General features: G+C 41.8%; 1 protein-coding gene and 1 pseudogene across 2 annotated transcripts; both read left to right on the top strand.

Annotated features, from left to right (window-relative positions):
• The first annotated feature begins 30,857 nt into the window (after positions 1-30,857).
• On the top strand, positions 30,858-31,833 carry LOC138652263 (ephrin type-A receptor 4-B-like; annotated as a pseudogene).
• A 5,963-nt stretch (positions 31,834-37,796) lies between these two features.
• Positions 37,797-143,798, top strand: CLMP (CXADR like membrane protein). 2 transcript variants are annotated; one of them, XM_069741688.1, is made up of 7 exons: positions 37,797-38,210; positions 130,823-130,977; positions 132,861-133,056; positions 134,324-134,482; positions 136,304-136,420; positions 140,846-140,987; positions 141,260-143,798. In XM_069741688.1, exons 1-7 carry the CDS (start codon positions 38,183-38,185, stop codon positions 141,447-141,449), a joined length of 987 nt encoding a protein of 328 aa, XP_069597789.1. In that variant the 5' UTR covers positions 37,797-38,182; the 3' UTR covers positions 141,450-143,798. The 2 variants fall into 2 exon arrangements, with proteins under 2 accessions (XP_069597789.1, XP_069597790.1); XM_069741689.1 differs by lacking the exon at positions 37,797-38,210 and adding an exon at positions 115,061-115,128 and having other exon boundaries at positions 141,260-141,582.
• Positions 143,799-144,179: the final 381 nt, after the last annotated feature.

Raw genomic sequence — 144,179 nt, 5'->3', positions numbered from 1 at the left:
CTGACCTGACAGTATGACTGGAATTGTTAGGAGGCATGGTGTAATTGTCTCACTCTTAATGGGTAATGCGACTGGAGGAGAAACCAAAGCCCATATTTGTATAGGTATCATCCACACAGGTAACTAATCTGCGATGGCGGTGCCCTGCTATGAACGGAAATACAGAGAGGTTCACGTAAAAGGCTACTCTGAGGGTTACAATCATTTATCTAGACACATTAAAGACGCAGTAAACCGGTGAAAATAAGCAGCAGATTCTAACAAGTAGCTCTCGATTATTGTGTAGATCAGCCAGGTTGGACATCAATATAACGATTACATTTGGCAACTCATTTGTCACATGTCACGGTTTCGTACAGTAGTCAGGTTTGCCTGTGGCACCAATGAGACTAACTTATTGCCATTGTTCACCATTGTGCAACCCTTTGTAATTCAGTATCTCATCATTTACAGCAAAGATGATGGATATGGTGCAGCCTGCAGTATAAAAAATGTCATATAGTGTACTTGACTAGTGTCTGTGCAAGTAACTGAAAAGCTCGGAGCGTGGGCATTACAAGGGCAGAATGATGGTTAGGTACAGTAGGCAGCTGCCTAGGACACCACTAAAGGTGAGCACACAATTTATGGATAAAACATATACAGAAAGCTATCCATCAATGTCAATAGCTGCTCACTTTTCCCAGTCCCGCACGCTCGGAGCCTGGGAGTGATCCTCAACTCTGCCCTCTCTTTCAAGCCACATATCCAAGTCCTTGCCTCCTCCTGCCGATTCCAACTCAAAAACATTTCCCGAATCCATGCATTCCTTGACCATGAAACCACAAATACACTAGTGCATGCCCTTATCATCTCCCGCCTCGACTACTGCAACCTCCTGCTCTGTGGCCTCCCATTTAGTACTCTGACACCACTCCAATCCATCCTAAACTCTGCTGCCCGACTAATCCACCTGTCTCCCCGTTATTCCCCAGCCTCTCCTCTCTGCCAGGCCCTTCATTGGCTTCGTATTGCCCAGAGGCTCTAGTTAATAAGACTAACAATGACATACAAAGCCATTCACCACCTGTCTCCTCCATACATCTGTGACATGGTCTCCCAGTACCTACCTACACGCAACCTCCGATCCTCACAAGATCTCCTTCTCTACTCCTTTCACATCTCTTCCTCCCACAACAGCATACAAGACTTCTCTCGTGCTTCCCCTATACTCTGGAACTCTCTATCCCAACACATCAGGCTCTTGCCTACCACGGAAACCTTCAAAAGGAACCTGAAGACCCACCTCTTCTAACAAGCCTAAAACCTGCAGTGATCCTCTGTCTGCTGAACCGCCACATGACCAACTCTACCCTCTCCTAGTGTATCTTCACCCATCCCCTGCAGACTGAGCCCTCGCGGGCAGGGTCCTCTCTCCTCCTGTACTTGTGTGCCTTGTTTCACTCATATTTATTGTACTTGTCTATATTTGCCTCGTTCACATGTAAAGCGCCATGGAATAAATGGCACTATAAAAATGTATAATAATAATATACAGAAAGCTAGAGATTATTGAAGCATTGAGCAGCAATCATGCTTATTTGGTTTACAATACGTTATCACCTATCCAAAGAATAACATAACTTAAACATCTATGGGGGGTCCAACTGCTGAGACCACACCAATCACCAAATGGGATAGAATGACTTAAAACTAAAATCCTCAATAATCCCACTCCCGTCTCCAAGACTTCTCGCGTGCTGCGCCAATTCTTTGGAATGTACTACCCCGGAAAATTCGGTTAATTCCCGATACTCACAGTTTTAACTGTGACCTAAAAACACATTTCTTTAGACTGGCCTATTGCCACACCTCACTTATCTAACTATCCCCTTATGGCCCATACAAAATTTTCTTAAAAATCTTGACCCCCGTAGCATCTGTTCACACCCTCCATATACTTAATATCCCTCCATGTCTGTGTTATACACATACTCGCTGGCGATCAGTTCATGCAGTTATGTGCATACCCTATTTAGTATATTATGGTTGTATTGTAGAATATAAGCACATTTTACCATTTACATTTCGTGTCTCCCTTATCCTAGATTTTAAGCTTGCGAGCAAGGTTCCCCCCATTTTTGATATCCGACTATGCTTATTCTGTAATTTCTTTATTGTCTATAGAAGTCCCCTCTAAAATGGAGAAGTGCGGCACAATGTGTTGGGGCTATAAAAATAATAGTAATTATTATTATGATTATTATAGTTTTGTCCCCCCTGTCTGAATAAAGCAGCAGTGCACATGCTCAACAATCAGTCCAGACATTCAGTATGGGACTGCCAAAGAAAGCCGGATACAGAGCTCAGCTTTCTCCAGCAGTCCTATACAACAAGAATGGTGGTCGACCATTACCGATCTAGAAATTATCATCTATTCCGTGGATAAGTGATGACTTTTTTTTTTTACTGGAAAACCCCTTTAACTTCTTGTCATAACTTGAAATCTGTACGTGGGCACATGGGAGCATGTCCCACCCCAGGTCTAGGCTTGGTTATACAGTTTTGTATTCCGGCAGCAGCTTGTATTTAGGACACAGCAGTCTTTATCAGATTAGTCACCCGGATAGACCATAAGGAAGTTATAATACACAAACAGAAAGAAACTTAAGGACACGAAACACAATCATCCAGGAGGGAATCTGTTTAGAACTTTGATTATCTGTAACATCATTTGTGTTTCACAACAAAGTAAATTAAATCTTTGTCTCTTGCTATATGGAGATATTTTCTGTAGCCCTGAGGGATCTGCTACTTGTATCTAACGTATCGAATTACATGTGTTAAATGTATCATCCTTGCTAAAGCTCCACTTTCCCCTCACACACACAACTCATAAGTTTTAGGGTATGTGTCCACGTTCAGGATTGCATCAGGATTTGGTCAGGATTTTATGCAGGTAAAATCCTGACCAAATCTGCACCTGAGGTCACTAGCAGATCACCTGCGCTGTCCTTGCGTTGTTTCTGCAATGTAAGGACATGCTGCGTTCTTAAAAGACGCGCTGCATGTCCGTTTCCGCGGGTATGCCGCATGCGTCTTTAATGCATAGTGGAGACGGGATTTCATGAAATCCCCTCCACTATGCTGTAACATCTGGACTCTGCGTGTTTAACGCTGCGGCTCAACGCAGCATCAAACACGCAGCGTTTCCTGAACATGGAAACATACCCTGATTGTTTTAAAGAAAATCCAAAAGCCCCTTTAGGGCACAGACACACACAGTGGCCCCTGGCTCAGCTGCAATGTGTCTGAGTACCATAGTGGCATGTGGGTTTTCTACAACCCCGCAGTTTGCATACTGATTGATATCTGTATAGTGTAAAGGCCCCGTCACACTAGACGATATCGCTAGCGATCCGTGACGTTGCAGCGTCCTGGCTAGCGATATCGTCCAGTGTGACAGGCAGCAGCGATCAGGCCCCTGCTGGGAGATCGCTGGTCGGGGAAGAAAGTCCAGAACTTTGTTTCGTCGCTGGATCTCCCGCTGACATCGCTGAATCGGCGTGTGTGACACCGATTCAGCGATGTCTTCGCTGGTAACCAGGGTAAACATCGGGTTACTAAGCACAGGGCCGCGCTTAGTAACCCGATGTTTACCCTGGTTACCATCGTTAAAGTGAAAAAAACAACCACTACATACTTACCTACCGCTGTCTGTCCCCGGCGCTGTGCTTCTCTGGTCTGGCTGTGAGCACAGCGGCCGGAAAGCAGAGCGGTGACGTCACTGCTCTGCTTTCCGGCTGCCCGGCGCTCACAGCCAGAGCAGAGAAGCAAAGCGCCGGGGACAGACAGCGGTAGGTAAGTATGTAGTGGTTGTTTTTTTCACTTTAACGATGGTAACCAGGGCAAACATCGGGTTACTAAGCGTGGCCCTGTGCTTAGTAACCCGATGTTTACCCTGGTTACCATTGTAAATGTAAAAAAAAAAAAAACACTACATACTTACATTCCGGTGTCTGGTCATGTCCCTCGCCTTCAGCTTCCCGCACTGACTGTGAGTGGCGCGCCGGCCGGCCGTAAAGCAGAGCGGTGACGTCACCGCTGTGCTCTGCTTTACGGCCGGCCGGCGCGCCGCTCACAGTCAGTGCGGGAAGCTGAAGGCGAGGGACGTCACCAGACACCGGAATGTAAGTATGTAGTGTTTTTTTTTTTTTTACCTTTACAATGGTAACCAGGGTAAACATCGGGTTACTAAGCACAAAAGAACGGCACCGCTAGCGCGTGCCGAAAATGGCATGCGCTAGCGATGTGCTACAGGCAGAAATCGCATTGCTGTCAATGGGTGCGCTAACGGACCAGTTGCACGGCGTTAATTGCGACATTTTCGCCGTGCAACGCAGTCCGTTAGCGTTAAGCCATTAACGCAATGTGAACCTAGCCTTAATGTGACAATATGTCCCTTTTCCTGGGCCACATCCTGGTATATATATGTCCCCATCCTGATATATATCTTCCCAATCCTGGTACATATATCCCTTATCCCGGTATATTTGTTCCGATCTCATATGTCTTCCATCCTGGTATATATGCCTCTTATCTTGGGCCCATCCTGGCATATATGTCTCCAATTCTGTCACCTCATCCTGGTATATATGCCCTGATCCTGGTAAATATGTTCCCTATCCTGGTATATATGTCCTCTATCTTGGTCCCACCCTGGTATGTATGACCTCTGTCCTGATGCTGTTCATTAATGCACTAAAAAAAAAAAAAAAAACTATTCTACTTACCTTCCTCCGTTCCCAGGAAGCGTGGTGTCCTCTTCTGTAGCTGGAAGCTGACTTTAGCATGCAAGTGACGGGTAGCACATGACGTCACTGCCATGTGCAGCCAGTGACTTGTATGCCGACGTCAGGTGACGGCCTCTTATTGGCTGGCAGCGAGTATTGTAGTGCAGGGATCTGGCGGGTCCCTTGTGCCGCAATACATTTCAGCTGAATGCGAATCCTGGGACGCACATCCAGCAGAAGTACGGTATACGCTGGAGTCGGCAGCCTCCCCTCCTGCACATGCCCAGTCACAACCGCGATCGGTACACGTCCCTAGGTGGTGCTACACAGAAAGTTTCCTTCTTTATTCCTATATATTGCTGGTAACACTCATTACACCAACTGGATCTCTGCAAGAAGAGCCAGCGTCTTCCAAGAGCTATAATAAGCGTCTTCCAAGAGCTATAATAAATTCTTAGGCCCATTTCACACTACATGTTTAGGATTAGTAATAGTCTCATGTTTTTACATTTGTAAACAAAAAAAAACCTGAACGTTGTAAAATTGGTGCATTTTGAAGCAAATATATCCACTTTTTAACATCCATTTTTTAATAGATCTGTTTAAATCATTTTTTTTTTACAGTACATTCAATATGTCAAGTAGACCATTAGCATGTGGTGAGAAGCAGGCCTAAAGGTACCTTCACACTCAGCGACGCTGCAGCGATACCGACAACGATGTCGATCGCTGCAGCGTCGCTGTTTGGTCGCTGGAGAGCTGTCACACAGACAGCTCTCCAGCGACCAACGATCCCGAGGTCCCCGGGTAACCAGGGTAAACATCGGGTTACTAAGCGCAGGGCCGCGCTTAGTAACCTGATGTTTACCCTGGTTACCAGCGTAAAAGTAAAAAACACAAACACTACATACTTACCTACCGCTGTCTGTCCCCGGCGCTCAGCTTCTCTGCACTCCTCCTGCACTGACTGTGAGCACAGCGGCCGGAAAGCAGAGCAGTGACGTCACCGCTCTGCTTTCCGGCTGACCGCGCTCACGGTAGGTAAGTATGTAGTGTTTGTTTTTTTTACTTTTACGCTGGTAACCAGGGTAAACATCGGGTTACTAAGCACGGCCCTGCGCTTAGTAACCCGATGTTTACCCTGGTTACCAGTGAAGACATCGCTGGATCGGTGTCACACACGCCGATCCAGCGATGTCTGCAGGGAGTCCAGCGACGAAATAAAGTTCTGGACTTTCCTCAGCGACCAACGATCTCCCAGCAGGGGCCTGATCGTTGGTCGCTGTCACACAGAACGATTTCCTTAACGATATCGTTGCTACGTCACAAAAAGCAACGATATCGTTATGTGTGAAGGTACGTTTAGTGATACGATAAACTGTACATCACTATGGTTTCCATCCACTTCTATATCCTTGAAACTGACTATCAAGGTCATTTTAACCTATATTAGCATGGCTGTTGGAAAAAGAATATAGACATTTTAGTCTTATCTACAAATCCCATGTGATGGTCATGTTATAAAAATAGACTTCTAGCAGTGATAGCCAATACTATCCCCAGGGGAAGACTCTGTAAGTGGGATCATCCTGCCTGTGGCCCCCTTGTCCTCTGCTGGAAGCACTACTGACATCATAAAGATAAGGGATAACAAGTAGCCTGGTCAGATAGCCATCAGTGATAATGCAGGATACACTGTGATTACACAAGTCAGCCCTAGGGAAGGGGAAGCTTGTTACTCACATCTGGATCGCTGTCAGTTTGGACAGGGGCACAGTAGCGCCTGTACCTGTGTTAATCTTTCTAGATCGGTAGGCAGTAAACCTGCAGCTCCCAATATTTTAATTAGCTGTTTGCTATTCACCGCTTTGAGGACCACAGGGGTCTCTTTGTGTGATGTTGATGTGTTTGCAAGGTGATAAATGTATTGACAGCTGTACTGGAGATTATGCAAATTAACGAAATCAAGCAAATGAGTTAATTGCGTATTCGTAGGCGTGATGTACGTTCTCGCATTAAATTCTTTGCACGCGGTCAGGTCTCTATAGATCCAGCTTCCGTACATTAAACGTCAGACTGCTGGAGACATTGTTCGTGATCTGTCTTTACATTTCTAATGATTTATCACCTGTTTGAAAGACTGAGTGAGATAATGTATTATTAAAGGGCGAGTGTCCCATATTGTTCTCCAGCTTCTCTACCGCTAGAGTTTAATATATTAGAGGAATCCATTGTAAACAATTTCCTATTTGGCCGCATACACATGAATGTACTTGAGATCTGTATCACACAGATCTGCTACTGGATATCAATGTGGCCATGCAAACCACCACATAAAAATATTTAAAAAAAAAAAAAAATCACAGTAACAATACTTTATCGGATAACATATATTGAATAACTGGAATAAATAAAGCCATTGCTTCTATAAGAAAATATGTTTTGTGTGAAAGTCTCACCTGCCTCAGAAGTTTGATGCTACCGGGAATGTCATAGTAGAAATATTCTGCATGTGTCTTATGATAACTGGAAAAAAAATGCATTTAATCAGAAAGAGCAAAGAAAAATTACAGTAATTGTGAGATCACTTGAAATCAAACAGATTTCCATGTGTCCTCAATGGGGTAGAAAAATGAAAAATGGGATTTTTTTTTTACCTGCACTATCAAATCTGAATTCTTGCCTGGTGACATGTCAGAAAGTTACTGGAGCAGCCGCCCCTGTACAGTAGATCTGTCAAAGTCCCGTGCCTCATTGCCCAACTGGTCCGGACAGAGGCATGAAAAGTGCCGTCTTCCTAGGACACTGGTCTCCTTTGATTGCTAACAAAATAAACTGAGCCAGTTTCATTGTCAGGCTTCAGAGCATATCCAGTGCTGTGCAAAAGTTTTAGTGTGGAAAAATGCTGCTAGGAAGAAGCTTTCAAAGACAAGTGTTAATAGTTAGTTTATTTTTATTAATTAACAAAATGCAAAGTAAATGTACAGAAGGGAAATGCAAATCCCATCAGTATTTGGTGACCGCCGGTCGCCTTCATCATTTCTTCTCACTATAGTAGACAATAAGTTCGCCACAACTGTAAGAACGGGATAAACAGATTGGGATTTGAGATGATATTCACAAAATATCTGTGAGAGTTCAATATAAACATATCTAGAAGTAAATTGTCACTTACTACGCAATATTTTAAAGCAGCTGCTTATTTTCGTCGCTCAGCTAAGAGGTAGACTTTTTATTTTGTACGATTATAGCTGGGTGTATGAACCAATTCTATCAAACAAGGGATAATTATCATTTTAATATGTAGGTTAACAGACAGATATTAATTGGGAGTGAAACAGCTATTTAAGAAACTTGGTGAGGAACAACCACGCTCTGCACAAAGGTGTTCTGTTCAGTTTTCTGTCACAGGTTATAAACCACGGCAAGACTGACCTCAGCAACAAGACACAAGGTAGTTATAGCTGATCAGCAAGGTCTCTACAGGCAAAGATTTCACAGCAGACTTGGGATCAACATGAAATGTTCAAGAAACATAAGTACAGTGGTTGGTCAAGAAAACTTAGCACAACAGATGAAAGATGACACAGCATGGTACTTCCCTTCAAAACTGAGAGATGTCCAGCAGTGTCATCGGTTCAGAACTGACAGCAACCAGTGGGACCGACCGTTTGGAAAAGTCAATCCAGAACTAGTCTTTGTGGAAGATGTGGCCAAAAACCATACATACGACATGGAAGCAAGGCCAAGCCACTCAATATGGCCTCCCTGATGGTATTACATGATGGGTAAGTCCCAGTATGGATAGAGCTGCCCATTGGACCGAAAATCCCAGAAAAATCAGAAGTTTAAATTATTAAAATAGAGGTTATACTGAATTTTTTTTTCACAAAACGATATATCAATCTGCTCAACGCCCCTTGTTCTAGAAAATAGTGCCTGTAGATTGGACTGCATTTTCATGGTGACGGGTTCTCTTTTTAACACTTTTATCTTCGAAAGCTTATTTTTGTAGCATTTTTTTCAACATTTGCCGAAAATGTTTGCACAGTATTGTATACACTCATAAGTCTAAACTGGCTTTATTTACTTGGTTAGCAATTAAAGGAGATCAGTCACCTAAGAAAACAGCAATTTTTACAGTCTGATTTAATATTCATGATTATGTTTATTGCCTCACGCCTTAGGGAAGTCACTAGTTTACAGTGAAGAGATAGGCTACAATTGCTTGCTGCATCCACTGTGTATAGGTGACAGGTCTGCATTAATAGCTGCTCTTACAGCAAGCTCCAGCTCCCACAGCCGAACCTTTGTCATCAGGTCCGATCAACATGAGATATGGAAAAAAAACTAGATTCAGAGAAAATAAGCAGTACTACAAATGCCAATGAGCAGGAAATAAATACAATCTCCGTATCTGTTACAATATAGCCTACGGCGCCACTGCTACACAATCCAATCACAGAGCGAGGCATGGATCAACATATTTCCCATAATTTTTCTATATTACACCTGTCACATTGTGGCTGAAACAATCTTAACATTAAGAATAGTAGTAATATATGTATATAAAAGACAGATTTTAGGAAGTGGGCCAAGGACACGGCAAACTGTTCTCCTTTGATGCCTCCGACATGAGAGTGTTGGTGGGTTTCTTGAGCTCTTAGGACAGAGCGGTATTAGAATGTGTCACTAGGGGTCTTCCCTGAGAGTCAGAGACCTTTCCTTATATGTCCGGACCACTGATGGGAAGTAATTGGTTTAGCTGTATACAGTAGAGAGAGGAAACCGCGTGGAATTAATGCAAAGAGAACGTTTATTTGTAGAAATCACATCTTTTGAGCGCGATATAAATAAATCACAGCTAAGATCGGCCTTTGCCGGATTCTAGATTCAGTCTAGCTTGACAGGAAAATTGTTGGCTTCTCTAGTGGGGGGGATCAGCCTACACTGGTAGTGTTGGGTGGGGGCTCGTTCTGCAGTCTTGAGCTGTAGGATGCACTTACAAATCTGGGGATAATACATCTGGATGAAAGGTCATTGATCCTTTAAAACTATGCAGGTGGATGAAAAGATGGTGCGGAGGGTCCTGGTATCTGTTTTTTTTGTGTCTAAGTATATGTTCACATTGAGTATTTTAATATAGATTTTTCAGGCCGATATACACGCATGTAAAAACTGCTTCTAAAAGACCTTTTTTTGGCAGGCTTTTTTACTTTCAAGCTGTTTTAATGTGGTTTTGTGACATTGTTTTTAAAGCGTGTTTTTGAATCACTTTTAATTATAACATTGAGTGTAGAAATAAGGTGTGCGTTTTGTCATGTTTTAGAAAAATAAAATTGCCAAAAATTCATAAAAAAAAAAACACAGCAAAAGATGCAATTTGATTCATCTTACGTGTGGAAACCGCTAAAATGTACGCCCTGATGCTTTTACTAACGTGTTAAAAAAGCGACGTGCTCTATAGATGAGTTTTCGCATTCAAAATAAGAAGCATCTTTAACCCCTTCATGACCCAGCCTATTTTGACCTTAATGACCTGGCCGTTTTTTGCAATTCTGACCAGTGTCCCTTTATGAGGTAATAACTCAGGAACGCTTCAACGGATCCTAGCGGTTCTGAGATTGTTTTTTCGTGACATATTGGGCTTCATGTTAGTGGTAAATTTAGGTCAATAAATTCTGCGTTTATTTGTGATAAAAACGGAAATTTGGCGAAAATTTTGAAAATTTCGCAATTTTCACATTTTGAATTTTTATTCTGTTAAACCAGAGAGTTATGTGACACAAAATAGTTAATAAATAACATTTCCCACATGTCTACTTTACACCAGCACAATTTTGGAAACAACATTTTTTTTTGCTAGGAAGTTATAAGAGTTAAAATTTGACCAGCGATTTCTCATTTTTACAACGAAATTTACAAAACCATTTTTTTTAGGGACCACCTCACATTTGAAGTCAGTTTGAGGGGTCTATATGGATGAAAATACCCAAAAGTGACACCATTCTAAAAAATGCACCCCTCAAGGTGCTCAAAACCACATTCAAGAAGTTTTTTAACCCTTCAGGTGCTTCACAGCAGCAGAAGCAACATGGAAGGAAAAAATGAACATTTAACTTTTTAGTCACAAAAATTATCTTTTAGCAACATTTTTTTTATTTTCCCAATGGTACAAGGAGAAACTGAACCACGAAAGTTGTTGTCCAATTTGTCCTGAGTACGCTGATACCTCATATGTGGGGGTAAACCACTGTTTGGGCGCACGGCAGGGCTTGGAAGGGAAGGAGCGCCATTTGACTTTTTGAATGAAAAATTGGCTCCACTCTTTAGCGGACACCATGTCACGTTTGGAGAGCCCCCGTGTGCCTAAAAATTGGAGCTCCCCCACACGTGACCCCATTTTGGAAACTAGACGCCCCAAGGAACTTATCTAGATGCATAGTGAGAACTTTGAACCCCCGGGGGCTTCACAAATTGATCCGTAAAAATGAAAAAGTACTTTTTTTTCACAAAAAAATTCTTTTAGCCTCAATTTTTTTCATTTTCACATGGGCAACAGGATAAAATGGATCCTAAAATTTGTTGGGCAATTTCTCATGAGTACACCGATACCTCACATGTGGAGGTAAACCACTGTTTGGGCACATGGTAAGGTTCGGAAGGGAAGGAGCGCCATTTGACTCTTTGAATGAAAAATTATCTCCATCGTTAGCGGACACCATGTCGTGTTTGGAGAGCCCCCGTGTGCCTAAACATTGGAGCTCCCCCACAAATGACCCCATTTTGGAAACTAGACCCCCCAAGGAACTTATCTAGATGCATATTGAGCACTTTAAACCCTCAGGTGCTTCACAAATTGATCTGTAAAAATTAAAAAGTACTTTTTTTTTCACAAAAAAATTCTTTTCGCCTCAGTTTTTCATTTTCACATGGGCAATAGGATAAAATGAATCCTAAAATTTGTTGGGCAATTTCTCCCGAGTACGCCGATACCTCATATGTGGGGGTAAACCACTGTTTGGGCACACGGCAGGGCTCGGAAGGGAAGGCGCGCCATTTGACTTTTTGAATGGAAAATTAGCTCCAATTGTTAGCGGACACCATGTCGCGTTTAGAGAGCCCCTGTGTGCCTATGCATTGGAGCTCCCCCACAAGTGACCCCATTTTGGAAACTAGACCCCCCAAGGAACTTATCTAGATGCATATTGAGCACTTTAAACCCCCAGGTGCTTCACAGAAGTTTATAATGCAGAGCCATGAAAATAAAAAATAATTTTTCTTTCCTCAAAAATGATTTTTAGCCTGGAATTTCCTATTTTGCCAAGGGTAATAGGAGAAATTGGACCGCAAATGTTGTTGTCCAGTTTGTCCTGAGTACGCTGATACCCCATATGTGGGGGTAAACCACTGTTTGGGCGCACGGCAGGGCTCGGAAGGGAAGGCACGCCAATTGGCTTTTTAAATGGAAAATTAGCTCCAATCATTAGCGGACACCATGTCACGTTTGGAGAGCCCCTGTGTGCCTAAACATTGGAGATCCCCCACATATGACCCCATTTTGGAAACTAGACCCCCAAAGGAACTAATCTAGATGTGTGGTGAGGACTTTGAACTTCCAAGTGCTTCACAGAAGTTTATAACGCAGAGCCATGAAAATAAAATAAAAATTTTATTTTCTCTAAAATGATTTTTTAGCCTGCAATTTATTATTTTCCCAAGGGTAACAGGAGAAATTTGACCCCAAAAGTTGTTGTACAGTTTCTCCTGAGTACGCTGATACCCCATATGTGGGGGTAAACCACAGTTTGGGCACATGTCGGGGCTCGGAAGTCAAGTAGTGACATTTTGAAATGCAGACTTTGATGGAATGCTCTGCGGGCGTTACGTTGCGTTTGCAGAGCCCCTGATGTGGCTAAACAGTAGAAACCCCCCACAAGTGACCCCATTTTAGAAACTAGACCCCGAAAGGAACTTATCTAGATGTGAGATGAGCACTTTGAACCCCCAAGTGCTTCACAGAAGTTTATAACACAGAGCAGTGAAAATAATAAATACGTTTTCTTTCCTCAAAAATAATTTTTTAGCCCAGAATTTTTTATTTTCCCAAGGGTTACAGGAGAAATTGGACCCCAAAAGTTGTTGTCCAGTTTCTCCTGAGTACGCTGATACCCCATATGTGGGGGTAAACCACTGTTTGGGCACACGTCGGGGCTCAGAAGGGAAGTAGTGACTTTTGAAATGCAGACTTTGATGGAATGGTCTGCGGGCGTCACGTTGCGTTTGCAGAGCCCCTGGTGTGCCTAAACAGTAGAAACCCCCCACAAGTGACCCCATTTTGGAAACTAGACCCCCCAAGGAACTTATCTAGATATGTGGTGAGCACTTTGAACCCCCAAGTGCTTCACAGACGTTTACAACGCAGAGCCGTGAAAATAAAAAATCATTTTACTTTCCTCAAAAATGATGTTTTAGCAAGCAATTTTTTATTTTCTCAAGGGTAACAGGAGAAATTGGACCCCAGTAATTGTTGCCCAGTTTGTCCTGAGTACACTGATACCCCATATGTGGGGGTAAACCACTGTTTGGGCACACGTCGGGGCTCGGAAGGGAAGGAGCACCATTTGACTTTTTGAATAAAAGATTGGCTGGAATCAATGGTGGCGCCATGTTGCGTTTGGAGACCCCCTGATGTGCCTAAACAGTGGAAACCCCTCAATTCTTACGCCAACACACCCCTAACCCTTATCCCAACTGTAGCCGTAACCCTAACCACAACCCTAACCGCAACACACCCCTAACCACAACCCTAACCCCAACACACCCCTAACCCTAACCACAACCCTAATTCCAACCCAACCCTAACCCTAAGGCTATGTACCCACGTTGCGGATTCGTGTGAGATTTTTCCGCACCATTTTTGAAAAATCCGCGGGTAAAAGGCACTGCGTTTTACCTGCGGATTTACTGCGGATTTCACCTGCGGATTCCTATTGAGGAATAGGTGTAAAACGCTGCGGAATCCGCACAAAGAATTGACATGCTGCGGAAAATACAACGCAGCGTTTCCGTGCGGTATTTTCCGCACCATGGGCACAGCGGATTTGGTTTTCCATAGGTTTACATGGTACTGTAAACCTGATGGAACACTGCTGCGGATCCGCAGCGGCCAATCCGCTGCGGATCCGCAGCCAAATCCGCACCGTGTGCACATAGCCTAATTCTAAAGGTATGTGCACACGCTTTGGAAAACGCTGCGGATCCGCAGCAGTTTCCCATGAGTTTACATTTCAATGTAAACCTATGGGAAACAAAAATCGCTGTACACATGCTGCGGAAAAACTGCACGGAAACGCAGCGGTTTACATTCCGCAGCATGTCACTTCTTTCTGCGGATTCCACAGCGGTTTTACAACTGCTCCAATAGAAAATCGCAGTTGTAAAACCGCAGTGAAATGCGCAGAAAAACCGCGGTAAATCTGCCATAAATCCGCAGCGGTTTAGCACTGCGGATTTATCAAATCCGCTGCAGAAAAATCCGCAGAGGACCAGAATACGTGTGCACATACCGAAACCCTAACCCTAACCCTACCCCTAACCCTATCCCTACCCCTACCCCTAACCCTACCCCTAACCCTAACCCTACCCCTAACCCTACCCCTAACCCTAACCCTACCCCTAACCCTAACCCTACCCCTACCCCTACCCCTAACCCTACCCCTACCCCTAACCCTAACCCTAGTTCTAACTCCAACCTTAGTGAAAAAAAAAAAAAAATTCTTTATTTTATTATTGTCCCTATCTATGGGGGACAAAGGGGGGGGGGGGGGTCATTTACTGTTTTTTTATTTTGACCACTGTGATAGATTATATCACAGTGATCAAAATTCACATTGGAACGAATCTGCCGGCCGGCAGATTCGGCGGGCGCACTGCGCATGCGCCCGCCATTTTGGAACATGGCGGCGCTCGGGGAAGAAGACTGACGGACCCCGCCAGGATCGGTAAGTATAAGGGGGGGAGATCAGGGCACAGGGGGGGGAGATCAGGGCACGGGGGGGCGTCGGAGCACGGGGGGGGAGGGATCGGAGCATGGGGGAGAGTGATCGGTGTGCGGGCGGGTGGATCGGTGTGCAGGGGGGGGGATCGGTGTGCAGGGGGGGTGGTTCGGAGCACGGGGGGGGATCGGAGTGCGGGGGGGTTTGATTGGAGCACGTGGGGGTGTGATTGGAGCACGGGGGAGCGGACAGGAGGACGGGGGAGCGGAGCACAGGACGGAGGGGAGCGGACCACAGATCGGGGGGCTGGGGGGGCGATCGGAGGGGTGGGGTGGGGGCACATTAGTATTTCCAGCCATGGCCGATGATATTGCAGCATCGGCCATGGCTGGATTGTAATATTTCACCATTTTTTTAGGTGAAATATTACAAATCGCTCTGATTGGCAGTTTCACTTTCAACAGCCAATCAGAGCGATCGTAGCCACGAGGGGGTGAAGCCACCCCCCCTGGGCTAAACTACCACTCCCCCTGTCCCTGCAGATCGGGTGAAATGGGAGTTAACCCTTTCACCCGATCTGCAGGGACGCGATCTTTCTGTGACACAGCATATGCGTCACAGGTCGGATTGGCACCGACTTTCATGACGCATACGCTGTGTCACAGGTCGGGAAGGGGTTAAATCAGAATTGAAGCACAATTTTTTATGTGGCTTTTGTCTAGGCATCCACAAACTATGTGTGAACATGCCCTAATAAGCCAACTTCCTGATTTGAAGTGAAAAACCTCATACGTGTGCCTGCACAGATGTATAAGCGCATTATTATTATAAAGCCAGAGCAAGGTTATCAGTGCTGTCATTTTTCATTAAGACCGGGAACTTTGCTCCGGGGAGTTTAAAAAAAAAAAAAAAAAAAGAGAGCGAGAACTGGTTGTAATTTGCAGAGCAATGATGTCGTACAGAATGCCAGAGGCTGGCAAACGTCACCAACGTCCAAGATCAACTTCCAAATAATGATGATGTGACTATAAAGACCACTGACATTATCCAAAAAATTGGAGACATTGCAAATTAAATACAACATGATGAATAGGAAGGTAGGGTGATGTGGGCAAACTTATGGATGGGAGACAGCAGGGCTAGGATAGAGGAAAGCTGCAGACCAGAGAACGGCTCGGCCTATTATAGGAGCGTATACAGAGGCCACGTTTATCAGAGGCCTAATATAAAGGGACAAGCTCAATACCAGCTCTGTTCCCAGAGAGAGAGAGACATTTGGCAATTCAATGTATTATTTGCATTGATTTATGTTCTTTCACAGATCCAGTGAACCGTTTAAAGAAATTGCTCTCAATTTAATCACCCAACAAAGCATCGGGAGCAATATCTACACTCCGAAACATCCGCATGCAAATAATCAGGAAACGTTATCAGTCAACTCTCAGAGGCGCTGGCCATAAATCAGTAAATGTGCCTCAGCCAGGTTACATCCAGAGGACCCATGTGGAGGGATTCTTTCTTTCTTTTAAACCATCAAAATCACATTATTTTAAATCTATTTTCCTTTGAATCCGTTGTCACCATGGCAACTTTTGTTTGCTTGACTTGCTGAGGCCATTTTAACTACCCAGGGAGGTAAGTTCTCAGCGTGTAATATCACCAGGACGAAACTGGAGAATTGATTACATGTGAGATTGCAGAGAAAACCATGTCATGATTAATGCGCACAGAAAACGAGGGAACTGCACCCAAGAAAATAAGTCTGGCTTCATTACCTCGAAATGTCTCGCCTTCAATGTGACTGCCTGCAACCTCCAGACATTTATATTCAAAAAGATCCACATAAAACAGAAAAGTATTCTATTTAACCCTTATCAGTCCTGTGACTCCATAAGTTTGACTCTTGAGATTATGTAGTATTAAAGAAATTTGCAACAATGGAAATGATTTTCCACTGCAGAAATGTATCAATACCGTACTGCAAATACAAATCCTATACACAGAAGAGTACACGTTATTGTTCAGAACTTACAGTTTAGTAAAAGATATTAATGATTGTCTGGTATTGACTGGTTTAATCCATTTTTGTTAAGAGTCTCTCAATGAAAATCAGCAATGACCCCGGCTATCCTCACATTCTGTGATCTGTAATTGGGGTAAAATGAGCATTAATTGCAGTGCCCAAATACCGTAAGTGAGCTGGCAAGCAGGGAGATAAGTGAAAGCGAGAGAAGCTAAATCACTGAACCAAAATGGAAAGGCTTGTCTTAAACCAGCCTACTCCTTTACTGCTCCCCTTCTCCATAATATGACAGATGTCACTGGGTGAATTGCCACATTTTGTCACATGTAAAGGCCACCAGGAGCTCCAATGGATTGCAAACAGGTTTGAATTAAGGCTAAATCAGGGAGCGGATGGTGAAGGATCCTGTTTTCTATACTGCGAACCCCTACAGGTGATGCAGATTTTCCCATATAGCAATCCAAAGTCACTATCTGCAAAAGAGTTTACATTGGTAACCAGTGGCATGAAGATGATCCCAGCATACAAAGTTGCAGGCAATCAGATGGTGCACAGGTCAGGACAGGGGGAGTTGGGTAGTAAGAGGTAGAGAGGCCGACATGAGGAAAGAGACAAGATTAGAAGACTTGGTTCAACAAAACAAGTCAGATTGATACCAATCAGAACAGAAAGCAACAGATTTTTGCAGTAAAGGTTCATTCAGATGTCAGTTTTTTTTTTTTTGGCATACAAGTTCTAGCCTTGTTTTTTTATAAGCAGAACTCATACCTAATATAGTCTATGGGCCGTTCATATGTCTGATTATTTTTGCAGACAGAACGGGCAGCTCAAAATCATGGAAACATGTCCAATTTTGATCCAAGTGTCGGATCAAAATCGGCAATGCAAGTCTATAAGTGAATGATAAAAATCGGAGAGCACTCAAATGCCTTCCAAGGGCGGTCCGTTTTCATGGGCTGGTAGATAGAAGGTAGAGAAACTTTTCTCATCTGAGACAAACTGATGAAACTTGGACCAAACTCAGATGGCACTCTGATAAAAATCGGATGAAACTCTGAACAAAATTATGAGACTAGGACAGTTTTTCAGAGGGGCTGTGGTGTCGGTAAGCCAAACCTCCAACTCCGACTCCTCAATTTTCCTGACCCCAACTCCACAACACTGCCTCAATACTGAGCATGTACATAAAGTGCAGCACAGATTAGGCTTCTTTCACAGTTCCGTCGTTCGGCGGCCGTCACAATGCGTTGTTGTGACGTATTGACGGATGTCAGGAAAATAGAGAAAAACGGATCCAACGCATCCAGTTTCTTGACGGATCCGTCGAATGAGGAAGTGCCTGAATTCGTAGGTATAAATTTATGGAGAGAGAGTATGAATATCCCCAGACTAGAAAATACTTCTAGGCATGCTCAGAATAGAAAAACGCAATACGTCGCAGGATTCCTTCTTTTCACAGGCAATGACGCATCCATAGTCCGCCATTATAGCCAATGACGTATGCCGCAGCATGCGTTGTTGCACGTTTTTCCGAAGCTGACAAAAAACGTTTCATTGAACGTTTTTTTCCAGACGACGTGCCGTCAAATTGCGCATGATCCACTGCGCGACGGACAAAACGTGTGGCCATGCATTGCGATACGTCGGTAATACAAGTCTATGGGAAAAAACGCATCCTGAAGGCAAATTTGCAGGATGCATTTTTATTCACAAAACGAGGCATTGTGACGGGAAATGCATGACGGAAGTGTAAATGAGGCATAAATCTCAACCAAAAGCCCAGATCCTAAGATCAGGAACAGAACAGACATTTATAGAACCATCCATAACTTACCCAAATTCGTATGAAAAAATTTACAGCACATCCTGCACTGAACTACTGTACCCAACTTATTTAATATGTTAGGAGTTGGAGTCAGTCTATTTTATACCGACTCCAACTCCGATTTCACCAAAATGGACACCAACTCAGACTCCATATCCCTGGATTTTCTGGTATGTAAAAAAGACAGATGTTCTTGCTTAGGCACCGAGTACAGTAGGAAGGATGCTAATCAAATATTGGGCCCTTTACTATTGACTGGAGCATGCTGTCTCTTTTAGAGGCTTGAAAACAACACATGAGACCGCCCGCTTGAAAGGAAAACTGGCAATTTCTTTAAAAAACAAGGAAGGAGTTTCTATTTTTCCGGTGGTAAACAGGGTTTCCAAAAATGTTCCTACTTATAACTATACAAACCTTACTTACATACTTATATTTCCAAATTTCCACTGAGGATGTCACAACTCTTGTCAGGTGTCCAGGTCCACGGGCTTCTTCCCGGTCCCTAGTGCTAGGGGAGCCCAACTCGCCCTGTTCCTCGAATTACTTCTGATGGTGAAGATCATGTGGCCACGTACCTTGCCATAGCCCGTAATTCGGCCCTCAGTTTGTATCCTTCCCCCACCCAGGGAAGCGGGAAGTAGTAGTGTACCGTAATATACCAACCAGACTAACAAGGTAATACAAACGGGGATAAAGGAAAATACCAATCATACAAATATACTCACACAAACAACAGAGGTAAACATACAGTGGGGCAAAAAAGTATTTAGTCAGTCAGCAATAGTGCAAGTTCCACCACTTAAAAAGATGAGAGGCGTCTGTAATTTACATCATAGGTAGACCTCAACTATGGGAGACAAACTGAGAAAAAAAAATTCAGAAAATCACATTGTCTGTTTTTTTAACATTTTATTTGCATATTATGGTGGAAAATAAGTATTTGGTCAGAAACAAAATTTCATCTCAATACTTTGTAATATATCCTTTGTTGGCAATGACAGAGGTCAAACATTTTCTGTAAGTCTTCACAAGGTTGCTACACACTGTTGTTGGTATGTTGGCCCATTTCTCCATGCAGATCTCCTCTAGAGCAGTGATGTTTTTGGCTTTTCGCTTGGCAACACGGACTTTCAACTCCCTCCAAAGGTTTTCTATAGGGTTGAGATCTGGAGACTGGCTAGGCCACTCCAGGACCTTGAAATGCTTCTTACGAAGCCACTCCTTCGTTGCCCTGGCGGTGTGCTTTGGATCATTGTCATGTTGAAAGACCCATCCACGTTTCATCTTCAATGCCCTTGCTGATGGAAGGAGGTTTGCACTCAAAATCTCATGATACATGGCCCCATTCATTCTTTCATGTACCCGGATCAGTCGTCCTGGCCCCTTTGCAGAGAAACAGCCCAAAAGCATGATGTTTCCACCACCATGCTTTACAGTAGGTATGGTGTTTGATGGATGCAACTCAGTATTCTTTTTCCTCCAAACACGACAAGTTGTGTTTCTACCAAACAGTTCCAGTTTGATTTCATCAGACCATAGGACATTCTCCCAAAACTCCTCTGGATCATCCAAATGCTCTCTAGCAAACTTCAGACGAGCCCGGACATGTACTGGCTTAAGCAGTGGGACACGTCTGGCACTGCAGGATCTGAGTCCATGGTGGCGTAGTGTGTTACTTATGGTAGGCCTTGTTACATTGGTCCCAGCTCTCTGCAGTTCATTCACTAGGTCCCCCCGCGTGGTTCTGGGATTTTTGCTCACCGTTCTTGTGATCATTCTGACCCCACGGGGTGGGATTTTGCGTGGAGCCCCAGATCGAGGGAGATTATCAGTGGTCTTGTATGTCTTCCATTTTCTAATTATTGCTCCCACTGTTGATTTCTTCACTCCAAGCTGGTTGGCTATTGCAGATTCAGTCTTCCCAGCCTGGTGCAGGGCTACAATTTTGTTTCTGGTGTCCTTTGACAGCTCTTTGGTCTTCACCATAGTGGAGTTTGGAGTCAGACTGTTTGAGGGTGTGCACAGGTGTCTTTTTATACTGATAAGTTTAAACAGGTGCCATTACTACAGGTAATGAGTGGAGGAAAGAGGAGACTCTTAAAGAAGAAGTTACAGGTCTGTGAGAGCCAGAAATCTTGATTGTTTGTTTCTGACCAAATACTTATTTTCCACCATAATATGCAAAAAAAATGATAAAAAAACAGACAATGTGATTTTCTGGATTTTTTTTTCTCAGTTTGTCTCCCATAGTTGAGGTCTACCTATGATGTAAATTACAGACGCCTCTCATCTCTTTAAGTGGTGGAACTTGCACTATTGCTGACTGACTAAATACTTTTTTGCCCCACTGTAAGAGAGTGGAGAATGGGAAAAAAAGGAGGAGAGGAAATAGCACACACCCAAAACCTAGCAACAGTCTCAGATAAATCCACCAAACCCCTTGTCAAACAACCACAAACCACTATCTCCTAACCATGCAGCATAAGCTAACTCTGGCAATGAGTGCTAGCCAGGGCTCAGAATATGTAGGAAAGGGGAGTGGCCAACAGTGAACAGCTGAGAGCCTTAATGCAGGAAAGCTTCCAGGAGCTCTCAACTGAGCAGATTAACCCCTGCACTGCTCAAAGAAACCTGCACTGTTTAAAATGAAGGTGAAGTGCTTCTAATCAGTGCAGGAGTAGGAGAAATCAGATGCCACGGTATTATGGCTCCATTCTATTGCAGTAAACCTGTGACGGAGGAGCTGTCAATAAGGCTGAGTGGGCAATAATTCAGTAGCAATGGGGAGGAACTGCACAGGAACTCTCAACCAGGCTAGGTGAGCAAAGATTTAGTAGCAGGAAGGAAGGACACTGGGGAGTTTGATTCATTAAGACTGAAAAAGTTTCAGAAAATATAATACAGCTATTCTGAAATTATTATCATTGTAAGTACATCAGCCTTGTCAAGTCAATGTTATTTTATAATGTATGCAGTAGATGTGAAATCTGGAGACAGATACACATATCTGAGTTATGCTTCTGGTACTTCTATTAAAATCAGTGGGATTGAAATACAGTTCAAAGCTCCCCTTCCTCACAGATGATATCCTCTAAATGACTTATTGACATAACAAAAGCTTGCTAGTGGTGCATATACTCTATATTCAACAGCACGGCTTGAACACTAAGTATCACTTGAGCTGGCTATCGGGTCCTCTGGGCTGCTATCTGGGTCACTGCAATGCTTATTAGACATCATAGTCTCCTAACATTTGCAAAGCGGTTTGATAAAAATAATCCTAGATATTTCATCATGGGACATAAAAGTCATCCAAGTTATATGAACTGTCAAAGTCAAGTCTGGATGAGCAAGCCTGAATGTTACTCAAGACAAATCAGTCCTTTAGTCAATTATACCGTGAAAGTGAAGGCTGCGGGCAGCAGTGGATGGCTAGTTAGTATGAATTAATCGTTTACATCCAAATGTTAAAATAATTCCAGTTGGGGAAGATTTTCAGTCCCAAAATCCACATATTTTCCGCATGTTTGTCATGCAAAAAGAGAAATCCATGGTATTTCCATCACGGAAGCAACATAATGTGGACAGTCTACAGAACTCAGTCACAGTGGAGCGGAGGTCGAGCATGCACAGTTCCACCCTCTTTCATTCTCTATGGGACTGCAGGAGATTATCAAGCATCGGTGCACATGCTAAACCTCAGCTTCGTTTGGTCAAACCTCTAGCGATCCTACAGGATAAGTAGGATAGGGGTTCTCTTAGGATTTAGGATGACTTCCAAACTTGCCACAAAGTGTTTATCTTCAGCTGAGTGTACATCTGCATATATCATTACAAGTACAGTAGACCTCCTAACTCAAGTCTTAGCAAATATATGTAGAGATCTTTCTCTACTAATGCATGTTTATTAACATATCTGCCGGACAGCAGGAGCTGCTTTATATTCATAGCTAAAAGCAGTTGTTTAGAAATATACAGCGGGATAGTTGATCCTCTGCTTCACCATGACTTCCAATTTGCATAAGCTGCGGAATATTAAAACATCCTTTGTAATCCTAAATAAACCTGTCCATGGACTGCAAGGCTCCTATTGGGTGGGCTCAGACCTCATGGATCTTACTATGAATTCCTATGTAATAACTGTGAGGACAGATGATTTTAAATAGCATTATCCTGAAAAGACCTTTGTCTCCAGACATTCTCTCTTGTGCCCTTTAATATTCTGTTCTGTCATTTCTGAGTTTGTTTGATGTTTAGGTAGAGATGCTGGGTGACAATCACTAATCAAAGTCATTAAAGTGCCTCTTCAGAGACCTGTGACCTGCGAAAAAGAACATGTGGCACCTATGTGATGGCAGAAATCCAAGGATCAGCCTCTGACTTCTGCTGTGGATTTTCTTTCAAACAAGAAACTGAACATGCCCCAACAGTCCAGATATATCACCGGACCTTTCAGGGCAAATGTTATGAGTGGGAAACCCCCAATCTGTCTGCCTGTGGCTACAAAATTTACGTTAAACACTTTCCATAGTCTCAACATTTTTGTGCAAAGCAAAGTTGTGCAAAAGTGTTTCAACTTTTGGCGTTTTCACACCAATTGGAAGCATCTCTGCCTAAATGGGTGAAGCTGGGGAAGAGCATAGTTATTACTCTACTTATTCCCTTTATTTCTGTAAATCAGCCAGAATGACTATTTAGGGTGTATGTTGGAAGGTTTCCGGGCATTGAAGCTAAATATACAGCATAAATGTGATGTGACGCAGTCTTATTTGGTCACAATATATTGACATTATTTGAACACTATATTTTGATCCTGTGATAATAGTGTGGTTCAATTTCTCCTGTTACCCTTATGAAAATGCAAAATTCGGGGCTAAAACAACATTTTTGTGTAAAAGATTTGATTTTTTTTTTTTTTTTCACGGCTCAACATTATAAACTTCTATGAAGCACCTGAGGGTTCAATGTGCTCAACACACATCTAGATCGGTTCCCTGAGGGGTCTTGTTTCCAAAATGGTGTCACTTTTGGGGATTTCACTGTTTAGGCATATCAGGGGCTCTTCAAATGCAACATGACGTCCGCTAATTGTTCAATTACCCTGCGTCCCTTTCATCCAAGATAACACAATGTGCTGCAACAAAAGTCAACGGCAAAGACTCATATGAACAATAGTCTGTGTTTCTTGACCAACTAAAGAAACACAAATTCTAAAGTCAATATAATGTTAATATTCAATGCCTCCTGACCAACTTAAATATATATCTGGCATAATTAAAAAGAAATGCTGTGTCATCACAGTATTTTTAAACCTACAAGTGGCATAAGATAAATTTGTCCACTAAATCTATTGTCCCTTGATACTGCTAAGGCGCTTGACAGTGTGGAGTGGGAATATATGAGGGTGGTGCTGGGATTCGGTCCTAATTTCTTTAAATGAATTAAGATAAAATATGAATCCCCAAAGGCTAAAGTAAGGGCTAATGGGGGAATGTCAGAACAATTTGAGCTTTTCCGGGGCACTAGACAAGGCTGCCCGCTATCTCCGCTTCTCTTTGCGCTTTCATTAGAACCGTTAGCTTGTATTATTAGAAGACACCAGGGTATAGAGTGTTTTAAGTATGGGAACAAGGAAGAAGACAAGATTGCTCTATATGCTGATGACCTATTATTATTCATTAATAACTTGGTAAACTCTATTCCAAACATAATGGACACAACTGAGCGATTTGGGACCTTTTCAGGCATGACAATAAACTGGTCTAAATCCGCTCTTCTACCTTTTGATTATAGGAGTACTGCTATTTGGGAAAGTCTGTACAATATTCCAGTAGTTTAGAAAATTAAGTATCTGGGGATTTACATTACTAATAAATCAAAGGAGTTTATTCCTTTAAACCTAAGTCGACTGGTTATTAAAAACGGGGAACAAAGTAAGTATATGGTGAAAAATTACCTCTGTCGGACTTAGGTAGAGTAAACCTCATCAAGATGTGCCTAATGTCATGTATTTATACGTTGTACAACAGCTGTCTGGATTCCTAAATAGTGGTTTGGGAAAATGCACATCTTTGGAGACTTGGTGTGCAAAAGGGACCCCTAGAATAAAATTGGAAAAACTGCAATTACCAAAAAATCAGCAGGGATTAGCTTTGCCTCATACATAGGGGTACTACTTAGCTTCCCAATTTCACCACTTCCACTCTGGGCACTGGAGGAGGCCCAGGAAACTGGATCGATAGTATTAAAATACTTGGGAGGGGTGAAGAATTTACTGGAGATACTGGAATCACTAAATTCTGAAGGTAGCCCGAATACATACTCTACCCGGTCACTGGTCCATAAAATTTGGTGGACATGTAAAAGACTATTTGGGATGACAGACTGCTCAAAATAGACACCTATCTGGAATAACTTTAATCTAGAGCAGTGGCAAAGATTGAAATATGTGCATCACCTATACTTGGATAACCATTTCAAGCCGTGCAAACTGCTGAAAAAGGAGTGTAATTTGCATAAATCTGAATTATTTAAATACTTGCAACTAAGACAAGCAATACAGGCTCAGGAAGCCATCTCTGATCTTTCTATATCCTCTTATGGGCTGTTAGACTTTGTAGTACAGGCAACAATCAATGAAGGGTGATCATCTTTTTGGTATACAAGTCATTGTTGCTAAAGATTTTGGGTGACCCCATGGCTCAGGTTCAGAGTAAGAAAGAAGATGTGGATAACATTTATATAGAGTAATGGGAAGAGCTGCTGTAATCTCCAGGGTTGCATTCAATAAACACAATGCAAAGAAGGTTTCAGCTGTTTCTAGTTCATAGAGTTTGTGGGACCCCCAAGGTATTGTATAGAAGGGGCCTAAAGACCGATGACTGTTGCACACGTTGCAGGGCAAAAAAACACCGACCTGATGCACATGTATTGGACATGCTCCAGACTGGTGGAGCTTTGGGGGGGGTGTTGGTAGAGTAATAGCAGACGTGTATAATATTCAAACCACGCTTAGTGTGAAAATCTGTGTGCTACGATCAACATGGAAAGTGGTAGGATATCCTTAGGTACAGTTAGATATTGTTGAAATACTCTACCAGACTAGAAAATCCATAGCCACACACTGGCTGGCAACCAGACCTCCCTGCAAGTACGGACTGGGGCTGAAATTCAGACCGGGCATTTGAAATCACACAGGCCCATGTTGTCCCCATCCCCATGAACCAGATGGGATATACTACTAATATTACCCTGTATGGAGGAAAGGAAGATTTCATATTTCTAATGATATCCGTGGCCTGCTGGGGTAAGTGACGGAGTCAGTAACTTTGTGCTCCATCACAACTCTTAACAGTATGAGTATCTTGAGAACACCGATTCTGTTAACAACGTAGCAGACATGGCAGCCCACGACCAGACAGGCCCTTCTGGCATTTGCCAGAATTGCCAGATGCTCAGTCCGGCTCTGCCTCCCTGGCTCTGCCTCCCTGTGTAGAGAACGTGATCCAGGCTCTCATCTCTACTATTTTAATGGGGAAAAAAAGTTTATATCAAGAGGGGGGAGGTTGGCATATTTGGTAAAGTATGTGGAGACTGGATTAGGTGCGTAGCTGTGGTTTCGGAAGAGCTGGCTAGAGACGTCTTATTTAATTTGCTGATCCTGTAAATTATGTTTATCACCTGTCTGAGTAGTAGGATGATGTACTTGACTAATTGGCTAACTAACACCCATTTGATTATGGATATGGTTTTATTGTAATGCACACTGTGGGAGAGGGTGGGAGGTTGGATGTTAGTTCTGGGTGGGGAAGGAAATAACTATATGGTGGTCATTTGAATTACACTGAATGAACAATTGGTTTATATAGGCACTATCCCTATACTGTATACTGCATGAACTGTTATGTGGTGTTCAATAAAAGTGTATCCATTAAAAAAAATTGTGTCAGACAGCAGCTACATGCATACAAGAACATGACTTTAAGGTCTATATGCAAGTTAATATGGCAAATATGATTGGGATTTCGATTCCATTTAGAGGATAGGATTCACTTTGTATACAGCGGAAATATTTGCTGGCTTTTCCTGTAGCCTTATATTACTGGGGATGTCACATAACATGTGAGAATGTGTTGCATGGAAGTGACAATCGTGTACACACTGCTTGACATGTCTGTTACCCTTGAGAAGCCCAGCACCACAGTTTACAATGTGACCCCGTCCAGCGGCTACTGTTTCATCACACGATGTTTGACTTCATTATCGGCTATTTTATATTTCTGCTATTAATGATATAAGAAAATAACAATAAATGTGTCTGTCACATTCCTGGGTGACGTGGCCATGAGCTCAGGAAGGACAGAAAGGATCCTTTATTGCGTTGCAGGATTTTATTTTACATCTCGATCTCCGTAAGCTTGTGGAAACACACATAACTGTATCCATTACAAGGAAATTAAGATACAATACACAGGTTGAACACATAGTATACAGATTGCGTAATGAGAGTCACTCAACACTTATGAAGATTAATATATTAAGGTGAAAGCCGGCCCTGATAATCCCAATAATAAGGGCCTACATTATTTTAAATAAATCAGTCAATAGTGATCATGGTTTTTTTATTTCAAACTCTGATTTACTAAATGACTGAAATCTTCTGTCAATATATGTTATAAGACATATAAACCTAAAGGTTGGTTATGTGTGAGAGACACTAAGGCCCCCGATACATGATGTAGTTTTCACCCAAATTCTGGTGTAAAACTTCTGAAAATCTTACAAAATTTTTGAGCAACTCAAAGTTTTGTTCAGTTTTTCATTTTTACACCAGTTCTGGCCAACTCAACCAGCTTCTTGAAACGTGTGTGATGCCTGGGTACAAAGCGGCATAATGCGGCATGCCCGACAAATTCAGAATTTACATCACAAAGGTGGCAACAATTAAGCCAGAAATTTTCTGTGCCCCGAGTGGCGTATATTCCTGAGAATGGTGCATGGCAGGTTGAGAATGTGCTAAAATCATTAACAAGATCTCTTAATGAATTGTATGCATATTATTCTAACACATCCTTTATAAAGACGGGTGTACAGTCTAAGGCCTAAGTCTGAAGGGCTCCTGTCCTTAAATCTTTCTCGCTCCTCTACTCTGGATCTTATTCCTCTGGTTTTGTCTTATCTACAGGTCTTTGCCTACTCAATCTCCTTTTCCTGTCCACCAGTAACCCTTCACGGTTGGTTATAATCTCCGCAGCTATGTAGATGATAGTGCCTGGCAACCATCCCATACAGGACACTGTATCCACAAGGACACAGTAGAGATGCAATCCTCTATTTTCTTTGACCAAAGGACCCTAGCCTTATTCAAGAGTCTCTTCATAGCTCACAAGATGATGTATCAAGTTAATTCATCCCTGGCAACATTCCCATCTCTCTATCGTGCAATTTCTTAATAAAAAATAAGTGGCCTCCCATTTTGCAGACACAGCCCTTTTGTATATTTTACAATGAGCCATTTATTTGAAGGACACATGTATGTAATACTGCATAAACGTATGAAACTTCGTCTTCATGAAGCAATCCATTTATCTATCATATTTTGATTACAGTGCACCAATTTCCCAATATGAAAATAAATTAAACAAGAGGAGCTGACATGTTTGATTATTTATCTTCATTGTGAATCCGCTTTGAGACAACCATACAAAAATTGTATGTTTGAAAGAGACTGGTCCTTTCAAAGATGGTCAGTATATACAATATATGGTTGTTAGAACTTAATATTTGTCGGAAGACATCTGATCTCATTGAAGAAAGTGGTCACGAAGTTGGGATGGTCCAACAAGTTAAAGAAAGGTCTGTATGCCTTTCTTGAAAGCCATATTACAAGTCATAGATACTATATTAATGGAGAAGGGAAATTGAACCAGGGGTTTATTAGAAAGGAATTTGAACCTTAATATGAGTCAGTTGGCATCCACCTATGGTCCTTGGAAAAGGTTTCACCATGGGCACTTATGAAATTAGCAGCGCGCATCTCCTGTAGTCTGTCCTGCATGCTGTGCTTCAACTGAAAATAAACCTGGAAACTAAGAAAGCTCAGTCTCCATGGCTCCTGTGTTTAGTACAGAATCCTTTTCATGCAGTGCTCATTAAAATCAATAAGTGCACTATGGTAAGGATTGTGTACTGAATATGGCAACCTTGGAGAAAGAGCAAGCTTTCTGGATAAACAGCTGCAATTTATGCACAGCATGCAACACAGATCTGTAATACAATATCTTCAGTATATACCAGAATACAACTGGATACTCTATAATTCAGCTTACAGTTTACTTTCATGACTTCACAAACGATCTACCAGTATATTTTTCTATGTGAATAGCAGAGCTGAGCCTGTAAGAAAAAACTCCTGTAAAGGAGCAAGAATAAGAAAGACAAAAGGATAGAGAATTTGGGTTCACAGCGTAGGACATTTCCGTTCCACTACATCATCCGTTGATGCAGAGTCGGTAGGACCCCCATACACATTCGACTGTCAGCTCATATTACAAAAATTAGCGTATTGCGGTCAAGATTGCAATAATTTCTATAGCTGTTAGAAGCTGAGCGATAAATTTTGTATGTTGTAGGTATACTCATGTACCGAATGTGTAATATCACATTTCTTAGGGAACCTGCCTGGACGATTTTAGTACTGAAAGACATGGAAACGCTGTATAGGTCCTAGTACCACCCACAATAAAGAACCAATACTCGTTTTGTTTTTTGATATGCCACCGCTGAGAAATCAAGTTTTAAAGCCTTATAGGAGTCAGCCTACAAGTGTATTGCGGTGTGTCCAAACACTCTTGAGTTCATTAACACGCCCTCAGTGCACTTCCAGGCTAATTTGCATGTATGTGACTTCAAAGACTGATTTCTCAGCCCTGATACGTCAGTACAGTAATAAAACGGATACCTGTTTTGTAGCAATCTAGCACGCACACGGCCATAACATTAGTTTCATCTGGACAAATTCCCTTTAATTCAAGAAGAATTGGCCAGGAAAAACTATATTCCGCTATACAATCAATTTACAATCTAAGCTGCATTAAGTATTAGATTCTAAGTTATTTTTATATCCACCACTGGACAAAAGTTGGGTTGGCAACAAACAATCTTTATATATTTTAACTATTTTATTATTAAAATTATTATTAGCAATTACTATTAAATAGTGAAAATCTTAAATATCTGTCTTCACAGTGTTACTGAGGGTATTGTTACAGTAGGTATACACACTTACTTGAGTGTTTTTTATTTTATTTTCCAGGATTTCTTTTCCATAAATTTTATATCCTAGAAATTTTATTTAAAAACAAACCCAAAAGATTTTGTCCACATTAAATTTCCAGCAATTACTGTTGCTCAGTTCAACCTTTGAGTTTCCTATTTAAAAAAAACATCCCCACTTAACATGTAACTCAATTTTCTGTGCTTTTAGATGCTTCAGCTAATGGTGCTAATCATTCTGAGAAGCAATTTAGGTTCCTCTGTATAATTTATTTCCACTTTATTATCTTATATGTGATGCTGGTGGTTTCAGTTTTGCAGCTTTATTCATCAGTACATAATTTAGCTGCAGATCGTAAAAGTTCATTCAAATTTAAAAACACAGCGCTTCAATTCACAATGACCTCAGATAAAAATATTTCCAATTTAAGGCTCCCAAACACAGTGGTGTAATGATGGACAAACCCACCGAATTAAGCAGGACAAGTCGACCATCTAATATGTATGGCGGGGATCATATAGAGGATTGGTGCAAAAAAAAAAGACCATATGAAGAAAGTATTAAAAAATGAAAAATGTTATTTAAACAGTAATTAATAATCATAAAAGCACAGGCTGAACCAATAGATGGGAATGGGACACGTTCTAACAAAAGGGGTAAAAAATCAAACCCACATAATTTTCCCAGACTGACAAAGAGCTAAAGGTATTATTATTATTATTTATTTATCTAGGACTATTAATTCCATTGTGCTGTACATGAGAAAGGGGTTACGTACAGAGTTATAGATATTGTTTACAGTAAAGAAATTTACAATGACAGACTGGTACAAAGGGGAGAAGACCCTGTCCTTGCGGACTTACATTCTATGTGATAATGGGTATGTATAACCCTGTGATAGTACTCAGCTGTATGCCAATCTAATAGATCAAATCAATGTTGTACAGGATGAAATTGAAAAACAATGAAAGCTGGGTACACGGACAAGCAAAGACGAGACTTCCTCAGCGTGGCCAGTATAATGGACCAGTTTGATCATCCAAACATCATTTATCTCAAAGGTGTCATCACCAAATGCAAACCGGTCATGATCATCACAGAATGGCTCCTTGGATGCCTTCCTTCGGAAGAATGATGGCAGGTTGACAGTGATCCAGCTGGTAGGAATGCTCCGTGGTATTGGTTCTGGCATGAAGTATCTCTCAGATATGAGCTATGTACACAGGGACATGGCTGCTCACAACATCCATGTCAATAGCAACCTAGTGTGTAAGGTCTCGGACTTCGGAATGTCCTGTGTTTTAGAGGATGATTCAGAAGCTGCCTATACCACCAGGGGAGGCAAGATCCCAATCCGATGGACAGCACCTGAAGCCATTGCCTATAGGAAATTTACATCTTCTAGCGACGTATGGAGTTATTGAATTGTCATGTGGGAGGTCATGTCTTATGGAGAGAGACCTTACTGGGATATGTCAAAATCAAGATGTAATCAAAGCCATAGAAGAAGGATATCGCCTCCCTCCTCCCATGGACTGCCCCATTCCCCTCCATCAGCTCATGCTGGACTGCTGGCAGAAGGAACGCAGAAACCGGCCCAAATTTGGACAGATATCATGCTTGACAAACTCATCCGAAACCCACATAGTTTAAAAAGGCACTGACTGGAAGGTTCAAGAACAAGCACAGCTCTTCTGGACCCCAGCTTGCCTGAATGGTCCCAGGTGGTCTCTGTGGTGGATTGGCTGCAAGCTATTAATATGGACAGATATAAAGATAACTTTACAGCAGCTGGGTACAACAACCTGGAATCAGTTCTCCATGTCAACCAAGATGACCTAACTCAGATCGGGATCACTTAGCCCGCACACCAGAACAAGATATTGAGCAGTTTTCAAGGAATGAGGACCCAAATGCAAGGCAGGATGGTTCCTGTCTGAATTATTAGTGTATCAGGGCAAAGATTCTCTAAGAATTCACAGCCAAAACTAACAGACAGTTCTCCTTCCTCCTTCTTGACCTGTCCTCTGCCTTTGACACAGTCGACCACTGCCTACTGCTACAGATTCTTTCTTCGCTTGGCATCAATGACCTTGCCCTGTCCTGGATTGCCTCATACCTTTCCGACCGTACATTTAGCATTTCCCACTCCCACACTACCTCCTCATCCCATCCAGCCCTCTCTCTGTTGGAGTCCCTCAAGGCTCTGTCCTAGGGCCCCTACTTTTCTCTATCTATACCCTTGGCTTGGACAACTCAAAGTCTCATGGCTTCCAGTACCACCTGTATGCGGACGACACTCAGATCTACCTCTCTGGCCCAGATGTCACCTTTCTGCTGTCAAGAATTCCGGAGTGTCTATCAGCCATATCCTCCTCCTTCACCTCTCACTTCCTAAAACTCAATGTAGACAAAACTGAACTCATCATCTTTCCTCCATCCCGCGTATCCCCCCTACCTGATCTGTCTATTATGGTAAACGGCATCACGCACTCTCCCGCACCTGAAATCCGCTGCCTCGGGTTAACTCTCGCCTCTGCCGTCCTTCAAACTGCACATCCAAACTCTTGCCACCTCTTGTCGCCTAAAACTCAAAAAATATTGCCAGAATCCATCCCTTCCTCAGCCCACAATCTACTAAAACTCTTATGCATGCCCTCATCATCTCCCGCCTCAATTACTGCAACACCCTGCTCTGTGGCCTCCCCGCTAACTCTCTTGCACAACTCCAGTCTGTCCTGAACTCTCCTGCTCGGCTAATCCACCTCTCTCCTCGCTACTCCCGTTTCTCCCCTCTGCAAATCTGTCCACTGGCTCCCAATTCCCCAACGAATCCAGTTCAAACTACTAACACTGACCTACAAAGCCATCCACAACTTGTCCCCTCCCTATAGCTCTGAACTAATCTCCCAATATCTTTCCTCACGTAATTTTCAATCTTCCCAAGACCTCCTACTTTCCTCCACACTTATTCGTTCCTCACACGACCGCCTCCAAGATTTCTCCTGAATATCCCCCATCCTCTGGATTTCCATGCCTCAACACGTCCGATTATCCGCCACCCTCTGATCCTTCAGACGGAACCTGAAAACCCATCTCTTCAGGAAACCCTACAGCCTGCAATAACCATTCTGCTGCATCACCACCACCCGACCTGCCGTCTCACCACCACCAGAGCTGCCGCCTCACCACCACCAGAGCTGCTGCACCCCGACCTTCGGTCTCTTCCCCATTATCCCATAGAATGTAAGTCTGCAAGGACAGGGTCCTCTCCCCTCTGTACCAGTCTGTCATTGTAAATTTGTTTACTGTAAACGATATCTATAACTCTGTACGTAATCCCTTTCTCGTGTACAGCACCATGAAATTAATGGTGCTATATAAATAAATAATAATTAAATACATATATCACTCAAAGACTAAACACCAATCATTATAATTGATAAAGTGCAAATGCAATGGAAAGACTATAGATTGTTGTTTGTCTGGAGGCTATCTGGTCCATAGTTGGTACCAGATAAATACTGGCTATATGGCCATAGTTATACCTGCAGTAAAGTGCAAGTGCAATAGAGAAGTGTAAAGATGAAAATAATAGTATGCATTTACCAGAGTATAGATGTGTCCCATGCTCAAGTTATGTATAGCGCCATCCCTTAGTATCCTTTCTAGTAATGTATGGTGCTGTGCTTTATTGCTTAGTGTCCTCTCTTGTTATTCATAGTGCCGTCCCAATATTACATAGTGACATCTTTGATTATGTATTACGCATGCAGATGGTGCACATAGTTCATGGACCCACAGTGCTATGCATACTTAGGAGGGGTCGGGGCATAGCTAAGCGGCTACCTGGTGTTCACTGGAGCCTTTGATGGCAGGTCAGGCTTGTATTGCTGGTAGCCTCCCAGTTCCACTTCGAGGCAGTCCCCTTTACTGCAGCTGCTGACCCCAGGGGTTAGGTACACAGACAATGATAGGACTTGGGCTCCTTTCAGACTACTGGGTGTTTAGAATTCTTTGCAGAACGGTAACTGACACAGACAGAGTTGGGCTCCATTAGATTACTAGGTTCAGGATACACAGGTAGAATGATTACTGACACGGAGACTGTTAAGACAATCGGGATACACAAAATACTCGGATAGGCACAAGTTCAGAAACAGGAGTCTAGGAAACAGATTCAGGGATTGTCTGCATATGGACCGGGGGACGAGGTTCAGACGCAGGCCGCACTAGAACCAGGAACTATGGGTTCAGGACAGGCCACACAAGGATCAGGGACTTCGGGTTCAGGACTGGCAGCACAAGGACCAGGGAATACGGATTCGGGACACTGGCCACACCAGGATGAGGGGTTCGGGTCCAGGACATTGGCCACACCAGGGTCAGGAGACCTCATAACGCACTAGTAGACTTCCACACTACTTAATGATTTAATGTTGCTTCGGCACCTTCCTATTGGGGAGGGTGCCTTTTAAACTAAACTGGCTGGGGTCATTTTACTATGTGCGCGTTCTACCAGGAAATGCGGCGTGCACATCATCAGGAGACAGGGAAGGGGAACCATGTAGGGGCACCTGTGATAGCATTACAGTGCCCACCGTTACACTCCCTATTCTTCAATCACGCAAGGACGCTCTGCAGAGAAGTTGGAGACCGACACCTTTTCACGGACTCCCACAACTTCTCTTCAGGATCACGACTTCTCTTGTCCACTAGAAGAAAAGTGACATCTCTCACCATCTTCATGCCTAGGATAATTCTCTCCATCAAGCCATCCTCAGCATAGAACGAAGCAGACGTGGCACCAAGAACCTGGCATTGGAAAGTCTCTCTCCATTGATTGAAATCAGCTACCATCCCAGAGGAGTCAAGGACCAACTGGAGTTCCTCCGCCTGGTTAATGGACTTCAGAGACTTAAAGATGCCATCGCTTTGACGTTCTCTTCAATCACCTAAAAACTGAAGATACCTTCTGCGGGTCCATCTTCAGTGTTGTCTTCAAGATGACATGTCCACGAGGCGGGGAGGTTCCTGGTGGCAGATCATTGGAACAATCGTCTGGACTGTGTGGGGACATTACCTCCAGCTCCCTTCCTTCGGAGACGACAGCACACAGTGAGTGCTCTAGTTGCTTGAAAATCACTTGACTTTTTTTTTTATATAGCTCATCCTTCACCTGAGAACACCCTTACCGGATTCTGGAGCTGTCGGACGGGAATCTAATACAGACTCTTCACAGCTTGCAGTACGAACTTTCGCACTGAACCAAAGCCTCAACTTGCCAAAGATACAGTCACCGTCATTGGTAGAGAAATAATACTACAGCCTCTCCTACTGGCCCAATTTTTGGAGTTTTTTACACTTCTCAGGACAAACCTTCCACACAACTATAGCGATACCACGACCCCTTCTCCATACGGAGTTCCGGCTTCTGCTCAGCCAGCCAAACATGGTCAACCATCATGGTTTCTGGGCAAGTAGTTGCCTTAACAGGCTGAGGAATGGGTGGTTTTGGAACTGACAGAGCCAGATGTGACGGTTTCCTCACAAGCGTCACCTGTCTGCTCTGCTCTATGAAGCTGGAAAGGGAAGATGTTCCAGATTCGGCTCATGGAAGACCTTTTGGAAGGCCTGTAAATACGAGGTGACAGGATCCTCTCTCTTTCATAGGGCGTAGAGCCATACAAGGGTATCTCCTGCTAGGTAGAACATTAGGAATCCTACCTTGACCTGGTTGGAAGAAAACGGATGGCTCAAAACTTCAGAGACCTGCATGCACTGCTCTAGGAACCAACAGTACTGATTTGAATCTCTATAGTACCATGGCAGATCAGACAGAAGGGGTTCCACACTAGAAGGATTAGTTTCGGGTAGAATAGCCATAGATACTGCAACTTGGCTTGCACAGCTGATGTCAGGGCTTCCAAACGGGCATCTAATGTCTACAGATAAAACACATTTTTTTCCTGGCTCTCACGCTGGTAACTCAACTACCTACACAGCTCCAAGAGCACAGAGGACTGGGGATCAGTGGGGCCCATGGCCAAAGCAAATAGTTACACAAGCAGGTGGTACATGTGGTTCGTTGACCCACTATGCCAGGGGTCGGGCTTACAAAGGAGGGGTATAATTAAGAGGCTACCTGAAGTTCACTGGTGCTCCTGATAGTGAAGACAGGCTTCAGCTGCAGGTATCCACCAGGAATCACTTAAGGTACCGTCACACTAGACGATATCGCTAGCGATCCGTGACGTTGCAGCGTCCTCGCTAGCGATATCGTCCAGTGTGACAGGCAGCAGCGATCAGGCCCCTGCTGGGAGATCGCTGGTCGGGGAAGAAAGTCCAGAACTTTATTTCGTCGCTGGACTCCCCGTAGACATCGCTGAATCGGCGTGTGTGACACCGATTCAGCGATGTCTTTGCTGGTAACCAGGGTAAACATCGGGTAACTAAGCGCAGGGCCGCGCTTAGTAACCCGATGTTTACCCTGGTTACCATCCTAAAAGTAAAAAAACAAACACTACATACTTACCTACAGCCGTCTGTCCTCCAGCGCTGTGCTCTGCTCTCCTCCTGCTCTGGCTGTGAGTGTCGGTCAGCCGGAATGCAGAGCGGTGACGTCACCGCTCTGCTTTCTGGCTGCCCGGCGCTCACAGCCAGACCAGAGAAGCAGAGCGCCGAGGACAGACAGCAGAAGGTAAGTATGTAGCGTTTGTTTTTTTACTTTTTAGGATGGTAACCAGGGTAAACATCGGGTTACTAAGCGCGGCCCTGCGCTTAGTTACCCGATGTTTACCCTGGTTACCGGGGACCTCGGGATTGTTGGTCGCTGGAGAGCTGTCTGTGTGACAGCTCTCCAGCGACCAAACAGCGACGCTGCAGCGATCCGGATCGTTGTCGGTATCGCTGCAGCGTCGCTATGTGTGACGGTACCTTTACACAAACACGGAAAGGACACAGGCTCCGTTCAGACTATTAGGTTCAGGATTCTCTGCAGAATGGTTACTAACATGGACTTTGGCTTCGTTCAGACTGCTAGGTTTAGGAACCATGAGTAGAACGGTTATTGACACGGAGACTCAGATGAGGCTGATTCGGAGACTCGGATAGGCACGCGTTCCAACACAGGTTTCTGATAGTGCTTCAGGGACTAGCCACACAAGAATAGGGGGACTAGGTTCAGGCACTGGCCCCACTAGGATCAGGGACCCCTGGTTCAGGAGATTGGCCACACATGGAACAGGAACTTCGTGTTCAAGACTGGCAGCATAAGCGCCAGGGAATATGGGTTCAGGACAATAGCCACACAATGACCATTATTTTGATATATTTATATTTTTTTTAATCAACCAATAAATTTCCCATTTGGAAACCCAATGTTCGATTACAGTTATCTACATATAAGACAATATTTGCTGGGAAGTCATACCCTCACCAGGAGTGCTACAATGCCCTAATCAGAAGATCCAACTACAGCAGAAAATATTGTAAATCTTTTTTGATCGGAAATATATCTTTGTGTCTATGGCAACCATTACAAGCATTGACAATACTAATAAAACAGAAGTATCAAGAATGACTATCACCTCCAGGATTATCATAACAGTCTGTATTTATATGGTTCCAATATATTCCACAGTGCTTTATACTTTGTGTAAAGGTAAATAAGGTGCAAATGTAAGGGGGGCTCTAAGCTTTTCACACTACTGAGTTATTTATTTGATAAATATTTTGAGCGAAGATTTTTCATTAAAAAAGAGTTGAATAAACCTGTATATAAGATGTGGACATATTGTACACCTCCATCCCTCCTATTCTGCAGGAGCTCAGGCTAGCCAGTAATTGCTCTCCTTGGCTAATCCCAGCAGATAGCTGGGAGGAGCAGGTCTGGGATGCTGCCATGTGGTGAATGTTCTGCACAGTATATTTTCTTGCTCTCCTTCCCTCTGCACACGGATAAGTGGCTGCTATTACATTCATGCTCATTTTTTTCAGAATCCGGACTTTCTTTTCTTGCAAAAAAAGGGACACTAAAGGAGGGCCCCGATCTGCTATTATCTCTAGACAGGGGACCAGTAAGTGACAAGTAGTGACACAAAAGGCAGAGGAAACTTGGTTCTTGAGCGGACACATGGAGGTAATTATGTTGCTTGCATTCCACTCGCTGTGATGCTTCCCCCATGCAGGGCTGTCTGCCATTCCTGTAAAGAGCCAATGCACTGCACTGTGCCTCCAACTCTGCCCCAACTCAGCAGCCCACAAATTCCTCTGGACTTATGAACAAAGATGCAAACACTGCTTTGCTCCTTCCTGGGTGAGTTTCTTTTTGTTCTTCATTTTTTTTCTTCCAGGCTATCAATATTGTATAAAAGGTGTGACGGATAGTGAATGATTTTATTCTGCAGAGTGGGGGAACAATTACCTGTTGGATATAAATGGAACACCTTGCCATGTCTAATGTAATAAGTGCTGGGATTCAATGCTTCCTTTGTTATTTTACATATTTCTTAGCAGAATCGAAATGATTGTTTTGTAAAGGGCAATGAATGTAAATGGAATAATATTTTTTTTAAAAACATAGCATTGAATGGGATTGGAGAAAAATGGCTTTTTTTGTGCGAGGGTCTCAGTAAAGATTGAGATTGCAGCGGTTCTGCAGGAGGTGTCTCGGCATAAGTATTCTTCAGGTTAATAGAAAAGGCTATTGTTTGCCTGGAACGGCACATATTGGAAACAGATGTGCTGGATGGGAGGCTGGAGAAGGAAGGAGGGAGGGATGGAGAGAATAAAAGTGTACACAAGGAAGGACAATGAAAGTGAGCTAACCAAGGAATCCGCTAGCACAATGGACACAGAGGACAGGGGCTTTCTTGCTCCCTTTTTATTTAGATATCACATAGAAATCACTGGGCTCGTTGTATGGCTTGTTACATTATGATGGAGAATTTTAATTTTATTACAGCCGCGGGGTCATTGGTTGTCCATTACCCCCCTTACATGGCGTTCTCCAAAACGAGACATGGCTCACACTACACAACCAGACAGCAGCCCTGGGATAAAGTCACTGCGGGGTTTCAGCGCTTTAGACCTTTGCTGGAACAAAGCCTCTTAATTCAAGATGTGTTACATACATGGCTTACGAGACTGTCGCTTTCATTCACAAATAACTTTGTCACAAATGATGTCATTCTTGCCATGCATAGCAATTTATGGAATCAATCTGAATATACACGATCTATTGTAGCAGCTTTTCTAAATAACACGGCAATGGATATGTCACATTGTCTGTCACCGTGGAGTCCGTCTATACGTCTTGAAGGAATTCTTTGTGTACCCACATCTCTATGTATGTGCCAGCCAGCAGTGTGTAGGGGGATGGTTCAGACAACAGTCACAATATTTATGAGATGGGCTCGAGAAAAATCTAAGCTCGGTTAAATGGATGGGGTCCTAATAAAAATTTAAAGTTAACTGTGTGTTTTTAGAACCGTAATGAAGTTTGAGGTCAGAAAAGGATGAAGCAGTGGAAAGTCTTATGGATTCACAGAGAAATCTAACAATTAGCTTTCTGGGCAGAGAAAATAATCCTTGGCGCTTATGGAAACTTTGTTTTCATCGCCTATCGAACATGTCAAAGCAATAGCTCAGTGTGGCTGTCGCTTCACGTTACTTGTGATAACAGAGCAAATTACTTGTAATCAGTGTTATTGGATGTGAATGCGTCTCAGGGCGCTCCGCTGTAACCCTTTGAGCTCCTTATAATGCATTTCCTATTATTTTGCACTAATTTCTATATCAGTACGTATGACCCCCCCATAGTCGCCGGCCCCTGATTATACAATGTTACTATATGTGGCAGGAACGGTTTATTGCTAACAATGCACCCTGTGATAAACACTGGCTTACATTTACTAAATAGGGCCAAGGAGGATTATCACCTTTCTACAGCCTGTATTGTAACTACTTAATAATATGTTTAGATAAGAACAAGTTTTGGTAGGAATAGAGGATGCTCAATGTTATGTTTCCCAGATTCATTACGAAACCGTTCTTCCCAACTATGAGTCTGGTCAGGTTCACAGGGTGCGATTGCGCTGGTGTTTTTTGCTGCTATTTGGCATAAGCTGGGCATATTACTGTATTAATTGTATAGGAAATAGTTTATTGTCCATTATACTTTTTAATGGGAATTATATATAATGCAATAATTATAAAGTACATTACTGATTAATGCAAAAAATTTGATGTGAACCAAGTAGAACCTGATATCAAACGTGTATTGGTCTGATAAGTCCTAGGAAATAGTGATACCAAGTGGATAACATTGACCACCAAAGAAGTCTTCTGTAACCCTACCAATGTAATTTCATCATAGTCTGAAAAGACTTTGGCTTTATGTCAAACACATGGTCTACCCCATACTATTAGGCTGTGTGCAAGCGTCATGTTTTTGTGCAGCATTTTTTGCTGTGCAGATTTGTCACAGAACCTGAAGGGAATCCTGTAAGGTAAATGAGAATCCTAACGTCTCATGAAGATGGTGCTTATTTGTGACTTGCAGATTTGGTGCAGTTTCAAATCTGCAGCATGTCAATTCTTTCATCGTTCTTCCGACATATAATAAAATTGTTCTCTGTGGAACTTATTGGACTGCTTTTTGCGATTAAATAACTAAACTAAATAAATCTGATAGACATCTCTCCATCACTAACACCAGGGCTTGATGTCAGCTGTGTTTTGGACAATTTACAGCTGGCATCAGGCCCAAGCCCCATTACCCCGCTTGCCCCTTCGCACCAGGGCAATCAGGAAGGGCCAAGAATAAGCACCAGAATTGGCACATCTAATGTGAAGCGCCAAGTATGGGGCGGCTACGGGCTTGTATTTTTAGGCTGGGAAGGGCCTAATGACCATTGACCTTCACAGACTGATAATATCATCTCTGAGCTGTCTGCTTTACCTTTGTTAGATTAAAAAAATGGTAGAAACCCAAGTAATTTTTTTATTTATTTTATCATAAAAAGCTGTCCAATAAGCTCCACAGGGTGCAATTTTATTATATGTTGGGGGCTGTGCAATTATATGCCTGTCGGTCTATCTATATCTATCAACATAGCATCCATAACTGTCCAAAGATGCATGCAAAAACACATTGAAAACACAACAAAAACAAAGAAAAAAATTGTGGTTTTGTCTCTGTGTGTTTCCTGCCAAGAGACGGAGAAATGGTGCAGAAATTTCTGCATTCAAATACTCAAAAGTGTGCACATAACCTTACCATCAAGCACATACAGAGTGGAATAGATACATAAGAATAGTACCAGGTATGAAAATCCACCAGTCTTGTAACACTGGAAAAACAACAGGTGACCAGTAACATCATAAGCATCAATGGAGATCATAGAATCATAGAATGGCAGAGTTGGAAGGGACCTCCTGGGTCATCTGGTCCAACCCCCTGCTCAAAGCAGGAGTCACTAAACCATCCCAGACTGATGTCTGTCCAGCCTCTGTTTGAATACTTCCATGGAAGGAGAACTTAGCACCTCTTGTGGCCGCCTGTTCCACTCATTGATCACCCTCACTGTCAAAAAGATTTTTCTAATATCTAATCTGTGTCTCCTCCCATTCAGTTTCATCCCATTACTTCTAGTCTTTCCTAGTGCAAATGAGAATAAAGGTGATACTTCTACAATGTGACAGCCCTTTAGATATTTGTAGACAGCTAATAAGTCTCCTCTCAGTCTTCTCTTTTTGCAAGCTAAACATTCCCAAATCCTGCAACCGTTCCTCATAGGACATGGTTTCCAGACCATACACCATTCTGGTCGCTCTGCTCTGAACTTACTCCAGTTTGCTTATGTCTTTTTTAAAATGTGGTGCCCAAAACTGGACACAGTATTTAGGAATAGAGGGCAATAATGACTTTGCGTGATCTAGACTGTATGCTTCTGTTAATACATCCCAGAATAGCATTTGTCTTTTTTGCTGCTGCATCACACTGTTGACTCATGTTCAGTTTATGATCTATTAGTATACCCAAGTCTTTTTCACATGTGCTGTTGCATATTACTCCCATTCTGTATATGCTTTATTCATTTTTATTGCCCAGATGTAGTATTTTGCATTTTTCCTTGTTAAAAACTGCCCACTGCTCCAGTTTACTTATATCTTTTTGAATCCTCTCTCTCTTCTATAGTATTAGCTATCCCTCCTAGCTTTGTGTCATCAGCAAATTTAATAGGTGTACCCTCAATTCCTTCATCTGCATCATTGATAAAGATGTTGAAAAATACAGGGCCCAGGACAGAACCTGTGGTACCGCACTTGAGACATTCTTTCAATTGGATGTGCAGCCATTTATGACCACTCTTTGGGTCCGATCACTAAGAAAGTTATGAATCCACGGGTTGCCTTGTCCATTCCATACTTAGAAATTTTTTAATAAGGATAGTGAGATCTGTAGTTCCCTTGGTCCACCTTCTTCCCCTTATTGAATATAGGAACAACATTTGCTCTTCTCCAGTCTTCTGGGACCTCTCCTGTTCTCCAAGAATTTTCAAAGATTATGGAGAGTGGTTCAAAAATTTATTCTGCTATCTCCTTCAGTACTCTGGGGTGTAATTCATCTGTACCTGGAGACTTGAATTAATTTATGTTAGCTAAGTGTTTCCTCATTATCTTTCTGTTTATAGATATCCTGGATTCTTCTATTCCTTTAAAAGGACAGTGAAAATCAGTTGATTTTACATTTCCTTTCTGAGAGAAAACAGATGCAAAATAGGCGTTTAAAAGTTCGGCCTTCTCATCAACATCCTTTCTTACCACTTCATCATCTTTATCCTGTAAAAATCCTATAGCATCTTTGACTTTTCTTTTACTTTTGACATATCCCTAAAATCCTTTTTTATTGCTTTTGATGTCTCTTGCAAGCCTTAATTCATTGTCAGCTTTAGCTAATCTGATTTGTGCCCCGCAGGTTCTGCAGACAGCATTAAATTCTTCTTTAGATATGCCTCCATCTTTCTATTTGATAAACATTTCTTTCTTCTTTATAAGCATGTGTTTAAGTTCTGTGTTCATCCATACTGGTTTCCTTAAATGCTTTGTATTCTTCCCTCTTTTTGGAATTGAGAGAATGGCTTTTCTGGCTGTTGTAGCTCTTACCTCCTAAAATAACAAATATTTGAAAAGTGGTCATCAGCAAGTCCTATTTTAAAAAAATATGACTTCAATGTTGGTCCAGCCTAAATAGTTGTCCCTTATTAAATCCATGTCCTGTTATGTAGATAGATGAAGCCAGGATAGAAAGGATACAAGGAAACTTGGAGGCACATACTCAAAAACCAATGTCACCAATGACCTAACCGCTATATTTCAATGCCACAATCAGAGGCAAAATGGTAGCCAACCAAATTGATGTTCATTACAGGCCAATATATTCTACTTCTTCCAGAAACATGATGAATACTAATATGAAGCAGATCAGTATCCTATAAGGAAGATTTCAATGCATTAGGATAAGAAAATATGCAAAGCCCAGCATGGACCACTGGAGTGTAAATTTCTTGAACAACCCCTTAGACATAAAACTGGCTTTGGTAACAAACAGGAGATGGTAAACTGCATTTTTCCTGCATTCTTTAGATGCAATAATCAAAAAATGTAATAGGATTCTGAAATCACTGTTCAAAATCCTTAGCAAAACTAGAAAAACACACAATAAGAATAGCAGTCTTGAGCTGCCAGATAACCATCTTGAATCAATTTTGTTTCTTCTGCTCAATCATGATTTTTTTTCTTGAGCTTGTATTGAATTTTCACAATCTTATGAGGGTCTTTGAGTAAGGGGTTAATACAGATTTTTGCTGCTTCATTCTGAAAATGCAGTAAATCCTCAAGATGCCTTTAGTTTGTTCTGGTTTGGTTCAAGAGAAAGGTATGCTGTGTTATAGTTTGCAGAAAGTTACGTTTTTCGTTTTGACCTCACCGAAAGGCTCAGATGTTATTTTCAGCTGTGAAGTCTGTTCTTTTTGGGCTGTGGTTTTGGCCCACGTACTTTTTGTTCCTAACGTTTCTTTGAACAGCCAAAAAACTGCAGACTTTGGTCCGACGGACAGAAACTAAAGGAATACGTCAGCATCTGTGAAAACTACTTCATACTGGGCTCTTGTTTTTGACCCTTAAATGACAAAATCTTATATTTTGAGATTCTATTCTGATAAAAAATAAAGTAACACTGTATGTGAGATTCTGCACAACAAGACAAAGCCTTGTCTTAAGCTCATTAAGGAAAACTAAAATTACGTACCGAGAGGCAACTGCAGACGTGACCATTGAATCCTGTGTTTTAGCACTTCATTTGCAGATTACTTCCCTTTTCTACGTGGGTTGTATTAAGAAGTATAGAAGTGACATTTATTATCAGCTAGTATATGTCCTCTCACATTTCTTGCTGATGCTCATCATTTGTCAGCTTTATTACTTTGTACATTTGCCTTATCTTTATATGACCTGCTTCCAACGAAGGTCACCATGGTTGATGAGGTACAGAACCAGCCGTAGTTTTAGTATGAATGTATTCTTTGCACATATTCACACATATTGACCTCAAGATTGCAATCAATAGATCATAATGAGGACCCTACTAGTATTTCAAATGGAAGCATCAGTCACCAGATGAACCAAAAAAAGCAGAATGAAGAAGAGGCACTATGCCATGCTCTATATCGTCATAGTGAAAACTGATTATATACACACGCAATAGATCAGACCAGATTCTGAGACATGATGATTTGCTGCTGCCATGTTCAAGACTTATGGTCTGATCTTGTCTCCGGGCGATGTCTTTTCACCATGAATAATAATATTTATCATGATTAAATCTCACCTGGCTGTCGCGCTTCTACCGAATTATATCAGCCTATAATCCAGGGACTGATAATGGTAAAATGTTTGTTATCATGTACAAGCTGTAAACGGACCTTTAGTACACACAGAAGTCATGACTATAAGAGATGGACCTGCAGCACACATAGACATCATAACTATAAGAGATGCACCTGCAGTACACCTAGAGGTCGTGACAATAAGATCTACCTGCAGTATACATAGAGGTCATGACTATAAGAGATGGACCTGCTGTACATCTAGAAGTCATTATGACTATAAGAGATGGACCTGCAGTATAGAGATGAGCAAATTTGCTCGGGTTCCCTCTTATTCGGCAAGCTAGAGCACTTGCCGAATAAGTTGCAGAGGAAGCCGGGTTCCCTCTGAAGCTTATTCGGCAAGCGCCATAGTTTGCCGAATAAGAGGGAACCCGAACAAATTCGCTCATCTCTACTGCAGTACACTTAGAAGTCATGACAATAAGAGATGGACCTGCAGTAAACCTAGAGGTCATCATGGCAACCAGAAGTGGACCTGCACTACACCTAGAAGTCACCATGACTGTAAAGGCCCCGTCACACTTAGCGACGCTAAAGCGATCCCGACAACGATATGACCTGTCAGGGATCGTTGCTGCGTCGCTATGTGGTCGCTGGTGAGATGTCAAACAGTGAGATCTTCCCAACGACGCAGCAGCGATGCGGCGACCTGTACAACGATGTCGTTGGTCGTTGTGACCCTGTCACATGGCAGCTATTATGACGATTCAGACCTCGATGAGGGACGTCCTGTGTGACGTTGTAGTCACACAGGCGTGCATTTGCGTTGCCTTTTCCGCGCCCATTCAGTTCTGATTGGTGGTTTGCAGATTAAGGAAAAATGAAAACGCATTTGAGACCCCAAACGATACCTACCGTGCACAAAATATAGGTGTCAGAAGAACCGTTGAAGAATAGATACATCGAAGAGGAGTCGCAGGCCGGAGAACTCTACAACGATCTGCAAACCACCACACGGTCAGGTACAAAGGATGGAAGCGCTACTATGTCGCCTTCTGTTGAAGGCATGACCGCCAATCAGAACGCAGTAGCGACCACCAATCGGAGCGGAGGGGTGGCGAAAAGGCAATGCAATGTCTGAGTCGTCAACGAGGTCGTTGGTAAGGTGTCAAACACAGCGATGTGTGCTACCCAGCGGGACCTCAACGATCAAAAAAAGGTCCAGGCCATTCCGACACGACCAGCGATCTCACAGCAGGGGCCTGGTCGCTGTTACGTGTCACACATAACGAGATCGCTACTGAGGTCGCTGTTGCGTCACAAAACTTGTGACTCAGCAGCGATCTCGCTAGCGACCTCGCTTAGTGTGAAGTAGCCTTAAGAGACTGACCAGCAGTGCACCTAGAGGTTTTCATGACCATAAGAGAAGGACCTGCAGTACATCTAGAGGTTTTCATGACCATAAGAGATGGACCTGCAGCACACCTAGACATCATAACTATAAGAGACGGACCTGCAATACCTAGATATCACTACTATGAGAGACAAACCTGCAGTTCACCTAGAAGTCATGAATATGAGGCACGGATCTGCAGTACACCTAGAGGTCAATACTATGAGCCACAGATCTGCAGTACACGTAGAGGTCAAGACTATGAGACACAGACCTGCAATACACCTAGAGGTCAAGGTTATGAGAGACAAACCTGCAGTACACCTAGAATTCAAGACCATAAGAGACAAACTTGCTATTTACCTTAAGGTCAAGACTACGAGAGACGGACCTGCAATACAGACGAAGCTGCTACAAACCTAGAGTTCAAGACTATGAAAGACAGACATGCAGTACATCTAGAAGTCATGAGTACGACAAATGAACCTGCAGTACACCTAGAAGTCATGACTGTGAAACATGGACCTGCAGTACACCTAGAGGTCAAGACTATGAGACACGGACCTGCAGTACAACTAGAGGTCAAAACTATGAGAGACAGACCTTCAGTACACCTAGAGGTCATGACGACGAGACACAGATCTGCAATACACCTAGATGTCATGACTATGAGATGGAATTGTGCATACCTAGAGGTCAATACTATGAGAGATGGACCTGCAGTGCAGCTAGAGGTCATGAACATGAGAGATGGATCTGCTGAATACTTAGCACTTAGAATTCAAGACTATTTAAGGTAAACTTGAAGTACACCTAAAGATCAACACTACGAGACACTGCCTGCAGTACACCTAGATGTCAAGACTATAAGAGACAGACCTGCCATACACCTAGAGGTTATGATGGCGAGCTGGGCACCTGTAGTACATCTAGTGGTTAGGCCTATAAGAGACAGTGCTGCTTTAAACCCAGAAGTTATGACTAGAGGTTATAAATATAAGAGATGGACCTGCTGTATACTTAGAGGTCATGATTTCAAGAGATGAACCTGTAGTACAGAAAGAGGTCACAACCATGAAAGAGACCTTGAGTATACATAGAAATCATGAGTATGAGAGAAGAACCTGCAGTAGACCATTGGTCATGACTATGAAAAATGGACCTGCAGTTGATCTAGTAGTCATGAAACCATTTTAACACAACGTACTCGTTTGTGGGGACAAAGAAAGATCAATATTTCTTGGTAACATTTGCTGTTAGCAGTCATGGTATATTTCTTTCCTCACCTGTGGTCTTAACCATTTAGTGATGACTGAAGGAAGAATGTCATGGTAACAGGAACTGGGAATTAGATTTCTCTAAAGATTTATTGGGCTAATTCTTCATTTGAGGTTGAAAAGTTCAAAAAGTGTGGCTTATGTTATATTAGCTGCGCTTTCAGGATTTGTTTTACTATTAGATCCTGCTATTTGTCTACTCATGGAAAACAGTAATAAAGGCCATATATATATAATATCGACTATTGTGTAGGAGAGTGTCCACAAACTCAATCTAAGCAAAAATGTACATAGGAGAAAAAAGGATTGGGCATACGGAATTTCAGGCACAACCGTTTGGTCCTGCATGAGATAAAATGCTGGCAGATTACATGTGTATGTAGGCTCAGGAGGAGTACCGTAGCTGTTGTCTGATTTGACTGATCGTTAATGGCCAACGTTAATAGGGTAATAAGCAACCGATTCAATTAAAGCTCTCCTATACTTTTGCTATTTTTGCATACAGATAGGATGGCTTCTGGTGCAATGATCACAGACCGGTATTAGCCATCACGTCTCTACACCACCAAGCCCATTCACCGTGGTTTAGTAGGTCCCTTGCGTTAACAATGCTGCTGAGTTAAGTGGCTGCTCCACACACATCTGCTGCCGTTTATCTCGTTGGAGGAAGTTGAAATTAAACACATATAAATCTTGTTGCCCTTGATGGTGAACATGGTGTTGAATATAGGTTACCCACATATATTCAAATGTCATCATTCTCAAAAAATTTGTTATGGATGTGACAGACTTTGTTCCGAATCATCACCGTACGTGTGGTGAGAGCTACTGTGCAGTGACTCGCTGGCGACTGCGCAGAAGGATGAAGACACCGCCAATAGAAGGACACATGAGGTTCAGATAGTAGCGCAAGTGCAGGGCGCAGGATTACACCACCACAACTGCATGTCACTGGGCAGCGTGAAATGCATGGGAGGGGGTTGGTATGATAATGAAATGTCTTCCAGGCACCACATGCCCCAAAGCCAGAAAGAAATCATTAACATAAAAGATTAAAACTCAATTTCTCAACAACTAGACCGCAGCTATGAGGCGGTAAGACTATTTTAACCATTCTAATACCTTTATGCCCATAGTAATATCTTAAAAGCGTTCCTGGGGTGACAGATTCCTTTTAATGGCTTTTGCTTAAAAAAGGGTATTAATGGACAACACATTTAAAATAATGAGAATTAGTTTATTTTAGACAAATAACGTACCCTCTTATGTCACATCACATGATCCCCTATAGGGGCCTTTTGATGCCGCTGGTTTCCTAAGTGACAGGTTCATTGTGGTCATGAATTCTGTTTTTCGTTTCCCTGATAGAACAAAAAAAGGAATTGATAACACAGATGTGAACAAAGCCTAAATTTTAAAGGGAGTAAAATATGCAATACAGTAAATTGAAAGCGAAGTAAGTTTAAGCATTCATCATGAAGTGATCCAAGAAGTATCGTTTCTCCTTGCGGAGAGTGACATGACACGATAAGCATGTCGAGGTGAGGAGACTTAAAGCCGCAATGCTCCTCTGGGAAATATGCAAATTGTCTCTTCAGAGAGGAAGAGGACTAGAACTCTAATGCCACCTCATGTCACTCTCCGCAAGGAGAAACGATACTTCTTAGATCCCCGTCAGATGCCTCTCAATCAGCCAAACCAGATCTCCACTTTGCACTGATGAGGGGCAGTACCCCGAAACACAGTGTCTGCAAATTGAGATTCTGGTTTGGCTATTATCCTAAGTCATGTGACAAGGCTCGTTAAAGGGTCGACATTGACTGTTAGGATTGCTACTTCCAATAGGTGGCACTAGAGTTCTAGTCATCTTCCTCTCTGAAGAGACAATTTGCATCATGAAGTGATAAAACTTATTAAGATGTCATCAGTAAGGGAGGATTTAAAAGAGTAGACAAACTTGTAATGAGAATTCGTAGGAACACTTGTTCCCAGTTATGTTGCTGATCTATGAGCAAAATGCTTATTTGAAGCATTGCTTATACCATTAAAAAAATAGTTTCAACAATGCATCGACAGGTGTAAATAAAGGTTGTGCTGCTGATAATATGACCCAGCAATTGCATTGGTAATCGTTCTGTCCCCATCACTGTTGTTGGGCTGTGTAAAGAGGCCAGTAGACCAAACAACTTGTTTATTGGAGCTTGTTAATTGTGCATGGACAGGCCCAAATCAGCATATCTAAATTCACCCTGAGAAAGAGCCTGTAGTCACTTGCAGATAGCAGTAACATATGCAGATAACAGCTTAAGGTACCGTCACACATAGCGACGCTGCAGCGATACCGACAACGATCCGGATCGCTGCAGCGTCGCTGTTTGGTCGCTGGAGAGCTGTCACACAGACAGCTCTCCAGCGACCAACGATCCCGAGGTCCCCGGTAACCAGGGTAAACATCGGGTAACTAAGCGCAGGGCCGCGCTTAGTAACCCGATGTTTACCCTGGTTACCATCCTAAAAAGTAAAAAAACAAACGCTACATACTTACCTTCCGCTGTCTGTCCTCGGCGCTCTGCTTCTCTGGTCTGGATGTGAGCGCCGGGCAGCCAGAAAGCAGAGCGGTGACGTCACCGCTCTGCTTTCCGGCTGACCGACGCTCACAGCCAGAGCAGGAGGAGTGCAGAGCACAGCGCTGGAGGACAGAGAGCGGTAGGTAAGTATGTAGTGTTTGTTTTTTTACTTTTAGGATGGTAACCAGGGTAAACATCGGGTTACTAAGCGCGGCCCTGCGCTTAGTTACCCGATGTTTACCCTGGTTACCAGCAAAGACATCGCTGAATCGGTGTCACACACGCCGATTCAGCGATGTCTACGGGGAGTCCAGCGACGAAATAAAGTTCTGGACTTTCTTCCCCGACCAGCGATCTCCCAGCAGGGGCCTGATCGCTGCTGCCTGTCACACTGGACGATATCGCTAGCGAGGACGCTGCAACGTCACGGATCGCTAGCGATATCGTCTAGTGTGACAGTACCTTTAGGTGAGGAGAGGTCAAGGGTTAATAACACCTTAAAATGGATTATGTCTAAACAGTTGAAGAGCAGATTAACATACTGTGAAGACTATAGTTATTAACATACTGTGAAGACTCTAGTTAGCCTCCAGGGATTGAAGAGCAAAGTGACTGGAGATGGAAAAGACTTTAGGATAGGGAGATAATATTGGAAGGAGAACAGGTGTATGAAGATCTTGTACAGTGAGGTGAGGGAAGGCATCAATTCCTTGCGGTAATCAAAAACATTTGTGATACAAATGAAGTGATGTTTACAGGTGACATTTCCCCATGTGGTGAAAGAGTTTAAGAAGCTTTCCGGCTGTGAAAAACAAATGGAAATTTGGAGAAAATGTTGAAAATTTCGCAATTTATCAACGTTAAATTGTCATGCCCATAAATCACAGAGATATGTCACAAAAATTAGTTAATGTAACATTTCCCACATGGCTAATTTACATCAGCACAATTTTGGAAACAATTTTTCTTTGTTAGGAAGTTATAAGGGTTAAAAGTTGACCAGCGATTTTTCATTTTCCAACAAAATTTACAAAACTATACTTTTAGGGACCACATCACATTTGAAGTTTACTTTGAGGGATCTATGTAATAGCAGATACCCAAAAGTTACACCATTCTAAAAACTGCACCTCTCAAGGTGCAAAAATCCACATTCAAGACGTATATTAACCCTTCAGGTGTTTCACAGGATTTTTTGGAATGTTTAAAAAAAAAATGAACATTTAACTTTTAAAAAAAATGGATATGAAAGTTGGTTGTGTAATTTCTCCTGAGCATGCCGATACCCCTTAAGAGGGAGAAAACCACTGTTTGGGCGCAAGGCAGAGCTTGGAAGGGAAGGAGCGGCATTTGACTTTTTGAATGCAAAATTTATGGACGTCATGTCCCGTTTGGAGAGCCCCTGATGTGCCTAATCAGTGGAAACGCCTCACAAGTGACCCCATTTTGGAAACCAGACCCCTAAAGGAATGCATTTAGATGTGTTGTGAGCTCCTTGAAACCTCAGGTGATTCACTGAAGTTTATAATGCTGAGTCGTGAAAATAATAAAATCACCTTTTCCCCACAAAAATGTTATTTAAGCCCCAAATATTGCATTCTCATAAGGGTAATAGGAGAAATTGCACCATACAATTTCTTGGGCAATTTCTCCACAGTACGCCAATACCTCATATGTGGGGGATACTACTTTTGAGGCACAATGCAAAGATCAGAATGGAAGAGGCGTCATATTATATTTCAGATTTCGCTGGAATGGTATGAGGGTGCCATGTCACATTGGGAGAGCCCCTGAGGTGCAAGGACAGCAGAAACCCCCTATATGTGAACTAATTTTGCAAACTATACACCCCAATCAATTCATCTAGGGGTGCAGTGATCATTTTGACACCACATGTGTCTCACAGAATTTTATACCATTGAGAGGTGAAGAAAGAATAAATTACATTTTTCCCACTAAAATGTTGTTTAGCCCTAAGTTTTTGGCTATGCGCACATGTCCGGTATTGCTGCGGACATTTCCACGGCAATTTCGGAACTCCCTGTAGCGGGTAAAACACATGCGAAATAGGCATGCGTTTTCCCGCTAAACACTAGCGTTTTACAAGCGTAATTAGCTTGAAGAATGCTAGCGCTTTCCAAGTGATCTGTAGCATCGTTTGGAAAACTGATTGACAGGTTGGTCACACTTGTCAAACATAGTGCTTGACAAGTGTGACCGACTTTTTACTATTGATGCTGCCTATGCAGCATCAATAGTAAAAAAATCTAATGTTAAAAATAATAATAAAAAAAAAAACAATCGTGATATTCTCACCTTCCGACGTCCCCGGCAGTCTTCCCACTCCTCGTGATGCCCGTGTTCCCAATAATGCCTAGCGGCAATGACCCCAGATGACGTAGCATCTCGCGAGACCGCTACGTCATCACAGGTCATTCTCGCAATGCATTATTGGGAACGAGAGCATCACGAGGAGCGGGAAGACTGCTGGGGACGTCGGAAAGTGAGAATATCACGATTTTTAATTTTAATTCTTTTTTTTAACAATTATATGGTTCCCAGGGCCTGGAGGAGAGTCTCATCCACCCTGGGTACCAACCGCACATGATTCGGTTACTTCTCGCATGGTGGGCATAGCCACATGTGGAAAGTAAGCGGATCAATGCATTCCTATGTGTGGGGAATTCCGCACAAAGAATGAACATGCTGCGTTTTTTTCCGGAATGCGATTCTGTAGCGGAAAAAAACGCAGCATGTGCACAAAAAATGTGGAATGCATTCTAATAATAGGATGCTTAATGTATGCTTTTTTCACGGTTTTATTGTTTTTATAGAGAAAAAATGCGGGGGAAAAAGCGAAAATTCCTGAACATGTGCACATAGCCTTTAACTTTTTTGAAAACATTTTTTTAAAATCTGACCAGTGTCACTTTATGTGGTAACAACTCTGGAATGCTTCAACATATCTCTGATTTTGTGATTGGTTTGTTTCGTGACATTGTACTTTATGAAAATGGTAAATTGATGTTTATATTTTCTACGCTTATTTATACAAATATAAAAAATTAGGCAAAAACTTCAAAAAATTAGCAATTTTCAAACTTTGATTATTCCTTTAATTCAGATAGTTGTAACACATAAAAACATTAATAAATGACATTTCCCTCTTGTCTGCTTTACATCAGCACCCTGTGTAAAATGTTGGTTTATATTGTTTACATTTTCGAAGGTTTAATAATGTAGCAGTCATTTTTAATTTTTTCAAGGAAATTTAAAAAATTTATTTTTTGAGGGACCTATTAAATTTTGAAGTGACTTTGGGGGTTCTATATATTGGAAACCCCCAAAAGTGATACTATTTTAAAAACTTGGCCCCTCAATGTATTTAAAATTGCTTTCAGGTAGTTTATTAACCCTTCAGGTGCTTTTCAGGAATTAATGCAAATTGGCATAACAGGAATGCAGAAATTGATTTTTACCACATAAATGTTGCTGACTTGTGAACAAGCCGCTATAGCCGGCAGAGTTTCAGGCCATTATTTGGCCATGAATTGCCATGGCAAACATCAGGACCAGAAAATCAAGATCTCAGGGTGCCGATGAGGTAGAAGAGGGAGCCTTCACACTCCGTTAACCATCTAGATCAGGGGTGGGGAACCTCAAGCCCCAGGGCCATTTACGGCCCTCGATGACCTTTTATCAGGCCCCCGAGCAGATTCTCAGGGGCTGCTTTCTTGGGCAGAGAGCTGTATTTTGATTGCCATAAGCTCAATAATGTCTTCTCGTTCTGTTAGCACGCACACACAGTGCTCACTACTGAACATTGAAGGGCATGCAATGAAAGACTACATCCTGAATCCAGTGCCAGAGTCAGGATGTACTTTGTTTGCCAGCAGCATTTAAGGGGCTAAACAAATATAGTCGGTACCAACACAAATCATGGCAGATGCAGAAAGTTGTCAGCTTTATGGTACAGCTGACAGCTATAGGATTGTCACCCGTTGGTGGATGAGAGTCTCTTATAACGTAGGTCATTAAAAAGATGTATTGGTGGTCACTAAGGGGTTACATTTTCTAAGGGCTAATAGAATTTTTTGTTTGTTTTTTCTTTACAACAAAAATAGGTCAATTTTTTCCCTGAGTGCGCCAATACCCTAGTAGGTAATTGGGAAATATTTTTCAGGCACAGTGCAAAGCTCAGAAGGCAAGGAACGCCAGATTTTACTGTTATAGTTTTCAGGTGCCATCACCCACTCAGAGGGCCCATGAGCTGCTAGAACAGCAGAACCCCCTCATAAGTGACCCCAATTTACAAACTACACCTCTCATTTACTGCATCTAGGGGTGCAGTGATTATATTGACACCACGGGTGTGTCACAGAATTTTATACCATTGGGCAGTGGAAAAAAATTACTACATTTTTACCACCAAAATGTTGTTTTAGCTCCAGATTTTAAATGTTCACACAAGAAGTGGGTAAAAATGGCACCATATGTCTACTGAATGTTACAATACCCCACTGTAACGTATATAGGCCCTGCCTATAATGAGGCAGATGGAGGCACTGTGGACGCCATAGAACCTGTGATCCTGAGGGGTATGTCTTTTTAGGATTGCATAAAAGTGCTGTAGGCCACAGTTTTGCGCACTTCTGAAAAGGACACCGCTAAACAGAGGCCAGACGGAGTCCAGAGTAAATCTGCTGCCTCATTATAGTGAATGGATCCCTCGGGGGTTTCATCTGCCACGTCAGTCGGAGATTTAGATGTAAATCCCAAAGTAAGTGCTCAGTGTAGCGCGCCGGATATATGTGATCCCAAACTATAAGTAAAATGTTCTCAATAAAAGCTTCAACTCAATCCACAAAAAAAGCAAGTCCCCACACAGATCTGTCATTTGTTAACGGAAATATAGGGGCTTCCACGTTACTTGTAGCACAAAGGCTCTGGAAAAGCTAAATGGCTCATTGCTCTCCAAAAGAAATTCAGCAAATTCTCTCCTCCCAAATCCAAATGCCACCCTTTCCATCTGAGCCCCTGAACATTTAGAGCCCACGTTTGGTATTTCGGTAGTGATGAGAGCCTGCCTAATTTCCAGGTGCGTGTTTCCAGAAGCATGAGCTGGGTATGATGTACTGGTCACTACAATGGCAGTTTGCAATTTTCATTCAGCAACATTCATTGCTGTTTGTTTCTGGAAAACATCCATGGAATCAAAATTGTCACTACATCTGTAGATAAATTCCCAAAGTGTTATAATTTCCAAAATGTGGTCACTTAAGGGGGGGGATTCTGTTTTTCTACCACTTAGGGGCTCTTTATATGGAATCTGCAAACTAGTCTAGGAAAATCTGGGCTCCAGGAGGCAAATAGCGCTCCCCCTCCCGAGTAACATATGGGGTATTTCTACAATCAGCAGAAATTGTGGGACAAAGTCTGGTGCCATTCTTATCCATTTCCCAGTGTGAAAATGTAAAACCTAGGGCTAACACACAATCTTGGTGGTAAGAATGTAAATTATTTTTTCTTCAGTGCCCAATGGTATAAAAGTCTGTGACACACCTGTGGTGTCAATATAATCACTGCACCCCTAGACGAATTAATGGAGAGGTTTCATTGGTAAAATGGGGTCACGTATGGGGGCTCTGCTGATCTGGCACTTTAGGGGCTCTGTCAGTGTAACATGGCACCCTCAAACCACTGCAACAAAATCTGCACTGTAATATGGCGCTACTTCCCTTCTGAGCTTTGCACTGTGCCTCAAAAGAAAAGTATTTTTCGACCACATATGGGGTATCGGTGAACTCAGGAGAAATTGCACAACATGCTTTGGGGTCCATTTTCTCCTTTTGCCCTTGTGAAAATACAAAATTTGTAGCCAAAAAATATTTTTGTGGAAAAAATGTGATTTTTTTTTAAATTTTCATGGCTTAACGTTATAAACTTCTGTGAAGTGCTCAATACACATCTAGATAAGTTCCATAAGGGGTCTAGTTTCCAAAATGGTGTCACTTGTGGGGGTTTCCACTGTTTAGGCACATAAGGGGCTCTCCAAATGTGACATGGCAACTGCTAATTCTTGCAGCATATTTTACATTCAAAAAGTCAAATGGCGATCCTTTCCTTCCAAGCCCTGCCGTGCATCCACACAGTTGTTTTCTTCCACATATTGGGTATCCACACACTCAGGAGAAATTGCATAACAAATTGTATGGAGCAATTTATCTTGTTAACCTTATGAAAATGCAAAATTTGGAGCTAAAAAATATTTATCTGGGAAAAATGTGATTTTTATTTTTTTTTATTTTCACGGCTTAACGTTATAAACTTCTGTAAAGCACCTGTGGGTTCAAGATGCTCAATACACATCTAGATAAGTTCACCAAGGGGTCTAGTTTCCAAAATGGCATCACTTGTTGGGGGTTTCCACTGTTTAAGCACATCATGCGCTCTCCATACATGACTTGGCGTCTGCTAATTATGCCAGCAAATTTTACATTGAAAAAGTGAAATGGTGCTCCTTCCCTTCCGAACCCTGCCGAGTGCGCAAACAGTAGATTTCCCCTACATATGGGTTATCGGCATGCTCAGGATAAATTGCACAACAAAATGTATGGTCCATATTCTCCTGCTACCCTTGTGATAGTAAAAAAAAAATAAAAAATAGGTCTAAAGGAAAATTTTTGTGAAAGTAAATGTTTTATTTTTGTTCCACATTCCAAAGATTCCTGAGAAGCACCTGAGGGGTTAATAAACTTCTTGAATGTGGTTTTGAGTACATTGAGTTTTTTTTCACGGCTCACATTTATCCTGCGCTCTCCGCTGAGCGCTTGCTTACTTCGGGGTTTCTGTGTAAATTCCCCAAAACCGCAATTCATAAAAACCCCGGACGGAATCTCTCACTTATGAGGCAGACTGAGTCACTTTGGACTGTTCTGACGGTGTCCCATTCTTTTAGGCGTCTTTTTAGCACAAAAGTGTGGGCGACCACAGATCTGTGCACACCTAAAAGGATGGATAACACTGGAGCAGACGCCAAACAGAGTACGAAGTGTCTCCATCTGCCTCATTATGGTGGGCCTGAATCACATTTTTGTGGGATTTACACGGAAACTCCGACATAAGTACTCAGCGTAGAACCCAAGAATGTGATCCTGCCTTATTCAGGATGCGATAGAAAATGATTATGTACTCCAAATAAAAACCCTAATTTACCCTGCACAAAACCGCCCCCCACTCAAGTCTGTCATCTGTCACTGGAACTATAGGGGTTCCCACGTTACTGGTAGAACAAAGACTCTGGAAAAGCGACAGCTTCCGCCCCACAAATAAAATCCAGTGAATTCTGCGCTCACATATCCAAATATCCCCCTCCTTCTGAACGCCTCTGTGCCTAAACCATAGTAAGGGGCCATATGTTTGGCATTATTGTAATTGAGAGAAGGCACAATTTACAGGTGCGTATGACTAGAACCACAAACTGGGCACAATGTATGGAAGCGCTATAATATATGGGGGCACAATGTATGGGTACTAGACTGGAGGATTTGTAATTCTTCAGAATAAAGCCTCGCATGGATGTTACAAATTAGTCACTGCAGCCGTAGATGAATTCATTGAGATACGAAGTTTCTACAATGGGGTCACTTTTGGGGTTTTTCTGCCATTCTGGCACCTTCAGGGCTCTGCAAATGTTGCCTGTAAACTATTCTAGCAAAATCTGAGCTCCAAAAGCCTTACTTTTCAGCACTTATGTGTGGCCTAACAGTAACTTCTTACAACAAATGGGGCAGCACCGCATTTGGAAGACATTGCACAAAAAATTGTGGGGGTCTAGTTTCACCTATTAACCCTTGTTTACCTGACAAATTTGCAGGAAATACAAAAATGACATTTTTACTACTAAAATGTCATATTTCCACCTCTCAATGTTCTAAAATTCTATTAGACACCTACGTGTTCAAAATACTCACTACACCTCTACATGAATTCCTTGAGGGGTCTAGTTTCCAAAATGGGGTCACTTGTGGGGGGGTTATGCTGTTTTCACATGTCAGAGGCTCTTCAAATATGACATAGCATTCACAATCTTTCCAGGCAAACGACACTTTCCTTTCCTAGCTATGCCATGTGCCCAAGCGTTAGTTTTTGACCACATATGGGGTATAGTCGCATTCAGGACAAATTCAGAAACAAATTATAGGGTCCCTTTTCTCCTATTATCCATTATGAAAATTACAAATTTGGAGCTTGAACAACATTTTCGTGAAAAAAATGAACGTTTTCAATATGACGACCTAATGTTATCAAATTCTCTGCAGTACCTGTGGGATCAAAATGCTTACTACACCCCTGGATAAAATCCTTGAGGGATGTAGGTTCCAAAATTGGGTCACTTGTGGGGTTTTTTTTTCACTGTTTAGGCACATTAGGGGCTCTCCAAATGTGACATGACGTCCGCAAACAATTTCATCGAAGTCTGCATTCCAAATCGTCACTCCTTTCTTTCCAAGCCCTGCTGTGCGCCCAAACAGTGGTTTTGCGCAACATATGGGGTATCGTCAAACTCAGGAGAAATTGCACAACAAATTTTTGGGTCCATTTTCTCCTGTTACACTTGTGAAAAGAAAAAAAAATTGTGGCTAACAGTACATTTTTGTGGGTAAAATGTGATTTTGTATTTTCACAGCTCTACGTTATAAGCTTCTGTGAAGCCCCTGGTGGTTCAAAGTGCTCACCACAGATCTAGATACATTCCTTATGGGTCTAGTTTCCAAAAGGGGGTCACTTGTGGGGGGTTTACACTGTTTAGGCACAACAGGACCCTCACCAAATGCAACATGACGTCAGCTCTCGATTTCAGCCATTTTTAGTTTTAAAAAAGTCAAACGGTGCTCCTTCTCTTCTGAGCCCTGCTGTGCGCCCAAACAGTGGTTTTCCCCCCACATATGGGGTATCAGCATACTCAGGAGAAATTGTACAACATATTTTAGGGTCCATTTTATCCTGTTACCATTGTGAAAATAAAAATTTTTGAGCTAAAGTAAAATTTTTGTGAAAAAATTGAATGTTCATTTTTTTCTTCCACATTTCTTAACTTCCTGTGAAGCACCTGAAGGGTTAATAAACTTCTTGAATGTGGTTTAGAGCACCTTGAGAGGTGCAGTTTTTACAATGGTGTCACTTTTCAGTATTTTCGGTCATATAGGCCCCTCAAAGTAACTTCAAATGTGACGTGGTCCCTAAAAAATTTTTTTTTTTTTAAATTTTGTTACAAAAAAAATGAGATAGCGCTGGCGAACTTTTAACCGTTCTAACTTTTGTTTAAAAAATTGTGTTGATAGACATGTGGTAAATGTTATTTATTAACTATTTTGTGTGACACCACTCTGATTTAAGGGCAAAAGAATTAAAAGTTTGAAAATTGCAAAATGTTCTAAATATTTGCCAAGTTTCCATTTTTTTTTCACAAATAAAACCAAGTCATATCAAAGATATTTATCAATATCATGAAGAACAATATGTCACACAAAAAAACAATCTCAGAATTAGTGGGTTACGTTGAAGTGTTCCAGAGTTATAACGTCATAGATTGACAGTGGTCAGAATTGTAAAATTTGGCTTGGTAATTAAGATAAATATTGGCTCAGTCACTAATTGGTTAAAAATCGTCATGTTACATTATTTGGAGCATGCTGCTGACAACGTCAGACCTATACAAAAATATGAAAAATTCCCTGCTAAATGCTTTAGTTTGTGTTCACACGAGTGTTCCATATTATCATTGTTCTGCTTCATCATAGCAGCCGAACAACAAAATTCTGGCAATGCCGGATCGGTCTCATAACAAAAGCCAGCAACACCTGACATGGAAAATCCAATTCCGTGTGAAAATACCATCAGACTGAAAAAAAACAATGCTTAAAAACTGGGGAGGGGGGGTTAACTCGTTTTTTATTGCTTTTTTGGCACCTTTTTTGGTGTACAGAGCATTTTTTCTCCATCAATTGATTTCCGCAGTCAAATTTAGAGCATTTTTGCAACAAAAAAAACACTAAGAATAGAAGAAAAAAAAAGAGTAAAAATTTGCGCTATGTGCCAGATAGGTTGTTTTCCCATAGAAAAGAACAGCTTGTTTAAAGAGTACCGTAATACATGAGATTTATGTGGATTTTTGTAGCAGTTTTCTGCTCCTATGCCAGGTAAAAAAAACAACAAAAACTATGCATAAAGGTACCGTTACACTAAACGACTTACCAACGATCACGACCAGCGATACGACCTGTCCGTGATCGTTGGTAAGTCGTTGTGTGGTCGCTGGGGAGCTGTCACACAGACAGCTCTCCCAGCAACCAACGATCAGGGGAAAGACTTCGGCATCGTTGAAACTGTCTTCAACGATGCCGAAGTCCCCGGGTAACCAGGGTAAATATCGGGTTACTAAGCGCAGGGCCGAGCTTAGTAACCCGATAATTACCCTGGTTACCATTGTAAAAGTTAAAAAAAAAAAAAAAAAAAACAGTACATACTCACATTCCAATGTCAGTCACGTCCCCCGGTGTCAGCTTCCGCACTGACTGTGTCAGCGCCGGCCGTAAAGCAGAGCACAGCGGTGACCTCACCGCTGTGCTCTGCTTTACGGCCGGCGCTGACAGTCAGTGCAGGGAAGCTGACACCGGGGGACGTGACAGACATCGGAATGTGAGTATATACTGTTTTGTTTTTTTTTTTTTGTTTTTTTACTTTTACAATGGTAACCAGGGTAAATATCGGGTTACTAAGCGCGGCCCTGCGCTTAGTAACCCGATGTTTACCCTGGTTATCAGTAAACACATGGATGACGCCGATCCAGCGATGACAGCGGGTGATCAGCGACCAAAAAAAGGTCCTGATCATTCCCCAGCGACCAACGATCTCCCAGCAGGGGCCTGATTGTTGGTCGCTGTCACACATAACGATTTTGTTAACGATATCGTTGCTACGTCACAAAAAGCGTGATGTTGCAACGATATCGTTAACGAAATCGTTATATGTGAAGGTACCTTTAGTCTATCCTTTATGGCTTAATATACCACATGTGGCTCCTTGCTGTCTGCTCAACTATATTGGCATCCACAGGTGTCATCATTAACTATTAAGAAGGGTCCCCGGGAGAATCATTACTTTATTAAGGCCATATAGGACAATATTACCTTATAAGGGGCACTTATATTTATTAAAGGTACTGTATTATTATAGAAGCTTCTAAGAATTCTGCACATAGACTCTGTCTCGAGATCACAACTTAGACTGTATGGAATTCACCCATACAAAACATGCAGCAAAAACGGAATCAAATGTGCACATTTTGCTGTGGATTTAAGGCCATATTTGCAACTCAAAATAACAATTATAGTCGGTACGGAAAGTATTCAGACCCCTTTAAATTTTTCACTCGTTGTTTCATTGCAGCCATTTGGTAAATTCAAAAAAGTTCATTTTTTTCTCATTAATGTACACTCTGCACCCCATCTTGACTGAAAAAAAAACAAATGTAGTAATTTTTGCTTTATTCGGTTTAGGTCAGGGCTCTGGCTGGGCCAGTCAAGAATGGTCACAAAGTTGTTCTGAAGCCGCTCCTTTGTGATTTTAGCTGTGTGCTTAGGGTCATTGTCAAGTTGGAAGGTGAACCTTCGACAATGTCGGAGGTCCAGAGCACTCTGGAAGAGGTTTTCATCCAGGATATCTCTGTACTTGGCCACATTCATGTTTCCTTCAATGACAACCAGTCGTCCTGTCCCTGCAGCTGATACCCACCATAGCATGATGCTGCCACCACCATGTTTCACTGTTGGGATGGTATTGGGCAGGTGATGAGCAGCGCCTGGTTTTCTCCACACATACCGCTTAGAATTATCACCGAAAAGGTCTATCTTTGTCTCATCAGACCAGAGAATCTTATTTCTCATAGTCTGGGAATCCTTCATGTGTTTTTTTAGCAAACTATGCGGGCTTTCTTATGTCTTATTCATTTGCAAAGAAGAAAGAGGCAGCACTCACCAATCATCCGAGACAGGTACGTTTATTCACACACGGTAAAAATCTTCACGGCCGGGGGTGCTGTACAATGAGAGTGGCAAGCCTGACGACGGCCGTTTCGCGCCTAACGGGCGCTTCTACGGGTCACGGTCTTATGTCTTGCACTGAGGAGAGGCTTCTGTCGGACCACTCTGCTATAAAGGCCCGACTGGTGGAGTGCTGCAGTGATAGTTGACTTTGTGAAAATTTCTCCCATCTCCCTACTGTATCTCTGGAGCTCAACCATAGTGATCTTGGGGTTCTTCTTTACCTTTCTCACCAAGGCTCTTCTCCCACGATTGCTCAGTTTGGATGGACGGCCAGGTCTAGGAAGACTTCTAGTGGTCTCAAACTTCTTCCATTTAAGGATTATGGAGGCCACTGTGCTCTTAGGAACCGTGAGTACTGCAGAAATTCTTTTGTAACCTTGGCCAGATCTGTGCCTTGCCACAATTCTGTCTCTGAGCTCATTGGCCAGTTCCTTTGACCTTATGATTCACATTTGGTCTGACATGCACTGTGAGGTCTTATATAGACAGGTGAGAGAGGGATTTGGGCCAGCTAGCACTACGACTGGGCAAAAACATTCAAAGCAACAAATATGGTCAGCGGTGCCACTCAATGCATAGCAGAAAGACATGTAAAGAAGGCAAGAAAAGAGACTATGCATATAGGGCGCACACCCAAAATACAATAAAGTTACAAAAGTGCAAAATTTATTGAAAGAAGTCAGAAACCACAAATAAAAGCATATTAAAATACAACTAACACACCACTGGTCCCATAGTAAATAAATATATAAAGACGACCCAAGGTACAATGATGTATGACGAAAGGCAAACATATACCACCCATCTATTACTGAAACTGTAAAAATCAGTGTATGAAGACGACCTGGGGTGCAGAAAATCAAACACCAATAGCACTACACATATAAAGGTAAAACATGGCTCAATTCTTGTATAAACAAGACATAACAATATATAGATAAGCAAATCTACTCTGGGTGTCCCCAGAGAACCATATAATAAGGAGAGTGCCCCTATATGGATAAAGAGGCTAATGCTAGCTGTGGGGCCCCAATAAGCCTATTGAAGAGCAATAAGGGATGAGTATGATTCTCCCAGAAAAACATATATCAGAAAAAGTGCCTGCTGATAGAGAGGCAGCGCTACCGAAACAACAAAAAAATGAGCCTGTTAAGTAATATAAGAAACCTTAAGGGTATATACACCCACATGTGCCAGTAGAATAAAGGTCTATAACACAGAGATAGGCCAAGAGGCTATAGGTGTATCACCCAATTAGGTCGTCCAGTGCGTGGCGTCAGCCGTCAGAAGGTCAACAGGTAGAGGGAGTAGTCCCGGGACCTAGGAAGTGTGGGGAAAGCCCAATGCGTATCGCTGCTAGACGCAGCTTCGTCAGGGGAAGTCTTTATATATTTCGTCATACATCATTGTACCTTGGGTCGTCTTTATATATTTATTTACTAAGGGACCAGTGGTGTGTTAGTTGTATTTTAATATGTTTTTATTTGTGTTTTCTGTCTTTTTCAATAAATTTTGCACTTTTGTAACTTAATTGTATTTTGGGTGTGCGCCCTATATGCATAGTCTCTTTTCTTGCCTTCTTTATATAGACAGGTGTGCGCCTATCCAAATCAAGTCCTATCAGTTTAATTAAACACAGCAGGACTCCAATGAAGGAGTAGCACCATCTCAAGGAGGATCACAAGGAAATGGACAGCATGTGACTTAAATACGAGTGTCTCAGCAAAGGGTCTGAATACTTTTGACCATGTGATATTTCAGTTTTTCTTTTTTATTAAATTTACAAAAAGTTGTACATTTCTGTTTTCTTTTTTCAGTCAAGATGGGGTGCAGAGTGTACATTAACGTGAAAAAATTGAACTTTTTAAAAATTTATCAAATGGCTTCGATGAAACAAAGATTGAAAAAATTAAAGGGATCTGAATACTTTCCATACCCACTGTAAATCTGCAATTGGCTTTCATTAGATTTTCCTTGGTTATAATAGTAAATGACTGAAAAATAAATAATTCCTTTACATCAGTAAAAATTATTGGTCGCTCATTTTGTACATTATAAAAGGAAAAATCCCTAAAATAATAATAATAATGCAATCTTACAAGTGAAGCAGATGTGAAGACATCAATTACGACATATATTTTGTTGACAAAAGATTTCCTCTCTTGTCAGTTTTCCAGGTTAAACAAACTGAAAGGCTTTATATAATGTGACAAGTATAAAACATCCGAGAAATAACAGAAAGCTCAGAGGCAAATCAATACCGTGCTCTCTTTCCAAACTGAAATGTTATGGCCTTTTAGACAAGCATCATAGGGAGATGTTCTATGTACGATATGCTAAATATAAACTATAGATTAAATTTGATGTGATTAGATGTAGAGAAAGTGTTTGCCTGGGTGAAGTGGAGCCTTATGACGTGCACTTTTGAGCAGCCAGGTCCCCTCTGAGGATTATGGTAAGTTGCTTTGGCTCCTTGTCACTAATATACATATAAAAAATAAATCAGACCGGAGCAATTGTGATATGGAATCACCACATCTAGAGAATGTCCACAAAGTTTTTATTTATTTTTTTTACATCAAATCACAACAGTTACATAAAACAATAGTAAACAGCTTAATATTCTGACTTCATGAAACATTAAGCATGTGAAATTTAAGGGGTTGAAGTGAATGATCTGAGCTATAGAACTTGACAACAGCCATTAACAATGTACAGAGCTGCAGTTTTCTGGCTCCATTCAATGTTTACATCCAGGTGCAATAAAAGCTTCAAACTGCTCATAGATTGTGGTGCCGTGTATCAGACCTCCCCTATTTCAGCGAGACCGCCAAGTCATCTGGGTAATTTCGCAATGCATCGCTGGGAACGGAAGCTGGCAGCAGCAGCGCACATCGGGAGAGCTTCGCTGGACGCCGGCAGGTGAGTATATAACTATTTTTTATTTTAATTATTTTTTTAAGGGATATTTTTTAGGGATATGGTGCCCACACTGCTATATACTACATGGGCTGTGTTATACACCGCGTGGCTGCTATATACTATGTGGCCAGTGTTATATACTGCGTGGGCTTTGTTATATACTATGTGGGCTGTTATATACTGCGTGGCTGCTATATACTACGTGGACAGTGTTATATACTACGTGGGTAGTGTTATATACTGCGTGGCCTGTGTTATATACTGCGTGGCCTGTGTTATATACTGCGTGGCCTGTGTTATATACTGCGTGGCCTGTGTTATATACTGCGTGGCCTGTGTTATATACTGCGTGGCCTGTGTTATATACTGCGTGGCCTGTGTTATATACTGCGTGGCCTGTGTTATATACTGCGTGGCCTGTGTTATATACTGCGTGGCCTGTGTTATATACTGCGTGGCCTGTGTTATATACTGCGTGGCCTGTGTTATATACTGGGTGGCCTGTGTTATATACTGCGTGGCCTGTGTTATATACTGCGTGGCCTGTGTTATATACTGCGTGGGCTGTACTATATATTACATGAGCTGTGTTATATACTGCATGGCTGGTATATACTACGTGGGCCGTGTTATATACTGCATGGGCCGTGTTATATACTGCGTGGGCCGTGTTATATACTGCGTGGGCTGTGTTATATACTGCGTGGGCTGTGTTATATACTGCGTGGGCACAGTTCTATAAAACGTGGCCACAGTTCTATACTGCGTGGGCTGTGTTATATACTGCGTGGGCGGTGTTACATACTGCGTGGGCTGTGCTATATATTACGTGGGCTGTGCTATATACTATGTGGCTGTGTTATATACTGCGTGTCTGCTATATACTACATGGCTCCTATATACTACGTGGCCTGTGCTATATACCATGCGGCTGCTATATATATACATACATACATACATATTCTAGAATACCCGATGCGTTAGAATCAAGCCACAATCTAGACTACTGTATAACTCTGTAAGTAACCCCCTTTCTCATGTACAGCACCATGGAATTAATGGTCCTATATGAATAAATAATAATAATGGACCCATTTTTAAAATGTCCACAAAAAAAATTCAGTGTTTGCAGGCCATGACACTGAGGTGGTATGCATTTCTAACAAATAAGTTTTAATACTCTTTGCTCTGTTGTTTTCTTTATATATCGCATTAGAACGGTATTAGACATTACGATCAGTGCTTCTCAGCTAGGCGTGGCTTCACACATCTGCGGTAACATTAAAGGGAATCTGTCACCCCCTGGGACGTGTATAACTTATTAATATGGCCATACAGGTGCTAGAAATGTTAAACTAGTCCTACCTGTATCCCTCATATTAGCGGTCTTGTTGAGAAAACTTATTTTATTTCTTTAAGCTAATGATTTCTTCCAGGCTTCAGGACGTACGGTGCCTGGAAGAAATCCTTGCCTGCTGTCTTCATTATAATATCACCCCCTTACCATGCATACCACAGTACAGCCTAATAAGTATATATAACACAGTTTAGTTTGGGCTAGAAGACCTGAGGCCAGTTCACACTTTTTCCGCTTGGTACTCGGACCATGAATGTTCAGCTTTCATCCTAAAGGTACTGTCACACTAGACGATATCGCTAGCGATCCGTGACGTTGCAGCGTCCTCGCTAGCGATATCGTCCAGTGTGACAGGCAGCAGCGATCAGGCCCCTGCTGGGAGATCGCTGGTCGGGGAAGAAAGTCCAGAACTTTATTTCGTCGCTGGACTCCCCGTAGACATCGCTGAATCGGCGTGTGTGACACCGATTCAGCGATGTCTTTGCTGGTAACCAGGGTAAACATCGGGTAACTAAGCGCAGGGCCGCGCTTAGTAACCCGATGTTTACCCTGGTTACCATCCTAAAAGTAAAAAAACAAACACTACATACTTACCTACCGCTCTCTGTCCTCCAGCGCTGTGCTCTGCACTCCTCCTGCTCTGGCTGTGAGCGTCGGTCAGCCGGAAAGCAGAGCGGTGACGTCACCGCTCTGCTTTCTGGCTGCCCGGCGCTCACAGCCAGACCAGAGAAGCAGAGCGCCGAGGACAGACAGCGGAAGGTAAGTATGTAGCGTTTGTTTTTTTACTTTTTAGGATGGTAACCAGGGTAAACATCGGGTTACTAAGCGCGGCCCTGCGCTTAGTTACCCGATGTTTACCCTGGTTACCGGGGACCTCGGGATCGTTGGTCGCTGGAGAGCGGTCTGTGTGACAGCTCTCCAGCGACCAAACAGCGACGCTGCAGCGATCCGGATCGTTGTCGGTATCGCTGCAGCGTCGCTATGTGTGACGGTACCTTAATTCAGACTAATAGTTGAAATCACTTGAATAATCCAGAGTCCATGATTGCTTCTCTTATCTTCCTTGTAGGTGTATTCCATTTGCAGCTTCCATATGTAAATCCTATTTCATTCAGCTAATTTCTTATTGTGCAGTAACAAACATTGATTGTGTTTCCGGCCATGAGGTTCTCTTCTGCATTGTATGTTGCTATGAATTTTCTATCCTGATGCTTTGAAGAGTTCTCATAATCTTTGATTTATACTTGCACCAACAGCTGACTGGGAACAACTAACATCTTTTTCCATGTTGGATTTCCATCTTGAAGGAGTCTTATCCTTCTTTTCATTCAACTGACAGCTCTCTTAGGGCAATGTTTTCTTTCAATTAGCCATTACAGCTCATTAAGGTCTTTAGGTACTTGCTTTTAACTGCAGACTAATTAGTGTTTGTTTTAGACATGCAAATCACAAGATGATTTAAATTTTTTCCCTTCACTTGATCTGGAAAAACAGCTGTCATTAAGTAAAATAATTTACATTTGTTTGCGGTATGTATGACAAGCCAGATGAACAGCCATAAAACAAACACTGTTTTGTGTTGTATCTGGGAATTGTAGATTTGCTACTAAGTAAAATAGATGAATAATTATTCCTCTAATATGGTCACTGCAAGATTTTTTTGCCAGGGCTATGCATGGTCTAGCAATAGAGCAAGTTTTGAATGCTTTACAAATTGATGGTTAAGGTAATGGGCTTGACCATTGATTGCGCATAGTAAAAATGTTCAGTCTTTGTCAGGTGCCACCTCTATATTTATCAAATGTTGTATTTTGGGTAATTCTTTGTCTTCTTAATTTCATAGTGATAAAAAAAAATTGTATAGTGATATTCTGGAATCTAACACAATCAGTGAGAGAGAAGTTGCCTATATGCTTTGCTTTTATTTCAACTTCTTGACTTACTAGTTATGGGAATTATGGCCCTAAGAACCTGGTAAATTTTATGGAGATCAAGACTCAAAATATCAATCCTTCTTTTAACAGGACCATTGGCATTTATAATTTGTCTCTTCCCTGGAACACTGCAACTATTCAAAACATTTCTTATTACAGTTATTTCTATGTAAATGTCTTTTTGGGTCACATGTCCATTGATCAAGCTGTTGCTTCCTATCTCTGAAATGGTAGTGAAATGCTAGGACACCGATATGCCAGGTCTGCTCCTACAGCTCTCTACAGTATCTTTCCCAGTTATGCTGTGCAAGATTTTACCTAGAAACAGATCAAATAATGTTGCATGTGGCGCTGATCCAGCTATGGATGCTGGACCATGGCACAACTGAGCATTAGTTGTATCATCGCCCAAACACAACTGCTATATGGAAACCCATCCTAACTACGTTGTTTAGGTTTTAAGCTGTTTGCTTAGAACTCTGAAGCCCCCTGTGCACATTAGATTAATGTGGGATGAACTCACCAATATCGACTGGTTCACCCAACAGTCTAATATGTATGCGGACACGACTGACTGATCACCAGGAAAGATGCCGATCGGGCATGCCTGATTTCAGACTAACAATCGGGGGTCAGCCGACGGTTTTCTCATACAAAACATAGGAGAGCTAGGCCAATCGAGCACTCCATTGTATGGGAGAGTTGGCATAGATGGCGGTCAGCCAAACGATTATTCAACAGACACCCATCTAATGTGTACAGCGGACCTCTATTATTCAATATCAATGTTTCCTTGGCATCAATCTGAAAAGTACTTTTGGGAGGAGCATTGTGAAAACAGCCCCATCTGTCATCAACATTGCTAAGCACATTCCCATCAATGTAGTTCGGCTATCAGCAGGTCTCAGAATTCCTCCCAAGGTGCCCATTTAGGTGGATGTGACTGAATGAACCCACATTTATTACAAGCACACATATATTAAATATACACAGCACTGAGAAGTCATTATAAATGTTCAAGTCATGCACAGAACATACGAAGCATAACAAATAAACTATTAGTAAAAAAAGACACTAAGTAATGTACAAAAGATATACAAGAGCGCCAATGCCTCATTTATTGCCCTATTAATATTAACGCAGCTCAAATTTAAGACAAGAAATGTTGTTTACAGACTCATTAGTACGATAATTATGTGTGGAACATTATGTTATTATTTTAGATTAACTCCATGACATGATTACAATGTACTGCAATATAGTACACATACAGGCACTGCAGTATTTACATATAACGCTGAATAAATCATTCATGGTTTATATTAAATTGATGACTTCAGCAACTAAAAATTGTATCAGACTTGACTCGCTATCATTAAAATAATTCTGTGTAGAAATGATCACAGAGGCCACACCAAGACTATGACACACAGGATAAATTGTAAGCAGATGTTGGAAGGGGTTTTGACTTTTGTGCTTCATAGTTAAAAATCAGCAGATGTGAACCTGAAATATCGACTTGTTGCACACAAAAGCCAAATGGTAAAAAATCATTGAAACTTCTCACAGCTATTGGTATAGCATCTGACCGTAACATAAAGATAACGCCTCTACTCCTGTTGCCAATGGTAAATGTGCTCAATGACATAGGATCCAGACTCCAGACTTGTATAACACGGAGCTCGTGGCTAAGGCTACTTTCACACTAGCGTCGGAATCTGCCCGTCGCAATGCGTCGGGCCGAGATTCCGACGCTAGCGTTTGATGCGCCGCACAACGGGTGCAGCGGATGCATTTCTCCGGCGCATCCGCTGCCCCATTGTGAGGTGGGGGCGGAGTTCCGGCCGCGCATGCGCGGTCGGAAAAAGCGGTCCGTCGGCAGCAAAAAAACTTAATTATGTTTTTTGCTCCCGGCGGTCCGCCGCACGATGGTTGCTACGTGTGGCAATGCGTCGCTAATGTTAATTTATGGGGCAAAAACACATCCTGCAAACAACTTTGCAGGATGCGTTTTTGCCATAAACGACACATTGCGACGTATTGCAAAAAACGCTAGTGTGAAAGTAGCCTAAGGAAGCACTTCAGTGTGGGAGGCTTTTTATTGTAAATCAATGGGCTGTCTGTGGACTAACACATGACTGCAGTATGAGACTTCACATAAGTCTGTAAAGGAGCTGTATACATATTAGGGGAGATTTTTTTATAAGCTAACCTAATAAAAAAAAAAAAAGCTCAATATTTCACAATGTTGATGATACTTTGCAAAAACAAAGTACATTTTTTGCAGAGTGTACCTATACTTTCAATAAGAAATGTAATGGGAAATTAAAAGGACTTTTTACTAATCAAACTAGTGGTTTGGTTGTAAATGTCATAGTACAACAATAAAAATGATACCAGTATTGTAATCCAGTGTGCCAGTGCTGAGAAATTAAGATTTCAATCAACATGCAAATAGCCTGGAAGTGAATTAGGGGCATGTCAATGCATCTCAAAGTATCAACACACCTCAATGCACTTCCAGGCTAATCTGCATGTAACTTTATACCTGTGAGTACTCATAATTGTTTAAAACTGCTACTATAGCAGCAAACACAAGAAATACCGTATTCGAAAGACATCTTTTTAAGAGAACCTACTCGAACCATGGGCAGCATAAATCAGAGATTGTCTCTGTTATTGCAGCTGTATATGTTTCACTCAGAAACACAGCAGCATTTCAAAGAAAATATGCTTTCAAATGCTGGCCAAGGACTATGCATCTTGGGATGACTGGTCTAAGGCAAGTGGCCCAGCAGCTTCTCCCCTAGACTGGCAGGTTTCTCCATACCTGTGTTTAGAGGCAGGAAGGAGCCGCCGGGGAACTGCCTTGGAGTTGGCTTGTGATTCGTGCAGTGTGAAACTCATCGTTCTAGTGCAGGTTCTTTTAAATTGAACTAGAACGCTGCTATGGTTTAAAAATGAAGTTTTAGTCTGCAGCGTCGCATATGCAAATAAGGCTGGACTAGTCCTGCCTCGGATCTTCTAATTACTACTCCCTGGGAATGACTGATGGCTTCTGTGCAATCCCTGACTTAGTAGGACCACCTGAAATTATATGCTGGCAGTTCTACAATAACCGGGATTGTATCAAGTCTGTCAATTACATCCAAGGGGGCATGATTAGAAGATCTGAGCCATATGTAGTGCTTTTGCAGCGGCTTTGAATAGTTATGGGACCTGACAGTTTTTTTTTAGAGCTCAATTTCTCATCAATAGCACATCAGATTGCTACAAAACAAGAATCATCTTTTTTTATTATTCTGCAACTTATTCAGCCATACAACTAGTTTCAGAAGTAAAGTTATCCAGGTAGGCTCTTTTTATAAGTACATTTACTGTACACCTAAGTACGAAAAGTACATTTTCACTTTTTAGCACTTACTTTTCTTCTGCCTATGAGCAGGCACATTAGACGTTTAAAAACAGTAATTAACTCTGTATAGTAGATCCCTGAACACATCCGTACATGACACTAAATGTGGCTTCTTGTGTAGGCGATAGATATAAATTCATGCCCGGCCTGCTGGGATTATCTTACAAGTGACTTCAGAGGCTACACTCTAAATCACCGCTGTTACTTCTTCCTTGAGAACAGTTTTGGGAAGCAGTGCTCCACAGCATTTATTCTTGGTATAGACTAACGACGTCACTCAAGAGCAGAGGTCTTGCTGTACTTTGTCAGAATATCCATTGCATACAGGATGGTGACTACCTCGGAAGCCGTACATGGTGATTTTCCATTATTTAATGCATGACGCTCTATCATCTCTTAGGAGCTTACTATTCTCTGAATTGGATTTTGAAGATGAATTCACGTTAAACTTGTGTATACACAGCAGCCTGGCAGGGAGGAATGTGCCAAACGGTCCACGTCATTATTTACAGAATAAAAGTTGGACGGTGTCTCTCTCCTCTTGTTTATATCTTTCCTAATTACCATTTATAGGAACGCTTCTCGGCGCTGTCCTCCTTAGCACTGCCTACAAAATCTAAACTGTTTGCTCTGCATGTTCGACAAAAGGAATTGTGCAAGTCACGCATTTCACATTATCAGGGAACTAGACTATAAAAAAATCATAGAAGTGTCTACTCTTCAAAAATCGCCCTCTATCCTGATATCTACATCATGCAGATTTCTAAATGTAACTATGAATTCTTGATAGAAACTCAATTAGCCAAGAACTTGTTTCCCCTGAGAACTGATTTTAATGTGAGTGAAATATTCTCTGTACAAGTTACCATTTTACTCACTCATACAACATTTAGAGGCGAGAACTTCCACTTTGTAATTTTTGCTCCACAACAGTTCATGGTTACTGTAAAATTGCAGATTACTTGTGGATGCCTCCTGTGCCTTCTTCCTCTCTGGGAACAGTGATCCATCACGGCGGCGGTGACCCATTAGTTTACCGATGTCCAGTAGGGTAGCTACCGGGGGCCCCGTACTCTGAGAGGGCCTGCCCAGAGCTAGGCTACTGTAACTGTGTCGGTGAGCACATAGCGCCGATACAGTAACATTCTGCGGCAGAACAGGTAGAGTCGATCTCCCTACTCTGCCACCCGGCCGATATGGGTCCCCTGAGCAGGCGGGGGGCCCGATGCTAGCAGTGGCCCCCCGCCTGTCATCGTAGGTTCAACTGTATCAGCTGGATGCCGATATAGTTGACCGCATTGATGGGAGAAGGAACGTTGCGCTCCCTCTCCCATCATCCCATTGTCAGCGTCTGATGTCACTGACGCAGACACTGACAGCAGGCGCGATGATGTCACTACTCAGCGCCTGCGATCCGGAGATGACCGGGTGCTTGGAGCAGTGGAGGAACCAGGAGGAAGACAGGTGAGTATTTATTTTATGAGGCTGCATTACACTGTAGAAATTGCCTATGGGGGTGCATTATATTAGGGGCTGCATCAGAGGCGTAGCTAGGGTTTTGGTTTGGGGGGGCAAAACTTTTCAGCAGGGAGTAGTGCATTATACTATATGGAGACCTTTTGGGAGTGCATTATACTATATTGAGGACTATCTGGTGTAATATGCTATAAGGAGGCTATATAGGGGGCCATCATACAGTGCGGAAATTAGGCTACTTTTACACTTGTTGTGATTTTGCAGCCCGTTTTTGCAGCCCCAATAGATTTCTATGGGGCCACAAAAACGGACCGCAATAATTGCATGGCGCGCCGTGCTCCCCGTATTTACGGCCATGAAAAAAGATCAAGCTTGCTCAATCTTTTTCACGGCTTAAAGACACGGCCCCCATTGTAAATCAATGGGGCCGCAAAAACAACGGAAGGTTGTTTTTGCGGTGCGCTGTGACTTCCAGTTTTGCAGACCAACGTTCTTTTTTTCCCAATACGGTAATCCGCAAAAAACCTGGTAAGTGTAAAAGTAGCCTAACAGTAACATAGTAACATCGTTATTAAGGTTGAAGGAAGACTTTAAGTCCATCTAGTTCAACCCATAGCCTAACCTAACATGCCCTAACATGTTGATCCAGAGGAAGGCAAAAAAAAACAATGTGGCAAAAAGTAAGCTCCACATTGGGGAAAAAATTCCTTCCCGACTCCAAATACGGCAATCAGACTAGTTCCCTGGATCAACACCCTATCGAGGAATCTAGTATATATACCCTGTAACATTATACTTTTCAAGAAAGGCATCTGGTCCCCTCTTATATTTAAGTAATGAATCACTCATTACAACATCATACGGCAGAGAGTTCCATAGTCTCAATGCTCTTACAGTAAAGAATCCGTGTGTTATTATGCTTAAACCTTCTTTCCTCCAGACATAGAGGATGCCCCCTTGTCCCTGTTTTAATCAGAAAGGTCTTTGTACTGTCCCTTCATATATTTATACATTAACATAAGATCACCCCTTAGCCTTTGTTTTTCCAAACTAAATAGCCCCAAGTGTAATAACCTATCTTGGTATTGCAGACCCCCCAGTCCTCTAATAACCTTGGTCGCTCTTCTCTGCACCCGCTCTAGTTCAGTTTTGTCTTTCTTATACACCAGAGACCAGAACTGTGCACAGTATTCTAAGTGTGGTCGCACTAGTGACTTGTATGGAGGTAAAATTATGTTCTCCTCATGAGCATCTATGCCTCTATTAATGCATCCCATTATTTTATTTGCCTTTGTAGCAGCTCCCTGACACTGGCCACTAAATGTGAGTTTGTCATCCACCCATACACCCAGGTCTTTTTCATTGACGGTTTTGCCCAGAATTTTAGAATTAAGCACATAGTTATACATCTTATTACTTCTACCCAAGTGCATGACCTTACATTTATCCCCATTAAAGCTCATTTGCCATTTATCAGCCCAAGCTTCTAGTTTACATAAATCATCCTGTAATATAAAATTGTTCTCCTCTGTATAGATTACCCTGCAGAGTTTAGTGTCATCTGCAAATATTGAAATTCAGCTCTGTATGCCCCCTACAAGATCATTAATAAATATCTAAAAAAGAAGAGGGCCCAATACTGACCCCTGTGGTACCCCACTAACCGCGACCCAGTCTGAGTGTGCTCCATTAAAGGGACTCTGTCACCTGAATTTGGAGGGAACAATTTTCAGCCATAGAGGCGGGGTTTTCGGGTGTTTGATTCACCCTTTCCTTACCCGCTGGCTGCATGCTGGCTGCAATATTAGATAGAAGTTCATTCTCTGTCCTCCATAGTACACGCCTGGGAAAGGCAAGATTGCCTTGTGCAGGCATGTACTATGGAGGACAGAGAATGAACTTCAATCCAATATTGCAGCCAGCATGCAGCCAGCGGGTAAGGAAAGGGTGAATCAAATACCCGAAAACCCCGCCTCTATGGCTGAAAATTGTTCACTCCAAATTCAGGTGACAGAGTCCCTTTAACCCCTTCATGACCCAGCCTATTTTGACCTTAAAGACCTTGCCGTTTTTTGCAATTCTGACCAGTGTCCCTTTATGAGGTAATAATTCAGGAACGCTTCAACGGATCCTAGCGGTTCTGAGAATGTTTTTTCGTGACATATTGGGCTTCATGTTAGTGGTAAATTTAGGTCAATAAATTATGCGTTTATTTGTGATAAAAACGGAAATTTGGCGAAAATTTTGAAAATTTCGCAATTTTCACATTTTGAATTTTTATTCTGTTAAACCAGAGAGTTATGTGACACAAAATAGTTAATAAATAACATTTCCCACATGTTTACTTTACATCAGCACAATTTTGGAAACAAAATTTTTTTTTGCTAGGAAGTTATAAGGGTTAAAATTTGACCAGCGATTTCTCATTTTTACAACGAAATTTACAAAACCATTTTTTTAGGGACCACCTCACATTTGAAGTCAGTTTGAGGGGTCTATATGGCTGAAAATACCCAAAAGTGACACCATTCTAAAAACTGCACCCCTCAAGGTACTCAAAACCACATTCCAGAAGTTTATTAACCCTTCAGGTGCTTCACAGCAGCAGAAGCAACATGGAAGGAAAAAATGAACATTTAACTTTTTAGTCACAAAAATTATCTTTTAGCAACAATTTTTTTATTTTCCCAATGGTAAAAGGAGAAACTGAACCACGTAAGTTGTTGTCCAATTTGTCCTGAGTACGCCGATACCTCATATGTGGGGGTAAACCACTGTTTGGGCGCACGGCAGGGCTTGGAAGGGAAGGAGCGCCATTTGACTTTTTGAATCAAAAATTGGCTCCACTCTTTAGCGGACACCATGTCACGTTTGGAGAGCCCCCGTGTGCCTAAAAATTGGAGCTCCCCCACAAGTGACCCCATTTTGGAAACTAGACGCCCCAGGGAACTTATCTAGATGCATAGTGAGCACTTTGAACCCCCAGGTGCTTCACAAATTGATCCGTAAAAATGAAAAAGTACTTTTTTTTCACAAAAAAATTCTTTTAGCCTCAATTTTTTCATTTTCCCATGGGCAACAGGATAAAATGGATCCTAAAATTTGTTGGGCAATTTCTCCTGAGTACACTGATACCTCATATGTGGGGGTAAACCACTGTTTGGGCACATGGTAAGGCTCGGAAGGGAAGGAGCGCCATTTGACTTTTTGAATTGAAAATTAGCTCCAATTGTTAGCGGACACCATGTCGCGTTTGGAGAGCCCCTGTGTGCCTAAACATTGGAGCTCCCCCACAAGTGACCCCATTTTGGAAACTAGACCCCCCAAGGAACTTATCTAGATGCATATTGAGCACTTTAAACCCCCAGGTGCTTCACAGAAGTTTATAACGCAGAGCCATGAAAATAAAAAATAATTTTTCCTCAAAAACGATTTTTTAGCCTGGAATTTCCTATTTTGCCAAGGGTAATAGGAGAAATTGGACCCCAAATGTTGTTGTCCAGTTTGTCCTGAGTACGCTGATACCCCATATGTGGGGGTAAACCACTGTTTGGGCGCACGGCAGGGCTCGGAAGGGAAGGCACGCCATTTGGCTTTTTAAATGGAAAATTAGCTCCAATCATTAGCGGACACCATGTCACGTTTGGAGAGCCCCTGTGTGCCTAAACATTGGAGATCCCCCAGAAATGACCCCATTTTGGAAACTAGACCCCCAAAGGAACTAATCTAGATGTGTGGTGAGGAATTTGAACCCCCAAGTGCTTCACAGAAGTTTATAACGCAGAGCCATGAAAAAAAAAAAAAAAAAATATTTTCTCAAAAATGATCTTTTAGCCTGCAATTTTTTATTTTCCCCAAAATTTGTTGTCCAGTTTCTCCTGAGTACGCTGATACCCCATATGTGGGGGTAAACCACTGTTTGGGCACATGCCGGGGCTCGGAAGTGAAGTAGTGACGTTTTGAAATGCAGACTTTGATGGAATGCTCTGTGGGCGTCACGTTGCGTTTGCAGAGCCCCTGATGTGGCTTAACAGTAGAAACCCCCCACAAGTGACCCCATTTTGGAAACTAGACCCCGAAAGGAACTTACCTAGATGTGTGGTGAGCACTTTGAACCCCCAAGTGCTTCACAGAAGTTTATAATGCAGAGCCGTGAAAATAATAAATACGTTTTCTTTCCTCAAAAATAATTATTTAGCCCAGAATTTTTTAATTTTCCCAAGGGTAACAGGAGAAATTTGACCCCAATATTTGTTGTCCAGTTTCTCCTGAGTACGGTGATACCCCATGTGTGGAGGTAAACCACTGTTTGGGCACACGTCGGGGCTCAAAAGGGAAGTAGTGACTTTTGAAATGCAGACTTTGATGGAATGGTCTGCGGGCGTCACGTTAACATAGTAACATAGTAACATAGTTAGTAAGGCCGAAAAAAGACATTTGTCCATCCAGTTCAGCCTATATTCCATCATAATAAATACCCAGATCTACGTCCTTCTACAGAACCTAATAATTGTATGATACAATATTGTTCTGCTCCAGGAAGACATCCAGGCCTCTCTTGAACCCCTCGACTGAGTTCGCCATCACCACCTCCTCAGGCAAGCAATTCCAGATTCTCACTGCCCTAACAGTAAAGAATCCTCTTCTATGTTGGTGGAAAAACCTTCTCTCCTCCAGACGCAAAGAATGCCCCCTTGTGCCCGTCACCTTCCTTGGTATAAACAGATCCTCAGCGAGATATTTGTATTGTCCCCTTATATACTTATACATGGTTATTAGATCGCCCCTCAGTCGTCTTTTTTCTAGACTAAATAATCCTAATTTCGCTAATCTATCTGGGTATTGTAGTTCTCCCATCCCCTTTATTAATTTTGTTGCCCTCCTTTGTACTCTCTCTAGTTCCATTATATCCTTCCTGAGCACCGGTGCCCAAAACTGGACACAGTACTCCATGTGCGGTCTAACTAGGGATTTGTACAGAGGCAGTATAATGCTCTCATCATGTGTATCCAGACCTCTTTTAATGCACCCCATGATCCTGTTTGCCTTGGCAGCTGCTGCCTGGCACTGGCTGCTCCAGGTAAGTTTATCATTAACTAGGATCCCCAAGTCCTTCTCCCTGTCAGATTTACCCAGTGGTTTCCCGTTCAGTGTGTAATGGTGATATTGATTCCCTCTTCCCATGTGTATAACCTTACATTTATCATTGTTAAACCTCATCTGCCACCTTTCAGCCCAAGTTTCCAACTTATCCAGATCCATCTGTAGCAGAATACTATCTTCTCTTGTATTAACTGCTTTACATAGTTTTGTATCATCTGCAAATATCGATATTTTACTGTGTAAACCTTCTACCAGATCATTAATGAATATGTTGAAGAGAACAGGTCCCAATACTGACCCCTGCGGTACCCCACTGGTCACAGCGACCCAGTTAGAGACTATACCATTTATAACCACCCTCTGCTTTCTATCACTAAGCCAGTTACTAACCCATTTACACACATTTTCCCCCAGACCAAGCATTCTCATTTTGTGTACCAACCTCTTGTGCGGCACGGTATCAAACGCTTTGGAAAAATCGAGATATACCACGTCCAATGACTCACCGTGGTCCAGTCTATAGCTTACCTCTTCATAAAAACTGATTAGATTGGTTTGACAGGAGCGATTTCTCAAAAACCCATGCTGATATGGAGTTAAACAGTTATTCTCATTGAGATAATCCAGAATAACATCCCTCAGAAACCCTTCAAATATTTTACCAACAATAGAGGTTAGACTTACTGGCCTATAATTTCCAGGTTCACTTTTAGAGCCCTTTTTGAATATTGGCACCACATTTGCTATGCGCCAATCCTGCGGAACAGACCCTGTCTCTATAGAGTCCCTAAAAATAAGAAATAATGGTTTATCTATTACATTACTTAGTTCTCTTAGTACTCGTGGGTGTATGCCATCCGGACCCGGAGATTTATCTATTTTAATCTTATTTAGCCGGTTTCGCATCTCTTCTTGGGTTAGATTGGTGACCCTTAATATAGGGTTTTCATTGTTTCTTGGGATTTCACCTAGCATTTCATTTTCCACCGTGAATACAGTGGAGAAGAAGGTGTTTAATATGTTAGCTTTTTCCTCGTCATCTACAACCATTCTTTCCTCACTATTTTTTAAGGGGCCTACATTTTCAGTTTTTATTCTTTTACTATTGATATAGTTGAAGAACAGTTTGGGATTAGTTTTACTCTCCTTAGCAATGTGCTTCTCTGTTTCCTTTTTGGCAGCTTTAATTAGTTTTTTAGATAAAGTATTTTTCTCCCTATAGTTTTTTAGAGCTTCAATGGTGCCATCCTGCTTTAGTAGTGCAAATGCTTTCTTTTTACTGTTAATTGCCTGTCTTACTTCTTTGTTTAGCCACATTGGGTTTTTCCTATTTCTAGTCCTTTTATTCCCACAACGTTGCGTTTGCAGAGCCCCTGGTGTGTCTAAACAGTAGAAACCCCCCACAAGTGACCCCATTTTAGAAACTAGACCCCCCCAAGGAACTTATCTAGATATGTGGTGAGCACTTTGAACCCCCAAGTGCTTCACAGACGTTTACAACGTAGCCGTGAAAATAATAAATCATTTTTCTTTCTTCAAAAATAATGTTTTAGCAAGCATTTTTTTTATTTTCACAAGGGTAACAGGAGAAATTGGACCCCAGTAATTGTTGCGCAGTTTATCCTGAGTATGCTGGTACCCCATATGTGGGGGTAAACCACTGTTTGGGCACACGTCAGGGCTCGGAATTGAGGGAGAACCATTTGACTTTTTGAATACGAGATTGGCTGGAATCAATGGTGGCGCCATGTTGCGTTTGGAGACCCCTGATGTGCCTAAACAGTGGTAACCCCTCAATTCTACCTCCAACACTAACCCCAACACACCCCTAACCCTAATCCCAACTGTAGCCATAACCCTAATCACAACCCTAACCCCAACACACCCCTAACCACAACCCTAACCCCAACACACCCCTAACCCTAACCACAACCCTAATTCCAACCCTAACCCTAACCCTAAACACAACCCTAATTCCAACTGTAGCCATAACCCTAATCACAGCCCTAACCCTAACCCCAACACATCCCTAACCCTAATCCCAACTGTAGCCATAACCCTAATCACAGCCCTAACCACAACCCTAATTCCAACCCTAACCCTAAGGTTATGTGCCCACGTTGCGGATTTGTGTGATTTTTCAGCATCATTTTTTAATAATCCGCAGGTAAAAGGCACTGCGTTTTACCTGCGGATTTTCCGCGGATTTCCAGTGTTTTTTGTGCGGATTTCACCTGTGGATTCCTATTGAGGAACAGGTGTAAAACGCTGCGGAATCCGCACAAAGAATTGACATGCTGCGGAAAATACAACGCAGCGTTTCCACGCGGTATTTTCCGCACCATGGGCACAGCGGATTTGGTTTCCATATGTTTACATGGTACTGTACACCTGATGGAACACTGCTGCGAATCCGCAGCGGCCAATCCACTGCGGATCCGCAGCCAAATCCGCACCGTGTGCACATAGCCTAATTCGAAAGGTATGTGCACACGCTGCGGAAAACGCTGCGGATCCGCAGCAGTTTCCCATGAGTTTACAGTTCAATGTAAACCTATGGGAAACAAAAATCGCTGTAGACATGCTGCAGAAAAACTGCACGGAAACGCAGGGGTTTACATTCCGCAGCATGTCACTTCTTTGTGTGGATTCCGCAGCGGTTTTACAACAGCTCAATTAGAAAATCGCAGTTGTAAAACCGCAGTGAAATGCGCAGAAAAAACGCGGTAAATCCGCCATAAATCCGCAGCGGTTTAGCACTGCGGATTTATCAAATCCGCAGCGGAAAAATCCGCAGAGGACCAGAATACGTGTGCACATACCGAAACCCTAACCCTACCCCTAACCCTACCCCTAACCCTAGCCCTAACCCTACCCCTAACCCTACCCTAACATTAGTGGAAAAAAAAAATTCTTTATTTTTTATTGTCCCTACCTATGGGGGTGACAAAGGGGGGGGGGTCATTTATTATTTTTTTTATTTTGATCACTGAGATAGATTATATCTCAGTGATCAAAATGCACTTTGGAACGAATCTGCCGGCCGGCAGATTCGGCGGGCGCACTGCGCATGCGCCCGCCATTTTGGAACATGGCGGCGCCCGGGGAGAAGACGGACGGACCCCGGCAGGATCGGTAAGTATGATAGGGTGGGGGGAGCACGGGGGGATCGGAGCATGGGGGGGTGAATCGGAGCGTGGGAGGGGTGGAACGGAGCACAGGGGGGGTAGAACGGAGCACGGGGGGGTGGAACGGAGCACGGGGGTGGAACGGAGCACGGGGGGTGGAACGGAGCACGGAGGGGGTGGATCGGAGTGCAGGGGGGGTGGATCGGAGCACGGGGGGGTGATTGAAGCACGGGGGGAGCGGACAAAAGCACGGAGGGAGTCGGAGCACAGGACAGAGGGGAGCCGGAGCAGTGTACCGGCCAGATCGGAGGGCTGGGGGGGCGATCGGTGAGGTGGGGGCATATTAGTATTTCCAGCCATGGCCGATGATATTGCAGCATCGGCCATGGCTGGATTGTAATATTTCACCCGTTAAAATAGGTGAAATATTACAAATCGCTCTGATTGGCAGTTTCACTTTCAACAGCCAATCAGAGCGATCGTAGCCACGAGGGGGTGAAGCCACCCCCCCTGGGCTAAACTACCACTCCCCCTGTCCCTGCAGATCGGGTGAAATGGGAGTTAACCCTTTCACCCGATCTGCAGGGACGCGATCTTTCCATGACGCCACATAGGCGTCATGGGTCGGATTGGCACCGACTTTCATGACGCCTACGTGGCGTCATGGGTCGGGAAGGGGTTAATAACCACCCTTTATTTCCTATCCCTGAGCCAGCTCTAAACCCACTTACACATATTTTCCCCTATTCCCATTATTTCCATTTTATGTATCAACCTTTTGTGTGACACCGTATCAAAAGCTTTTGAAAAGTCCATATACACTACGTCCACTGAGTTCCCTTGGTCCAGTCCGGAGCTTACCTCCTCATAGAAATTGATCAGATTTGTCTGACAGGAACGGTTCCTAGTAAACCCATGTTGGTATTGGGTTATGAGGTTATTCCACTTCAGATACTACAGTATAGCGGTCCCTTAGAATGCCCTCCAGGATTTTACCCACAGTAGAGGTTAAGCTTACTGGCCTATAATTTCCGAGTTCAGTTTTTGTCCCCTTTTTGAATATTGGCACCACATTTGCTATACACCATTCCTGTGGTACAGACCCTGTTATTATGGAGTATTTAAAGATTAAAAATAATGGTCTATCAATGACTGTACTTAATTCCTGCAGTACTCGGGGGTGTATCCCATCCGGGCCCGGAGATTTGTCAATTTTAGTGATTTTTAGACGCCGCCGTACTTCCTGCTGGGTTAAGCAGGTGACATTCAATGGGGAATTTTTGTTATCACTGATCATATTGTCTGTCATTGAATTTTCTTGTGATGAACTGATGAAAATATTGATGTACTTGATCCTAGGCCGGTGCCTGGCAACGCAAGGCATCGCCCACAACCGCTCAGATTGGTGCGATCGACGATCACATCGATTGCGCCAATCGCATGGTACAGCCTCCGGCGGCTCACAGCTTCAGGAAGATAGCCGCAGGGAAACCGGTGATGCACTCTGCTTACTGTGGACCCCAGGCCATGGTACCGCCACATTTCTGCTGCTGGTATCCTGAAGAAGAGACTCTGCTTAGGGGCACTCCACACCGCTGCAGCATCGCCACCGCCAGCATCCTGAGGATGGGACTCTGCTCTAGCTCTGCCTCACCGCCGACGCCGAACCTGCAGCGCTGCACCCCAAAACTGCATTGCTGCACTTCTGCCGCTGCCGGCATCTTGAAAAAGGGACCCTGCCTTCTGTGACCCCGTTGTACCACAGCCGGCTCTCAGGTAAGATACCTTAAATTCGGACAATAAGCCGGCCTCTTATCTTATAAAAATCTTTTTTCTGCAATTTTCCACCCTAAAATTTGAGGTGTGGCTTATGGTCCGGTGCATCTTATAGTCCGAAAAATACGGTACTTAACCTTACATAAGTAATAGTGTTTTTGTACAGTGGGGAAATAAGTATGTGATACACTCCCGATTTTGCAAGTTTTCCAACCTACAAAGAATAGAAAGGCCTGTAATTTTTATTGTAGGCACACTTCACTTGTGAGACAGAATCTTAAAAATAATCCAGAAAATCACATTGTATGAATTTTACATAATTAATTTGCATTTTATTGTATGAAATAAGTATTTGATACAGTAGAAAGCAGAACTTAATATTTGGTACATAAACCTTTGTTTGTAATTAGAGGTCAGACATTTCCTGTGGTTTTTGACCAGGTTTGCACACACTGCAGCAGGGATTTTGGTCCCCTCCTCCATACAGATCTTCTCCAGATCTTTCAGGTTTTGGGGCTGTCGCTTGGAAAAAAATTGAGTTTCAGCTCCTTCCAAAGATTTTCTGTTGGGTTCAGGTCTGGAGACTGGCTAGGACACTCCAGGACCATGAAATGTTTCTTACGGAACCACTCCTTAGTTGCCCTGGCTGTGTGTTTCATGTCTTTGATGCTGGAAGACCCAGCCACGACCCATCTTCGAAGCTCTTACTGAGAGGAGACTGTTGGCCAAAATCTCGTGATACATTACCCCATCCATCATCCCTTCAATACGGTGCGGTCATCCTGTCCCCTTTGCAGAAATGCACCCCCAAACTATGATGTTTCCCCCACTATGCTGGTTGGGACGGTGTTCTTGGGGTTGTACTCATCCTTCTTCCTCCAAACACGGCGAGTGCAGTTGAAACCAAAAAGTTTTATTTTGGTCTCATCTGACCACATGACATTCTACCATGCCTCCTCTGGGACATCCGGATGGTCACTGGTGAACTGTAAAAAACGGGCCTGGACATGTGCTGGCACGAGCAGGGGAACCTTGCGTTCCCGACAGGATTTTAATCCATGACGGCGTACTAACAGTAATGTTTTAGACTGTGGTCCCAGCCCTCTTCAGTGTACTGATCTTGTCCTCCCGTGTAGTTCTGGGCCGATTCCAGACCATTCTCAGAATCATCCTTACCCCACGAGGTCAGATCCTGCATGGAGCCCCCGTCTGAGGAAGATTGACCGTCACTTTGTGTTTCTTCTGTTTTCTAATAATTTGGGCAATAGTTGTTTCCTTCTCACCAAGCTGCTTGCCTATTGTCTTGTAGCCCATCCCAGCCTTGTGCAGGTCTACAATTTTGTCCCTGGTGTCCTAAGACACCTCTTTGATTTTGGGCATGGTGGAGAGGTTGGAGTGTGATTGATTGAGTGTGTGGACAGTTGTCTTCTATTCATGTAACAAGTTCAAAACAGGTGTAATTAATACAGGTCATGAGTGGAGAGTGGGAGGGCTTCTTAAAGAATGAATATGTCTGTGAGATCCAGAATCCTTAATGAATAGTAGTTGATTAAAATAATCATTTCATGCAATAAAATGAAATTTAAATATTTAAAAATCATACAATGTGACTTTCAGGTTTTTTTTACTTTTAGATTCTCTCACAGGTGAAGTGTACCTACGATAAAAATTACAGACTTCTCCATTCTTTGTAGGTGGGAATACTTGTAAAATCAGCAGTGTATCAAATGCTTATTTTCCCCACTGTATAATACAGGCAAGAGAAGAAAGATTACCTATACAATATGACACTGGACATAGCAGTGAACAGCTAGAATGAAAAACCTCCATTCATTACGCTGTCAACTGCATTCAGAACTGGAGAATAATGTAAAACATAAAGAAGGTTTATATCACAAGGTGAATTCTCTGCTCTATAACTTAATTTATAAAAAGCTAAGAACCCCTATACGATTCCACATCTCATGCATTCCCCAGAAGCCGCAGCTCCTCTCCAGTAAGAAAATAGTCAGCTCCATTTAACAGAACAATGTAATAGTAGTTATTAATTTTGAAACTGACAGGAACTGGTGTACGTTCACAGAATGAAGGACATCTAGAAATACTGCTTCATTAACATCACACTTGCAAACAGCGCAATGATGGAAACGCGATATCTCATATGATTTGAAGTCTGTGATGTCTCATTATGTTCTGTGAACCAGAAACACTCATTTTCACAAGACTATGTCAGTATAGAATTGAAAATGATAGTTTTGTATTTAGGGTATCATATGAATGTACGCAAACCCTGTTTTTCCCATATACAATTGACTTATTTTGGGGAAATTTTACATGTCATATGATAGTTCGAGAATTCATTATGGTCAGGAAATTGCTTTAGAAAACTAACTTTCTCTTGACCTTACTAAATTTTAAATTTGAAGCACAATTGATGAAATAAAAAATTAATCAAAGAATTGAGAACCACAAAGATCAATCATAAGACAGATCACGCTGGAAACACAGCTCAAACGGTGACCACACTACAAAACATATTGGAGCTCTGTTGTGTCGTCACATGCAGAATGTTTCTCTCATATGTACATTCATATTTCTTCCATCTTCATCTTCCGTCTCTGCACTAGTCCTTTGTATATAGACCAAGTGATCTTTTCTAAGTAATCGGTGGATAAAGTCATGACCTGCTGTGGACAGTCCTGCTGTTCTATGAGCCATATACACAGTGTACAACAGTATTATAGTATCTAATAAATTCTTGTAATTATTTTGTCTATACCTGATCCATTTAATTTGCTACATATATTGTATATATTCTTCCATTGTACACATCAGTAAAATTTCCTGAGCATGTAACATTGAGAATTCACCCTGTTGCACTTTAGAGGCTTTAGATATCTAAATTGCAGAGTGTGGCTATATTTTGCACTAGGATTAGCTCTGCTTCATTCTTCTCTAAAGGGGTTTGTAGATAAATGAGCGGAAGATGATAAATTAATATTCTAAGGATTGCTGCAGAATAGTGATTCTACAATAAGCCATGCAGAGATGACAAATACCAAACCGAATGGTTTTCCCAATTATAAAGAAAAAGCACTGCTTTGGAAGAGATGACAGTGACCGACAAACTAACGCCATTTTTCTTGTACTGCCCTGCTTGTGCTAGGGGTATAGTAATTTTTTATAGGTATTTCCAGTGTTTCTTTTATTGTGTGTGTATGTTACAAAATACCATCCAAATCCTTCATTGGGCCATTCCTAGCATTTGTCAGGGAACAGGTGGGAGATTCTGCAGATATCACCCTGCCATTGCCAGATGATCATGAACCAGCAATCTGCTGCCTCCAAACATCAAGACAATTACGTGATTGACTGACAAGTGAGGAATGTGGCCACGGTTGTTTTCCCTAATAGGCAAGTTACTGGCGAGCGCATGGTATATACACCTCTATTAATAACAATAATCTTTATTTATATAGAGCTAACATATTCCGCAGCCCTTTACAATTCAACAGTTCATATACAACAATCATAACAAAATTAACGATAATAAAATAATTACCTAATGCAAAAATGGCGACCCTGCCCATAAGAACTTACTATCTGCAATGAGGTGGGGGTGACAAAGTACAGGGGCTTATTTACAATGATGGTCCAGCCATCCTGAGGAAATGAGGGACAGATAAAGGCTGCGTGAGCTAGTGCCCAGCCAGTATTTGTGGTGCATTTAGGAGCGATGGAGTTTAATGGAGGGTTATGATCAGAGAAGTAGAGAATGAACTAAATATCAAAGGATTTAGGGAGCGCCTAAAACTGTGTAAGTTGTAGATAGTCCTAATTTTCTTGAGCTAAAGCATTCTAGAGGATTGCAGCCACTCATAAGAAGTCTTGGAGACGGGAATGGGAGGTACGTATTAGTGCGGATGTTAGTCGAAGGTTGATTGCAGAGCGTAACAAGCGAGTAGGCCGATAAACAAATGAGGGAGCAGATGCAGGGGGTGCTGCACTCTGGAGAGCTTTGTGGGTGAGAACAAGCAGTTTAAATTGGATCCTATAATGAATGGTCAGTCAGTGCAATGACTGGCACAGAGCGCAAGCATCCAAGTAACGATAAGCCAGATAGATGACCCTGGCTGCTGTATTAACGATGGACTGGAGAGGGGAAAGTCAAGTAAGGGGGAGGCCAATTAATTTAGTATTACAGTGGTCAAGGCGGGAGTGGATAAGGGCGACAGCGAGGATCTTTGTTGTTTTCAAGATGAGAAAGGAGCGAATTCTAGAGATGTTCTTTAGGTGTAAGTGGCAAGAAATTTTATTTGAGAGGTGAAGGAAAGATTGGTGTCAAGCATAACACCCAGACAGCAAGCCTAGACGTTAATATGGTGCCACCCCCGGAGAGGGAGATGTCAGTTTTAAGGAAGCTACTAGACGGCGGGAGCATTCCATGATTGCAAAGCATGGAATGTATACGCTGGTACGGTCACTTTAAACTCCACAATAATAAAAGGAACTAGCTGCCACCACCAATCGTTTATACAGGCCAATTGCACTCCCATTGAGGTAGCATACTGGATAAAGGGTACGGTTTACAGAGCAAGAGGATCGGAGCTAACAAATTTTATATTCCATATATTTAATCTGAAAAGGTAGGCAGTGTTTATAAAAAAAAAAAATACAAAGATGTTACACAATGACAACAAAACAATATGATATATACAATCACATCGAATAAAAGGAATAGCCAAAGAAAAGTACTAAATTTGAGGAAATGGAACAGAGCTAGCGGAGGGAAGTACTCCTTAGAACAACTGACAGGATCATTGTTTTTTATTAGATCAAGGTTATGCCCACATACCATGGGATGTGCCAGGTGTTTAAAAGATTATGAGATCCCCAACTTTCAGGATATCTTTGCCCATGGAAGTCCCAGGCGGAAGCTATTGTTGTCATGTTTCATGATTTACCATTTTGTAGGCATCAGCCATCTTCCTGATATTAATTTGGAAGTGTTAGGCCACCATTACGGTGATGTGAATGGATGCATTATGTCATCACTTCGTCATGATGCCAAAAATATATCTCCCATAAATATCAGATAGATGAAACCCCCAATATTCATCACTGACCACTGGCTCCAGAGTGTCTGAGAAAATTTCTTTGAACAGAGGAAGTATGTTCATCTCCACCTCTGAGTATACGATTCCTAGACTTGGTGGCTGTCTCTCTGCAGATCCCCTGCTGTAGTTACCTGTCATGACAGGAGGTCCTACTTCAATAGAGGCTGAAGAGTCAGCTCGTTTTGAGTTCCCCAGTTATCATTAATCTCATATGTTCAATGTGAGGGTGAAATGCTCCCTCTCCTGAGATGTCTTTATGGATTTTACAATTTTTCTCTAAGACAATCACCAAGCTGTGTAGGAAAATAGATGAAACCTCCTCCTTAAAGGGCCTCTTCTCTGTCCACTCCTGCTTAATTTTACCACACCTCAAAACGAAGCACCAGGCTTCATCTGGGCCTACTCAATCAACCAGCACCATGTAAGTAACTTTGAAGTAAGCTAGTAGACATTAAAAGAATAGGCAAATATAAAGTATACATGAACTTGAAAGGCTTCAAACAAGTGTCAATGAAACCACTTGCGTGACATAGTATTTGCCTACTGAGTTGAAATGTATACAAATACCAGGGATACATGTAGCAAAAAAAGGGCAGAAAGCTAGGATGAATTATAGAATACTTGTTTTGTAAAACCTCTGGAAAAAGTATTTTATTCCCAAGGAGTCTTTGATATTCTAGAGAGAAATCTCATACTTTTTGCATCAAATACCTGTTTAAAGTCCCTAAAATGTCCTTTGGGAGATGAATGTTGAGAATCTGCGCACTAAAAAGTGAATCAGAGGCACTGACATTAGCAAAGCAGTGACATTAAAATGTTGTGACATTAAAATGACTTTGTATGTGATGGATTATGCAGTTAGGAACCAGAAGGCCGACTCCAGGCTGCAAATCTCAGCCATCCTTGACATTTATTTCTGCTAGTTCTCATTCTTATATAACATTTATTTTTTCAGGGTAGGAAAAAAAGACAAAGGAGTATAACGAGGTAAAATGTATGGATAAACAAAAAAGCCATTTACAATCAAGTGAAAAGGAGGCCTTGGTGTAGCTTACTTTTTCTGTTTTCCTGGAGTCCCGGAATTGCAGGTTTTATAGAATTCTTCACATGACAGGTGGCCTTGTTAGGGTTCACTAGGGACTGCTGCTGAATTCTGTGGCTGTGGAAATTTAACGAGGTGGAGGAGCATCAATGGTTCGAGAGTCAGGAGAAAATAGACATGATTTTAACTGAAGGCTTTTGTGAAGATTTATGTGTTCAAAGGATGAGGACAAAACATAAACCTCGCAACTGTGCAATTAACAGGACTGTAGTCATATGTACATAATAATGGAGGAATATAATACTTCATGGTGAAAACATGAATAGTCATTACTAAAGCAGTTAGTGATCCAACTGGCTCTGCTTGTGGGAGAATACTACATAAAATACTAACCTTAAATTTGTAATGTGTCTGATTTGTTTCAGGGATAGACCATTGATGTATTATATTCTATGGGGCTATTCAGATGTCACTTTTTTTTTTTTTGCAGTCCTAAAGGTTCATATAAAAAAAAAAACAATCTGGTCCGATTTGCAGAAAGGACTTAACCATTAAAGTGAATGGGTTTGCAAAACAAGCAGATGTCACAGAATTGGCACTTGAGTCCTGCCAATCCAATTTTTTCATTGACAGATTGCTAAGAGTTGCTTGCAAAATCAGAAACTCCATCCTTTTTTTTTTTGCACACTCCTTATTTGTGAACATACAAGAGACACAAGCATGCGATTAAGTCCTAATGGTTGTCTTGAAATCTTTAGTTGGATATAGTATGATCGTTGCATGTTTGAAAGAATGGGTTATATTTGCAGTTGGGGAAGATTTCATGATCTTTTAAGAGTTGTCTGAAATTTCTTATCTATTCATATGTAAGGAACAAATATTGTTTTTTTATCAGTGTAAATAGAAGTGTGCCATCTTATAGTAAAAATCATAAGTGGCAGAAATGTCTGCCAATCAAAATTTGTAGTAATGGTCGAGCTACCTGGCATCCTAAAGGCAGATATAGGTCTCAATTATTGTCTGGACATATATTTAGGTAAAATAAATATAACTGTAATTAACAAGCTATTACTAACAAACAGATACAATAATGTACACTGAAGTAGATAGAGGATGGCTATGAACCTATTTGATATTGAAAAGCAGCAGCATATAAAGAAAGGAGGGAGTAAATAATACCACCGGACGGTTTCTAAGGCAAGTGACAGATAAACACTGCACAGAAATGAACTAAAGAAAAGATTGATAATAAGAAATGATAGATGGCGCTGTCATTACTATTATCGTCTCCCATTTTCAAATGTGACACTTCCTGCTGATGTATCCGGTCTCCGCTGTAACAATGTCAGCCTCGATTGCCTTAAAATGAGTCAAAGGCCAAGCAGGTGCTTGTGTGTGTTTGCGTGTCAGTGTAACAGATTCTGTGTGTAAGGACACAACCACGCGCTAGAGGAACGTGCTCCAGTTTAATCTCATATCCTTAGAGGGAAGCACTGCAGAACCATTCAAGCCTTTCAGAAAAAGCTATTTGCGGCCATGCTACAATGATGGAAAAGAATGACCAGATAGTGACAATTATGTTTTGTAGGATAGGAATGACCTGGGTCAAAAAGCAACTGGGGGAATAATCGACCAAATCAATGGAAAATATTCTTCTGCTACTATTATATGATATCATCTTGTAATGCGGGGAGGGGATTATAAAGGTGATATATTAACTATATACCTGTACATACTCGAATATAAGCACCTAATTTTGCCACGAAAAACTGGGAAAAATTATTGACTCGAGTATAAGCTGGATATGCATGGCTCCCCATCCGTGTCCTTGCATGCAAGGCTCCCCGTCCTTGTATGCATGGCTCCCCGTCCCTGCATGCCTGGCTCTCCGTCCCCGTCCTTGCATGCATGGCTCCCCATCCTTGCATGCATGGCTCCCCATCCTTGTATCCATGGCTCCCATCCCCGTCCTTGCATGCATGGCTCCCCATCCTTGTATCCATGGCTCCCATCCCTGTCCTTGCATGCATGGCTCCCCGTCCCTGTCCTTGCATGCATGGCTCCCCATCATTGTATGCATGGCTCCCATCCCCGTCCTTGCATGCATGGCCACCAAAGAGCCCGAGATACATATTAAAATACATGAAGAAAGGGGAAAAAAATGCAGCACTCACCCGAAATCTTCAAGTAACAAGATGTCCTTTATTTAGCATAACAAGCCATTTCGGACGTGGCGCAGCGTAGACAGCAATACAGAGGGGAGCGGGAGTGTGAGGAGACAAAACAGACGACGGCCGTTTCGCGTGGAGGCGCTTCTACGGGTCCATTGACCCGTGGACCCGTAGAAGCGCCTCCGCGCGAAATGGCCGTCTGTTTTGTCTCCTCACACTCCCCTCTGCATTCCTGTCTACGCTGCGCCACGTCCGAAATAGCTGCTTATGCTAAATAAAGGACATCTTGTTACTTGAAGATTTCGGGTGAGTGCTGCATTTTTTTTCCCTCTCTTCATGTGCTTGGATCATAGACTGTATATGGAAAGCACCGCCCTAGCTTCTGTGGAAACGAAGTCCGTCTAGCCTGTTGTGGATCACACGTGCAGTTGGTTTGACCAGTGACAGCTTGTTCAGTGCCGGTCATTTTTGCATTTTTTCTTGTGGATACATATTAAAATGAGAACTCATTTTTTTAATCCCTGTCATTTCTGCAGGGTACTGGCCACTTTTAAGAGTAATGTCCCTAGAAGTTACATTAGAATGTAAGCCCGCAAGGGCAGGGTCCTCTCCCCTCTGTATCAGTCTATCATTGTCAGTTGGTTTACTGTAAGTGATATTTGTAATTTGTATGTAACCCCTTCTCATGTACAGCACCATGGAATTAATGGTGCTATATAAATAAACTAGATAGTGGCCCGATTCTAACACATCGGGTATTCTAGAATATGTATGTAGTTTATTTATGAAGATTTCAGAAAGCAATGAATACACAGGATTCGGTCGGCCGGGCATGCTAATCAGGGAAGCGTGGTTCAAATCCCACGCCAAATCACGGCTTGACTGCGTCTGTCGCTGATTGCTCGCCCACGAAGTATATAACACAGCCCACGCAGTATATAACACAGCCCACATAGTATATAGCAATGTGGGCACAATATACCTGTTAAAAAAAGAATTAAAATAAAAAATAGTTATATACTCATCTTTCAGCGGCCCCTGGATCCAGCCCAAGCCTTTAGCGATGCTCCTCGCGACGCTCTGTTCCCAGTAATGCCTTGCAGCAATAACCCGTGATGATGCAGCGGTCTCGCGAGACCACTACGTCATCTCCGGTCATTGCCTCAATGCATTCTTGGGACCGGAGCATCGCGAGGAGTGGGAAAGGCTGCCGCGGACGCCGGAAGGTGAGAATATAATGATTTTTTATTATTATTATTTTTAACATTATATGTTTTTACTATTGATGCTGCATAGACAGCATCAATAGTAAAAAGTGAAGCGGTGTTTAAATCCCGCCCCAATATCGCTGATTGGTCACGGCCAATCAGCGACCCGGGATTTCCGTTACAGACAAACAGACGGAAGTGGACCTTAGACAATTATATATATAGATAATAATAATTAGATAATTTACGCCTTTTAATACTTTATCAAAAAGATGTCGTCCAGCTATTGATAGAATGTGATTGCTAATACTTACCATGAACTAATAAGAAGACGACAGTGGTGATCCAGCATTAACTGGAGTATTAAACTTATAATAGAAGTCCAGTTAAGTGACGTAAGCTCTGATTGGCCACAGTGATTGCATGACAAAATAATGTCATGCGAGCCCCAGAGCGCAAGTGCTGACACTGCTGGAATGGCACCAGCAACAGAGGTAAGTATAATGGCTCCCTCACATGAGCATGTACATTGAACGAGCGCTGTCCAAATTTTATTGGATAGCACTCGGATCAATGTTACTCAACTGGGCAGTGCTGATGCATGATTTTTGCTTTCACTGACAGAATCTCAGTGGAAAAAATAGCAGCATGCAGTGATTTCACATTGAAATCGGATGCAACTCACCCATTCAAGTTCCATGGCTGCGTGGACTCACAGAATGGATAAATTTTGTTCTCTTACCTTCTCCTCACAGTGTTGTCCAATTTCCTCATGGTAGAGAATCATAGTAACATAGTTAGTAAGGCCGAAAAAAGACATTTGTCCATCCAGTTCAGCCTATATTCCATCATAATAAGTACCCAGATCTACGTCCTTCTACAGAACCTAATAATTGTATGATACAATATTGTTCTGCTCCAGGAAGACATCCAGGCCTCTCTTGAACCCCTCGACTGAGTTCGCCATCACCACCTCCTCAGGCAAGCAATTCCAGATTCTCACTGCCCTAACAGTAAAGAATCCTCTTCTATGTTGGTGGAAAAACCTTCTCTCCTCCAGACGCAAAGAATGCCCCCTTGTGCCCGTCACCTTCCTTGGTATAAACAGATCCTCAGCGAGATATTTGTATTGTCCCCTTATATACTTATACATGGTTATTAGATCGCCCCTCAGTCGTCTTTTTTCTAGACTAAATAATCCTAATTTCGCTAATCTATCTGGGTATTGTAGTTCTCCCATCCCCTTTATTAATTTAATCGAATCACACTATGCTGACACTTGGAACAAACTCTCATCAGGGCAAAATTAGCTCCATTCTCTAGGAAGAGATAATCTACAACCATCTGACCCTAGCCGAAGTGTTATTGTTTTACTGGGAGGAAACAGAGATTGAGAAGGGATGTCCGCGTAGTGCACAACCACTTTAAGTTCATGTCCACGCTGGAGAGATGCTGCTCAGCGAAGCTATATGCATTCCTATTACAAATCAAGCAAATTCAAATGGCAATTTATTTGCTTGCTGTAAGTGAATAATACAATTAAAGAATGAATACCATCAGTGAATGATAAGGCACATGCTGTAGCAAGGTTCTTTTGCGTTTCCTCAAACAACACTCCCGGCCACAGGAAATTGCAGAACAGCTACAATTAAGTGAATGTGAATGGAACTGCAGCCCCTCCATTATAAGGCTAGAGTTGGTCCAAACATGTGAATCCATCAGTAAGTGATGGCAAATTGTACCAATTTGCAATCTCTTCGTAAGATAAAAAAAAATCCATAAAATTTACATTCAGAGACTGCACGTACACGCTGTCCCCTTAATAATATTTTCCAATTCTTCCCCAATCATACAGCTGTTTGGCTCAACAAGACGTTCATCCTGCCAAATATTGCTAAAGTAAAACATACCTATTATTTACTTAGTATAATTTATCAGACAAAATTAAATCCAGTCTGATGTTGGTGAATTAGAAGTCTTTGCTCCTTTGGACACAGGTAAAATCTACCAATGGTCTGATGTGTAAGGTCAGCGTTAATGATCTTCATTGCCTTTTATTGCCAGACTGAAGACCAACTTTCTATCTGGCATTTATCACTATACTCTTAAAATGCCTAAACAAAGAACCAGGCTTTAATTATTTGCTCGTGCAATTACTTCAGCCGTAGCCAAAAGGAGAAAATTTACTTAGAATGTGTAGAATAATGAAATTACAGTAATTTTGTTCTAGTAATAACAGTTATCTTTATATAGCGCCAACATACTCCACAGCGCTTCACAGTTTAAGTTAGAAGGCATTTAATCATTTTCATAATTTATTTAGACATGCATACTGATTGTTTCCATGCCTGAATGCATTAAGGGTATAAATGGTCTTTAAAATAAACTATAAGGAATTTTATGGACTAGGCTGAAGAGCTGTAAACTCCTTAGTAGTGATAAGCGAATATGCTCATTACTCGAGATTTCCCGAGCACGCTTGGGGGTCCTCCGAGTATTTGTAAGTACTCGGAGATTTAGTTTTCAGTGCCGCAGCTGAATGATTTACATCTGTTAGCCAGCTTGATTACAGGTGGGGATTCCCTAGCAACCTCCACATGTACTTATGTTGGCTATCAGATGTAAATAAATCAGCTGCGGCGCTGAAAACTAAATCTCCGAGTACTTACAAATACTCGGAGGACACCCGAGCGTGCTCGGGAAATCTCGAGTAACGAGTATATTCGCTCATCACTACTCCTTAGGGCTCCTTCTGCAATGGCTGGGATCAGAGATAACTCCAATCCCAGCAAAAAAAAAACCTTAGATGCTGCATGCAATTCATGACAAACAAGTCATGGGAAAAAACCTTAATAAAAGGGAATAAAAAGTTGAACATAGCTGAAAATGATACCAATAGAAATACAGTTTTCTCTGTAAATAATCAAGACAATCAACAAAAAAGAAAAAGGATATGTCTCTCAGAAAATGCAAACACAAACCATTTTTATGTTGGTAAAACATAAAATGCTATAAATTTGGTATTGTCATGGACATACAGAATAAAGTTAACAGTATTTTTACTACTCAATAAGCATTGCAAAAATGAAAAGCAAAAAAAAAAAAAAATTTGCTAAAAATTTAAATATACCGTAATATTAATAGTTTGCATGGTAAACTGAACAGTGACAAAAATGCAAACAAATTGAAAAATAATAAAGTAGTTATGTGTTTTAAATAATAAAAAAAGAACACAGGGAAAAATTTACAAATGGTACTAAGAGGTTAAGCAATGCCCACATACTGTGGAAGAACTCAGAACCATGAATCTCAATTCTGGAGGGCATTCTAGTCTTAATCTGCTGAAATGACATACTAATTGTGGTAAACATCAGAGGAATGATTCAGGGCATAACAAAAATGCCCATAAGACTAATATATGTCAAGTGTAGTCCGTAACTGGGTCCATTAATAATGATATTGTATAACGCGATGCACATGGAGTCAGTTGTTTATTATCATACTAGATGGTGGCCCGATTCTAACGCATCGGGTATTCTAGAATATGTATGTATATAGCAGCCACATAGTATATAGCACAGGCCACGACATATTCTTGAATACCCAATGCATTAATACAGGCCACGCAGTATATAACAGTGGCCACGCAGTATATAACAGAGCCCAAACAGTATATAACACAGCCCACGCAGTATATAACATTGCCCACATAGTATATAACACTGGCCACGTAGTATATAGCAGCCATGCAGTATATAACGCAGCCCACACAGTATATAACACTGCCTATGTAGTATATAGCAGCCATGCAGTATATAACGCAGCTCACACAGTATATAACACTGCCCATGTAGTATATAGCAGCCATGTAGTATATAAGGCAGCCCACACAGTATATAACACTGCCCACGTAGTACATAGCAGCCATGTAGTATATAACGCAGCCCAGAAAGTATGTAACACAGCCCACGTAGTATATAGCAAAGTGGGCACTATATGCGTGGTTAAAAAAGACTTAAAATAAAAAATAAACATATACTCACCTTCCGAGGGCCCCTTGAAGTCCTGGCGCCTGTGTGCGGTGCATGCGGCAGCTTCCAGTCCCAGGGTTGGTATGAGCGCAGGACCTGTGATGACGTTGCGGTCACATGACCGTGACGTCATGGAAGGTCCTTCTTGCATAGCATCCTTGGCACCGGAACCTGCCGCTTGCACTGCCGAGGACAGCACACCAAGTCAGAGGGTGAGAATAACCTTTTTTTTCATTATTATCATTATTTTTAACATTAGATCATTTTACTATTGATGCTTCATACGCAGCATCAATAGTAAAAAGTTGGTCACACAGGGTTAATAGCTGCGTTAATGGAGTGCGTTACACCGTGGCATAACGCGGTCCATTAACGCTGCCATTAACCCTGTGTGAGGGCTGACTGGAGGGGAGTATGGAGCGGGCACTGACTGCGGGGAGGAAGGAGCGGCCATTTTGCCGCCGGACTGTGCCCGTCGCTGATTGGTCGTTGCAATGGTCGTGGGCGTTTTGCCACGACCAATCAGTGACTTGGATTACATATTATCCGTGTCATGTAATGTACTTAGAAACTAAAGTCAACTAAAATTATGTAATTAATTATTCTCAATCCGCTGACTTCCTATTATACACACAGCAGCCAACCTGAACAAGCTGAGCTGCAGTTTAAAGCAAAGAGGAAGTAGGCTCCCCTGATTCCCTACAATATGTCCCGGAACTGTTCTGAAGCTCATGCTTTACAATTTGCCATCCACTCTCATTCCGTAGGCAGTTCTCTTCATCGCTATTCTGACAGCACTATAGATGCAGGGACTTCCCTTCCCTGTACTTACTGCATGTACTGTACATTGGCTTCCCTGAATTGACAAGGACCTGGACCCACTTCCTGTTATGAGACTCTGTTGTCAGAGAGACAGTGGACAGAAAGTCAGACAGAAAACAGATGGTGCCCAGGTCTTTGGAGGGATATTTAAAGAATAAGACATCATCATTTTGAAATAAAATTATTTGCAGAGTGTTTATTTCTCACTTTATCGATCACATGAGATTAAAGGCGTATTCCCGTCTCCAAGATCTTATCCTAATTTGTACTAGGTGTAATAATAATAATCTTTATATAGCGCCAACATATTCCGCAGCGCTTTACAATTCAACAGTTCATATAAAGTCATAAGTAACAACATTCAAAGTAATACAATAATTAAAGCAAAATAATGATGACTCTGCCCATAAGAGCTTACGATCTACAATGAGGTGGGGTGGAGACACAAAGTACAGGGGCTTATTTACAATGATGGTCCAGACGTCTGTTGGGTGCAGTGGAGTTTGATGGATGGCTATTCTCAGATGGTGAATGGGCTACACACACACACACACAATAATAATAATAATAATGATAATAATAATATCAGCAAATCCCTCCAATTAGAAATGTAGTATAGGTTTTCTGATTCAATATGTCTCTTTCCTCATGTGCAGGCATTGCAGGACCTTAGGTATCCATGGTTACATCCACTGATAAAGTGACAGTTAGTTAGCTACTTGCTAGTGGTCGTACCCATGGACACCTAAGGTCCTGTAATGCCTGGACATGAGGAAAGAGAGTGAATCAGAAAAACTATACTTATCTAATTGGAGGTATTTGTTAATTTTATTATTAACACATCTACTACATATTTGGATATGAACTTGGAGATGGGAATACCCATTTAAAATCTCATTACTACGTTATTCACAAACAGGACAGAAAGCCATTTTGTCATCCAGTAAAGTATCTAATCATGTCACCGCAGATGCTATATTTAGACCCATGCTAATTTAACTAACTTAATCTCCGTCTGTTGGAGAAAGATTATTTTGAGCATTAAAATCTGGGGCATCAAATTCATGTACTACACATTATTTTTGCAGACAGAGCGCTCCAGCAGCACTTGCATGTGGTAAGCCGCATCCAGTCTATGGAATGGGTTACTCACGGCTGTACCGCACATTCACTTTGACAAATCACCATTCTCCAGATCATTAATTTCTGCCGTACACTCCTCGGCTTTATTTTCATCTTCCTCTTAAATGCATAAATGCTGTTTTTCAGTCTGACTTTGTTGAATCATGCAACTGCTGTCCATATGTATGTTTGTTGCAGTTGGTAAATTCCCAACTGGAATAAAACTTATTAAAACTAGTTTTTATGGAAAGCAGCTGTTTTTCTGGATTTATGTGGTACAGTGAGTGGATAAAGCTTGCTTTGGCTCAGTTGGAACTAAACCTCTTTATATGTTACAGTGGATTGTAACACACCCCAAAGTCAGGCAATTAGGAGAAAAAAAAATATGGTATGTAAAGCCTTGTTCAGACATTTAGCAATTTCCACATATTCATACGGGATATTTTGCATCAGAAATCTGCAATTTACAGTACATGTGGATGGGGTATTCACATCCCAATTCAGGAGCAGACAGACAAGAGGGCCCCTGTGAAAGAACAGTACATGGCCCAGTGACAAAGTGCCTTACTGCTTTGGAGGTGGGAGTGGGCTTCCTTACAATGTGGGACCATTTGTGGCTTCACAGGTTGAACCAATGGTTTGTTTGCCCCTGGAAAAACTAACTGGCCACCAGCATCATGTTGTCCAACTTGTTGATGGTTTCTAACAGAACCCACAAAAACGGTGATTGGAGCTCTGGGATATAATGCAGGCTATAGCGCTGGATATATTGTACATGATTTATAATGTATTTTTTAAAAAACAAAGTAAGTTTTGTTCATCTGCTGCTGTGTTTTTGTTGCATTTTTTAATGAAAATTAAAAGCTGCTTTTTACAGTACCAGCAAAAGCGATGAAATTTCAGAAATCTCATGCACACACTTGCTTTTTTTCCTGACTGAATTGCGTTTTTTTAAATCTGCAGCTTTTCAATTCTTTTTGCAGCATTTGTACACCCATAGAAAGCAGTGGGTGACTTAAAAAACGCAGCAAAAAAACGCTCAGTTCTGGCAGTGTTTTTGGTGAAGAAAACGTAGGTACAGCAGGATGTGAAATTCATTTATTTTTGTGATTTTGTTTCTCTTGATCACAAGTACAGTTTAATTAAATTAGTGATATGTGTTAAAGTAAACAATGCCGAGCTAATTCACCCTTCCCACTGTTTTTACACATACAATTGTGTATTCTTTCATTAATTCATCAAACCTTCGATCACGGTTGTGCTTCATACATGAATCCATCTTTTTATTTCAGAATAGTTACTATTTTCTCAGACATGAACATTTTGCCCTAAATAATTTGATCAAATTGCCCTTTTTCCCCAAAAATGTTTAATGGTTTCACAAACATCTTGCATTTGAGGCCTAACACCTTGTATTGTTCGTGATTGCAAGGTGGATGCAAAGCTGAACTTTGTGATCTTGAAAAATGTCTCTCGAAAAGCAGCAAAACCTTTATTTTGGCTGCATATTTTTACTGCCAAGTGATCAGGTTTTAGCTGCAGAAAAAAAACTCAACTAAAGGCAATGTTTCAACATAGCATAACTTTGTATATTTCTACACCTAGATAGAAATTGGAAAATAATGTATAAATGGTAAAGAAACAATGTGAATTTGCCCCAGCCCATGTGTGACAGGATCTGAATGCAGAACAAATGTTCTCACTCATATTGAAATGAAGGACTGGTATATTCAGACACCTCTAGCACTTCTGCTCCCAGTGAACAGGGACATGATGAACACATCTGGCAATAGTGGTAACGCACAAATCAAATAAAAGTAGAAAATTAAATATTTTTTTTCCGTTGCATATTTGTTGGAGTGGATCAGCTGGCAACTTTAAGGCTCACTGAAGTTGGTTTATTTCAAATTGATCATGATTTGACCTTGACCTAAAAGACCAGCATGAGCTAATTTCAGCAGAGTTTTCTGTCGTGTATTCTGTGCAACTAAATGTCCCTGATATTATCAAAATGACAAGCATTAATAAGGTTAAATTCCTTTATAAAAACTAAAAAAAAAAATAATGTGCTTTTCAGAATTACCTCTGCTGATCTCTCCTCCAAACCACATATCCAAGCCCTTTCCACTTCCTGCCGATTTCAACTCAAAAATATTTCACGAATCCGTTCATTCCTCAACCAAGAATCTGCAAAAACCCTAGTCCATGCCCTCATCATCTCTCACCTTGACTACTGCAACCTCCTGCTCTGTGGCCTCCCCTCTAACACTCTCGCACCTCTCCAATCTATTTTTACCTCTGCTGCCCGACTAATCCACCTGTCCCCCCGCTATTCCCCGGCCTCTCCCCTCTGTCAATCCCTTCACTGGCTCCCCATTACCCAGAGACTACAGTACAAAACCCTAACCATGACATACAAAGCCATCCACAACCTGTCTCCTCCATACATCTGTGACCTCGTCTCCTGGTACTTACCTACCCGCAACCTCCGATCCTCACAAGATCTCCTTCTCTATTCCCCTCTTATCTCCTCTTCCCACAATCGTATACAAGATTTCTCTTGTGCATCACCCCTACTCTGGAATCCTCTACCACAACACATCAGACTCTCGCCTTCCATCAAAACCTTCAAAAAGAACCTGAAGACCCACCTCTTCCGACAAGCCTACAACCTGCAGTAACCACCGATCGACCAAACCGCTGCACGACCAGCTCTATCCTCACCTTCTGTATTCTCACCCATCCCTTGTAGATTGTGAGCCCTCGCTGGCAGGGTCCTCTCTCCTCCTGTACCAGTTATGACTTGTATTGTTTAAGATTATTGTACTTGTTTTTATTATGTATACCCCTCCTCACATGTAAAGCACCATGGAATAAATGGCGCTATAACAATAAATAATAATAATAATAATAATTACTTGTTCTTTGACTTTGGCAGAGTTAGGAATGAAGCTGCTGTACTTTATTGAATTCAGAAGTTGCTGAGCAACAAACTGTCAATCACTGAGAAAGCGAATGAAGCCGATTCACATTTTGCGAACACTTCAGTCCACAGGGAAGTAATTGCTGTTGAACATAAAATTCTGACTAGGAAAAGTTGAAGCACATTTATGTTTTGTCCTGATGTGACCCTATAACATACACTACCGTTCAAAAGTTTAGGGTCACTAAGAAATATCCTTATTTTTTAAAGAAAAAACACATTTTTTTCCAATGAAGCTAACATTAAATGATTCGGAAATACACTCTATACATGTGTAGCTGCTCATTTCCAACAACCATCACTCCAGTGTTCTTATGGTACTTTGTGTTTTCTAACTATGTAAAAAGGCTAATGGATTGTTAGAATACCCTTGAAAGTCCCTGTGCAAGTATGTTAGCACAGCTGAAAACAGTTTGGCTGTTTAGAGAACCTATAAACCTGACCTTCCTTTGAGCTAGTTGAGAATCTGGAGCATTACATTTGTTGGTTCCATTAAACTCTCAAAATGGCCAGAAAAAAAGAACTTTCATGTGAAATTCGACAGTCTATTCTTGTTCTTGAATGAAGGCTATTCTATGTGAGAAATCACCCAGAAACTGAAGATTTCCTACAACGGTGTGTACTAGTCCCTTCAGAGGAGAGCACAAACAGGTTCTAACCAGAGTAGAAAGAGAAGTGGGAGGCCCCGCTGCACAACTGAGCAACAAGACAAGTACATTAGAGCCTGTGGTTTGAGAAATCGACGCCTCACAGGTCAACTGGCAGCTTCATTAAATAGTACATACAAAACGCCAGTGTTAACGTCTACAGTGAAGAGGCGACTCTGGGATGCTGGCCTTCAGGGCAGAGTGGCAATGAAAAAGTGATATCTGAGACTGGCTAATAAAAGGAAAAGATTAATATGGGCAAAAGAACAGACATTGGACAGAGGAAGATTGGAAAAAAGAGTTATGGACAGAAGAATCCAAGTTTGAGGTGTTTGGATCACACAGAAGAACATTTGTGAAAAGCAGAACAACTGAAAAGATGCTGGAAGAGTGCCTGACGCCACCAGTCAAGCATGGTGGAGGTATTGTGATGGTCTGGGGTTGCTTTGGTGCTAGTAAAGTGGGAGATTTGTACAAGGTAATAGGGATTTTGAATAAGGAAGGCTATCACTCCATTTTGCAATGTCATGCCATACCCTGTGGACAGTGCTTGATTGGAGCAAATTTCATTATAACAGGACAATGACCCAAAGCACACCTCCAAATTATGCAAGAACTATTTGGGGAATAAGCAGGCAGCTGGTATTCTATCTGTAATGGAGTGGCCAGCGCAGTCACCAGATCTCAACCCCATTGAGCTGTTGTGGGAGCAGCTTGACCGTATGGTACCAAAAAGTGCCCATCAAGCCAAACCAACTAGTGGTGGGGCTTCTGGAAGCATGGGGGGGAATGTCTCCAGATTACCTCAGCAAATTAACTGCTAGAATGGCAAAGGTCTGCAATGCTGGAATTGCTGAAAAAGGGAGCATTCTTTGATAAAAGCAAAGTTTGAAGGAGAAAATTATTATTTCAACTAAAAATCTTTTTTTTTTCCGAACCTTGTCAATGTCTCGACTAGATTTTCAATTCATTTGGCAACTCATTTGATTTATAAAAGTATGAGTTTTCATGGAAAACACAAAATTGTCTGGGTGACACTAAACTTTTGAACGGTGGTGTATACTGTAGAAAAAAACGCAAATTCAAAGTGGAAGCAAAAGTATGTTGTGGGTATTTAAAGGGACTCTGTCACCTGAATTTGGCGGGACTGGTTTTGGGTCATATGGGCGGAGTTTTCGGGTGTTTGATTCACCCTTTCCTTACCCGCTGGCTGCATGCTGGCTGCAATATTGGATTGAAGTTCATTCTCTGTCCTCCATAGTACACACCTGCACAAAGCAATCTTGCCTTGTGCAGGCGTGTACTATGGAGGACAGAGAATGAACTTCAATCCAATATTGCAGCCAGCATGCAGCCAGCGGGTAAGGAAAGGGTGAATCAAACACCCGAAAACTCCGCCCATATGACCCAAAACCAGTCCCGCCAAATTCAGGTCACAGGTTCCCTTTAACTTTGGAAGAATTTCAGCACACTATACAACAATAGGATGGCAAAGAAAGCTTTTCTTGCATGTTATAGTCTAGATCGGTGTCTCAAACCAAATTGGAGTCCGGGGCCACTTAAAACCAAAAATTGTCAGGCCTCATTGTTAAGCTGGACCTACATACAAGGTGACTTTTGCAGCAGCCAAAGTTCAATCTGTACAGATGCTACATCATGGTTTTATGCAAGCAAAATTAGTCAACATGCAGTATGATGGCACCAAAGCCCCATATATACAGTATGATGGCTCTATAACCCCCCAATACACAGTATAATGGCCAGGTGTGACAACATTGAAGCGACTACAGACTGGTGCAATTATTCAGGAACATAACATATTACTAAGCTATTAATGCTTACAATGGTTCACTACCAAAGGGGTTTTTTGGCAACATTAAATTAAAAGTTGCTTGGGTGATCTAAAAATGTAAATTAAACATTTTTTTTTCACAAACCACAAACCTACCTTACATTCTCAGGAGAGACACAAATAGATTATACATACAGCCTATATTACTGGGAGGTAAACACAGAGCTCTGCATCTAGCAAATATATTCATAGGGGGAAGGGGGGAAGAGATAGAGGACATCCAGCCTATATCACAGAGAGAGACACACAAAGCTCCTCATCTGGCAAATATATTATTAGGAAGGACACACAGACCTCATATCCAGCCTCTATTGCAGGGTGAGATACACAGACCTCGCATCCAACCTATATTACTGGGAGAGACACTCACATAAGAAAATAACTGGAAACTTATGTCAGCCCGAAAGCGGCACATCAGAGGGTCTAAACACCAGGGCTGAGAAATCAGTAAGCAAAACCTCTGACTCCTCATTTTTTCTGTCTCCGACTCCCAACTCACTCACCCATGGCTTATGTTTAAGTGATACATTTACTATAGTAAAATCATCAGGCTTTTAGTTACCATTATGATACAATAATCAAGCAATTTAGATACAACATAAAATATATTTTTGGAATACAACTTTAGAACACAAAAAAAAACTATTTTAAGAAATTATAAAAAAAAAAAAAGTTTTCAACAAAAACATACTGAATAACATTTGAGCAGTCTAAGAGGCAAAAAACAATGCTTTATCATCATGCCACCGAACAAAAAGTGCAACAAAACATTATCAAAAAGATGATTATAAATAAAAATGATACTGCTGATAACGCCATTTTGTCCCGCAAAAAAACAAGCTGCCATACAGTTCCATCAGCGGAAAAATTAAAAAGTTACAGCTCTCAGAATAAAGTGATGCAAAAATAATAATTTTTTTCTATAAAATAGTTTTTATTGTGTAAAAGAGCCAAAACATAAAAAAAAATATAAATGGGGTATCACTGTAAGAGTACCGAAATGAAGAAAGCTGCTTTATCAATTTTACCACACGTGAAACAGCGTAAACAAAATAAATAAATCAAACAATTCCTGAATTGCTGTTTTTTATTCATTCTACCTCCCAAAAATCAGAATTGACAGCGATCAAAAAATGTCATGTGCCCCAAATTGGTATCAACAAAAATGTCAACTTGTCCCGCAAAAAAACAAGCCATCACATGACTCTATCGGACAAAATATGGAAAAATTATAACGGTCTAAAAAGGGTGATGCAAAAATTAGTTTTTGCAATAAAAAGCGTCTTTTAATGTGCGACAACTGCCAAACATAAAAAAATATATATAAATCTGATATCGCTGTAATTGCACCGACCCAAAGAATACATTCACCTAATCACTTATACCGCACATGGAACACCGTCAAAAATAAAACCAATTCTTCACCTGTTGTTGATTTTTTTCATCCTGTCTCCCAAAAGTCAGAGTAAGGCTCGGCGCACATTTATCCTGCGCTCTGCGCTTATACAGGAGTTTCCATGTCAATCTCTGAAAAACGCGATTCAGACAGAACCCCTGGCGGAAGATACCCTATAAGACGGCAGATGGAGGTACTGTGGATGCCATAGAACCTGTGATCCAGCGGTGGCTGTCTTTTTAGGATTGCATATAAGCACGGTCGAAAACAGTTTTGTGCACTTCTAAAAAGAAGGACAACACTTAACAGAGACCAGACAAAGTCCAGAGTAAATCTGCTGTCTCATTATAGTGAATAGATCCCTCGGGGGTTTCATCTGTCACGTCACTCGGAGACATAGATGTAAAACCCAAAGTAAGTGCTCAGTATAAAGCGCCAAATAAATGTGGTCCTAAATTTTTCGTAAAATGTTTACAATATAAGCACAACGTGATTGAGATCGCATTATGCCGATGGTCTCCATGGTGATTCCGAGACGAAAGATGGCCACGGAGTCAACCAGGGGCGGTGGCCTGTATGCCCCTGCTCAAACCAGAAGCTGACATGCCTCCTCGCTGCATGCGAGACACTGATCTAGTGCTCTGCAATGCAGAAGCATTAAAAAACCAATAGGAAAGATAAAAGGTCAACTGGTAGAGATAATTAGTATAAAAAGCCTTTATAGATGTACAATAGGTATGTGGGGGCAAAGAAAAATAGCGTATTCATACATGATTAATACAAAAATGTAACCAAAAAGTTCCTATAATACAATAAGTATTGCTGGACTCATAACAGGAAGAAAAGCATCCAAGTAATGTTGTTTGGCGAGCACAAAACACACTGAAAGAAACTCTGAGGTAGGAGGTATCGTGCATGAGGAACAAAATGTGGACTACTAGATTAGGTGCTAACCACAGTATATTTAATGAAAGGTTTAGCATCGACTGTGGTAGAATATTTGCGGTGTCACTATTGCAGTATGGCACTTCTATCCTTCTGAGCTTTGCACTGTGCCTCAAAAGTAGTTTTCGACTACATATGGGGTATTGGTGTACTCAAGAAAAATTGTACAACAATTTTTGGAGTCCATTTTCTCCTGTTACCCTTTTGAAAATAAAAAAATTGGAGCTAGAAACATTTTTTGTGGAAAAAAAATGTGATTTTTTACTTTTAAATTCAAACGTTATAAACTTCTGTGAAGCACCTGGGGGTTCAAGGTGCTCAGCACACATCTAGATAAGTTCCCCAAGGGGTCTAGTTTCCAAAATCGGGGCAATTGTGGGGGTTTCCTCTGTTTAGGCACATCAGGGGCTAGTTATTCCAGCAAATTTTGCATTCAAAAAGTAAAATGGCGCTCCTTCCCTTCCGAGCCGTAGTTTCCTACCCCTTCCCCCCCATGAATTGGGTATCCGCGCACTCAAAAGAAATTGAGCAACAAATTGCATGGTGCATTTTATCCTGTTGCTCTTGTGAAAATTAAAAAATGGGGCTAAAAACATTTCTGTGGGAAAATTTAAATTCTTTTCTTTTCAAGGCTCAATGTTATAAACTTCTGTGAAGCACCTGGGGGTTCAAGGTGCTCACCACATATTATTATTAGTATTATACATTTTTATAGCGCCATTTATTCCATGGCGCTTTACATGTGAATACGGGGCAAATATAGACAAATACATTAAACATGAGCAGATAACAAGGCACACGAGTACATAAGGAGGGAGGACCCTGCCCGCGAGGGTTCACAGTCTGCAGGGGATGGGTGATGAAACACTAGGAGAGGGAAGAGCTGGCTGTGCGGCTGTTCAGTAGGTTGAGGATCACTGCAGGCTGTAGGCTTGTCGGAAGAGATGAATCTTCAGGTTCTTTTTGAAGGTTTCTATGGTAGGCGCGAGTCTGATGTGTTGGGGTAGAGAGTTCCAGAGTATGGGGCAAGCACGGGAGAAGTCTTGGATGCGGTTATGGGAAGAAGAGATGAGAGGGGAGTAGAGAAGGAGGTCTTGAGAGGATCGGAGGTTGTGTGTAGGTAGGTACCGGGAGACCATGTCACAGATGTATGGAGGAGACAGGTTGTGGATGGCTTTGTATGTCAGTGTGAGGGTTTTGAACTGGAGTCTCCGGGCGATAGGAAGCCAGTGAAGGGCTTGACACAGGGAAGAGGCTGGGGAATAGCGGGGGGACAGGTGGATTAGTCGGGCAGCAGAGTGTAGGATGGATTGGAGTGGTGCCAGAGTGCTAGAGGGGAGTCCAGAGAGTAGGAGGTTGCAGTAGTCGAGGCGGGAGATGATAAGGGCATGCACTAGCGTTTTTGCAGTGTTGCGGTCAAGGAAAGCACATATCTAGATAAGTTTCCTGAAGTGTCTAGTTTCCAAAATGGTGTCACTTGTGAGTGGTTTCCAGTGTTGAGGCACGTCAGGGGCTAATTATTCCAGCAAATTTTACATTCATTAAGTCATATTGTGCTTCTTCCCTTCAGAACCCTGCAATGTGTCCAGTGATTTTCCTCTACATATCGGGTATCAGCATGCTCAGGAGAAATTGCACAACAAATTTTGGGGTACATTTTTTTTCTGTTATCCTTGTGTAAAAAAAAATAAATAAATCTCAGAATCGGTGGGATCAGTTGAAGTGTTCCAGAGTTATTACCTCATAAAGTGACACTGGTCAGAATTCTAAAATTTGGCCTGGTCAGGAAGGTGAAAACAGGCTTCGGTGTCAAGGTGTTAAACAACCCCATTAATGCACTTTGCCCTAATGTTCAGCTATACATGTAACACAATGAAACAAACTCCAGGGTCTTTTATTTAGACAAAAATTAATATTAATCAGAACATTCAGTCTAATGTATTTTATAGACCTTCATGTAATGCTAGGAAAATCATTTCAGACTCTTCCAAAAATAATGATAACCACCCTGCAAGCAAAACTGTCTACATTGCAATTTAAATGCCCTGGAGGTTTAAGAATTTTTTATTTTACATTTAGAAGCGTCTACTGGAAGGAGATAAACATTCTTGACTAGTGGGGCAGGGGATAAACAACGCTTGTTTACACGTGTCTTTTCCGGAGAGGCACATATGAAGAAACTCAGCATCTCCTTGTATGTGTATAGGGGACTAGGTGATCATAGCTTTTAATATAAATATAGCAATCTCCAGAGAGGTTGACTCACGAGCCAGGCTGCACGCACTGGGGGCTGGTGTAGCTCATGGGAGCAGGTGACCTTTCAGCTTTTGACCCTGAATTTCTAAGAAGTCTAATGGGAAGCAGCTGTCTTATGAAGCTTTGTTTAAATTGCAGCAAACCAGCAATCCTCTGAGAGACAAACTACTTATCCATAAAAACACTGTGCTGTCTTCTCAACTTAACAGATATTCTAATTAATATTCCTTTGTGACGTCTAAATAGATTATGGAAGTGGTCATTTACAACCAAGGACCCAGTTTACTATTATTAACTCATCTTTCATCAGCCCACTCTAACTAGACATCTGCATAAAAAGATATTCCATTCAAGAGTCCGAAAATGAAAGCATATTGCTTGGATACACCATCACTTTGTGATTGAGAGGGCATCTTGACTTTCAGTACTCCTACCAATCCTGTAAATGAAGGCAGTCATATTGTGTTCCTCTCACTGATGGAAATATCCCTTTAATGGTACAACTTATTTGATAATGCCATATTTGACAGTAAGCGATGTGTAAGTCTTCAATGCATACAGTATTTAGCTATAGGCCCTTATACGCCCAAATGAGGCCACAGGCCACAGGAGTGACCTATAGCCTCCATTGGGGTGGGATAACTAAACATATTATTACAAAAAAGTTAAAACCAGCCTGAACATTCCTATACAGTAGGTCACCGCAAAAGAAAAGATACAGCACTTTTTTACACTGTGGCCAATGGGTTTTTAGAGTGGAATATGCCGGCGAAATACTCAATACATACGACCCAAGTATAGTCAACACGCGTCAGGCTGGCTGATACCCATATGTGGCAAGTACATCATCACAAGCCACAGCCTGCACATGCACAGCGAAGTGTGGCTTCCACTGTGCACTGTGTACTGGCAGCGGCTTCATTAGCACACGGCACATACTGGATGCTGGTGGACATGGCTTATGATAACCTAGCCTGCAGGATCTCAATAAAGCCAGGTGCCAGACTGTGCCTACATCCAGGCTTGTTCATTTATATGTCAAAGTTAATTTGTGCATGATGCAACACCTACCAAAAAGTTAAAAAAAATCATTGGTAACCTGTTACTTTGCTAGATAAAAGGTTAACCGCAGTTAACCTTGGTGGTTAAAACGCACCAATACAGGAGGCATCAGCCAACAGGATAACATGCTACCCGACTCTCCCCAAACAGAGATAACAGAAGGATGTGACATGTCTGATTTTCAACAACTGATCCTTTTGTTTGGTGCCAAGGTAAACCACTGCTAGACAGTCTGGAGGATGAAGAAGAGGACAGAGAAGCCTAGCAATGGCTCTCTCATTAAAAAAAAACAAAAACAGGAGAGGTTGTCTAAAGGTACCGTCACACTAAGCGACGCTGCAGCGATACCGACAACGATCCGGATCGCTGCAGCGTCGCTGTTTGGTCGCTGGAGAGCTGTCACACAGACAGCTCTCCAGCGACCAACGATGCCGGTAACCAGGGTAAACATCGGGTTACTAAGCGCAGGGCCGCGCTTAGTAACCCGATGTTTACCCTGGTTACCATCTTTAAAGTAAAAAAACAACCACTACATACTTACCTATCGCTGTCTGTCCTCGGCGCTCTGCTTCTCTGGTCTGGCTGTGAGCACAGCGGCCGGAAAGCAGAGCGGTGACGTCACCGCTCTGCTTTCCGGCTGCCCGGCGCTCACAGCCAGACCTTAGAAGCAGAGCGCCGAGGACAGACAGCGGTAGGTAAGTATGTAGTGGTTGTTTTTTTACTTTAACGATGGTAACCAGGGTAAACATCGGGTTACTAAGCGCGGCCCTGCGCTTAGTAACCCGATGTTTACCCTGGTTACCAGCGAAGACATCGCTGAATCGGTGTCACACACACCGATTCAGCGATGTCAGCGGGAGTCCAGCGACGAAATAAAGTTCTGGCCTTTCTTCCCCGACCAGCGACATCACAGCAGGGGCCTGATCGCTGCTGCGTGTCACACTGGACGATATCGCTAGTGAGGACGCTGCAACGTCACGGATCGCTAGCGATATCGTCTAGTGTGACGGTACCTTAAGCCAAGAGTTCTTATGTATGTGGCAAAGATAGCTGCTAGCCGAACAATGATTTGGTCGACCGCTATCAATGTGTATTGGGAGCTTAATTTGTGGTAACCGGTTTCCTTTCAAGGCTCTGCTTAGTATGATAAACTAAATTAGTGAGCTGCTATTTATAATATATTCCCTGCAACTTATATATAGTGACTAGATGGTGGCCCGATTCTAACGCATCGGGTGTTCTAGAATATGTATGTACTGTATGTATGTACAGTATGTATGTATGTATATAAAAGCCACATAGTATATAGCACAGGCCACGTAGTATATAGGATCCATGTAGTATATAGCAGACAAATACTACGTGGCCTGTGCTATATACTATGTGGCTGCTATATACATACATACATATTGTAGAATACCCGATGCGTTAATACAGGCCACGCAGTATATAACAGCCCAAATAGTATATAACACAGCCCACGCAGTATATATCAGCCACGCAGTTTATAACACAGGCGACGTAGTATACAACGCAGGCCATGCAGTATATAACAGTGGCCACGTAATATATAGCACAAGCTACGCAGTACATAACACAGCCACATAGTATCTAACACTAGCCACGTAGTATATAGCAGCCACGCGATATATAACGCAGCCCACACGGTATATAACACTGCCCACATAGTATATAACACTGGCCACATAGTATATAACGCAGCCCACGCTGTATATAACGCAGCCCACGCGCTATATAACACTGCCCACGTAGTATATAGCAGTGTGGGCACATATCCGTGTTAAAAAAAGATAATTAAAATAAAAAATATTTATATACTCACCCGCCAGGATCCAGCGAAGCTGTCCCTATGCACGCGGATGCCGCCATCTTCCGTTCCCAGGATGCATTGCAAAATTACTCAGATGACTTAGCGGTCTCGGGAGACCGCTAAGTCTTCTGGGTAATTTCGCAAAGCATCTCTGGGAACGGAAGCTGGCGGCAGCCGCGAGCGCATCGTCGAACTACGAAAGGTGAGCATAGCAGGTTTTTTTTTTATTATTATTATTATTTTTAACATTAGATCTTTTTACTATTGATGCTGCATAGGCAGCATCAATAGTAAAAACTTGGACACACAGGATTAATAACAGCGGTTACGGAGTGCGGTACCCGCAGCCCGTTACCGCTGGGATTAGCCCTGTGTGAGCGGTGAGTGGAGGGGAGCATGCAGGCTCCGGGCACTGACTGCAGGGGAGTAGGGAGGGACTAATTGGACTGTGCCCGTCGCTGATTGGTCGCGGCAGCCATGACAGGCAGCTGGCGAGACCAATCAGCGACGAGGGATTTCCGTGACGGAAGTTGCTGACAGAAAGACAGACAGACGGAAGTACCCCCTAATCTGCATATGGCACAATGCGATCACTCACTTCACTACTTGTCTCCAGTGTCATACACATTCAGGACAGGCTGCCCCATATTTGTGTACTTTCACCTCCTCCTCGATAAGTGGCGTTTCTTTCTAAATGTAGAGATCTCATCAACTGGTCTAAATGTAATAGTCCTGCTGTTTAACACCACAGGATGCAGCCCTCATCCATGAAAAATTCTCACAAGATAGGGGAACACTGAAACACTGGCTAAAAATTGCCTAGGTAGACACGATGGCACAGAGGACACCAATGATGCCTTCCAGTGCCAGACAACAAATTCAATTATGCCACCATCTGTTTACGGGTCTTCCATGGGTTTTCTTTACACACATCATTACCTGCCCCTACAGAGAGTGTCTACATTAAAACAAAATTGATGACAAGACCCTTTTGGGTATTTTGGGTATGTAACAATGTAACTGCAATAATGATGACTATTACAGGCTGTATAATGAGAAAATACAATAAAGAAATCTAAAAATAGGAGTTGGGTGACCCCGTAAAAAGAATCTGTCTAACATTATACCCTCGCATAGAACGGCTGTGTAGCTCTTCAACATACAAGTTGATACATTTATGGCTGAGATGCGAGGTGCACTGGGGGTCTATGTATCAGTATTCCAGAAGTTACTTTCTTTTACTTGCCTGACAGCTCATCCTTTGGCTACCTTAGACATGTGGCAGGTGGAGGGTGAAGCTGTCCATCAAGGAATATTAAGGTGGTGAGCATGAATATTTATGTAATCCATGCAGCATCACACCCCCAATGCACTGCCAGCTTCATTGGCATATAATTTCAGAATAGCATTTATCAAAGCTGGGGCAACACCTATTTATGACCAACATCACTACTTTGCCTGTTGGGGGGAGAGAGTTGATGACAGATTCTATTACATACAGAGATGACAGAAAGACTTATGCCAAGTCAAACGATTCAAGATGTCTAAACATATATAATCTACGGTATGTGTGTATTCGCCCTATGAAAGTCATTTTGCAAAATATCGGGAAGATAATTGACCAAGCACATCCACTTCAGATAAACTGTCACTCTAAAATTGCACACCGATTTCTACTGCATATGCTTATGGATAGAGATTTTGCACAATTCTGAGTTGGGTAAAACAGTTTGTATCTGTTAGTTTATGATCGTTATGTTGCCATATGTTAATGTTTCTATTACATTAAAACTTCAAATAATACAGAATAAACTAGGTGAGCTACAGTCCTGCAATCTATTTCACGGACACCCACCGAGCGCTGCTATATTACGGAAAAATAATTTCCCGTTTTCAGAAGACTCGGATAAGAAAGGTTTCTCCTCACAATATGCTGAGCTGGAGCTCTGCCAGTCACCGCCGGTGGATGCTCACAAACCTTCCATTTGTACAGGCTGGAAATAGAGCATTACAGTAACCTGCAATTTATAGAGGTGCAATAAAGGCTGAGTGCCACCTGGGAGCGCCGGCTTTAAGACAGTGGGATATGAAGAGCGCAGCAGAGATTTATGGAGTTCAGTGGCTGTGAACCCAATATGTCTCCTTCAAGTTATTTATTCATACTGTTGCTTTCATTCATATCTGGCGGAGACGACTAGAAATTTACTTAATGTGGTGTTATGGATACTAGTGTGAAATATTCATATAGAAAAAAAAGCTTCTTATCAGTAGGAAGGCACACACTTTACCAGATGTGAAAGGATATGTCACATTTTTAGAAGTCATATTGGACTGCAGTACTTGGCAGCTGAGATGCTTATGAAATATTTTTAGTTTTGCATATTATTTGCTTTTGGAGTGTAGATTGGTCTTTTATTAAAGGCCGAGTGGGGTAAAAGTGCGGTATAAATGCGAATGTGTTTTTTTAATTTCACCTTTATTTTGTTAACTAAACTTTTATTACAAGTCAGTAACCCTATGACATGCCCAAGGCCCGTTTCACTTCCAGATCAGTAGGAAAAATGAGTCATTGCTTATTTACATTTGATGCAATACAATAGTACTAACGTCACATCAACCAAACATATAGCTGTGTAATTGTGCCTATCAGCAATAAAAAAAACCTTTAACTATTCCTGTGAAGACACTAAAAATAGACTGAAAAATACCCAATTTCAGGAAAAGAATTAAACATCCTCGGTGGAAAATGTATGGCTGATAATAATTAGACTGTTTTCATCTAATCGTGTGTTATTTTGCAGCTGGGGCAGATCTATTAGCTCACATAGGTAAACAAGAAAACAGCTCGCTGCCACCCGCCAAGAAGGATGTGGTTTTCCATTTATAAACTTGGCAGCAAGATTTTACACAAGTCATCGAGCTGGCGAGGGAACAGTAAAAACAATGCTGGCGTACTACAGAACTAGTAAATATCTTACATACATGTATTCACATATTAATATTGCAATTCAGGAACATGTCCCTATTTACACAACAGAAAACTGCTCAAGAACTACAATAAGCATCATATGCCGTGTTACACATACAGAAAGGAAAGGATGCTAGGCCGCATGTCACATTGTCTCCAGTTACAAGACAATAACATGGATATACCGGAATATTTTACCCTCTGACTTCTCCACTTTAAAGATAACCTGCCTATAAGGATATTTGACCCCCTAGCTAAAGGCATGTATGTAGACGCTTTTTAACCCCTTAGTGACAGAGCCAATTTTGTCCTTAATGACCAAGTACATTTTTACAATTCTGACCACTGTCACTTTATGTGGTTATAGATCTGGAATGTTTCAACGGATCCCGCTGATTCTGAGATTGTTTTTTCATGACATATTGTACTTCAGGTTAGTGGTAAAATTTATTCAATATGACTTGCATTTATTTCTGAAAAAAAAAAAATGGGAATTTACAAAAATTTTGAAAATTTTGCCATTTTCAAACTTAATTTTTGTGCCCTTAAAACAGAATCATATAGCACAAAATAATTAAGCCCCTTTTTTTTTGGTTAGCTATAAAGGTTAAAAGTTGACCAGCGATTTCTCATTTTTCCAACAAAATTTACAAAACCATTTTTTATGGACCACATCACATTTGAAGTGAGTTGGGGAAGGGGCAATATGACAGAAAATTCCCAAAGTGACACTACCCTAAAAACTGCACCCCTCATGGTGCGCAAAACCTCATTCAAGAAGTTCATTAACCCTTCAGATGCTTCAAGAGAACTAAAGCAACGAGGAAGGAAAGAAATTAACATTTTACTTTTTTTCACAAAAAATTTACTTTGGAACCAAACTTTTTTATTTTCACAAGGGTATCAGGAGAAAACGGACGACAAAATTTGTTGTGCAATTTCTCCTGAGTACGCCAATACTTTGTATGTGGGGGAAAGCCACTGTTTGGGTGCATGGCAAGGCTCAGAAGGGAGAGAGCACTGTTTGCTAGATCATATCAGAGGAGAGAGAAATGAATGGGAAATCTGAATTTTTTATCTTTTTTTTGCGATCGCTGTTATTCGGTAAATAACAGTGATCACAAGACTGGGGTCGGTAAAAACTGACCCAAATCATGTTCTACGGGTTCTCAGCTACCCACGGTAGCTGAGACCCAAGAGATTTTCAGATGCTTGGGGCGCTGTAACCTTATTTCTCAGTGCCGTTAAAAAGCAGCGCTGAGGAATAAGCACCCTTAACTGCCGCCGTTAAAAGGAGTATCGGCAGACGGTAAGGGCTTCATGCTTATTAAATCCATACTATGTTTATAGTATTTAGCTTGGAAATGGTAGGAGAAATCCAGCCGTGAAGTTATAATTGCAAGTGCAGATGGTGGACACTGCACTTCCAGCTCTCGTGCCTCTTTCCCACCTTGGTCTCTGATGGACAGGTCGCTCTTCTCTTAGTGACTTCCTCATCTTCCCAATATTCTGCACAGGCACTGTCATTGCCTCAGTTCATCTAATCAGAAGGGTTGGCACATGCACAAATCAGTCCAGCTTTTGCAACATGCGCAGCCTTAGCTGATGAGACATCCTCAGGCAATGTCACCACCTGCACAGATTCTTTGCCAGGGAAAACAGGTCACTGAGAGAAGAGTCACCTGTCTGTCAGAGACTGGAGGCCGGCAGGGAAATAAGCAGAAAGGTAGGAAAGCTAGAAGTGAAGTATCAAGCCCCTGGTACTTGAAACTAAAACTTCAAGTCTGGCTTTCTCTACAATTTCCAAACAAAACCTAGAAGCATTTGATTTAATAAGCATTAAAAGGCAATTTACACACATGCCTTTAGTTAGGGGTCTAATATCTTGAGGAACAGATTGCCTTTAATGTTCCTGCGTTACATCAAACTTATCAGCATTTTTGGAACTACAGATCATTAAATGTGTGAAAAGTGGAAAGTGCTAAACTGAAAAAAACATAAGAAACACAATTTTGTGTGCATTCCAGCTACTAAAATTTACCACCTATCCTACTCTCAGTTATATCTGTAGGGTCCAAGCTCTCACTCAACCGATAAGAGTTGCACAGAATAGCCACGCACAGTGCCAGGGAAACAGGGGTCCCATATAAAAATCCCCTAAAAAACATCACAGACAGCACTGGCCATGTTGGATTTTTTTCAGCCAATGATACAGCCATTACTTGCGATTGGTTGGTCTTTGCCTTGGTATTCGTTATGGTCATAATCAGCAGATTTGGACGACTTTTCTCTCATGTGTATGGGTGAACACACTTTTGACTGTCAACCATTTATGGATCCCAAAAACAGGAAATAAGCGATCTGTTTGGGAAGGGGGGGGGGGTGTTCTAATATGTGGTACAAACCAAAATTAGCCAGCATAGGAACAGAAACAGAAAAGAGGTAGGATGGTGGGGTACAGTCATTAGCCATTTGTGTGGTCACACCCTTAACATTTATGGATATTAATACTCATTTAGACACATCTGATGACCTCTGTGTTAAAATACAAATACGCTCATTGCCAGCTGCCATCTTTAGGGTGAGGCCATATATATTGGCATGACCACATGGTGTAGTGGTTGAAGCAGCTGTTTTCATACAAAATCATTACATGCCACTGCAGCTTCATTAACCCTCTCCCTGGCTCTATCCGGTGCTATATCCATAGCATGAAACTCATTGGCAAAATTGCCTAGTTTCTGTCTGGAACCGCAAATGCCGAATACAAACTCTCATTATCTTTATGGAGAGTAGTCAGAAGCCCCGGCTCAGGACAATGTATACTGCAGACACTGTGCTCCTTCCATCAAGCTATTTTTCCAGTTTTTCCAATTTATCTGCAACACATTCAGGGAATATGCACAGCCATTACAATTACTGAAGAGGTTATAATATAAAATGTAAAAGAAAAAAATTATAATAATTTATACTATAATAAAGCAACCGGAATTTATATTTCAGATTTCGCCGGGAGTGTAACCTTCTACAATAGCACCTGGCAGACAAACAACTTTCTCCTAAAGCTTTGTACCAGTCTAAGTGTATGCAGGGCATTATAGGAAAGCGTTATCTTTCTGAGCTGAAGCATTACAGCGTGTTATTGCCTTAATAATATAGTGTGAACTATACTGCGATCAGCACAGAACTGGTGGTAGTCTTCTCTTCATATGTGCTCACGAACAGCCCTTGTATCCCCTGACAAGCTCTGCTCCTAAGTTATGTAGCTGCCAGCAGAGTGTGGATTTATAGGCACTGTGGAATGACTACAAGCAGGTAATAATGTTGTCGGAACCTTATCTACCTAGCTTCTGGGATTTATTCAGCCTTGGGCATAGACAATATATGCTTGTAGTGAGTTGCAACATATTGGTTTCATTACATGCAATGAAGAAGACTATAAGTAATGGAATTACATTTTGAAAAAAACCTCTGAATACACCAATCATCTAGTTGACAAAAAGTATTAAGAAACTAGGTATGTTATCTGTCCAGCCACCTTAGGCCTCTTTAACTCTTCCGTCGGCAGTGTCACGTCGGAATGCGTTGAGGAGACGTATCGACGGACGTTTAGTAAATAGGGGTAAAACAGATGCAACGTGTGCAGTGGTTTGACAGATGCGTCGTTCGAATCTTTCCAGTGCAGAGAGTGGATTTTGTATTCCGGGGACAAGAGAGAGAGAGAGACCGATTTTCTGAACGTTTTCTCTCCACGACGGACTGCTATTTTCCCGACGGATCCAGTGCACGAGGGATGAAACGGATGGCCATCCGTCACAATCTATCGCTAATATGTCTATGGGAAAAACAGGATCCTGCAGAAAAATTTGCAGGACCCTGTTTTTTCAAAACTCGACAGATTTCGACGCGAGACAAAAGACGGAAGTGTGAAAGAGGCCTTAACCCCTTCCCGACATGCGCTGTACTAGAACAGCACATGTCGGGTTCCCTGCTTTAATGTGGGTTTCGGTGGTGAGCCCACATCAAAGCCGGGACATGTCAGCTGTTTTGTACAGCTGACATGTGTGTGCAATAGCGGCGGGTGAAATCGCAATTCACCCGCCGCTATTAACCTGTTAAATGCCGCTGTCAAACGCTGACAGCGGCACCTAATCGGTGCTTCCAGCCACACGGTCGGGAATTAGCGCATCGCCGACCCCCTTCACATGATCGAGGGTTGGCAATGCATCAGGATGGTAACCATAGAGGTCCTTGAGACCTCAATGGTTACTGATGCCGGCCTGCTGTGAGCACCCCCCTGTGGTCGGCGCTCATACCAAGCCTGCATTTCAGCTACATAGCAGTGATCTGATGATCGCTGCAATGTAGCAGAGCCAATTGAGTTGTGCCAGCTTCTAGCCTCCCATGGAGGCTATTGAAGCATGGCTCAAGTTAAAAAAAATGTTTTTAAAAATATGAAAAAAATAAAAAAAAAAAACATAAAAGTTTAAATCACCCCCCTTTTGCCCCATCCAAAATAAAACAATTAAAAAAAAAATCAAACCTACACATATTTGGTATTGCCGCATTCAGAATCGCCCGATCAATAAAAAAAAGCATTAACCTGATCGCTAAACGGCGTAGCGAGAAAAAAATTTGAAACGCCAGAATTACATTTTTTGGGTCGCCGCGACATTGCATTAAAATACAATAACGGGCGATCAAAAGAACGTATCTGCACAAAAGTGGTATAATTAAAAACGACAGCTTGCACACAAAAAGTAAGCCCTCACCCGACCCCAGATCATGAAAAAATGGAGACGTTACGGTTATCGGACAAGGGCGCAATGTTTTTTTGGTTTTTTTAGCAAAGTTTTGAATTTTTTTTCACCACTTAGATAAAAAATAACCTAGACATGTTTGGTGTCTATGAATGAACTCGTAATGACCTAGAGAATCATAATGGCAGCTCAGTTTTAGCATTTAGTGAACCTAGCAAAAAAGCCAATCAAAAAACAAGTGTGGGATTGCACTTTTTTTGCAATTTCACCGCACTTGGAATTTTTTTTCCGTTTTCTAGTACAAGACATGGTAAAACCAATGGTGTCATTCAAAAGTACAACTCGTCCTGCAAAAATAAGCCCTCACATGGCCATATTGACGGAAAGATACAAAAAGTTATGGCTCTGGGAAGGAGGGGAGCGAAAAACGAAAACGCAAAAACGAAAAAAGGGCAACAGCAGGAAGGGGAATCTGTCAAATTTTTTTTTACCTACCCTCTTTCTAACTATATGAACATGTAGCTCTTTCAAAGACAAGTCGAGGAATACTTTTACACGGCCGATCGGTTCCTCTGTTAGGCTACTTTCACACATCAGGTTTTCAGTGTCAGGCTAAATCCGGCTAATTTTCAAAAAACCGGATCAGGCGAATGTTGCCGCCGGATAAGGTTTTTTCCCATAGACTTGTATTAGTGCCGGATTGCACCGGATGACATGGCGTTTCGTCCGGTTTTCGCTTCCGGTTGCTTGAAAAAACGTCCATAGCAACGTTTTTTTTTTATCTCTGGCGAAAAAGCCTGAAGCGCTGGATGTGGCGCTTCCGGCTGTTTGCTAGAATGGAAGGTGATGGGAGCCGGAAGGTGCCAGATCCGGAAAAAGGCGGATCCGGCGGCCTGATCCGGTTTTTTAAACTGAGCATGCTCCAAATTTTTTTTTTATCCAATAATCTAGATATGCTAGCCGGATCCGTAAAAAAAAAACGGATCCGTCGCATCAGTTTTTCACAATCTGCGCCGAATCCAGTTTTTCCAACATCCGTCGGATTTAGCCTGACACTGAAAACCTGATGTGTGAAAGTAGCCTTACTGAGAAATCAATTTTGATATGCACATGAGGCTGAAGATCTGAATCCTCTGTCACTCCAGCTCTATTCCCACCTCCTCCTGCTTGACTGACAGACTCTAAGCTGTGTGACTTCAGTCAGGCAGAAGGCAGGGAATAGAACTGTAGTGACTGAATGACTATGGTATATAAATAGAGCAATTGCACAGTAATGGAGGAACAGACTGGCTACATGCGCATATAGATAGTGTGTGCAGGGCGAAATGCTGCCGACAGATCCCCTATAAGGGCTCGTTCTGAAGAGAGAATTAAACAGACGTGTGCTGTCAGTGTAGAACCATTTAGCACACTCACCAATATAATTAAATAGAGTTGTTTAGAGGACAGGTTTTTAACACGAACCAAGTATCCGTGTGAAATAAATTGCAGCATGCACTAGTCTATTCCATAGAACACGTGAAATGTATTTGACTTTGTGTTTTGTTAAGGTTCAAGGAATTGTGATGAATAAATAAAAGCTCACACGAAAATTGAATAAACTAAAATGAATTTACTTAATAAATGATAAGATTAAAATAAATACAAAGCATTATTCCTATATTAGGAGCAATACAAAGAAGAAAAAAAACCACCGCACCGCTGCTATCTAGTTAGATTCTAAAAATGCAACAACCCAAACTGATCAGAGAGCCAAATACCTTACGGGGTGCAGCTTCCAAAGTGCAACATAATAGTCCAACAAAAGAAAAAAATGAAGTGCACTTACCCGTATATGCTGGTCACAATACTTTATTCGGACATGGTACAAAAAGTGCAGGGAGGGATGTGAAAAAAGCGGACAACGATCGTTTCGTGCCTCAGCACTTCAACGGGTCCAAAACGTTGAAGTGCTGAGGCACGAAACGATCGTTGTCCGCTTTTTTCACATCCCTCCCTGCACTTTTTGTACCATGTCCGAATAAAGTATTGTGACCTGCATATACGGGTAAGTGCACTTCATTTTTTTCTTTTGTTGGATTATTCCTATATTACATTCTCAAGGTAGTAGTATTTTAATTGCGAGCAAGAAGGTGCTGTGACAAGCAAGTTCTATTACTGCAGGTCACAAAGCAACCCTAATCGCCTGTATTATGCTGCCATTTTGCTGCAGAGAGCAATCCTTGGCTGTACAACTTGTGTCATGGCCAAAGTCACTTGTAATCCCAGCCTAAATGTTAATACTTTTGCTCGGCTATGAATAGCAATCTTTCCTCTTAGCCATCACTATTGCAAGACTCCATGAACAACGTGTACATTTTTCTCGACGCTATCAACAGCCCCAGCCTGTAACTACCCCCATCTCGCTGTATAGCTGCTGAGATATAAATCATAACCTTATTATTCACCTTTCCTTATTTCTGCCACAGTCACCTCCTTTGTTTCCACATTTACTGTGTAAAATGTTTATTATGCTCATGACATTTACAGCGTGTGATCATTATTCTCCTCCTGAAAACCAATAGCAACTACCGAACACCAATTAAGATTTACCAGGTGAATGCACATAATTGTAGGCGATTGAAATATTGGTCTGAAAATCTATATTATACTAGGGTAATATCACAGGAGGAAAATTGTGAGAATTGAAAGAGTAAGGTCAAATTCACACGAGGGTTTTTCTTTTCTATTCTCATTTGCAAAAAAAAAAAAAAAAAAAAGATTTTTTTTCATAATAATTTTCTTCCATTTTTCTTAAATCTAGAAAAGTGGAAAACAACCAGCACTGATGCAACATGTGGGCATCCTCATACTGTCATTTTTTCACTTATGCAGGCTATTCACTGGTTTGCAAACAGTTCTTTGGTCAGTTTTTGTGCTTTCCTTACAAAATTATATCCAAATTGTTCCTTTTTTAAATATAATGTAAAAATGTAGTTTATATAGGGCAGATATTGCACAACTTAAACTCCCATCATGCCCTAAAATGTAATTTTTCTTACACAGAACATTTACTTTTAAAGGAAAGGAAAGATTTTGTAAAAACTTCATTAACGCTACTATTAATTATTTCAATTTAAAAACACAAACAAACTGATGTTTGCCCTCTTGTAGGATGTTAAGAGATCTGTAATCTGGTTGTTAATCTAAATTTTATTAGATGCTGGCTGTATAATGCTGCTTTAGTCGAATACATTATTGAACAGATGATGTATTTTGCTACATTAATTTCTGCGGTTTTCGGAATGTTGAGCCGTGCGTCAGGCTCCTCGTGTGACATTCACATATGTCACTAAATGGAAACATGGAGCAGCTCGTCTGCCATTAAATCATTTTCGAGGAGCTCACTACTAACATCATGTATCCTTTACAAACATCCGTTTGATTTTTTTCTTTTTTTTTTTAAATTATCCATTATAGCTAAATGCGCCTGTTTCTGTTTGATACATTTCAGCCAGGATCTGTTTTTTCTTTCTTTTTCAATAGGACAGACAAGTAGAGATGTTACCTTTCTTTCTGTCTTATTGAACAACAATCATTTGCTTCTACACTGCACCTTAAGGTCCCCATACACACTAGACTTATGTCGGACAAATCTGCTAATACCGACAATCTCTGGACTGCCAACCACATTGTTCTCCTGGATTTAAGTTACCAGCCAACATGTCAGCAGGCAGCTTTCTCATAGGGAAGCTGAATGAGCTTGTGTGTATGGAAAGTCGACTATAATGGCTGTCAGCGGAAGCATCACTCATCCAAAAACCATCTAATGTGAATGGCCAGCCCTAGACTGATTTTGGAGTAATTGCTAATTTTCCCACCAGCTATCTCTCCTGACTCCCCCATACACATAATTGCTCGGGATTCATTTATAGAGGCTTTCTTTCCATTGACGAGCGCCGATTTACTATCTACAAGTAACATGAAGGCAAAAAGTAACTGATTGAAACAGAACATTCATTAAACGACTTGTCCGGGCAGAAAACCTTTGTCAAGCCTTGACAAAGGTCGTCTGACCGAAACGTTGCCGCAGGTGGCAGAATAAAATGTGAGCTGCTTTTTCACTATCCGTTGTGGCGCTGTCCTTCTCTTCTTTCTGGATTTGGACTTTTTATCTGGGATGGACCCCCTGGTATGGACGTGTGCCCTTATGTCCACAGAGACGTTGTGATTGTAGGGTGCGGTCTTACTGTTTTCTTTGATTTTTGTCCGGGCAGAAGGACACACTGCCATGATTCCCTGGCTTGCCGGAGTTGATGTGATGAAGTTGGACTTCGTAGTTGCTGCTGGAGATTGTTATATGCCGTTATTGGATGTATGCTTTTTCCATTATCCTATTCCCATTTGGTTAGTACCTGCCTATTCTACCCTATATTCTTCCCTACCCTTGGTGAATGTTTTTGTATGCAAGTTGCTTTTTGTTTTCCCTGTTTGTTTTACGTGTTTATATGCTAACATGTCTGTCCCAGGCCTCCTGGGGGAGGGGACCACTTAGGACATTAACAGGAGCACAGTAGGGTCGCAGACTCGGGCCTCTCTACCTTTAAGAGTACCCCTAGGACAGGGATAGTTAGGGTCCCAGTTCCATAGACAGTTTGAGGGTCCCCCTTCCCTTCCTAACCGAAGACCTCCACTGCGTGACAAATAGTCACGTGACCACATGTATGTGTTCTCGTTCTCTTGATTAATTTCTATGGAGAGAAGCCAGACATGTCGTGTCACCATGTGACAGCAAGTGTGAAAATCGCAAACATTAGTCGTGTGGCCAAATCATATCAGAAATAATGGGGAATTGCTACTGCAGATTTTTGTTGCAGACTGGACAACACCTTTTAACATGAGAGTTTAAGCCCCATACAACACCATGTTATAGGCAGCATATCATCTGATTACACAGGACAATGTGCTGCAGAAAACATTGATTTTTATGCAGGCATAAACGATCCAATCACCCAATGACACAAGCGCTTTGCTTAATCTGCAAGTAATCGCTGGTATGTTTATACACACCAATAACGAGCGTTCATATGCCAATTATCAGCTTGTCTAAATGGGCTGCTTCCAAACATCTCACAGCAGCTTATCTGCAGAGAACAAAAGAATCAGGTGTTTGAAATACATATAATAAGAAAACAGATATTATGAACCAACCAAAACATATACAACTTTACATTCAAATCGTGTGTGTAGATACTGATTTTTCCTGAACAGACTGATGCCTGCAATCACACGGACTGTGCTTTATGTTACGTTTCGTTTTTCCTTAGGCCAGAAAGGTCTGCACTGGCTTGTCCACCACCCTAATAAACCAAAGAGTCTTAAAAAGGCAGTGTAAGCGAGGGCAGATGTGTATCACTAAGATTGCTATGTTCCGTAATATGAATACCCAGAAGTTTTGCTACAGCAGGTTATGTACTGAGAGGGGTTAATCAGTCATGACAGGGTTGGGCTTTTTTGGGGGATTGGCTGTAAGATGGGCAGGTCGGCACTCACCATATCTCCTCCCCAAGGGTGTGGTTCGACAAGTTAAATGTCTGACCACTGAGCTTTTTTGTCTGTCTGTGGATCTGGAGGCAGGACGCTCCAGAGAAGTGTTTATGTGCGGCTGTACTGGACGCTTATTTTTACCCTGAGCAGGTGGATCCCCGCAGGCATATGGACTGTACTATAAGTTATCTTTTGTTTTCTCATTTTGCCAGAAAAGGCTACGTTTGTGTTATGGAACGCTGCTCTAGTGTATCCATGAATATTAAAGTTATGTATGGCGTATACATGTTTGGACCCTAGTTGCATGCACTCTACAATCCAGTTATATACATGCTGAAAAGGACAGTTCATACCACATGTTTTCTAGTGACCTTGTTAACTCCATATGTTTTTTTTTTTGTTTGTATTTTTTTTTTTTATCTAAAATTGACTTTTGTATGACATAGTTTAGTCTTTTCTTTAATTCAAGTTTCCTTTTAGCCTGGCATTATTTTTGGTACGGGTTTCTTCTTAAAATCACCATACCATGTTTCTAATATTACAATAATCACTGAACAAAGGAACGGTCTTCAGTGGTGATGTCATTGGGGTTCAGTAACTAAGCAACCTCTTCTGTACCAATGGGGCTCGCTCTTGATGCTGTCATACGTTTCTTTGTTTTTTAGTCAGGACCGCACATTATCACACTGTTACCTGCTGTCAGTGATTATTGTAACAGTGTTAGATATGGATTAGAATTAACAGAGTTTTCAAGGATCAACGAAAATCTTACTAAAAGCAAAACATTCTGTAAGCTAACACAAACATTATTTAGCTTAAGAATCTTGGAAAATGAGAAAAACCAGCACCAAACAACTTAAAAGATACCTTTTCAAGCGTAGACTGCTGTCACACTTTGCAATGTACGACGCTGGAGCGATAATTTCATGACGTATGTGCGATGTAGAAGCCGTTGGTTACTATGCGCACATCGTATACAATATCGTGCACACCTTTGTTACACCATGCGATCATGCCGCCACAGCGGGACACTAGACGACGAAAGAAAGTTTCAAACGATCTGCTACGACGTACGATTCTCAGCGGGGTCCCTGATCGCAGGAGCGTGTCAAACACAGCGAGATCGCTGGAACATCACGGATATATCGCTGGAACGTCACAAATCGTGCCGTCGTAGCGATCAAAATGCCACTGTGTGACGGTACCCTTAGGCCTCCTTCACACTTCCGTCATCTGGAAGCCATCAAAATCCGTTGGCGCGGCGTATCGACGGATGCGTCAAAAATAATGTAAAACGGATGCAACGGATCCAGTTTTTCAACGGATCCGCTAGACTGTTCCTTCGAAAAACTGGATCCGTTACATCAGTCTTATTTGTTTTTTTCCCATGAGTTTCATCCGGTTTTTGGATGGATCCGTTATCCATACCTCCAAATGGGAGGCTCCCAAATGTGATTGGCTACTGGAAAATAATGGAAACCTATATATTGAGTGTTTTAACACCCCATCTTCGAGAGGGTTTAGAGCAAGTGGCAGAAATGGAAGGAGTTATAGCAAATATTGTGACCATCTATCCATCAGGCAGGTTGCTGGCAGGCTTCTTGCTGGCACATTGAGGAATGAAGCCACATGGCAGGTTTATATAGATTTGGGGCTGCCTGGCCAATTGGCTACTAAATACTGATTTGGAGCATGCTCAGTGTAAAAAAAACGGATTCCAGAGCTGGATTCTGTCATGTGACGTACCACAACGGATCCTGCACCCATAGGCTTCCAATCTAGCCAACGACGTATGCCGCAGGATCTGACGTGGCACGTTTTTCCAACGCAGACAAAAAACATTAAATTGTACGTTTTTTCCAGATGACGTGTCAACAAATTCCGACGGATCCAGTGCACGACGGACGAAACTTGTGGCCATGCTTCGCCATCTGTCGCTAATACAAGTCTATCAGAAAAAAACGCATCCTGCAGGCAATTCGCAGGATCCGTTTTTTTTCAGAAAACGACGAATTATGACAGAAAATGAATGACGGAAGTGTGAAAGAGGCCTTACTCGGCGGTCCAGCAGTATACGGCTTGCAAAATCCTGGGTGCAACATCTGAAACGATCAGCTTCGTACAAACTACAGGCCAAAGAGGAAAAATAGGTGCCCGTTGAAGCGTCTGATCGATGCGAAACGGCCGTCATCTTTGGCTGCACCTGCTCCCCTGCATCCTTGTACTACTGGCATTGAATAAAGAAAGGGCTGTTTTACTGCATCATGGAGTGCCACCTATTTTTTGTCTTTGGCCCGGACTTTACCTAAAGAATCCCCTGCTGCTTCAATGACGCAGCTCATATGCCATTTACACTAAGGATGACACTAGACCACTGCAGACAGTGATTGGCTGCAGGAGGGAACACCAGAATGACAGGCGATTCATCGAATACAGCGATATCTGTTTGGTTACTTTACACCCTTGAGGAAAACTTTCATTGATCCTGGAAAAACTGCTTAAATTTTAATGAAATGTCCGCCCATATACCTAGATAGACTGCATGTAATATGTTACAATGAGGAGACAATCTCATAACAATGACAATCCAGTGGGGATAATGTGTATAAAAGGCCATTTACGGTAATTGTTTGTTGTGAGGACTTTGTAGGTGATCACACCAAGCTACAGAGCTATCCTGCCGCACTAATATTCACAGTTACAGCCCTATTACATCGTCTGACATGATCTGTAAACTCAACTTTCAGGGATTCCTGCAAGTTAGATAAACTCCTCCCGTCTTGTACCTCTGAACATACTGAAGGAGCAACTGGTATCAAACTACATTATAGTATTTTATTACGCAAGTAAATAATCCAATTAGGACTTGATAAAAATAATTATGATCTGAAATGTATGTAAAGCGCTGTGGAATTAATTGCACTATATAAGTGAATTAAAAAAAAATCTGAATCTAAAAAACAATAACAAAAAACAAAACGTAATAATAAACTGCAAAAGGTATTACAAATTAGAAACAAATAATTAGATTTTTTTTGTAGGAAATATATTTCTCATAGTATGTCCAATTGTACATTATAAGTGTACAATGCAATAAAAAGGATGTGTTACTGTATAACCTTACACGTGAAGACTGATGGAGAAGGAGAGCATGTGAGGAATGCTGCAGGAAGTACTGGAGCAGCCACTGGGGAAGATCAGCTCATTAGCGCTCTCTGCTGGTTGAACAGCAATGTAATTTGCTTTTTCTCTACAGTCAGTCAAATATTAATGTAGTAAAGTACATTGTCAAAATAATATTTTACACAATGCAGCAGACCAGATACCAGATTTAGATCGGGCTTTTATGTTTGGCTGCTGTCACACAATAAGACATTGTTTGATTGCTTTCTATTCCGATTTTTGGGAGACAGAATGAACAAAAACCAGCAATTCCGGACTTGCTTGTTTTTCTTTTTTTTTTTTTTTTTTAATACCGTTCCACGTGTGATAAAATTGGTAAGGCAGCTTTATTCAGTACGATTACAGCGATACCTCGTTTATATCGTATTTTTATGTTTTGGCGCTTTTACACAATAAAAACAATTTTATAGAAAAAATAATTATTTTTGCATCGCTTTATTCTGAGAGCTATAACTTTGATTTTTCTGCTGATGGAGCTGTATGACGGCTTGTTTTCTTGCGGGACAAGATGACGTTTTCAGCGGTACCATTTTTATTTACATGCGTCTTTTTTTATCGCGCTTTATTGCACTTTTTGTTCGGAGGTATGATGATAAAGCATTGTTTTTTGCCCCTTTTTTTTTTTTTTACAGTGTTCACTGAAGGGGTTAGCTAGCGGGACAGTTTTATAGAGCGGGTCGTTACGGACACGGCGATATCGAATATGTGTACTGTTATTGTTTTTTATTTACATAAATAAATGTAGTTATTGGTACTTTTTTTTTTTCTTTAATTGGGGATTTTTTTTTTTTTTATATTTTTACACATTATAATATATTTTTTAAAAACTTTATTACATTGTCCCAGTATGGGACATTACTATTTTACAGCAGATCGCTGATCTGTCACTGCACTGCAGAGTATCAGATCAGGATCTGACAGGCAGGGAAGGAGGCATGCACACAAGCCACCTTACCTGCAGAACCCGGAAGGACCCTGCGACCATGTTGATGCTGGGGGTCTCCATGGAGACCATCAAGACAACGCGATCATATCACGTTGTTCTGATGGAAGAGCTCAGGGAGCCCCCTCCCTGCGCGATGCTTCTCTATGCCGCTGTTACTACTGACAGTGGCATCAGAGGGGTTAAATGCCCATGATCGGTGCTAGCACCGATCGTGGGCGTTGCTGCGGGGTGTCAGCTGTCACATACAGAGTGAGGATGCGCGATCGCAGCGCCATACTAGTACTTCTCTCGGCGCGAATGCACCTCCCGCAGAGCAGTACGAGCATGGTGCATGTCACAAAGGGGTTAAAGCAGCCTAATGAACACAGTTGTATTTCAGAAAAGTATACACGATTTCTTGGGAGAAAACACAAGAATACAAGTTTTTAAGGGGGCACGACACAGAAAAACCACATAGGCTTGGCGTGCTGGTGTAGAGGTGATGTGTGCACAGGATCTGAATGAAAAGCAAGCAATAGAAAACTACTGACAAATTTCTATTCAAAGCGCCATGAGGCCAGTTTCCTGCCGTGGAGCAAGCACTGCTAATCCTTACATGTAGATGATGAGATTTGGGTAATTTGCAATTGAGAGAGCCAAATGTAAAAATATATTTAGCGCTCATATTAAGGCTGTGGTACATTATTTTTTGCAGCAATAACAAAAAAAAACGCTCAGTTTGCAGCAATATTCAAAATTTGCAGCAAATCATGACCATTAAGGCTACTTTCACACTAGTCCGTCGGTACGGGCCGTCGCAAACCGTCGGCCCGACGTACTGACGGACAGTGTGTTTATGTAGCACAACGTGGGCAGCGGATGCAGTTTTACAACGCATCCGATGTCCATTGTGAGTTCCGGGGAGGAGGGGGCGGAGTTTCGAACGCGCATGTGCGGTCAGAAATGGCGGACCCGACGCACAAAAAAAGTTACATAGAACGTTTTTTTGTGCCGAGTGTCCGCCAAAACACGACGCATCCGTCGCACGACAGATGCGACGTGTGGCCATACGTCGCAATGCATCGCTAATGCAAGTCTATGGAGAAAAAACGCATCCTTCGGGCACATTTACAGGATGAGTTTTTCTCCAAAACGACGCATTGCGACGTACAGCGAACAACACTAGTGTGAAAGTAGCGTTACTGAGCTGAGACCATGGCAAAAAAAAAAAAAAAAAGTCAGCATGGCTGAAATACGTGAGCATAGCCTTTTATCCCCAGCACAAAACTTCAACCCCTTTTGTTCCATTACCGTATGGCTGAAGCTAAGGGAAAAAAAAACAAATTGCACATGTTCACCCTTGGATCGCTTGATGCGCATGTATCCTGCTGTTCAGCTGCCTCGCTGCCCTCTTCTGAACTGGTTCACAACTGACCACGTCACCAACATGGCCACTGATTCGCATCATTAGTTGCACACTAACCAGACCAGAATAATATGTTTTTGTTTTTTTTTAAATAGCATATTCAGGTCATTAAGTGATTCAAAGGAGAGGGCTGGAAAACCCTTCAGAGGGCATACTTTCTCAGCCTTGTGCACTTCTGCACGCTATTCCAGACAGAATGTGTATTTCGGCTAATTACATAATGTAATGTACTCCTTTTATTACCATATGCATAAGGTTATCTATCGCTTCCGAATGTGACTCCAAGTTTTTTTTTTATTATGCTCAGGTCTCTGCTTTGTTGTTGGAACATTTGCTCCGACGGTAATTGAAAGCATTTCCGAGGAAAATGCGACGCTGCCATGCCAACATAAGCTGGGACTGTTGGGAAACAATCTGGACATTGAGTGGCTGTCAAACAATTCGGATCATGGGCAGAAAGTGGTAAGGTCTTACCAGCGATCACAGTCACTCACATCATTTGTACAAACTGTTCATAAAAGAGAAGTACACTATAATAACATCAGAGAATTGTAAAAAAAAAAAAAAAGTTAGATACGGTACCTCCTGATGCCCAACAAAGTACCAAACAATGAACAGTCTAGTTATACTTCACATAATACAGTGGCCTCAAGTTACAATATTAGAAGTGTTGTCCATTACATAGGTCATCAATATCAGATCGTGAGGTCCGACACTTAATACCCCGACCACAAGCAGCAGTGAGCAGGTCCCACAGCAGCTGCATGTAAACAGGGGATGGATCCGAAGCGGGAGAACTCTACATAATGTGCAGTAGCCATTTTTGGACACTTCAATAGGAGCCGAGCAGCAGTATCAGAGAACGACCACTACAAAGTGAATGTGACTGTGCTATTTAGACTCTATAGACACAGTGTACATCAGGTCACAAAGCAAAGCTTCAAACAGCTGACCAGTGGGGGTGCAGAGTGCTAGACCCCCAACAATCTAATATTCATGTCCAATCCTGAAGAAAGAAATCCAAAACAGAGGAAAGAATGAGGAAGCACTCCCAAAATTCTAGTAGAGTATGTTATAATCTAATATGCCACGTTTCAGCTTACATCCTAGTCTTTTTCAAGCATAACAAAGGTCATCAACACTTTAGTAGCAGACAAGCCCTTTAATGTCCTTAATAGTGACTTCACTAAATGAATAACCATTGATTGCAGAGATCATAATTTAACTCCATAAAAAAATGGTAACATTGTGCGAAGTTCCAAATTGTCAACCCAAAATAAGAAACAAAATGAAGATTTAAAGCAAATGATCAGGTAACCATTCCAGAAAAAAACACGTATTTAAGGGAATCTGTCGGTAGGATTAACCCTCAAAAGCTGTCTATATGGGCACGAAAGTCATAAGAAGCTGAATAAAAAGATATCTGCGATCTGAACTCTTATTCCAGAGAAATCCATATTTTTTCTTAATTTGTAAATGAGCTATGATCTATGGGCGAGACATAGATCTCCTTGAGGCTCCGCCTCCAGAGCTTATTGTAGATTATAGGAAGTGTTATCAGTGCGAGATATGTAGCCAACAGAACAGTATAGGCTGAACTTTGTCTTGTTACAAACACATTTGCTGCAGTTCTCACAGCTGTGCTGTGTTCTACTGGCTGCCTGTGAGATGGAAGCTGCAGATGAATCATGCATAATCACACACACAGCTCTGCAGTCAGATCAGGAGAGCAGATAGCGGCCATCACACTTATTACTACCTCCTATTTAAAATAAGCTATGGAGGCAGAGTCTCAGAGAGAGCTCGGTCCATCCTATAGATCTTAACAGGTCATATTAAGAAAATATGGATTTCTCTGGAATAACAGATTGGATTGCAGATATTGAGGTATCCTTTTATTCCACTTTCTATGACCTGCATACCCATATAGACCGCTTACGAAGGATGAGCCTACTGGCAGATTCCCTTTAATATGTAGAAGACAGAAAATGCTGCTGGAAGCCGTAAGTAACCTATTCTGTTGTGGACACAAGCCTCCACTGGGTCCCGAACAGTAATAAAAAAAATGGATCTGCTCCTCTTGGCACATATAGATAGTGGCAAAGAATATACAGTACCGTGCTGTACTGGAGAGAGGCTACTCAACAGTCAATGGGGATCTGTTTCCATCTGCATTGAGGCTTACACGAAAAGAACAAAACAAGAAAGTCACTATCTGGCTTATAATGGGGTCTTTTCAGTTACATTGCGGTGTCCGACAGTCTAACTTGAAGAAGCATGGTAGCTCTGGGAACAGGAACATGGGAAATGTTTATTACTTACAGCTTTTACATTGTACTTTTCAGATACTCAGCTACAGCGGAGGTCAAGTCTATGAAAACAGAGAACTCAAAGGCCGTTACAGCTTTGTTGCAGACTTCTTAACTGGCGATGCTACCATTTTTATAAGATCTTTAGAGCCCAATGACGCTGGACTGTACACATGCAAAGTGAAAAATGCTGGCCAGTATGCATGGAGTCACGTCATTCTTAAGATATTAGGTTAGTACTGAAATAGAATGGGTTAAAATTGGATCATAAAAATTGAGGTAAGTGGAATTACAATCCAGTATGTCACTAGTGGCATGAAGAGTACAGGATCTCCTTTTCGTCATTCTTTACAGTCATGACACACCAAACAATCCCAAACTATCAGCATAATAAAGTGTGCATGAAAAATCTTATGGACAGAGAATAACTACTTGCTAATCGCCAGAAGTCTGCCCACCGAGACCTTTAATAATCCAGACAACACATCCTGAATGGAGTAAAAATGTGCATGCTCGGCCTCTGCTATTTCATTGTTAAAGGGTCTGCCAGACAAAGTCGAGTCTAGTGCCCAACTTCCTTTGGCTATCTCATAGACAATGAATGGAGAGGAGGTCGAGACTGTGAACCGCCATTTCATTCAGTAATGGGCTGCAGAAAGACGGTTTAGAGTTCCAGAGCCCTAATCTGAATACTTACCAAAAGTTAAAGAAAGAGATAAGTGCTGTCTGTTTTGGCGACTTTATTTTCATTAGTAGGGTCTCTCCTGGTGCTAGTATGCCTCTGGACACACCTTCTCATTTAAAGATTTTTCTGTATTTTCATGGTATGAAAATTGTACATTCATACTGAAGGCATCAAAACTATAAATTAACACATGTGGAATTATATACTGAACAAAAGAGTGTGAAACAACTGAAATTATGTCTTATATTCTAGGTTCTTCAAAGTAGCCACCTTTTGCTTTGATGACTGCTTTGCACACTCTTGGCATTCTCTTGATGCTCAAGAGGTAGTCACCGGGAATGGTTTTCACTTTACAGGTGTGCCCTGTCAGGTTTAGTAAGTGGGATTTCTTGCCTTAGAAATGGGGTTGGGACCATCAGTTGTGTTGTGCAGAAGTCTGGTGGATACACAGCTGATAGTCCTACTGAACAGAGAAGGATATCTTTAAATGAGAAGGTGTGTCCAAACTTTTGGTCTGTACTGTATATCAAATTTCAAATACTATTACAGGATTAAATGCCATATTATTAAGGGTACACCCCCCACTAGTAGCGCATATGATAAATAGGTACAAATAATAGTAACACCTGCAACTTCAAAATGACATTTCTACACTTACATAATGAAAATCCACCTCTTAGACATATATCAACCTGATGCAGATATTAACCTGTCCCTGCAGAATCTTTCCTGCTTTGTTGTACTGCTCTTACCATGGTAGATATGATGCAGAATTAGTCAGTATGCAGATATACCGAGTTTACTTTCCTTGCAGTGAAGCCCTCGGAGCCGGATTGTTGGATAGAAGGGGAACAGATTGTGGGGAGAAATGTCACACTACACTGCAAATCATCAGCGGGTTCACTGCCCATGAAATACTACTGGCAGCATCTGAAGCACCAGGAATACTCCGGATATCTACCAACGCGGCCCGGTGAGAATTGAATCTGTTTAAGTCTGAATGAATGTGCACATTGGTCAGATTTTAATAACACTAATTTCAATAAACATTGCATAAATCAGTAGATGAAGTGAAAAGAAGAAACTGTATAATATATATTTTTTAGAGAAATCTGCTTATTTCTACACTCCTTCCCCCTGCTCCTGAACGCAGTGGATCCAACTGGCCCCAGTGCTATTGTATTTCTCCCATGCTGCAGAGGTAAAACTGTCTCTGCTAGCTGTAAGGGAAAGCAATAAGTTCAGGCCAGTGAAGTGACCATGACACTGGCCAAAACTGTCACTCTTCAGGAGAACACCAAACCCTGCAAAGATTGGAGCCAGGGGTGAGAAACTTGTGTTTATGAAGAACAGAAAATGAGAACAACCCTTTAAAGGGAATCTGTCAGCAGGTTTTTGCTATGTAATCTGAAGACAGCGTGAGGTGGGGGTTAAAACACAGATTTCAGCTATGCCGATCTTATCAAGCTCTGTGGTTTTGTTTGGTTGCAATGATTGATTTAAGGCTGTGTGCACACGTTCAGGTTTTTTCGAGTTTTTTTTCGAGGTAAAAACGCTATAAAAACTCATTAAAAACGCATACATTATGTATCCTATCATTTAGAATGCATTCTGCATGTTTTGTGCACATGATGCGTTTTTATCCGCAAAAAAAACGCATCGCGTTAAAACAAAGCAGCATGTTCATTAATTTTGCGGATTTTCTGCGTTTTTCCAGCTATTCTATGCATTTGGGAAAAAACGCATAAAAAACGCACCAAAAACGCATGACAAAACGCAGTAAAATCATGGTAAAACACATGCGGATTTCTGGCAGAAATGTCCGGTTTTTGCCAGTAAAATTTCTGCAAGAAATCCTGACATTTGCACATACCCTAACACCAGGATCTTATCATTGCTGGGACACAGCAGCACTTGCGGTACATGCTAGTCCACCACGCCCCGTCATGTGACCGGTACCTCACTGTCCATGGACATTGTACATACAGAGCATGGTGTGGGCAGGGTCAGCTTCCTCACCTCTGCTGTAAGGCTAAGGCTATGTGCACACGTTCAGGATTTTTCGCATTTTTTTCGGCCGTTTTCCGCAGAAAAAAAAACGCTAAAAAAATCTTACATGAGCATTCCATCATTTTTAATGCATTCCACAATTTTTTTTGCACATGCTGTGTTTTTTTCCGCTCAAAAAAAAGCATTGCGGTAAAAAAAAAAACTGCAGCATATTCATTAATTTTGTGGATTTTTCACGTTTTTGCCGATATATTATTGCATTGGGAAGCTCCGTAAAAAAAAACATGAAAAGAAACAAAAAAAAAAGCGGAAAAAAAAACACATGCGGATTTCCTGCAGAAAAAGTCCGGATTTGCTCAGGAAAATTCTGCAAAGAATCCCGACATGTGCACACAGCCTCAATTTAAAAACTCTGTGTCAGAATGATCAAGTGATACATTGTTATATTGAGCTTCTCACATACACCAGGCTGTACTCAGATGAGGTAGCAAAAACCTGCTGTCAGATTCCATTTAAGAAATATGTCAGGGCAAGATCACACTGTATTGCCTTACAGTATGTCTAGTGTTAAAACTAACTGATGAAAATGGATACTATACTTTATAAGGCAACTACCCTGTCTTAACATTTAGTTTGCAAACCTCATCATGACTCTCTGAAGCACAAGCTAGTGCACTCCTTTAGGCTGATATCATCTGATCAATTTGAGTCATCTGTCACAATTACTTAATACAAGTGTAATCATAACATGACTCTAAAAAAAGTGTATTCCCTTGTGCCCTAGGATCTCCTCAGCAACTATTTTTGCAAAACGTCAGTAAAGCAGACAATGGCTCGTACCGCTGTATTGTGTCAAATCAAGCTGGAAGCCGGATTTGTTATGCATACCTGACAGCTCAGAGTATGTAGAAACTTTCAGAAAGGTTATTAAAAAAAAAAATACAAAAAGTGCAGTACCACACAGAACCCATTATCTACTGTACATTGTTGTGTATGATGCTTCCAACATTTAATTAACTGGTTGAGAGGTGGATGCTACTTCTTGTATGGAAAAATAAATAGAAAATCACTTTCATGTACATACAGTGGGGCAAAAAAGTATTTAGTCAGTCAGCAATAGTGCAAGTTCCACCACTTAAAAAGATGAGAGGCGTCTGTAATTTACATCATAGGTAGACCTCAACTATGGGAGACAAACTGAGAAAAAAAAATCCAGAAAATCACATTGTCTGTTTTTTTATCATTTTATTTGCATATTATGGTGGAAAATAAGTATTTGGTCAGAAACAAAATTTCATCTCAATACTTTGTAATATATCCTTTGTTGGCAATGACAGAGGTCAAACGTTTTCTGTAAGTCTTCACAAGGTTGCCACACACTGTTGTTGGTATGTTGGCCCATTCCTCCATGCAGATCTCCTCTAGAGCAGTGATGTTTTTGGCTTTTCGCTTGGCAACACGGACTTTCAACTCCCTCCAAAGGTTTTCTATAGGGTTGAGATCTGGAGACTGGCTAGGCCACTCCAGGACCTTGAAATGCTTCTTACGAAGCCACTCCTTCGTTGCCCTGGCGGTGTGCTTTGGATCATTGTCATGTTGAAAGACCCAGCCACGTTTCATCTTCAATGCCCTTGCTGATGGAAGGAGGTTTGCACTCAAAATCTCACGATACATGGCCCCATTCATTCTTTCATGTACCCGGATCAGTCGTCCTGGCCCCTTTGCAGAGAAACAGCCCCAAAGCATGATGTTTCCACCACCATGCTTTACAGTAGGTATGGTGTTTGATGGATGCAACTCAGTATTCTTTTTCCTCCAAACACGACAAGTTGTGTTTCTACCAAACAGTTCCAGTTTGGTTTCATCAGACCATAGGACATTCTCCCAAAACTCCTCTGGATCACCAAATGCTCTCTAGCAAACTTCAGACGGGCCCGGACATGTACTGGCTTAAGCAGTGGGACACGTCTGGCACTGCAGGATCTGAGTACATGGTGGAGTAGTGTGTTACTTATGGTAGGCCTTGTTACATTGGTCCCAGCTCTCTGCAGTTCATTCACTAGGTCCCCCCGCGTGGTTCTGGGATTTTTGCTCACCGTTCTTGTGATCATTCTGACCCCACGGGGTGGGATTTTGCGTGGAGCCCCAGATCGAGGGAGATTATCAGAGGTCTTGTATGTCTTCCATTTTCTAATTATTGCTCCCACTGTTGATTCCTTCACTCCAAGCTGGTTGGCTATTGCAGATTCAGTCTTCCCAGCCTGGTGCAGGGCTACAATTTTGTTTCTGGTGTCCTTTGACAGCTCTTTGGTCTTCACCATAGTGGAGTTTGGAGTCAGACTGTTTGAGGGTGTGCACAGGTGTCTTTTTATACTGATAAGTTTAAACAGGTGCCATTACTACAGGTAATGAGTGGAGGAAAGAGGAGACTCTTAAAGAAGAAGTTACAGGTCTGTGAAAGCCAGAAATCTTGATTGTTTGTTTCTGACCAAATACTTATTTTCCACCATAATACGCAAATAAAATGTTAAAAAAACAGACAATGTGATTTTCTGGATTTTTTTTTCTCAGTTTGTCTCCCATAGTTGAGGTCTACCTATGATATAAATTACAGACACCTCATCTTTTTAATTGGTGGAACTTGCACTATTGCTGACTGACTAAATACTTTTTTGCCCCACTGTACATTAGATTACTGATCCTGAGTTACATCCTGTATTATACTCCAGAGCTGCACTCACTATTCTGCTGGTGCAGTCATTGTGTACATACATTACTGATCCTGAGTTACATCCTGTATTATACTCCAGAGCTGCACTCACTATTCTGCTGGTGCAGTCACTGTGTACATACATTACATTACTGATCCTGAGTTACATCCTGTATTATACCCCAGAGCTGCACTCACTATTCTGCTGGTGCAGTCACTGTGTACATACATTATTAATCCTGGGTTACATCCTGTATTATACCCCAGAGCTGCACTCACTATTCTGCTGGTGTAGTCACTGTGTACATACATTACATTACTGATCCTGATTTACATCCTGTATTATACCCCAGAGCTGCACTCACTATTATGCTGGTGGAGCCACTGTGTACATACATTACTGATCCTGAGTTACATCCTGTATTATACTCCAGAGCTGCACTCACTATTCTGCTGGTGCAGTCACTGTGTACATACATTACTGATCCTGAGTTACATCCTGTATTACACTCCAGAGCTGCACTCACTATTCTGCTGGTGCAGTCACTGTGTAGATACATTACATTACTGATCCTGAGTTACATCCTGTATTATACTCCAGAGCTGCAGTCACTATTCTGCTGGTGTAGTCACTGTGTACATACATTACTGAACCTGAGTTACATCCTGTATTATACCCCAGAGCTGCACTCACTATTCTGCTGGTACAGTCACTGTGTACATACATTACAGATCCTGAGTTCCATCCTGTATTATACTCCAGAGCTGCACTCACTATTCTGCTTGACATCAGACACATTATTTGAAGAGGTTATCTGGCCTCAACAGAAAACTTTACAGATTGCAGGGAAGGCTACAAGACAATAATATTATAATCTACTCTAAGCTTTGTGGCTCCAGTGTAGCCCATTACGTTGGTCTGTGCCAAGACAGGAAGTGAAAATGTTTAGTTCTTTGGTAATTTGAATAGTGACGAGCAATTCTTTTTACCTTAGGGTACCGTCACACTGAAACGGACCTGCAGCGATACGACAACGATGTCGATCGCTGCAGCGTCGCTGTTTGGTCGCTGGAGAGCTGTCACACAGACAGCTCTCCAGCGACCAACGATCCCAAAGTCCCCTGGTAACCAGGGTAAACATCGGGTTACTAAGCGCAGGGCCGCGCTTAGTAACCCGATGTTTACCCTGGTTACCAGCGTAAACGTAAAACAAACAAACAGTACATACTTACATTCCGTGTCTGTCCTCCGGCGCTGTGCTTTCCTCTGCACTGTCAGCGCCGGTCAGCCGTAAAGCAGAGCGGTGACGTCACCGCTGTGCTTTCTGGCTGGCCGGCGCTGACACAGGATGCAGGAGGAGTGCAGAGAAGCAGAGCGCCGGGGACAGACAGCTGAAGGTAAGAATGTAATGTTTGATTTTTTTACGTTTACGCTGGTAACCAGGGTAAACATCGGGTTACTAAGCGCGGCCCTGCGCTTAGTAACCCAATGTTTACCCTGGTTATCAGTGAAGACATCGCTGAATCGGCGTCACACACGCAGATTCAGCGATGTCAGCGGGAGATCCAGCGATAAAATAAAGTTTCAGACGATCTGCTACGACGTACGATTCTCTGCGGGGTCCCTGATCGCAGTAGCGTGTCAGACACAGCGAGATCGTAACGATATCGCTGGAACGTTACGGATCGTGCCGTCCTAGCGATCAAAGTGCCACTGTGTGACGGTACCCTAAAGCCCCCGTCACACAAAGCGAGATCGCTAGCGAGATCGCTGCTGAGTCACAAGTTTTGTGACGCAACAGCGACCTCAGTAGCGATCTCGCTATGTGTGACACGTAGCAGCGACCAGGCCCCTGCTGTGAGATCGCTGGTCGTTTCGGAATGGCCTGGACCTTTTTTTGGTCGTTGAGGTCCCGCTGGGTAGCACACATCGCTGTGTTTGACACCTTACCAACGACCTCATGACAGGATGTCCCTCACTGAGGTCTGTTAATCGTCATGAAATAGCTGCCATGTGACATCGTTGTACAGGTCGCCGCATCGCTGCTGCGTCGTTGGGGAGATCTCACAGTTTGACATCTCACCAGCGACCACATAGCGACGCAGCAACGATCCCTGACAGGTCGTATCGTTGTCGGGATCGCTGTAGCATCGCTAAGTGTGACGGGGCCTTTACAGTTGCAGATAATTACAGGCCCCAGTAGCAGGGCTGTGGAGTCGTTAAGCCAAACCTCTGACTCAGACTCCTCAATTTCTATGACACCAACTCAGACTCAGACTCTCACTTCACGACTCCGACTCCACAGCCCTGCCCAGTAGTTAGTAGTTAGGTCGCGAACAAAAGAGACAATTTTTTGTCCTGGCACAGACCAGTGGCGCAGCCTGTTTTGGAAACACAGGGGAAAGGCAAATCAATAATCCTAATATTATGTACTTTAATAAATAATAAGGATAATTATTTTGTTTGCCATCCCTGCAACTTGTAGCGTTTGTGTTGAGGCTCGACAACCACTTGTATGTTTCAGATGAAGAAAAATATTGATTATACCACAGCTATAATTCTGATCATTATTAGGTGCCGTTTCTTTAAACTAAAATTATTTTTCTGTTTCACAGCTCCAACCAATGTGGCGTTTCTGGTAGGAATCATCTGTGGCTCTATAGGTGGGGTGCTATTCCTAGTTCTCCTGTGCTGGTACCTGTTTCGAAAGAAAGAGCTCAAGAAACGGGAAGAAGATGAGTTCCTGAATGAAATTAGGTAATAATTGGGAATGGCGAAACGTAGTCTCCTGTAATCTGATCTGACGGCATAATTCCCAAAGTAGCTATACTTACGATTATTCAGTTTAATTGCCACTAACATACTGTATTATCGTACACTTGTGGTCTCAAACCTGTGAGTCTCTATCTTTTGCAACACTACAGGGAATGTCAGGACATGCTGGGAGCTAAGGCATGCAATAGTTCAAGAATCAGAAGGTAGTGCAACAGTCTTTGCTGTCAAATAATTTGCTCTTTTGGCCTTTATAGGGAGGATGCAGAAGCACCTAAAGCTCGCCTAATGAAACCTGGATCATCTTCCTCAGGCTCCAGAAGCTCACGCTCAGGTTCTTCATCTACTCGGTCTACAACCAACAGTGCCTCTCGTAGCCAACGAACGCTCTCAACACAGGAAGCACCTCATGGGGACTCAAGGCATCACTGTCTGGAGCAAATATAAGGGAAGAGAAGCAGAGCCGTGTTATTAAAGGAGTAAGATCTTAAAAAATAAAAAAAGAATGTATGTGTCCTTTGTGCCACTGGGCTAAAGACGCTGGGCCTCCTGAATGGATAAGCATTGCCAAGAGGTCTTCTTCACTTACGGTATAAATCCTTACAGACAACACATTTGGTTTATTCACCAGTAGCGTTTGCACTTTTTCAATAAACAGACGTCAAAACTGCAAAGCGAACTGAAGACGTCATTCAGATTTCCACTCAAACCTCGAACAGGTAGCAGGATTTATAGGAAGAAACTGAACTCTAAAAGGGAATGTGAATACAAGTTCTACAGATTGTAAAGGCTTCACGTTGTGGGCAGTTAGGGGAATATGAAGAGGTTACAGTAATGACGATGAACCATGTAGCAATGTGAATTGTTTTATAAGTGAAAACTTCCAAATACTTTACGTTGAAGGTACGAAATAATGTTTCGACGAAACAGTCGTTCTATGAGGGAAATATTTTTTTATATCGATATCGTTTTGACTGTGTGAATTTTAATGTTCTGATAAGCAGAAAGTCAATGGTTGAATTGCCTATAGACACTTCCAATCTGGTTAAGATGCCTTACAGCCAGAATGGTCTTTTCTTCTATTCTCAGTAGAGGTCCATTATATCTTGTAGTCGATTATCACCCTCGCACTCTAGCAGTAGTCACAAATTCAGTAGAACAGTTTACTCCAACTTTTGGCTTTCTGGCTGTTGCAAAACTTACAACTCTCGTGATGCCCAGACAGCCTGTTACTGTCAAAGAGTATACTAGGATTATGATCTGCAGTATTATGATTCCCTTATATAAGACCTACAGAAAATATGTTGGGAGTTGTAGTTTTGGAAAATCTGGAGAGCCACATGTTGGGGAACACTGCATTAGCGCATCACTATATAACTTGTCAAGACCATACTATATTTTTCTTGTGCCTCAACAATGTCACTGATGCCTATGAATAAGAGGCAATCTGATAAAGACCATGTCATGGGAAAGGTGACCCATAGTAATTCATTGCTGCGGAACCTATACTAAATGCTAAAACCACAAAGCAAAAAAGTATATGCAAATAGCCAGGGATCACCAAAAAATAGACAAAATGTTTATTAGAGAACACCACAGTTTTTTTTAAAACACTTAAAATAAGTCCAAAACATGGACTACAACAAAAAGAGATCCACAATACAGAGTATAATACTCATAGACCTACTAGCCATTTGATTACAAAGATGTAACAATCATGATGTCTTGCATAATCCTTAAGATAGATGGTAGGTACCAGCCTGATTGCATCCTGTTCAATATGCATATACACATGCTGTCATCACAGAATCTGTATTATACCACATACATATAAATTCCAGCACATAATTGTGCACAACACACTGTGGCAAAACATAGGGAAAACAAGGAGGATAAAAGACAGGTATAAGCAAACAGCGGTATGGCAAATACTTAGCCCTGACCAAATATTATAGTCACCCCCTAAAGCAAGCAGTCCGGCTGTGTAGGTATATGGACCTACAAGTGTTTTTTTTTATTAAAAAAAAAACTGTTCTCTAATAAAAATGTTGTCTATTTTTGTGTGATCCCTGGCTATTTGCATATACTTTGTGTTTTGTGGTTTTGTCTATATTGATATGCATTAGGTGATCCCAGCTTATTTATTCAGTGGATGATGTCCGCTTATATCCATGTATTTGACCTTTACTAAATTCTGTTGTGATGGCAGGAAGAAATTCTTTAACACTATAAAATGCCAAGAGACTGAGAGGAAGAGGTGGGAATAAATGAAAACTACTTTTAACCAAGCCACTGCAATAATTAATAACGTTCTGCATAAGCTGAAGGGCTTGGTTCTATAATCAGGTGTGAAATTAGATACAAATTAAATTGATTCCCCACCCAGTCATATGGCCTCAACTCTTGTACTAAATCTATAAAAAGTCCATTTACAGGTAGCAATATTTATGTGAAATTGGTACAATTGTAAGATGAAAATTACTCTGTGCGACATCCTTAGACTAGTCTATCCAAGCCAAAGGACGGCCATTTACTTGTATAATTTTACCTGGACATCTGCCATACATGTATGGGACATGTGGGGTGAAGGCTCCACACACACAGGGTTCTGGCTGAATTACACAGCGTGGACCCACCGCTAACAGCAGCAATGAGAGCTAGCTAGCTCCGATCACTGCTGTTTAATCCCTCATCTGCCACCGTCAAGCACTGGATGCAGGATTTGATTAGCACAATCTTGATGGCGTGCCAATTTGGGTTTGTAGGTTCAAGAAACAATCCGGTTTTACGGATACCAAAATAACAAAATAAAAAAAACATATTTGGTAGTGCAGCACTTGCAAAAGTCTAATCCTTTAACATACAAAACTATTTTTCCTGTACACAAAATAGTGTAAAGCAAAAAATATAATCAAAACGTTAGAAATTGATTTATTTTGCTTTTACACATACCCCCAAAAATACAAGAAGCGATGAAAACATTGTTTTACCTCTAATATGTCATCAATAAAAACCACAGCTTAGCATGCAAAGAAAAAAAACTCATAGCTTAATTGATGAAAAAAATAAGCTACACTTTTCAGACTAAACTAAAATATACACACCCCATATATACAGCATATATTACACACACACACACACACACACACACACACTTTAATTATACACATATACACA

This window comes from Ranitomeya imitator, chromosome 10 (assembly GCF_032444005.1).
Source record: "Ranitomeya imitator isolate aRanImi1 chromosome 10, aRanImi1.pri, whole genome shotgun sequence".
In the NCBI taxonomy this organism is placed as follows: Eukaryota; Metazoa; Chordata; class Amphibia; order Anura; family Dendrobatidae; genus Ranitomeya; species Ranitomeya imitator.
The sequence above is the reverse complement of the archived record's forward strand: the minus strand, read 5'-3'. Positions and strand labels throughout refer to the sequence as shown.

Coding starts and splice junctions, on each gene's coding strand:
- CLMP (XM_069741688.1), top strand. CDS start 38,183: ATGCAAACACTGCTTTGCTCCTTCCTGG. Junction 38,211..130,822: donor ACTGCTTTGCTCCTTCCTGG/GTGAGTTTCTTT, acceptor TATTATGCTCAG/GTCTCTGCTTTGTTGTTGGA. Junction 136,421..140,845: donor TGCATACCTGACAGCTCAGA/GTATGTAGAAAC, acceptor TCTGTTTCACAG/CTCCAACCAATGTGGCGTTT.